We start from the raw sequence: 144,179 nt of genomic DNA, 5'->3' as shown, positions 1-144,179 counted from the left end.
TTTTGTTATGTTGCTAGAGTTGACTCTTTAGAATGTTACCTAGCATTGTTGATTCTTTTGTTTATGTTATTCTTTGGAATCGTTGGGCTTGTCTTGGAATATTGATATTGGTTATTTAAATATTTTTTGGATAATTTGATGGTTTAATGGTGGATATTTCTGCTGTTTGATTTGAATGTTATTAGGTTGTTAGCGAGTATGAGATCATTAGTTAATTATTATAATCAAAAGAGAAAAAAATAGGTCGGTCGTTTTATGTTTATAAGAACCATCAATAAAATTTAGCTACAGTTTTACAATTTTGTTAAAACAATTATTAACCTAATAGAATTGGTTTTATGATTGTTTTAGATACAACACTGAGAATAACACAAATAAAAGAGAAAACCATAATATTGCATTTTGATAAAATATACGAGAAAATTTACGTATTCTAATAGATATATTATATGTAATTAATGTAAAAAATTTAACCTTCATCTCAGTTTATATCTCTATATACTTATTCAAGCAATGTTATTAAAGTTTAACCTTACTATCTTGTGGCATATTACAAAAAATATCATTACATTTTAATATATATAATAACTAACAAAAAGAAAAACTTATATTAGTTTATAAAATAATAAAACAAAATTTCTAAAATTATTGAACATATTCTATTTATTATTTCAGAAATCTTAGGAAACAATAACAAACTATTTAAAACAAATATAAAACTTAATTTTATTTATAAAACAAAGAATAAATGTTTGCATATCGAAATCGTTTAATAATGACATATATATTTTAAAACTAAGATACAACATTGCTTATATATTAAAAATATCTCTATATACTTATTTAAGCAATGTTGTTAAAATTTTAATCAGCTTTCATCTGGCATATTACGAAAAATGTCATTGCATTTTAATTAATCTAATAATTAACAAAAGAAAAGTTTATATTTGTTTACAAAATAATAAAACAATATTTTCAAAATTATGTAATAAAATTATTTAGCAGATTCTATTTATTGTTTCAAAAATCTTAGGAAACAATAGCAAACTATTTACTTAAATAAAACTTATTTTTAATACACAATATTCACTATATAAACAATACTAAGTGTATAATGTTGACAATATACATATACTAAGTGTATAATCTAGTTGTAATTTTTACATATAAAGTTAATATATACTAACATGTTATACCAATAACTGCAATGGTGTTAATATTAACACCAACTAGGTAACAATCCGCACTATGTGCGGGATATATCGATTTAAAGAAAATTATTATAAGTAAAATTATTATTCTAAAACCAATATTTGTTTGTGTCAAACATAATATATAACTAAATTTTTTTTATTATTTTATTCAAAGCTGTGTTTTTCGTGTAAAAAATATGTTTCACTGTTAAATCTTTAAATATGGAAGATAAAATATTGATAAAATATTACTATTTATTGCAACATATCTTTTGTGTGGTTTAAAATCAAATTCATATATTTTATGTTTTATTTTGTAATCATAACAATTTTGCATGTTTCTTATGTAACCATAACAACATATACTAAATTACTCGGTAGTTTAATTAATTAATTTTATTATATGTTAGTAACAATCGGATTCTAAACTAAATTTTCTGAAGATAATCTAATTTATTGATTTAATATTTGTGATTAGGCTATTTAAATATTTTGAGTTAGTCGGTTTGTTAATATTTTCTATAAATAACGGATTATTACAAAAAAAACCATTATGAAAAAATTAATAAAATTTCAAAATCAACTTATTCGTGTAAGAGTACATTTCACCCGTAAATTATGTGAACTTGGTAAAGAAAATATTTATAAAATGTTACAATTTATGGAAATATATTTTTTGTGTGTTTTAAAAATGAAATTTTTATATTTATGGTTAATCGAGTAACTATAACAATTTTTCATAATCTAGTAATCACTCATTTTAAATATATTATGATTTTTTTGGGTACTAAGTTTATTTATAATGATAAGGGTTATTGTCTCATTCCTTTTTAATAGCACATTGATTCAAGTACAATTAAAACGTATATTCCTATTTGGTTATCAATATATCCATTTTTTAATGAATAATCACATTAAATGTTGATATTAATTAGTTTACATACTTAGATATTTATAAATAATCACACATCATGATATCCCCTAATTTGTTGTCATTTTTATATTTATTTATGAATATATATAAATCTATATTTATTGGGAATTAAGTTTCCTTTAATGAGTTGGAGATAATTCAGGGGTAATATATTTCTTTTTATAATCAATTATAATAACTATTGAAAGCTTGTTATTTAAATTATTATGGTAATAATACTAACATAAAAAAATAAGATTTTTTTATATGATTTTGTTAATAAGTTATATGTTTAATAAGTTATATGTTCTTTATTTTTATTAACTTTGTATGTTTTTATAGCATTTTTAGAATATTTTACTTATATTGATTTTAAGAAATCAATATTTTATATTGATTTTTTAAAAATAATATAACTTTGACTTGTATATTTGCAAATAGATTTTAGTAAAATTTTGACTTAAAATATTAAGTAATTATTTTATTATTTTAATATGTGATAATTAAATTTGTGTGAGAATTGATGACATATCTAATTATTATTCACTTAACTGTTTTTTTTTTAAATATAGTGGCATATTAATGTAATTAAGTAGAAAATTTAAGGGTTTTTTGCTAAATGTGTCTCGAGCTCTCTGGCGGTGACACATCAGCTTTTTCAAGAGATTCAAGAGAGTGTTTCTCTATTAATATATAGGGGATCACTATTGTAAATTTTGTATATTAAGATCTCTAAACATAATCACATCGATTTGTAATACCAGATCACATGTCAATACATGTTTTGCTGGATCTTTTAATAGACTTTACCGAACTTATAATTAACGAATTTGATATTGCATCCAAACCAAAATAGCAGTACCAACTACGATCAAAATCAGAGTATAAAATTAAGTAAATTAAATATATGACTTTATAAAATGTATTGAATAAATAAAGTTTCTACTATTATTTTGTAACAAACAAATTCAACTGTACGTAAGTATTTCCCTACGTTGTACAGCGTGGGTCAATATCTAATATTCTATATAAATATTCACATATCTGAGAAATTCATATATTATAGAACGAGATATTAAAAAAAATTAAGCTATCGACAATTCATTTCCGATACAAAATCTGAAGTTTTGATACATATCAAGAAACAAAAGAATTTACCTCATAATCTCATGTAGCTCAAAAACATATAAGAAAACAAAATACAAAAAATAACATAAATTCTATTATATAAAGATTTGACTGAAAAGCAAATAATAAAAAATTACACTTTCATATTATAAAAACTATTTATTTCATATGTATATTTACCAAATCATTTTTCCAACATGATGACCACTTCTCTATATTTTATCAATTTATCAATGTAAAATATGTAGAATGATAAAAATATTACGTTTAAAATTCAATATCTATAATTCTAGACTTATCTTAACCAAAAGAAAAAAGAAAAGAAATCATTGAGCAATTTATAAAAATTAATCAATTTAAAAGGCCCCTATTTAAAATACTGTTGTACTATGAATTATATTTAACTTTAGCTATACTTCTTGTAAGCTAATAAGATATATTTTCAGTATTCCTTCTAATATAGATATGTATATTGATATTATGTAGATATGTGATTTACTCTTTTTCCGTTTTTTTAAGAAAAGAAAATGATATACGTATTTTAAGTTACAAAACTGAAAATATTAAAATATATGTTAGAATCTAATAAATTAATTGAACATGTTGATATCCCAATAATAACAGTTTTGACATGTCTAGAGATTTGGTGAGAAGGTTCAAAATTTATAAAAAGATTTAAAAAATTCTGATTTTGTTGTCAAGAAAAGACCTTTAACTCTTTTTTAATTAATATATATTAAAAAATCAAAATAGAATTAAGTTAATAATTTAATAAATTATAAACCATTTTAATGCATTTTTAATATACAAAAATAATTATTTAATTTTACTTATGTATAGATTTTTCTTTTATGATATGTTTATAACTTTTCTATTTTCTATTTTAATAAATTTTATTAAATTTAGAATCGACATGTGCTAACATTTTATCGATACAATTGAGTCGTGTATTTTTAGTGCTTTTCTAACATACAAACAAATTTTGTTTAGTGTATTGATTTCCTTTTTATGATAGGTTTAGAAATTTATATTTTTATTTTAAAATATTTTAGTAAATTTCAAACTGACATGTGTTAACATCTTATCGATATAACTGACACGTGTCACAGTCCTATTAATGTCTAACTTTCATACTCCAATTTTATATAATAAGATTTTGGTTATGAATATAAAGTTATGGAAAAATATAATAGATATTAAAAATAAATCTTGTCCATTTGTATTTCATTTGCTTCTTAGAAGTTCTTTGAGAACTGATCAATGGTTACCCACTAAAAACAAAAAGTAAAATAAAGTAGAGGTGCACAATATATCATATCACAAAAAAAAAAAAAAAAATGAAACATTAAAATGACGAAAACAGATGTATTGAATATATATGACGTTGTAATCATTTCTCAACCTCAGCTTCACCGGAGAGTTCTTCAAGGGACTTGCCCTTTGGCTCAGGGACAAGGAATGTAAAGAGCATACCTATAAAGTTAATAACCCCAAGCATGATTAATGAGTTCTTGACTCCAATACCAGGTGGGTATCCTGCGTCTGTCTTGGTCGCATCCTGTGATTGAGCCGCATACAGGAACCCAAAGGCTCCAACAATGGCTCCAGCCTTACCTGTCGCGGCTGATATTCCATGGCATGTGGACCTTAGTCTGGCTGGGAAGATCTCAGCCGGGACAATGAAAGTGGTTGCATTTGGTCCAAAGTTGGCGAAGAAAAAGGTGAGGGAGTACATAATCACGAATCCGATACGGTTGTCTGGCTTGATCCAGTGGTTGTAAGGGAAGGCAATGGCAAACATAAACACCGTCATGAAGAAGAATCCCATAAGTTGAATTGCAAACCTTCCCATGATATCAATAAATGCGACAGTGAACCAGTACCCTGGGACAGTACTGCAAAGCGCGATGAGAGTCTGTGCCCTAGCGATCTTGAAAACTTCATGAATGGCATTCATGGTGCCTGCCTTTGGAATCCATCCGATGGCCGAAAAAATATCCTTTTGAAATAAATTTTGGCTGTAGAAAGCAATGTCAAGCAAAAACCAAGTTGAGGTACACCCAAGGAGTGGAAGACCATGGCGTCTAAGGAATTCCTTGGAGAACAAGCCATAGTTGAGTTTTGGGTCGTCCACCCTTTCTTCAACCTCAAGCTCTACTTGTAAGACCTTGGACATGTCTTTTGTGGCTTGTTTAATGTCCTTGGCAACTAAAGCAGTGTAACGAGCAGTTTCAGGCATCTTCATACGCCAATAGAAGGTCATGGCCGCAGGTATAGCGCCAAACATGACAATGATACGCCAAATGTAATCAGCCTGGGGAGGCGTTGAGAGAACTCTGTCTTGGTCATAGGTCGGCGAAGGAAACTGTTTGTCGAAAATGGAAGAGACTGCAAGAGCCACAAAACCACCAGCCAAGATACCGATACCTTGCATAGCAAAGACGGCAGCGATGAAAGCTCCACGAGTCTTCTTGTTAGCATATTCAGACATGATGGTGGCTGAAAGAGGGTAGTCACCTCCAATGCCAAACCCGAGCCAAAACCTATACATAACCGTTCAAATGTTAATATTTTGTTTTTGGAGGTTTAAACTATCATGTATGTATGATCGAATGTTCATGAATAAAACAGTTTTGACCGTGATTATTGTACCTGAAAAAGCAAAGAGTGGTCATGACACCCTTGGCTTGGTTTCCAAAGGAGAGACCGGAAGCAACAGAGCACACGATCATCATGATCAAAGTGATACCGTACACTTTTTTCCTTCCTAGCTTGTCACCAAGCCATCCGAAGAAGAGCTGACCAGCAAGAGTCCCACAGAGGGCCACACCATTGACTGCTGCCGCAACATGAGGGGGAAGGGAGCCAGGCTTTGCTGACTCTGGATTGAAGTAATAGAGACGTCCTAGGAGCTTCGTCACCAAGGACACACAAAATAGATCATAGGCATCCGTAAAAAAACCCATACCGGCGATGACAATCGCCGTGAAATGATAAAGTTGCGTCTTCGCAACATCTAGTGCTTTTAGCACTCCTAGTTGCTGATCGGCCATCTCAGTCTCTTTTTCCTCTCTTGCTGTTTTCATGAAGTAAAAGTTTAGATATATTTTCTGATGGTACTGTAAAGATGCAACTAATCTTTTCTTTTTTGGGTCACGTAGCTAGTCTGTTTTACTTTAATATATACAAATAAAATGAATAGAAATGTTTTTTTTTGGTGGTTTAATCTAAGCTACATGAAACTATATAAGCAAATTTATTCTAGTAATCAAGTGCAAAGAATACTTTTGACTATACATAAAAATATGTATATGTATGTGTGTGTAAAGTTGTAACTAATCTCACCGTCAAGATGTGTTAGTGGTGGCGAAAGACGATGCACGAGAGAGAGAGAGACACACACACACACAAATAATGAGAGAGAAAGGTGGTGGTGGTTGTGATTGTGGGGGCTGAGACGGCCAATATATATAGAGCAGATCGGAGAAACATAGTCTCCGGCATCTTAAGGGTATATCCACATAATTATTCAATTCAAACATATTTTTCATTAGTTTTCTATTATATTTTTTGCTGCTCTTCTGGATATGGTATAATGGTCTACACATCATTTCTATTCCTTTTAGTAATGTTTTACTAGTATGGCATCCATGACATCTATCAGAATTCTTATCATGGACCCATTCTATGTTTGGTCCAAGTCCAACTAATTAAATTAGTTCTCGCTCTTATATGATATGAAGGAGATAAGTACCCGTAAATATCATAAATTAAATATATCCACAAGAAATGCGTAGTCTTCAAAAATGTTATCAATGTGTAATTTACTACGATGTGATTCCTCAATATGCTACCAGTGAGAATTTATTCATGGTGATCTTGGATATATCACTACATTCGAGTTGAAAATTCACACAAAAGAAAAATCCCAAATCGAAATAGATGAAGATGTGGAAAGCTACGAAACTATATTGGAGTAATCGACATGGCAGTAATGAGAAGTATATGCACATAGCATCAGGATAACAATACTATCTAGTTTGCAACAAGATAACAATTCCTCAAATAGTTTTAAAATTTTTAATATAATTCTTTTAATTATATTGTAGTACTCGTATAATCGTATTATATTTCTAAATTTCCCTAAAGATCAAGTTGACTTTCATTTAACAAACTTCTTTAATCGTCCATGAAAAGTCAACTTTAAAAATAAAAAAACGTTTCTAGTTAGATTAATCTAAACATTACTTTCAAATTAAATGTCAACCATTTATATATAATTACCCTTGATATATATACAAAGATATGTTCAAATCATTTTCTGCTACGCTTTGCTGAATTGGATATATGTGTAAGTCAAACTAAATCCAAGAGACAATGCTCCCACTAAAATTTATGATCCATGTAGTTATACTTATATATTATGAAGTAGTCGTTTTATTCACTGCATTTGAGTATATACTTCCACATCAGTATTATTAAAACTAGTTTAACAGTTAACGCATAGCATATAATGATTCTTTAAAGAGTAGTTTTCAACAACAAATGAATAATATATATATATTTTTTTTTTACAACAAATAGATCAGCTCATATGAGCTAATGTGAAAAAAAACGTTTATAAACAAAACATGATGCGGCGATGTACGCGCTTGACGTGCCAAAGAGTCCGCACTTATATTAGCATTTCTACAAATAAAAGATAAAGAGAAGGAAGAAAACTCCTCCCTGTCCATCTTGATGTTGTCGAGATAGGTCTTGAACGCCGGCCAGTCTTGAGGCGAAGACACCATCTTCACCAAGTCTGAGCAATCTGTATAAAAAGCCACCTTTCGATAGTCATGACCAATCATGCACCTCAAAGCCCAAGGTCTCTGCCTACTGTTTTTTCCGGATACAGCTGTTTTATTCGATGGATCATGGAAAGCGGGTGACAACTTTGCGGGTGCAGATTGGATGTGTTCAGCCACTCGGGAGGTTTCGACGATGAAGGGAACTGCCAATTTCCGACAGAGTCTTTCCCCTTTGCATGCAGAAGTAGAAGCCTTTGTTTGGGTTTTGAGGGAACAAATGAATAATATAATAATTATAAAATATTGGAAAATTTTAGACAAATTATCAGACAGATTAAAATTAGAGTTTAATATTGGAAGTTTTTGGAAAGAAAGATTTACCCTAACACATGTTATTTTCATGCTCACATCTAATTTATCAGACAAATTAAAATTAGAGTTTAACATTTTGTGTTTACAAGTTTAGTTTTGTAACAAATCTTGTGATAAATTAGACGTTTACATTACAAAATAGTTTATCAACTTAACGAAGAAAAAAAATATTAATTAATTGCAATAAATGCTACAATTGTTATTTTCTTGAATACATCTATACTATTAAAGCATGAGTATTCATGGACTAACTTTTGGACCATGACTTTGTTTTGGTAGTTTTCAAATAAAATAGTTTTTTTTTTTTGTCAAACCCTTGTGCCTTCATTCATTCAATATAGGTAGCCATTACAAGAACAGAGAAGAGGCAAGAGGTAAAGTTTGAAACATTATAAGAAGGGCATTCCTCAATGCCAAGAGGTGATAAAAAGAGTGATAAAAGGAGTTCATCGATTGTATGATCCAAGAGAGCTATGAGCCGTAGGTTTGGGAACCTAGTGGTACATGTGAGGTCAAGGTACATCGAGAGACCATCCGCGAGAACTTCAAGGGATAGTTGAATGGTCACGGTCATCTGACATTGTGACGTTAACAAGCGTATCAATGCATCAATGTCAACCGGGGTTGATGTGATCGCAGGACGCGACCTCAGCCAAGAAGACCAAGACACGCCGGACGCGACCGAGACGCCTGACCAAGACACATCGGACGCGACCAGGACAACCTCTTCAGACGCGGCCAAGGCTCCAACGATCCTTCCCATAGCCACCACACGTTCCAAGAGCTCAGAAAAGGCGGCCAAACAGCGGCTCAACCTATTTATCCGAACCTACGTCCAACACCAGCCACCCCACGAAGACTCCGAAGGCTCAGTCCGCTTAGTCTTCACTCTTACCCAAGAGTGAAGACGGTCAAGTCGTTAAGCGAGGAAGTGTACTCTTTTTCCTCACTCCGGGTTTGTCCCAATGGGTTTACCGGAGGAGGTTTTAACGAGGCAAGGAGCTAAACGCAAAACGCCTAAAGGCCAAGTTGCTTCACGCGCAAGGCCAAGGCGGTTATCTCTCTTTCCCTCTTATTTTTGGTTTAATTTTGAACTTGAGAATATTCTCTTTTGATCCTATGTTTGTGAACGTTGGAGAGTGTTTGTGGCTAAGCGTGTTAGTCAAAAGGTGGCGATGTGTTCTCTTTGTAAAGGGGACACGTCAAAAGGACGATGTGCGGATCAAGATGAATCCGCGTGTCCTTAAGCTCCTATCTAGACCTAGCTATTTAAACTCTCCTTAAGCCCTTGTTCCTCCTTAGACTTGTATGAAAATAAAACTTTTCCTCAAGAGAGATTCTTGAAACTTGTCTCACTCTTCTCTTTCTTCAATCCGGGATTGAACCTTGAGAAAACCCTAACAAGCCGCGAACCGGGTTCGCCCTTGTTAGCGACCGTATCAAGAGGAGAGCCAAACCTCTTGTGTCGTCAATCGATCCATCCCTATTTCCCCTCACCTCGTTTCCATCTGTCCTCTTCTTAAACTCGAGTCCTCTTTCATCTTTCTCGAGTCCCCTCGAATCACCTCAAATCATCCCCGCTATCGTTTCCCCTCGAAGACGTCCACCCGCTCATTCCGCATCCATACTGTCCGATTGAACCGTTCGTGGCTTCCCGACGTATCTCCCGAACGGCTCGTTCGAATTCCTTCAAACTCTGTTTCCCTCGTTTGATTCTCTCCTAGATCCGAAGCCCAGAACCTCGGCCGAGAAAAGCTTCACCGACTGAAAGTTGACCGAGAGCTCAAGCTGCGTCCGTACCGCGATCGTACCGTGACCGTGTCCTCGGATCACATCAGCTTGGTATCAGAGCTTCAAAGCTCCTACGAGGTTGTTTCTTTCCAGAACTCTCTGTTCCTTTAAAGTTTCAATCTTTGAGTTTAAAGCTTGCATCTTTTAGCTCCATAGGACTCGCTTGTTCTTTTTGGTTTAATTTGGTGCATGCTTAGGATTGTCTTTCGTCCGCTTAGGTTGTTAGAATTCGCATTTGTTCTTCGTGTTCATATCTTTGTTCCTTTGTGTTCTTGCGAGCTCACTTTTAGATCCATAAAGCTAGTTTCGCGTTTAGTTTTTGTGTTTCCGGTCTTAGGCATAAAGCAATTCTTGTCGCGTAGCACTTTTACTTTTGCTTTTGCTTTATTTGTTTTAGTCATAGGATTGCATGTGTCATAGCTGTCCTCAATCATTGTTAGTGAAACGAATCTTTGTGTGGTCCTCTTGAGCGTGTGAGACTCACGTGTGGTATTCTTTTTGCGAGGTTTAAATTCAAACTTATACCGCGGAGCCACGCCACGTCACCAACAACCAGTCCGTACGATGGCTGAAGAAATTCCACCAGCGCCACCAGAGATTGGTGTCACCCTCGCCGCATTACAAACCGGCCTAGAGCAACTAGCTGATCGCCTCACGAGAATTGAACTTATGAATCCTCCTCGCGAAGATCCGTTACCCGCGAGGCGACCACGACGCGAGCCGGCGAGTGATCAGTCCGATGAGGACTTTGAACCGAGGCCTAGACGACGACACCGCCATGATGATCAAGACGACGAGGGTCCGAGAAGTTACGAGCCGAACCACAAGATGGTCCCACCAACGTTCGCAAGCAAGTCAGACCCCGAGGCCTATCTTGAATGGGAAAGTCGCATGGACCACTTGAACTCGTGCCATGCCTATCCGGAGCTATGAAAGGTCCAATATGCGGTGGCACAATTCACCGATCACGCCCTTACCTGGTGGGATCGACTGGAAGCTGAACAACGACGCAACCGCGACCGACCCATCACTGTTTGGGAGGTCTTGAAAGCAGAGATGCAAAGGCGCTACATGCCTCCCTACTACCACCGCGAGCTCCAGAAGAAGTTTCGGCGACTAACGCAAGGCGCACGGAACGTGGAGGAGTATTACGAAGAATTTGAACACTTGCGCAACCGGTTGCAAGTCGATGACTCCGAAGAGTCACTCATGGCTCAGTTCTTGGACGGATTGCAAGAACGCATTGCACGCAAGGTCGAGCGCTAACCCTATCAAACCTTTGAGGAGTTATTGCATCTCTCGGTGCAAATTGAGACTCAAATCAAGAAGAATAGCGCATCTGCGCCTCGTGGCCGAACTCAAGGAGCTACCAATTGGACTCCTAACGCGTCGCCATCAAACCGATTGCCGGAAAAACCAAAGGCGACTAGCGCGGACTCGAGATTCAAACCTAGAGAGCCGGCCACCAATGAGCGCCAAGATCCGCGACGCAACACCACCGACGTCCGGAGCCGCGACATTGTATGTTTCAAGTGTCAAGGGAGAGGCCATTACGCTAGTGATTGTCCGAACGCACGGACGATGATACTGACCAAGGCTGACGAGATCGAGTCCGACGATGAGGCCACTGAAGAAATGGTGCGAGGAGAAACCAAGCTGGAAGAAGCTGTTGTGGAACCCGAGGTTGGAGAACTGCTCATGATACGCCGCATCCTGAACGCCGGTGTACCCACGGATGACGCCAACCAACGTGACAACATTTTCCACACGAGATGCACTGTAAGTGGTCGCGTTTGTGGCTTGATCATAGATGGAGGTTCTTGCACTAACGTGGCAAGTTCCAGTCTTGTCAAGAAACTTTCTCTTGAAACCACAAACCACCCTCGCACTTATCGCTTGAGATGGTTAAATGATAAGACCGTGATCCAAGTAAAGGATCAAGTCACGGTCCCATTCAGTATCGGTCCGTATAAGGATCAAGTCCTTTGTGATGTGGTGCCTATGCAAGCTAGCCACCTCTTATTGGGGCGCCCATGGCAGTTTGATAAGCACACCACACACTGCGGCCATACTAACCAATACTTTTTCGTTCATGACAACAAACGTATTTGCTTGAAACCCTTGAGCCCCACGCAAGTACATGAAATGCAAGACAAGTTGTCTAAAGACTCGAACGATAAAATGAATTTCCTGATTCAGTATGGTGATGTTAGAAAGTCCCTTAAGGACTCAGCCCAAGTGATTTTGATGTTGTTTCGAGATGCATTGCTTTCAGGTCTTGATGGTTCACTAGAGGCCTTACCGGAGGTCATACGCGGCGTCCTCAAGCGATTCGCCAATGTGTTCCCCGAAGAACTCCCCGAAGGCCTACCACCGATCAGAGGCATCGAACATCAGATCGATCTAGTTCCAGGAGCCCAGCTTCCCAACCGGCCAGCCTACCGTGTCAACCCCGAAGAGGCGAAGGAGCTTGAGCGACAAGTCAAAGAGCTCATGGCGCAAGGTTACGTCCGAGAGAGTTTGAGTCCGTGTGCTGTACCAGTGCTCCTAGTCCCGAAGAAAGACGGATCATGGAGGATGTGCGTTGACTGTCGAGCTGTCAACAACATCACCATCAAATACCGCCACCCCATTCCACGCCTCGATGACATGCTAGACGAGCTTAGCGGCGCCAGTGTCTTCTCAAAGATCGATCTGAAGAGCGGCTACCATCAACTTCGGATGAAGGAGGGTGACGAGTGGAAAACGGCCTTCAAGACAAAACAGGGTTTGTACGAATGGCTGGTAATGCCATTCGGTCTTTCTAACGCCCCCTCTACCTTTATGCGTCTTATGAACCATGTTTTGAGATCGTTTATCAATAAATTCGTAGTGGTTTATTTTGATGATATATTGGTATATAGCTCTAGTTTGACTGATCATGTAAAACACCTAGAGGCTGTCTTGTTTACCCTCCGTGAAGAGCAACTCTACGCAAACTTGAAAAAGTGCGTGTTTGCTGCTGATGAATTGGTCTTTTTAGGCTTTGTTGTGAGTTCGCAGAGCCTCAAGGTCTATGGAGAGAAGATACGCGCAATAGAGGAGTGGCCCACACCAACGACCATCACTCAAGTCCGGTCGTTCCACGACCTAGCCAGCTTTTACCGGAGGTTTGTGCGAGATTTCAGTACGATCGCCGCGCCTCTCACCTCCGTGATCAAGAAGAACAGCGAGTTTCGATGGGGAGAGGAACAAGACAAGGTGTTCACCGAGCTCAAGAAACGCCTCACGCAAGCACCCTTTCTTACATTGCCCGACTTCAACAAAACTTTTGAGGTTGAGTGCGATGCGTTGGGAGTTGGAGTCGGAGCTGTCCTAACTCAAGGAGGCAAACCGGTGGCGTACTTTAGTGAGAAGCTTAGTGGAGCTACGCTTAATTACCCTACGTATGACAAGGAGTTATACGCCCTCGTTCATGCCATGGAGGTTTGGCAACATTATCTATTGGCGAGAGAGTTTGTGATTCACACTGATCACGAAACTCTCAAGCACCTCCGCGGCCAGACCAACCTCAAGAGACGTCATGCAAAATGGTTGGAGTTCATTGAGTCGTTTCCATACGTCATTAAGTACAAGAAGGGAAAGGAGAACGTAGTCGCCGACGCCTTGTCGAGACGGCATGCACTAATCACCACAATGGACGCGCGAGTATTGGGTTTTGAAAGCATCAAAGATGCTTATGCTGGAGATGCTGAGTTTGGAGATTGCTTCCAGAACCATGGGAAAGGAATCTACACCGAGTTCTACATTCACGAGGGTTTCCTGTTCAGAGGTCGAAGGCTGTGTATACCAAATTGTTCTATCCGGGAGTTGCTAGTTCGTGAAGCCCATAGTGGAGGTTTAGCGGGTCATTTTGGCATCACCAAGACCTTGGCCGTGCTCAAGGAGCATTTTTACTGGCCAAAGATGCGAAGTATGGTAGAGAAGCACGTCGGCCGTTGCATAGTTTGTCGCACCTCCAAGTCGACAACTCACCCGCATGGCCTCTACATGCCTTTGCCCGTGTCCACCGCACCATGGATCGATCTCTCCATGGATTTCATCCTCGGCCTACCCTTCTTGGCGCATAAAGATAGTATCATGGTGGTTGTTGATAGGTTCTCGAAGATGGCTCACTTCATTCCATGCAATAAGAACAATGATGCTGTGCAATTGGCGAACTTGTTCTTTAGTCAGGTCGTAAGGCTTCATGGCGTTCCGCGCACCATCATATCCGATCGGGATCCCAAGTTTCTTGATCACTTCTGGCGAACTATTTGGCGCAAGCTCGGGACGAAGTTACTGTACTCCACCGCGGCTCACCCTCAGACCGACGGCCAAACGGAGGTCGTCAACAGATCAATAGGCGCCTTACTCCGCACAGCTATCGCCAGCAACAAAGGCTCCTGGCTCGAGTGCATTCCGATCATCGAGTTTGCATACAACCAAGCGGTGCATTCAGCTACGAAAAGGTCGCCGTTCGAGGTCGCATACGGATTCAAGCCTTTGACGCCCCTGGATCTCCTCCCTATACCACCGAATGAAGCCGAGAATCAAGACGGAGTCGCACGAGCAGAAATGGTCAAGGCTTTGCACGAGGAGGTCCGAGCCAACATAGAGCGAAGGAACGAGCAGTATGCAAGCTTCCTCAACCGAGGACGTAAACCGATGCTGTTCAAGCCTGGTGATTGGGTCTGGTTACACTTAAGGCCGGAGAGGTTCCAGCAGAAACGCAAGGACAAGCTCAGCCCGCGAGGAGATGGCCCATTCCGAGTCATCGAGAAGATCAACGATAACGCCTACCGACTTGAGCTTCCAGGTGAGTTTGGTACATCCACCTCATTCAATGTCACTAACCTCGTTCCGTTTGATGTAGGTGAAGACGAAGATGTTTTGGGGACAAAACCTTTTCAAGGGGGAGGGAATGATGTGATCGCAGGACGCGACCTCAGCCAAGAAGACCAAGACACGCCGGACGCGACCGAGACGCCTGACCAAGACGCATCGGACGCAACCAGGGCAACCTCTTCAGACGCGGCCAAGGCTCCAACGATCCTTCCCGGAGCCACCACACGTTCCAAGAGCTCAGCAAAGGCGGCCAAACAGCGGCTCAACCTATTTGTCCGAACCTACGTCCAACACCAGCCACCCCACGAAGACTCCGAAGGCTCAGTCCGCTTAGTCTTCACTCTTACCCAAGAGTGAAGACGGTCAAGTCGTTAAGCGAGGAAGTGTACTCTTTTTCCTCACTCCGGGTTTGTCCCAATGGGTTTACCGGAGGAGGTTTTAACGAGGCAAGGAGCTAAACGCAAAACGCCTAAAGGCTAAGTTGCTTCACGCGCAAGGCCAAGGCGGTTATCTCTCTTTCCCTCTTATTTTTGGTTTAATTTTGAACTTGAGAATATTCTCTTTTGATCCTATGTTTGTGAACGTTCGAGAGTGTTTGTGGCTAAGCGTGTTAGTCAAAAGGTGGCGATGTGTTCTCTTTGTAAAGGGGACACGTCAAAAGGACGATGTGCGGATCAAGATGAATCCGCGTGTCCTTAAGCTCCTATCTAGACCTAGCTATTTAAACTCTCCTTAAGCCCTTGTTCCTCCTTAGACTTGTATGAAAATAAAACTTTTCCTCAAGAGAGATTCTTGAAACTTGTCTCACTCTTCTCTTTCTTCCATCCGGGATTGAACCTTGAGAAAACCCTAACAAGCCGCGAACCGGGTTCGCCCTTGTTAGCGACCGTATCGAGAGGAGAGTCAAACCTCTTGTGTCGTCAATCGATCCATCCGTATTTCCCCTCACCTCGTTTCCATCTGTCCTCTTCTTAAACTCGAGTCCTCTTTCATCTTTCTCGAGTCCCCTCGAATCACCTCAAATCATCCCCGCTATCGTTTCCCCTCGAAGACGTCCACCCGCTCATTCCGCATCCATACTTTCCGATTGAACCGTTTGTGGCTTCCCGACGTATCTCCCGAACGGCTCGTTCGAATTCCTTCAAACTCCGTTTCCCTCGTTTGATTCTCTCCTAGATCCGAAGCCCAGAACCTCGGCCGAGAAAAGCTTCACCGACTGAAAGTTGACCGAGAGCTTAAGCCGCGTCCGTACCGCGATCGTACCGTGACCGTGTCCTCGGGTCACATCAGGGGCGATAGGAACCCACAGTAACAAGGCGACAAAGAAACAGGGGACTATATTGATGTAGTCGGTTAGGGATTGCTTTGACACCCAAAGCATAAAGGTTGGATCACCTTGCAAAGTCGCAATAAGAACTGTTTGGTACGGGGTCCATGTGATGGAGATGGGTGGGAAGCGATACTTGGAATCATCAAATAACCAGCTTAGTTGATAACTGTCAATGAACAAAAGATGTTCAGGATCAAGGATACAACTTTTGCTAGAGCAGTTCAAAGAACGAAGACCATAAAACCGTATACTTTTATAGCCAAATCTCAAAACTCTAATAACAGCTAAGGCCAGGTTCCGTATAAGAGATATGAATAACCATAGCAGCACTGTCGTTACCTTTCTCCATTGGAGTCTTCGACCAAAGATCAAAGGAATACGAAGCAGGGCTTGACAATGACAATCCATGGACGATGAATTAGAGGGCATGGGCTTGCTATTTTGACCATCCTGAGAATAAAAAATGGGTTTGATTCGTTTTTGCACTAATGGGCCTGTCTTGATGCCTAGGTCCACTAAGGGAAACCCTAGGTTTCCAACAGGACGCCGCACATGGAGGTCAGGTTGACGGCCGCCCGAGATTGATGGAGGAATCTGCGGTACATATGGATTCTCCGATGAGTGAGAGAACGGCGGGTTCATGCAGTGGCCGTGGCAGGGGTCGTCTTTGGTATCTAGGTCCATTGGGGAAAATCATAGAATCATAACCGATTGTCGAGATAAGAGCTGGCTGAGTCGGCTGTCCAAAATGAACAGAGATGTTTGCGAAGTAGGGCGCATCTCCGGTGAGTGTAAGATCGGCGGAAACAGTTGGTGGCCACGGTTTGAGTCGACAATAGAAGCTGAGTCCACTGGGGAAAGACATCTCGTCCCATCCCGTCTTGTCATGTCTCGTCCTGTTCGTCCCTACCCGTAAAATTTTTTTAAATAGTTGGTGATATCACCTAGTCTTATTTTAAAAAGAAAAACTAAATTGACATCAAAAGGTTATTATTACTTAAATTTGAGGTGGTTTGGAATATATATAACCAACAAAGTACAAAGGTGTACTACATGTTCTAGCAAAAGGTAGGGTTCAGACCGATATTTGCTAAACTAGGGCTTGCTCTAATATTGTGTTGTGTTATTATATGAATGAAGAGATTACAAATGTATATATATATATATATAGTCTTTGACATAAATAATGTAAATCTTCTATCCTTCTATCTGTTCATATCTTCTACAACATTACCTTAGGTCCTAAGTCCATAATAACAATCCACCGCCTAATATTCCTCCTCGAGAAGTGAAAATCGTCTTGCGAAATAGATACTGAAATTATTGACGTTCAAGGGCCTTAGTTAGGAAATCAACCAACTGCTCTATAGTACTAACATGTTTAGTAGACAGAATGCCCTTTTTAATACCATCCCGAACAAAATAGCAATATTTTTTTACGTGTTTTGTTCGTTCATGAAACACTAGATTTGCTGTTATATAAAGAGAAGCTTTATTATCACAATGAAGAGTTATAGGTTCTGGATGAAGAACATGAAAAAGAAGAAGTAAGTCCTTCAACCATTTGATATCCTGGGTAGTTAAAAGTCATAGTTCTATACTCAGCTTTGGTAGAAAATATGGAGACCGTTTTCTGCTTATTTTGTTTCCAGCAAATAGGAGATTTTCTGAGAAAATCAACATAACCATACAAAGAGAAACGAGTCTTTGTACATGAATTGTAGTCAGAATCAAAATATGCATCAAGGTAAAGATCAAAGTCCTTGCTAAGCAATATACCTTGCCCACAAGTTCCTTTCAGATACCGAACAACTCTAACAGCCGCTTCCCAATAACGTTGTCGAGACTCTGTAAGAAATTGTGCCAAGAGATGAACAATGTAGCTAATGTCTGGAGTCTGGACGAGTAAGCACCAAGTAGACCAAGCAACCAACCAACCGGCAATACTGAGATGGATCAGAATACAACGCACTGTCATCTTTAGCGAGAGCGTGGTTTTGTTCCATTGGAGTATCAATAGGTTGAGTCCAAGCATGCCACATTCAGAAATGATATCCAACGTATATTTGCGTTGAGAGATATAGATTCTTTGTTTTCCTCTAGACACTTCAATCCCCAAAAAAAAATTCAGAGGGCTTAAATCCTTCATATATATGAAACCACTCACTCATATACTTCTTAAATGATGTTGTTAAGGCCGCATCCTTACCCTCAACAATAAAATCATCCACATATTTCAGAATGTATAGATAGGAACTTCCTTTGAAGTATGTAAAGACAGACGAGTCCGTGTAGCTAGATTTAAATCGAAACTATAAAAGCGCAGTAGAAAGCTTTGCAAACCAGCACCGTGGGGATTTTTGAGCCCATAGAGTGACTTTTTAAGTTTTGATACTTGATTAGGTTCTGTTGCGGTGACACCGGGAGGAAGCTTCATGTATATCTGATGTTCATATATTTTACTTTGTTTTCCCTTAGTTTATTCACATCTTTTGCATCTTTTGCTATCCATTTTAACCATTATTGCATAGCTTTAAGACCAATCATGCATTAGAGTTTAGTTGCATTGCATTTGTATCTTTTCATGCATAAACAGGTGATTTTGGAGCTTAAGGAGCATGGAAGCAATGGAGAAGAGATGTGAAGCAATCATGAGGAGGAAACAAGGGAGTTAAGGCTGAAGAACCAAGGTCCTGAGTCCAACTCGACCGCACACTCGACCAGACACTCGACCGTGTGCTGAGGAGGACTCGACCGAGTGGAGGATGCACGAGAAAAGCCAGCTCGACCAGCCACTCGACCGAGCACTAGTCGATTTGACCGAGCCGTTGACTACTTTGACTTTTTGTATTTTTAGGGCTTCCACCCCCTCTCCTATATAAAGCCTTGTACCTGCAGCCACCAAGAGAGTCCAGCTTTTTAGATATTCTCTAAACCTAGTTTTACCCTTTTTGGGAATTATTCCTTTTGCACTTTTATTTTTCTTAGATTTTGTACTTGAAAAAGACTAAATTCCTCAATATTGTTAGTTTCATAAATTTCTTAATATTGAGAATTTGAGTTTGATCATTTCATTAATATTGAAGATCTTTGTTTCATCTTTCTGATAATGCAAGTTTCAATATTTTCTGGGTTTTTGACTTTGTTCATCATGTATTGTTGTGAGTAGTTTCCTTAGGATCTTGAGGATGGGTTAGGCTAGGCTTTGTTTGAGGTTTGTTTTCTTTGGTCAAGCTTGATTGTTGTAGATCTCTTCTAGGGTAGATGTTCTTAATGCTGATCCTATATCTGAGAGGGTAGGATCTGATCTTAAGCTTCTTAGCATCACACCAATGTTTAAGAGGCATAGATAAGGCTAGATCTAGAGCTTACCATCTTGCTTGCTAAGAGATTAGAGGTTTTGCTTGGTATGAGACAGATTGCTTAATGTCTGCTTGTGTAGATTCTTTACTTTGTGAGAACAAGTCTAGAGATGCATAGGTTTGATTGATTCTTGCCATGAGAGTGGAAGAAGCTTGTCTTAGATTAATGTGTCTAGAGATTAGCTCAAAGCTTTGCTTGAGATTTGTTGGCCAAAGTATGATAGCCTCATTCATTAGTCTAGCCCATGAATCCCTCCTCAAGGCCTTCTTTGTTTATTGATATCTTAGTCTTAATCCTGTTGCTTGCTTGTTGTTTGATTCGTTCTTGTGTTGCTCTGTTTTTCTAGCATTTCTCTGTTTTCCGGATTATTCTAGCTCGACCCTGTACTCGACCTACACTCGGTCGAGTGCTTGCTCGAGTTCATCCCCAGAATTCTTGTTTATGATTTGTGATTGTTCTGTTTCATTCCTGTTTCATTTTAGTTGCATTCATTTAGTTTTCAGATCATTACCTGTCTTGCATTAGTTCATTAGTAGTAGTTCCAACTTCTGTTCTTGCTTCATTACTGTTACAATCATTCAGTTTCATTTGCATCTAGTTCTTAGTTCTTGTAGTTTATTTTCTGCATTTTACATTTCCATCTTAGGATTGTTAGTGACAAACAATCTTCACATTTGTCTTAACTTAGATTCTTATGCATATCTTAATTGTTCACAAACACTCATTTAGGATTGATACCTCTTATACTGCAACAGCATAAGGGGAATTGAAACACCCATCCATCATTCCATTCATATCTCACCATTGCATACATTCATCATCATTCACCACCACAAATAAAAATACTTGTTCCAATATCTCTTCCTATAAATCACCATGTAAAAAAGCATTATGCACGTCCATCTGGAATAATTCCCAATCATAAGCAGCAGCAACTTTCAACAAAGTACGAATTGTAGTCACTTCACAACTGGGGAAAAAGTTTCATTATAGTTATCTCCCTCCTTTTGACGATTGCCAAGAGTAACAAGTCTAGCCTCGAACCATTCGATAGAACCGTCCAAGTTATATTTGATACAAAAAAACCCATTTGCAACCAATAGCAGTGTTCCCTTAGGCAAGTTTTAGTGTCCCAAGTCTGATTATCCTCAAGTGTTCCAACCTCGTTATCAACAACATTATGCCAATGTGGATCACACATTGCCTCTTGAAAGGAAACAAGTTCGAAATTAGCACTAATGGGGGCCAACAACAGCTGTTGTGGAGGAGAGAAACAATAAAGTGATACATAATCAGAGAGAGGATAGAGACACTTATTTGAGGATAGTTAAAGAGAAAGAGATGATGTGTGAGGGGGTTTATCAAGTTACGTGCCAGAATATGTAACATATTGCTCAAGAAGCACTGATCGCAAATTTTTTCCTTTGCCAACCCCAATATCATCAAGAGCAGGGTCTGGTCGAGCCACTTCTCTTGTGCCTATTGGTTGAATCTGATCTGAAAGACCGATCGGTCGGTCTGGGTCCAGTCTTTGATTGTCAGAGGATTTTGTCGAGGGATCGATCATGCTAGAATAAGGATCCATAGGTCCAACATCTTGAGGTTGTTGAGACACACCTGATGTATCGATCGGTCTTGAACATGGATCAATCGGTATCTTGTTGTCAGGTTGTTGTCTTTCGCATGAGGATGGTAAGGGATCGACCGATCTTGTGTCTAGATCGATCGGTTAAGCAACAGGTTTGATTATGTGGGATATGAGTGACCAAACTGTCTATTGGGAGAGAAAGAAACTTCCGCTATCAAGTAGCAGTATTGTTATCGTCTTCATTCGTAGGAGTACTGTTGAGATAGGGAAAACATTCCTCCTTCAAAATAACATCTCTAGATTCAAACGTTTGTACAGTTTGTAAGTCCACGACAAGCCACCCTTTCTTGACAAAAACATAGCCAAGTAACATCGAGCACTATGATCATCAAACTTACCATTCGAGCGGTGTACAATCTTTACATTATACAGACACCCAAACGTCTGAACTTCTCCATATGCAAGAGGTTTCTGAAATAAAAGTTCATAGGGTGTTTTCCCCTAAAAAAGAAGGGATTGTTTTTGATTTATCAAATATGTAGCTACTTGAATACTTTTGCCCCAAAAACGAGGTTGTAGATGTGCTTGAAATAGTAAAGCATTCGCAACGTTCAATATATGTTGATATTTACTTTCAAATCTCCCGTTTTGTTGTGGGGTATAGACGCAAGAAGTTTGGTGAATGATACCGTTTTCTGCAAAGTAAGACCGCATACATGTGAACTCGGTTCTATTATCTGTTCCTATAGTCTTGACCTTCTTGTCAAATTGCCGAAGAACCCAAGCCACAAAGTTTTTCAACATCGTAGAGACATACAATTTTTCAAGAAGTAGATATGTCTAGACAGCTCGAGAAAAATCATCGACCATAGTAAGAAAATAAAACTGCTCCACAAGTTCTCTTTGTTCTATAAAGTCCCCAGCATCACAATGAATTAAATAAAATAAATCATCAACTTTATTTGAACTTTCGGAAAACGAAACACTAGTTTGTTTTGCTCTAAAGCAAACATCACAACATTCCTCCAAAGCTATAATACTACTATTCAAAACGCTAATTTCTGAAAGAAATGACAAGACTTTCAGCAAAGGATGACCCATTCTCCTATGCCATAACTCCCGAGTATCCCCTGTTGCAACATGATTTGACTGAGGTAACACAGCACTAGCCAAATGATAAACCCCATCACGTTCAGTTTCCGCTCCAATCAAAGTCCTCGAAGCTTCGTCCTGTATCACACAAAACTGTTTAGTAAAGATAACAATAATGGCAATATCACGTAACAGTTGTGCAACATATATAAGTGTTTGATAATTCCATAGAACACATGACGAAGTATTAATTTTCCTCCAAGAAAGAGAGTTATATGTTGTGTTGCCCAAGTAACTTTGTCATTTGGTAATTTGATAGCACATGGGTCGATTTTATGAAGTTTTGTCAAGAGATTGATATCACCCGTCATATGATGAGATGGGCCTGAGTCAATAGTCAAATCAAACCGACTATGAGTTCCATATAAAACAGTTTTTCTCTCTTACCAGAATATCCCTCTTGATTCGATCCGTTGATTTTCTTGTTTTTCTCAATGAAGTCAGCTAGTGAGCTCCATTGATGATCCGTAAGTGGTGGAAATTTGGTTGGGGTCGCATTGAAGGTACTTGTCACTATAGACTTGAAGTTGATGTTCACGCTACTATCGCTAATAAACCAACGATTCTTCATACTTGCCCACATCACGGAGGCATCATCGACAAGGGATATCGATGATCGTAGTCTTGGTTCCATAGCGCTGTACAAGCATCCTATGATCATTGAATTAAACATACCCCAACGTTCCGCATTTTTGCCATCATAGACTAGCCGTTTGAGACTTCCATTAAGAAATCCCAACTTACACTTGGTTCGTAAGGCATTCATCATGAGTTTGGACTATCTTTAATAGTTGGTACCGTTCAAAAGGATTGTGTTAAAATATGTCCTATAGTATCACTTGTGTTGAGAAAAGATGGTGAGATCAGCTTCCCCACTGGAATTGCTGACCACAAGCTTGCCAGCGCTCTTGTCCTTTCAAGTCATGCTTGATTCACGATCTAGATGAGATATTCAAAGAAAATTTCACAGGCCCAAGGGAGACTCTGATACCATGCTAGATTAGGGTTTGTTATGAGCTTCCAACTTAAAACCAATTGCTAATGAGTGGATTGGCCCTGACCCTTTATATATTACTTAAGACCCATCATATTTTCTAATGTGGGATCTTTCTCTACACGCCTCGTCGAGATAATGGCTCTTCTAGCTATTAATTTCGACAAAATCCATCACGTCCCCTCGAGATAATGTTTTTTTTTAGCTATCTCGATGGAATTGGGTATTCTATGTGGCCTTCAATTAATGGGGTGATCAAACCTCTTTTTGGACCGGATTAATTAATAGGTCAGTGTGTGTAGGCTCTAATACCATATTAAACTATGATTTGCTCTAAATATTGTGTTGTGTTAGATCTTAAGCCCATAATAACAATTCACCACCTAATAACATTGCCATCGTTCTAGCTTGATAGGACCCTGGAAAATGATGACTCGACTTCTCGGACCTTCCGAACAAAGCGAACGCAACCTTAACGCCAAGTAACGAATCCCCCGGTCTCAAAACCCGTACTTCGATAATACATACAAAATCATTCAGCAAAAGGACTGAACAAGTATTTTTGGTTAATCAAAATAGTCTAACATATTGCTGATCCCTTCAAGACCTATAACTGAAACCGAACCAAATAGCAAAAGTTTTTAGTTAGTTTGGTTATGTAACAACCTGGTTTGCGGAAAGGTTTAAAAGAATTGATTTTGCTACATATGTCACAAAAGTACACTTATCTTTTCGGTCAAGGGCCCTGATAGGACCCCAGAGTTAAGTGTGCTTGAGCTGGAGTACTTTCAGGATAGGTGACCTTCCGGGAAGTGATTGTCAAAACTGTGCGAGTGAGAATAAAACACAGAGAAATATCATGTGGTGATTTGTAGGGACAATAAACAAGTTTTTAAAACTTCCCAGACTTAGCAAACTGACCGCCGGATATGAGTGAGCCCACAGGCCGAGAGTGAACATGGGGCCCACTAAGTAAGGTGGACTGATTGGCCGAGAGTGGTTGTGGGGCCCACTAAGCAAGGTGGACCCATTGGCCAGGAGTGGACATGGGGTCCACTAAGTAAGGTGATGGGCAGGGCATTACATGTTAGTTTGCTTTGGCTATTGAAACGATCCGACCCATTTTTTTAATATAATAATTCTTTTGTGATCACATACTCACTAACAGCCTATCTCCAATCGATACAACCAGCGGATAGTAGACAATAAATTAATCCAATATCATTAAATGAATAAAATAAATAAATGAATCCATCAACAATCCAACAATACCAAAAGCATACAACAAGTCATAGAACCAGCAACCTAACATCCATTCTAGACAACAATGTTGCATTCTAGCAACCTGACTGAAGCATAGAACAATCAACCAAGCTTCTAGAACATCCTCCTCTTAATCACCCTGATTCCACGATCACACTTTTCCTTTACATGCACCACAAACAACAATTGAGATGTGTTAGTATTATCAAAATACTCAGTGAGGAAATCCTCCCATCTATTGGGCTATACACACAAGCATTTGAGATCTCCAAACAACAAACAACATATAACAAAATCAAACCAGGCTAAACAAACAAAGATCAGCATACCATCCTAGTGTCGATTGACACTCTCAACCTGGTGTCGATCGACACTCTCAACCTGGTGTCGACCAACACCCACCTGGTGTCGACCGACACCTGCTCGACATTCCCAGAAAACCCTAGTCTGTGTCAATTAACACCTCTCCATGGTGTCGATCGATACTCGTTACAGTCCTCGCGTCGTCCTCGCATTGGTGTCGATCGACACCCTCTTGGTGTCAATCGACCCTAATACCGAGCACCGTTTTTCTTCGAACTCCAGCTTAGATCTACGCCTCCAATTGCTTCTCACTCGACCAAGGCATCCACAAGAGCGAGACCAAGCCACAGAGAACACGAAAATCACACAAATATTCAAGGGAATTAATCAAACAACTCATATAACACCACAATAGAGAATCTCAAGCTTAAATCAGCTATGGTCATGCATTCACCTCTTAAACAAGAAGATTCTGACTCTAGAAGGACGAAAACAACACCACAGCAAGTCTCCAACACGTTCCTAGCCTCAGATCACCACTCCACAGGAAGCATATCCCAGAAGAATACACTGGGAAAACTTCTCTTTCTTTCTTTTCTCTGGAAACAACAAATGAGCGGTCACAGAACCCTCAAAATCGACTTTTCCCTTAAATAACACGGTTTAAGGTTTCTTTTCCTAAACTAAACCGCTCTAATTCGCTTGAACCAGAAACTGATGGTACCGACCAATACTCCTATGGTATCGTCGATCTTTGTTTGTTTGGCCTGGTTTGATATAATCTATCAACTTATTATGCGAGAGAACACGACTTAATGAAATCGAACTCCAGTGTGATCGGTCGCAGATATGATGCTGTAACCACTTGACTAAAGACACTGTCCCATTCACACTTGTAAAGAAACTAAATATAAACCAAAAATAAAAAATAGAAAAATCAATATCTAAAAACCAAAAGCTATAATCCAAAATTCAAAAACCCTTTTTAAACTATCCATGGCCTAAAAACACCCAAATGTGTTGAAAACGAAAATAGAAAGTACTCACTCATTTAATCTATCAAATTCTTGTGGCTTTATACAAAACAGTCCGATAATATAAAAATAAAGTCTAACCTGTTATATATAGACATATAAATAAGATATGTATTGGCTATTTATAATGCTGTTTATTTTATATTGTGTTATTTGTTTTACCATCCTATATGTTTTGATTGGTAAATCCATACTGCTTTATCAATAATTATCAATCATAAATGTGATATCAAAAGTTTTTTTTAATAGTTTACCTTCAGTTTGGTATCCTATATTGATTTTCCTTCAAGTTTTCGTGCAACTTTTATTTACTTTTTTTTTAAGTTTGTACTACTCTATAATAATTTCCTAAATTCCAGCTTATAGCTTTTTTAATAGTTTTGTGTCCTCGAGAAATCAAAGAAAAATTGTGGTTTACATGTGATATTTTTTATCCCCCTTATCAAAGCATATAGATATACCCTCAAAAGGTCAACGCGTACAAAACACTCCTAGATAGAAGGAACCGTACAACACATTCCTAGATAGAGTCAGAAGATTAGAGATCACTTTCAAGTTAGATAGTATTTATTATATTCACATATAGATAACTATCTCCATGCCAAGGTAGTATATTCACATATATGGGTTGACATTTACAAAGAAAATGATATATTTGAAGTTTATATACTGAAATAGACAAGTTAACCAAATTTTATAGTTTCAATTCTTTTATCTAATACAAACTTTAATATATATTTAAGATTGGATTATCAGTTAATTCACATAACAGTGCAACTAATCATAGAAAAATATTTATTATATTTTAATTTTACCTATGTTTTCTGAAAACCCACAAACCCGATATTTTTTGTAAAGATCCTTTTCAATATGTTGTATTATTTCCTTTAACATTATTCATGTTCTATAGTTTAGATGCTTAAATTAGACATTATATTTTGTAATAGCTATTGAAATTTAATTCAGTGGTAGATGTTTAAACATCTAACGTATGTTTTCAAATTTTAAACTTCAAACTGGAACGAATTAATTATATTTGTATATGGGAGAATTAAAAAAAAAAAAATCTAAAATTTTGTCAATTGAAAATGAGTTTATTACTTGGAAAGAACTTTTTGCGATGGCATTTTTGGGATGTGGGACTTTCGAAATCCCTTTGTTGATTTACCACTTTTTATATCTAAAAACATAAATTTACACATAATGTTTAGATTTATTAGGTTCCAGATTTTTTAGGGTATGGTTTATGTTATGAAGTATGTGTTTTATGAAAAAAAATTCTGAAATATTTTATCTTTAAAAATGGTAAAAATGACAAAACTAAAAAAAAAATGGGGAAATTGGAAAAAAAGGACATTTTTTACAAAAAATGTCCATCTAAACTTTAGTTTGATAGGTTTGGTCATATAGGTTTTATAATAATGAAAACCCAGCTTTACCCTCAATTTTTGAAAACTAAATTAACAAAAAAATATACATATAACTTTAAAAATTAATGTATTTACGTAAATATATTAACAAAAAAAGGTAACCTAAACTTCTAATTGATTAAGAGACTTCTATGAATCATCAAAACCTTTTTTCTTTCTCCTCTTTCACCTTTTACGAAGTCGTAAAAAACAAAAACAAAAAATCTTCGATAACATTGACGACGGCGGTGGCATTCAACATATTTAGATCATATTTAAGGTCTGATTAAACCAGTGTCTCCAGTTTCTCATGGAGCTAGATGTGTTTTGTAGGGAATGAAAGAGCCATTTCACAACATTGACAATGTCATCAAAGCTGCAAACATAATGGTAGATGAGCATGGACTTCATTTCAGTCCCCGTAAGGAGAGAATGTATCAACCAGAGAGTATACAAGATACATAAATTGAATCGTTGATGGAAATGTCAATACATGAATACCTTCGCCAACGTGTTAAACGGTAGACGCCGGCGACACATCACGGCGGCATAGATTTAATGTAATAACACGTCGCAGTTATCGTTAGTGTGGATTATATTAATTTTACAAAATTCATGTAAACTGTTTAACTATTAATTTAAACCGAACTTGAACCATAATCTTTAAACCGAGTCTATAAAGCCTATGCAACTTCAAGACTCCAAAGGCAAAAGGATTATTACGTGATTAATCTCATTCTCAAAACTTTTTTTTTTCGTGAGAACAGAGAAGGAAGCAGAGCAAAGAAGAGGAAGAAGAAGAAGAAGAAGATGATGATGATGATGGAAGAAGAAGTTATAGACCGTAACCACAATATGACCGTCGACGACATTAATCTCTCTCTCCTCCGTATCAGTTCTCCACCTTACGACTACTCTCTCCTTCCCCATCCGTCTTATTTTAAATTAGAAATCAGAGAAAATCCTCTAGGGAAAATAAACTTGGGTGATCAGAGTGTATACACTTTTTATTTTATTTTTTTATAAAATACGATCTTGGATAAATATTGGTTTCCTATTCTAAATATTCACTTTCTATATTTAGCAATCACTAAAAGTTTCAGAGTATACAATCTACTTTTTGGTAGTAGATGTCAACTAATTTTCTCAGAGATAGAGTAAAAAGAATAAAACACATTCTAACGATTTTAGAGCATAGAGTAAACCGTAGAAAGATTATACTAAAACGTTTAGAACATAGAGTAAACCGTAGAATACAAATTCTGAATTTTGTAGAATTCAGAATTTCGGGCCCCTAAACTATTTAGAACAGAAACTGTTCCTGAATTTAGTATAACATGTACAAAGTGTTAGAACACATCATCTTAAATTTTCATAACAGTAGAAAACGTTTTCTAAATTTTTTATATCAAATTTTATCCATAAAAAAACAACTTATACATTTTTTTTTTTTTGTAAAAAATTATATTACCTCTATTATTATATATCTACTTATTTTCCTATATTTCACATTTTAAAATTTATTAAATTGGGGTTTTCAATTTCTATGGGTATTTTAGGTAAAAATGACCATTTTAAAAAAAAAGGTGTAGATGAACAATTTTTTTTTTAGTGATCCTTTATTTCCAATTTTCCCAAAAAAAAATAGACAAATGGCAGAAACAAAAGATTTGGCTCAATAAATAGCATTTTGTGTAAGAATCTTTTGAAAATCAAATTCTAACTTTTTCTATTGACAAATATTTTGGATTGCTACGAGACTTTTTTCTGCAAAAGAAATAAGAGTGATATCATCAGATATTTGATAAGAAATGGTGGAACCTTAATATTATATATGTCAACATTATTCAGTCAAGTTACATAGCTGTATTAAATAATCAAGGACTTGTTCACATTTATAGAAAGATGAGTTTACTTTTTGCGTGCAGAGGACCAACTTTTTTTTATAAATACAACAGATTTAAAATGATAGCACCATATTGAGTTTTAATTTGATATGATTAGTGACCTCTTCAAAGTTACTAAATCACTGATAGCTATTATTATTTTTTCATTATTGAATCAATAATACTCGATTCATAGTTAATTTGTATTATGCAGGGTAACGCAAACTAGTAGAGTCGAACTCTGATGAGATCGGCCGGAGAGGTAGTGTTGTAACCACTTGACTAAAACACTTTCCTAATAGCTATTATCTTTATCAAATAAAAATTATTTTTATTTTAAAGACACTTTGACAGTATAGATAGTACATTATTTATAATGAAATCACTATATATTCCGACCGCCGAGTTTTTATTCTCCACCTAAGCAGACACGGAAGCCGCATTTTTGACAAAATATGGGTAATGTGAACAATGTTGAAGGATATTTTTTCTTTTCATTTAATCGTGACATGACATGTTCCTTGTTCAAAAACGCGACCTAAATGTCTGCTTATATTAGGCGGAGAATAAGTAGTGATAGTCGAAAACCATAAGAATTTCAGTATAATTGTAACATCTGAGAACTAGATTTTAGATTTTTGGGTTGGATGTCAATCGACATCAAGGAGGGTGTCTGATGTGAACGAAGGTCGTGCTTGCATAACGGACAAGAGAGGAGCTCTCGGACAGATCGATCTAGATGATACTTTTCTCGGACAAGACTTGTGGCCTCGGAACTAGAGACGAAACCAACGAGGGAAACAAAATTTGAAGGAAAACAAACGAGCCGATTGAGAGATCGGTCGTGTGGCCACGATCTGGTCGAACGGATGCGGTACGGATAGATCGGATGCATAACGACTAGCGAGTGGTTGCGATATGATGCGTTGGTGGTCGCGAGTGGAAACGAGTCGATGAAAACGGAGGTGGAACAAGTGACGACACGAGAGGTTTGGCTCTCCTCTCGGTACGGCCAAGCTAACGACGACAAACCCGGTTTGGAATCGCTAGGGTTCTCTCTTAGAGCAATTCCGGATTGAACTAAAGAAAGGGTTGAGACAAGATCAAAGAATCTCTCTTTGAGAAATAGGTTTAATTTCATTCAAGTCTGAAAGTCTACAAAGAATTAAGAGAGGGTTTAAATAGCTAGGTTAGAAGAGGGGCTTAAGGACACGCGGACTCATCTTGGTCCGCACAAACGTCCATTAACGTGTTCTCTTTGCAAATAGAACACGTTGCCTCCTTTGACCAACAAGATTAGCCACAAGACACTTTCAACGTTCAAAAGCGAATATTCCAAGTTCAAATTAAAACGAAAAGCAAAAGAAAGAAAAGAACCGTCTTTGGCCTTGACGCGGGAAACGCCTTAGCCTTGGACATTTTGCACTAAGCTCCTTGCCTCGAACCTCCTCCGGTAAACCCAATGGGATAAACCCGGAGTGAGAAAAAAGAGTATAATTCCTCGCTATAGTGACTTTGGTTGCCTTCACTCTTGGGTAAGAGTGAAGGCCATGCAAACTGAACCTTCAAGCTCTTCGTTGGTCGGGTGATGTTGAACGAACGATTGAACGAAGAGGTTGATCCTTTGTTTGGCCACCTTGGTGGAGTTCCTTGACCTCGTCGTGGCTCCTGGGAGAACTACAGGTGCCTTGGCCGCGTTCGAAGTAGACGTCTTGGCCACGTCCGGTGCGTCTTGGTCAGGCGTCTCGGTCGCGTCCGGCGTGTCTCGGTCGGCTTCCTGTCCGGTGCTCACATCAGTGTCGGTCACCCCATCAATTGGTGGTTCTACCGGTTTGGTTTTAGATCGTCGGTTTGATGCAGTTTTGTGTAGGAAACCCTAAGGTCGGATATAAAAGGGGAAAACTCGACGCTTTTTTCTAGTTTTAGCCACTTTTCATCCTTTCTGAGAGTGTGATTAGTTCCTAAGATTTTTGTGAAGAATCCTTGCTGTTCTTGAGAGATCCTTCTTGATGAGTGGAGATATGAGGTTAGGATCGTGGTAAAAGCTTGTTGGGAGGATGTTTTTGTGGGTTAGGGTCAGAATCTTCTTGTTAAAAAGGTGAATGCATGACCATGGCTGATCTAAGCTTGAAATTCTCGGTTTTGTCTTTCTATGAGTTATGTGATTGATTTCCCTTGAATGTTTGTGTGATTTTCATGTCTCTGTCTCTTGAATTTTCTCCTGTGTATGCCTTGGTCGAGTGGGAGGCATTTTAGAATGGATATTCAAGCGGGAGATCACAGAAAAACGATGCTCGAAATCAGTTTCGATCGACACCGAAGTGAGGACGACACGAGGGCTGTAAAAAGTGTCAGTTCACACCATGTGGAGGTGTCGGTCGACATAACTAGGATTTTCGGTGGTTGTCGAACAGGTGTCGGTCGACACCAGGTTTTCCGTGTCGATCGACACTAGGAGGATGTTGGTCGATACCAACTTTCTAGGTGTCAGTGTCGATTGACACCAAGGGGACGAATCTATGCTGGTGGGGGAGAATTTTAACATCTGCAAAACAACTTTTGGATTTTTGGGTTGGGTATCGATCGACACCATGGAGGGTGCCGATCAACACCATCAATTGGTGGTTCTACCGGTTTGGTTTTAGATCATCGGTTTGACGCGGTTTTGTATAGAAAACCCTATGGTCGGATATCAAAAGGGAAAACTGGACGCTTTTGTCTAATTTTAGCCACTTTTCATCCTTCCAGAGAGTAAGATTAGTTCCTAAGAGTTTTTGTGAAGAATCTTTGCTGTTCTTGATAGATCCTTCTTGCTGAATGAAGATCTGAGGTTAGGAATGTGGTAGAAGCTTGTTGGAAGGAAAACGGCACACTAACAAATGCGGAAACTGAGTGGTTTTGAAAAATGGTAACTGAATGGTTTTGAAAAACGCACACTAACAAATGGCATTTCTCCAAACTTATTGACTAATTTTATATATAACTATAGTAACATTATCCTAAATTAATCAAAGATTAATATAAGCTCATTATTTGTTCTCAATTATACTATCCCGAAAATTAGAAGGGTAAAACCTGAAATTGAAGGCAAATATAATAATTCTAAAAACTGGATGATAACCCACACTGTACAGTGCGAGAAAATATTTACGTAAATTTTGATTTATTAGTTAAAAAATAATAGTATTATCTTTATTTGATTTATTCTACTTATTATATAATTTATAAATTTAATTTACTTAGTTTCATACTCCGGTTTCGACTATAGTCGGTACAATAAACTTAACAACTTACCATTATTAGGTTTTGCGTATAATTGCTTAAATTTTTTAGAATTGGTAGAATCAAGAAAATCTTTATTTACTCGTGACCTGATTTAAAATTTGAATATTTATAAGTATTAAATAAGTTAACCCGTAAAATATATATATGTTTTGAATAGTGTGACAGGACAACATATAAACTCTCCTACGATAGAGAATTTAGTCGATTTGTTAATCATCTCATTATATTAAATTATATATATCAAATCTTCTGAAATTTTGAATTAATTTGTGAAATAAGCGAAATCTTTTAGAAAATAAAATCATCAATTGTAAAAAATTTGCTAAAAAAAATTGTAACTCGCACTGTTTAGATAGTGGAGGTTTAATAGTTTTCTGTGGATAATTATTTTTATTTTTATTTCGAATGATCAAAATTAAAAGAGTATATCTATAATGAGTATATCTTGAATGGAGAATATTTCATTCTAGATAGTTAGCACATGGAAATATATAGATAGTTTCTCGCGCTATACATTTTATAACCTTTTATATTTCATTTACTTAGTTTCATACTCTAATTTCAACCCGTTTTAGCTACATGATACAATGTTCAAATCCGTGAATAATAAAAATTTAGTAAAATCCTAAAAATAAAATAAAACCTGTATTGAAGCGGTCATGTTTAGAAATCTCGATTTAACTTTTTGATTTATCTTTTAGTTATATATATTATATTAAATAAAATATAATATTTGTGATTTCTTAGATTTTAATAAAATATAATATTATGCAATGTTGTATCTTAGTTTTAAGATATATATGTCATTATTAAATGATTTAGGATGCATATATTTAATCTTAGTTTTATAAATAAAATTAAGTTTTATAATAAAATTTCTGAAACAATAAATGAAATCATCTGTTAAAATAATTTCAAAAATATTGGGCTATAAAAAAATAAAATCATTTTATAAGATTTGTTACTGTTCTAAAATATTATTGAAAACTATTTATAATATATTTACGTGAATCAATTAAGATTTTACATAAGCAATATTTTATCTGATTTTATAAGTTTTTTTGAGTTGAAAAATAAAAAGAAAATATTAATTAACACTAAAAATAACTATATTAATATTTGTTTGAATATGACTTACCTCTGATTCGGTTATAACACTAAAAATCTGTTTTCTGGTTGCAACAAATTAATAATAAGATTCTTTTATTATATTTTGTAATTAAGTACAGTGGCATTTGGTGTAATATCTTACATGGAATAGGATAATTTGTTTAAAGGGTTGCTTAAATAATATAATAGAGAAGTAAAAGAATAATATATGCATAATACCTAAACAAATGTTCTGGTTTTTTATATATATTTTTGGCCTTGTATTTAAATTTTGACCAAAAAAAGAGAGAAATATAAGATAGCGTATAGAATTTTCATGTAGTTTAATTATAATATGCAACATTCTTTTTAAGAGGAACAACATCATAAAAAAAATTACAAAAGAAAATAAAACGTTTAACAATAGAACAATCTTGACCGTTTGAAAGATTTGTAAACAACTAACACCAACATAAAGTTGCATACATCCTATATTGATTTAATGTAATAAAAAAAAATTCTGCTATGTATAATTATAAAAACTTTGAAAAGTTATAGTAATCCATCCGAAGAATTGGATGTTGGCATGTTGCCCTGCCTCTCCTATTAGTTAAGACTTGGGAACATGGTATGCACTATGCACATAGTTTTCTCATAAATTTTCTAGTTCGGATTTATAAATGAAGCCAAACGTGGAACCAACCATCGACCAAATTGTGGTTTCCTCTGTGCAGTCTCCATTAATAAAATAAAAATAAAAATAAAATAAAAACCTTTTCGTTTATTAAGTTTTTTCTTCCCGGTATTTGTATAGCGCTGGAGGCCGAGCTGTATTTTATTTTACATTGAAAGGTTATATGAACATTATTAACAACTTTTCTATGCTAACACAGTGACATACACTAACACTTATCCTTTATCTTATAAATCACAAGTCACATGACCATTAAAATTCTACCACATAGATTTTTATTCTATATTTTAATTATTAAAAAATAAATAACAAAAAAATAAGACATACGATGTAAAAAAAATAACAAAAAAAATTGTAGAAAAATTAAATCCCTAATTTTACTTCTACTAATCCACTTTCTAACTAATTTATAATTATAATTGTATCATTTTTTAATTAACTCCAATTAATTCAGTTTCTTTTTATTTAATTTTTAAACTTTGTTCATATTTATTCATTTTTCTCTTTCACTTTTTAGATTTCATTTTATCAAAACTAACTAAAAGTAAAAGTTTATCAAACTAATATTTGTCTCGGACGTAGTCCGGGCAATCGACTAGTATACGTTAAATTGTAAGATAATTAAAACAAGCTAATCAATTTACATTTTAAAATGGATGAGTTACTTTTATATCGATCAAAACAATTCTATCAAACAAATTATTTAGATTAACTGAAGTGGTGTAGAAAACAAATTTAACTATGCTATGAATATGAATTATATATTTATTAACTCAAAATTTAAATACAATTTGGTTGGGTTTTGTTTACTAGGCATTCAACATTCCAATCTACATTTTTTCACTTATTGGTTTAGAAAGAATTTTAATGACTTTAAAAGTTATGTAAAATATGTTATTATTCAATCAAGACTTTTTAAAACTCTTTAAAAATTTGGTGTTATTGGTTGTGGATTTGTAAAAAGTTATCTAAAATCTTGATAAATCTAGTGTTATTGGATTAAGAATTTTATAAAGTCATTAAAAATTTTATGTTATTCAAGTAAAACAAAAGAATCTTGGATGGTTAATGAATTCAAATTTTGTGTTATTGGTTTAGGATTTTATATCATTAAAATCATAACAAAAGTCATGAAAACTCTTTCATCAAATAGAAAGATTTTGAAAAATTTTATGAAAGATTTTACAAGATTAGGAAAAATAAATCAGCAAGATTTAAAATAACTTCCTAAACAATCTCTTATAGAATCCTTCATTTTTACTTTCTAATTTTCTATAATTTTAAAAATCAGCAAGATTTTTAAAAACATAAAGTCATTAAAATTCTTTCTAAATCCTAAACCAATATTCCCCCCCCCTAATTATTCTACTAGTTACTTAGTCTGCATCATTTATTCTGGTGCCACCATTATGACAACATTAGTACAATATTTATTATATTGATAAAAAGTTCAAGGACATGTCTACCCTCTGAAAAATATTTGGTAATTTATTCACATGTTTTTTTGTTTTTTTTTTGTTTTTGTTTTAGATAAGTTATGCCGATAAATACGGGAAGATTCTTAGACATTATCATATGTATAATCGCATTAATTTTTGGAAATTACTTTGGTGATTTTTGTGATCAAATTAGTTTTCTTACACTTTTCATATTTACTACTCTATATATCTCCAAAACCTAAGGTACTACATCATGTTTTTTTTTTATAAACTTAAACAGTCAGCAAAATCATAATATTATTTGTGGTTATAATTTGAAAATTAATTACTGATATTAGTATTTAATACAGAAATTTTTAAATAATTTTTTTCACAAATTAAAATTTTTAAGATAAACATAGATGACTCCATGGTCCTCCAAAACCTAGCTTACCACTTGCAGCGCCTAAATTGGTGTATGGACTATATATAGTTACGATAAACTTAAGATAATAGATATTATATATTATAACATAAAAATATTATAAATAAAATTTTGGTCAAATGGTTACAATACCACATCTGCGACCGATTCCACTGAAATTTGACTTCATCCGTGTAATGAAGATTAGTTATGAATCGGATCTTATCGTTTTAATGATGACAAAAATATATATATATACTTTCACACAAAATAAGAAAAGTATATAAATTTTCCTTATAACCTTTAAAAATACACTAAGAAAATATTGTCATTAATAAGCTAGAATATGGGAAAAATGTCATAAAAATCTCCAACTTTCAAATTTGGGACGTTTTAGTCACCAACTTTCAAGATGCCATTTTAATCACAAACTTTTCGTTGACTTGGTCATAAAATAGCAAAGTTTTGTTGACCAAGCCGTTTTAGACACGTCGTTTATTCTCTGTTAAAGATCTCAAAAATAGAGTAAAATTATATGTTATCTGCTACCGTTTTACATAAACGACCATGTTTTTGACGCTAAGAACAACATCTTTTACCAAATTGAAGAAACTAAATCCCCAAATCAATTCCAATTTCACAAATCCATAACCCTAGAAAGAAACCCCAAGTGCTCTCTACACATCGATGGCACACCACACTCACCGACACAACCAGATGTGTCAAAACTTGAACTTAAACTCATCGGAACAGAGAGATTACATAAGAGATTTTGGTATTATAGAAAGAATTTGGGGTTTTTTCTAGGGTTAGGGATTTAATAAACGCCGTGCCTAAAATGGCGTAGTCAACAAAACTTTACTATTTTATGGTCAAGTCAACAGAAAGTTTGTGATTAAAATGGCATCCTGAAAGTTGGTGATTAAAACATCCCAAATTTGAAAGTTGGGGATTTTTATGACATTTTTCCCGCTAGAATACCCAGGATAAGAAAGACTTATTAGTTAAGAGAACATCAAAAAATACACAACGATATTTTCATATAACAAAATAAAGTGTTAAAATGACAAGTTTTTTTATGAAAGAGAGAGAGAATATATGTGTAACAGAAGTGAAATAACTCGACCCCTTTTTAATAATAATATAATTAAATGTTTTGTAATATTTAATTATCATCAACTAACAAACCAACAATAACCCAACATATTAAAATATATTAACCCAACAACATAAGGCATATCAAACCAACTCAAATATATTAAAATACAATACCAATTCATAACCAATATAAACCATTAACCTAGCATACTTCTAAACAAGGTTCCAACATAAATAATATAATCAACAACACAACCGAAACCCTAGATCATCCTCCTTCTTATCGTCGTGATTTCATGCTACATATAACATGCACCACAAAAACAGTGAGATGTGTGAGTATTAACAGAAATATCCAGTGAGGAAATCCTTCCATCTACAAGCTATAAATATAAGCAAATCAAGAATACAAACACAAATAATATATAATACACCAGTCATTAAACAGAACATCCAATAACATTCACCACACCTACACATCATTACACAAAACAAGTCATACAACCCAATCGCTCAGATATGCGCATGGTCAAGCACTCACATTATCAAAGTGATCGAAGAAAATAACTACAACCAGAATTTAGGCTCTCCAATTGCTAGGAACAATCAAACTCGCTCCTACAACCAATCACAACAACAAAACAAACCTTGAAACCAAACTGCCAGAAAAAAACAAAAAACAATAACAGTCTCGAAGGTGAACCCACCAAACCGAAACAAACAGTTAACTATCAAATCACTCTAGTGGAAAGCTATTCCTAGACGTCATGGAGCTTCCCATAAAAACTCATGCCCATCAAGTAACATACAAGACCACGATCATAGTTACAATCCCCGATGGTCCCAACTCGCTTCTCAGCAAATGTGTCCCACAAAACTTTGGGTATAATTTTTTAGTGTCGAATCCTTTTTCTCTCAAACCCTGACGATTCTGCTTTCTCCTTAAATCTCCTTCACACCACACCAAACTTTTCTCCTTCTCTCTCTCTTTCTTTTTCTCAAAACTAGCAGTGAAGAACAGCCATGACAAGAGAGAAGAGGCGGCCAAAGCAATATAGAACCATCACGTAAGCCTTTCCAAAACCGGCTTTAAACCATGTGAAAATAAACCAAACCAGTTAATTTCACAATTTCAAATAAATTAATGGTTCTTCCACTTTTTTTAGGGCACAAGCGTTACAAAGAGACAACGAAATACCAAATTCAAAAAGTTCAATAAATATCATAAGTCATAACCTAGATCTACTTATAAAATTTCAAGGTGAATGATTAAAACCGTAACGTCTGTGAACCGTATTTCTGGTTCTTTCATCAATCGATGTATGGTTTCTACTCGGGTTAGTTCTATTTTCTTTGCTTTGACACGGTTTGGTTTATGGAAACCTAGAGATTCATTTTTAAGGCCAAAACTCGATGCCACTTAGAGATTTGCCACTTTTTATCGTTTCCTAAGAGTTAGAAAGAAGACAGAAAGTTGAGAGAGAGCTTTGTGAGTTCCTATTGGTTTCTAGAGCTTTATGTGCCTGTTTCTAGAGAGTTCTAGCCTTAGGAGAGGTGATCTAGAGTGGTGGTCAGTTGTGAACATTTTTGTGGTGTGATTCTCGTCGTTTAAGAGTCAACTCCGCTTGTTTAGGAGGTGAGTACGTGACCATAGCTTATCTAAGCAATTATATGTGTGTTATCGTGTGTGTTTTGGGTGATTGATTGCTTGTTTACTTGTTTCTGCTTAGTTGTCGTGGTGGTTGTGGCCTGTTCAGGTCGGATTTGGCGACACGGATGATGGAGCGTCGGTTCAAACCGAGAGAAGTCAAAAGATCGTGTTCGGCGATGATCCGCACGACTGGATCGTTCGATGCAAGGAGTGAATCTGTCAACGTAACTAGGGATTTGATGGAGATGCGAGGTTGCATTGGTTGATGCAAGTAGTGCATCGATCAATGCATCTAGGGATTTGATGGTTGCATCGGTCGATGCAAGGAGTGTGTTGGTCGATGCAAGGGCGCAGTGACGATGCTTTTGTGTATTGATTTTGTTTGTCTTTTCGCTTGTGTGTATAGCCCAATAGATGGGAGGATCGCCTTACTGATTATTTGTGATAATACTCACGCATCTCAATTGTTGTTTATGGTGCAGTTAAAGGCAAAGTGTGATCGTGGAATCAATGCGATGAAAAGGAGGATGTTCTAGTGGCTCGCTTGGTTGATATCTGGCTTCTTTTAGGTTGCTAGAGTCAGATCATTAGAATATTGCTAGGTTGCTGGTTTAATGCTTTAAGACTTTGTTGGTTAATTTATTACTGGTTTATGTTGGAATAATAATTGGTTATTCATTATTGGAGTTCTTTGTTGGATAGTTGATGGTTTATTGTTGTTGTTATTTCTGCGGTTTGAATTAAATTTTGTTAGGTTTTTAGTGAGTATGAAATTACTAGTTAAATGTTATGTTAAAAAGAAAAAAAAAACATGTCGGATTGTTTCATTTTGGTATCAGAGCCCTTACGGTTTCTATGTCTAGGGTTCAATGTAGCTTTTACTGTTGATGTTTGAGAATGCATGCTTGAGTTGATTATGAGATTTAATTAATTGTGTGTGGCATGGGGTCCTAGAACATCCTCTTCGAGTCTTCTATGAGATCCCACGGTAGGTTGTGTGATTGTGTATGCGGTTTGAATTGTGTGCTTAGCCTTCTTTCTTTGATAGCGCAGATGGTTAGAGGTGGCGCTGTTTCTGGTCGTAGATGTTGTCGTGGTCGTGGATGCAGTCGTGGTTGTGGTCGTGGTAGGGGTAGAGGCCTAGTTACTAGTGAGACTATGGATCAGAGTGTGACAATTGAGGGCATCAGCGAGTCGCATGCATTTCAGGAGGGGTCAGTGGGGGTGGCTAGTAGTGGTACCGATGGAACCGTAGGAGCCGGTTGAGCCGGTGAGGGCGGTTTCAGTGCCAGGTTGGCCAGTGGTGCTAGGTTTCCGGGTGTGGGAGTCGTAGCAGGTTGAGCCCCTAGTCGAGATGTTAGAAATGTGGGCTTGGTGGCGTAGTTGTTAGAGTGGTTGGCGGGAGTTAGGTGTAAGCTCAGATTGTGCCGCCTATGGTGGCGGAGGTGCAGTAGCTAGTGGCAGCAGGTGCAGGAGCTCATTCCCAGTACGTCATCATGATGGGGAGATGTATAGGATCGGTAAGACTCAGTTCTCAGGTGGTACCAACCCTAATATGGCTGATACATGGAGGACAAAGCTAGACCGTAACTTCCAGTCTCTCAGGTACCCTGAGGAGTATCATGTGGAAATAGGGGTTTACTACTTGACAGATAACACTCATGTGTGGTGAATTTTAGTGGCTGCCAAGAGAGTGTAGACGGACATGACTTGGAGTTATTTCGTTGAGAACTTCAACCGTACCGTAAGTATTTTCCCTGTGAACCAATAGATCGGATGAAGGTACTGTTCATGCAACTCTTGCAGGGGACTCGGTCAGTTCGTGAGCTATACGTGGAGTTCGGTCGGCTTTTGGTGTATGCGGTCGGGCAATGGAGTCTGAGGACTCGCAGGTCAGGAGGTTCATGAGGGTGCTTTGGGATGACTTGAGGGTCCGTTGCAGAGGACGGAGTTACGCCACGAGAGCAGAGACTGTTGAGACCGCAGCTGAGATTGAGGAGGACATGAGAGCTCATGTGGTTGCACTCATTTCAGCGGTACAGCCGAGGAATGTTCATCATCATGGAGGTTCTAGCAATGGTGGCAAGCCTGCACAGAAAACCAAGAGGAAGTTGAAGGCTACTCAGAGTCCGATTGGTGAGGGATGCTACAGGTGCGGTAGCATGGACCACAAGGTAGTCAACTGTTCACAGAAGAATAAGCAAGGGGCATTGATAGAGTAGTGGGCAGATACTCAAGTGTGCTACAACTGCAGGGAGACGGGACACATCAAGTCCTGATGACCTAAGTTTGAGCAGATGGCGATGGCAAGGGTGCAAGATGGAGTGCAGCCGGGAGCGCAGCTGGGCGTGCAGCCGGTTGGGCGAATCGATCCGATACTGCGGGTGTACTCGACCATGGAGACCAGTGGGATTTGTGCTGGTGCAATCACAGGTTTAACTTCTGAGTTAAGACTTGGTGAACTTTGAAACTTCAGAATTTATGATTTGTCTTTGATAAAGTGTTAGGGTTCGTAGTATATGAGCTTTGTGTAGGAACCTTACTGGTGGACAGGTTTAAGTCCCACGTCTTGATTCTGGAGTAACTTATTGCTTCCTTACCCTGGAGTGCGCTGAGAGCGCCAATATCAAAGGAGATCCAAAAGAGTGGGCGGGTGTTGTTAAAATCGCGGGAGACGAGTTTCTGAGGGTTATTGGATTGACGAGAGGTGTTGATATTCAAATTGCAGGGGAGTCGATGCCAGCAGATTTGATTATCAATTTCGTGGAGATATATGATGTCATCCTTGGTATGGATTGATTGCATCGATACAAGGCACATCTGGATTACCATCGCGGTAGAGTGGTATTTGAGCGTCAAGGAGAGATCTTTGTCTATCATGGGGTGAGATTGACTTCAGGGAGTCTTCTTATCTCAGCTGTCGAGGCCGAGAAGATGGTCAGGATGGGTCGTGAAGCGTACTTAGCTACAATTTTGATGTTGAGGCCAGTGGGGCAGTCTACGGTTGGAGGTATTCAAGTTGTGGAGGAGTTTGAGGATCTGTTCTAGTTGTTGCAGGGGTTACCACCATCTCGGTCTGATCCCTTCACGTTTGAGCTGGAACCATGGACAACGCCGTTGTCTAAGGTGCCTTACAGGATGGCTCCAACAGAGATGGTATAGTTTAAGAAGCAGCTGGAGGATTTGTTGAGCATGGGATTCATTCGTCCTAGTTGTTCACCGTGGGGAGTTCCAGTTTTATTTATTGAGATGAAGAACGGGAATTTCTGCTTGTGTATTGACTATCGGGGTCAGAACCGGGTCGCTGTGAAGAACAAGTATCTTCTACTGAGGATTGATGAGTTGTTGGATCATCTAAGGGGTGCTACTTGGTTTTCCATGATTGACTTGGCATCTGGTTAAAGATGTGAGGAAGACGGCTTTCAGTACGAGGTATGGGCATTATGAGTTCGTGGTGATGCCTTTCGATTTGACTAACGCGCTAGCAGCATTTATGAGATTGATGAACAGTAAGCTTCAGGACTTTTTGGATTTGTCTGTCATCATTTTTATTGACAATATCCTAGTATGCTCTAAGAATCCTAAGGAGCATGAGGTACATATGAGAGCTGTTCTGGAAAAGCTGTGAGAGCAGAAGCTTTTTGTTAAGTTAAGTAGAGCATAAGCTTTTTGTTAAGTTGAGTAAGTGCATTTTCTGGCAGAGGGTGATGGAATTCTTGGGTTACATTATTTTTGCAGAGTGAGTTTCAGTGGATCCAAAAAAGATTCAGGCCATTAGGGATTGGCCAAGACCTCATAGTACCACTGAGATCAGGAGTTTCCTAGGATTGGCGGGATACTACAGGAGATTCATTCCGAGTTTTGCGAGTATGACGTAGCCGATGACCAAACTTACAGGGAAGGAGGTTCCATTTGTGTGGTCACTGGAGTGTGAGGTGAGCTTTGTCATCCTTAAGCAAATGTTGACTCTCACACCAGTGTTGGCACTGCCGGAGCAGAATAAACTTTACGTCGTGTATACAGATGCTTCAAGAGTTGGTTGGGGGTCTGTGTTGATGCAGTATGGGAAGGTTATTGCCTATGCTTCGCAGCAGTTGCGGTAGCATGAGGCAAACTATCTTACTCATGATTTGGAGATTGCAGCGGTGGTTTTTGCTTTCAAGATTTGGAGATCTTATCTTTATGGAGGGAAGGTTCTGGTATTTACAGATCATCAGAGCTTATAGTACATTTTTACTTAGCCTGAGCTAAATTTGAGGCAAAGGCGTTGCATGAGGTTGGTAGCGGATTATAATCTAGAGATAGCTATCCACCCTAGTAAAGCTAACTTGGTTGCAGAGGCTTTGAGTTGGAAGCGGGCGGCTTAAGCTCAGTTGTATGACATGGAGTCCTTAGTGGGTGATATTGGAGCTTTGAGGTTGTGTGCTATCTCACAAGAGCCTTTGGGTTTGAGGTGGTAGATCGAGCAGATCTTCTGAGTAGAGTGCGGTTGGCTCATAAGAGATATGAGGGGCTGGTGAAGGCCACTAGAGATGTTGGTTCAAAGTATCAGGTCTCCGCCAATGGGGCAATCCTTGTACATGGACGGATTTGTGTGCCCAAGGATGAGGAATTGAGGCGGGAGATTATGAGGGAGGCTCATGATAGCATGTTTTTCATTCATCCAGTAGCGACGAAGATGTATCGTTACCTCAAACGGTATTATCACTGGGTCGGGACGAAGAAGGCTGTGGCCGATTGGATTGCGAGGTGCGACACTTGCCAGTTAGTGAAGGACGAGCATCAGGTTCCGGGTGGGTTACTATAGAGTTTACCCATTCAAGAGTGGAAGTGGGATATGATCACAATGGACTTCATGGTAGGATTTACAGTGTCACACACGTTTGATATGATTTGGGTCATTGTGGACCGTTTGACTAAGTGAACACATTTTCTAGCCATTAAGAAAACCGATGGAGCGACTGTTTTGGCTAAGAAGTATGTGAAAGAGATAGTCAAATTGCATCGTGTGCCTGTGAGTATCACGACTGACAGAGATTCCAAACTCACTTCTGTGTTTTGGAGGGCGTTCAGGCAGAGATGGGCACGAAGTTGCATATGAGTACAACCTATGATCCTCAGATTTTGGAGAATTTGCTGAGGATGTGTGTGATGGATTGGGGTGTCCATTTGGCGGATCACTTGAGATTGGTAGAGTTTGCTTACAATAACAGTTACCAGGAGAGTATTTGGATGGTTCCTTATGAGGTGTTGTATGGGAGGTCATGTCGTACACCGTTATGCTGTGGGGAGAGGAGCATGTATGTTGCGGATTTTGTTCAGGACACCTTGGAGAAGATTTGGGTTATGAAGCTGAACATTTAGGAGGCTCAGGATCGGCAGAGGAGTTATGCTGACAAGAGGAGAAAGGATCTTGAGTTTCAGGTTAGTGATAGAGTGTACCTTAAGATAGCCATGTTGCAGTGTCCGAACAGGTCATTGACAGAGACCAAGTTGAGTCTGAGGTACATAGATCCATTCAGAGTGGTTGAGCGGGTGGGACCGGTTACATATAGGTTGGAGTTGCTTGATGGTATGCGTGCGTTCCACAAGGTGTTCCATGTGTCGATGCTGAGGAAGTGTCTTCACAAGGATGATTAGTTGTTGACTAAGATTTCTGAGGATCTTCAGCCCAACATGACTTTGGAGAAGAGGCCAGTGAAGGTTCTCGAGAGGAGGGTTAAGGAACTTCGGCGAAAGAAGATTCCTTTGATGAGAGTTTTGTGGGACTGTGATGGCGTTGAGGAGCAGACTTGGGAGCATGAGGTGAGGATGAAGGCAAGGTTCAGGAAGTGGTTCGATAAGCAGGTCGAGGCTTGAGCCTGTCTAACCTCGGTCTCAATTGTCGTTTGGATTGTTGTGAGGTGAAGTCTATGGTTGGAACGGAATAGAGTATTCCAGCCCATCTCTCTTGATACTTGATCGCTTAGGGGTGGTTGATTATGCGACTAAGTACCAAGATGAGGTGGTATTCAGGATACGTAATTCAAGTGAAGCTTGTTGTTGAAAGCGAAGACAAGTGCTGGTATCGTTGGAATTATGAAAGTTTCTAGAAATAGAAGTTTTTAAAAAAGGAAAGTGTCGAGATAGATCTAGTCGGGAGATATACTCGATGTCATCAGACTTGTTTGCTTTGGGCCGTGTGGGCCCAACTCATGTGGTGTCGGTAGCCTGATGGACTTTGTGGCCAGAGGGTGGGAGTGATATGTTAGCTTCGGATGACGATCCAAAATCGCACTTTAAGATGACGACCCAAGAGCAGGATTTTAAGACTCCTAGGATACCGTAGCTATGGGCCGGGGTCCAGAAGCGAGTCGTTATTTCTCAAAGATTGCAACCTGAGAGCGGGGGAGTAGATGTGAGTTACTTCCTAGATGTCGTAATTTAAGGCGGATAGTTTGACAGCGAGCTGGCATGTTTTTTTGGTTGCGACCGGAAACGGAGGAAACACTGAGTTGTGGGAAAATAACATCGAGGATGTGAGTATATTAACAAGAGTAGGACCTCCAAAAGTTTAGTCGAAAGGTGTGCGAACTGTTGCGACAATTGCACGGAAAACCTTGGCTAACAGTATCTAGTCTGGTCGGAGGACGTGCGGACCATGGTGACGGTTGCACGGAGGTCCTTGACGGATAGACGGTGTTGTGGTATTTGAGGACAGAGCCTTGTTGGTGGGGGATGCTGTTTTAATGCTTTAAGACTTTGTTGGTTGATTTATTACTGGTTTATGTTGGAATAATAATTGGTTATTCATTATTTGAGTTCTTTGTTGGATAGTTCATTTGTTTATTGTTGTTGTTATTTCTGCTGTTTGAATTAAATATTGTTAGGTTGTAAGTAAGTATGAGATCACTAATTAAATGTTATGTTAAAAAAAAAATGGCTCGGTTGTTTAAAAACTAATAAACTCAACATAAATGAAAATTTTTCTAAAGATAAATATGAACACATAGAATAGAAAACTTTTTATGTAATTGACCAAAACACATTTTTAACAAGTTTTAATGAACATCTAACAAAAATTACCTAAAACCAATACCACTTTTTGAAACTAGCACTTTTAATAAAAGAAACAAACTTTGCGAACATTATAGTGTGTATATATATATATGTGTATGTGCGTGTGGCCGTGCGGGAGCTTATAAAAAAAGAAATAGCAAGAGTATATACCTCCTAAAAGATACCGCATATCAACCCCACATATGTTCTATAAATTCCCAACATTTTTTCACTCATACCACCAGTACCATCTCTTCAGTCTCTCTTTCTCCTTTCCCTCTCTCTCTATCTCTCCCTCTTACAGGTTACTACTAACTTAACGGTCGAGAAGGTTAGTATATCTACATATATTTTACTAAATTCATCCTCTGGTCCACCACCAGAACATAAATTTTTGTATGTTGCTAGCAGGATTTTAAACTAGTTTACATTTGTTGTAAAGAGAAAAAGGTTTTTTGATGAATAAAATTTTATACATTCATTCAAAAAAAAAAAAAAATTACTTTTAACATCATCTTTAGAAGCTTATATAAGAGAATGTAGTAGACTAGTAATTTAACATGTTGTCTCCTAAGAAATCTTTCAAAAGAAAACAAAAAAATGTTGTCTCCTAATTAAAGACATTTTTCTCGTTTGTCTTTCTCAAACGACCCTGATAAAGAGTCAACCTAGTTTTTACTCCTATCCGACCGGAGGATCAGAACGTCTTCATATAACATATTAAAACCCTATATATATATATAGTATTATATACACACATATAAGAAAAAAATATATCATCGCAAAAGTTTAAAGTTTTGTGCGTGAATGCAGGGGAGACAAACCTGAGATGGCCGATCAACAGCTTGGAGTGTTAAAAGCACTAGATGTTGCGAAGACGCAACTATACCATTTCACAGCGATTGTCATCGCCGGTATGGGTTTCTTTACGGATGCCTATGATCTTTTTTGTGTGTCCTTGGTGACCAAGCTCCTAGGACGCCTCTACTACTTCAATCCAGAGTCAGCAAAGCCTGGCTCCCTTCCCCCTCATGTTGCGGCTGCGGTTAACGGTGTGGCCCTCTGTGGGACCCTTGCTGGTCAGCTCTTCTTTGGATGGCTCGGTGACAAACTTGGACGGAAAAAAGTGTACGGTATCACTTTGATCATGATGATCGTGTGCTCTGTTGCTTCGGGTCTCTCATTCGGAAGCCATGCCAAGGGTGTCATGACCACCCTTTGCTTCTTCAGGTAAAACCCACTTATGATACGCATCGTTTATCAATAGTTTTATAGTGTCTTTAAAGGGTCAGTCAGGTTTCGACCTGATTAGGTCTAAAATATTAAACGATTGTTCGTAGGTTTTGGTTGGGATTCGGTATCGGAGGTGACTACCCTCTTTCTGCCACAATTATGTCTGAATACGCTAACAAGAAGACTCGTGGGGCTTTCATCGCCGCCGTCTTCGCCATGCAAGGAATTGGTATCTTGGCTGGAGGTTTTGTGGCACTTGCAGTTTCTTCCATTTTCGACAAAAAGTTCCCATCGCCCACCTATGAGCAAGACAGGTTTCTCTCAACGCCCCCTCAAGCTGATTACATTTGGCGTATCATTGTCATGTTTGGTGCTCTACCTGCTGCATTGACCTACTATTGGCGTATGAAGATGCCTGAAACTGCTCGTTACACTGCTTTAGTCGCCAAGAACATCAAACAAGCCACACAAGACATGTCCAAAGTGTTACAAGTGGAGCTTGAGGTTGAAGAAAGGGATGATGACCCCAAACTCAACTATGGCTTGTTCTCCAAGGAATTCTTGAAACGCCATGGGCTTCCACTCCTTGGGTGTACCTCCACTTGGTTCTTGCTTGACATTGCCTTTTACAGCCAAAACTTGTTCCAAAAGGATATTTTTTCGGCAATCGGATGGATTCCAAAGGCAGCCACCATGAATGGTATCCATGAGGTTTTCAAGATTGCTAGGGCACAGACACTCATCGCGCTTTGCAGTACTGTTCCAGGTTATTGGTTCACAGTCGCGTTCATTGATATCATGGGAAGGTTTGCAATCCAACTAATGGGATTCTTTTTCATGACCGTGTTTATGTTTGCCATTGCCTTCCCTTACAACCATTGGATTAAACCGGATAACCGTATCGGTTTCGTGGTTATGTACTCTCTCACGTTCTTTTTTGCCAACTTTGGTCCAAATGCAACCACTTTTATTGTCCCTGCTGAGATCTTCCCAGCCAGGCTAAGGTCTACATGCCACGGTATATCAGCCGCGACAGGGAAGGCTGGAGCCATCGTTGGGGCCTTTGGGTTCCTATACGCAGCTCAACCACAGGACAAGAGCAAGGTGGATGCTGGATACCCACCAGGAATTGGAGTTAAGAACTCACTGATCATGCTTGGTGTTATTAACTTTATTGGTATGCTTTTCACATTCCTCGTCCCTGAACCCAAGGGCAAGTCCCTAGAAGAACTCTCCGGAGAGGCTGAGGTTGACAAATAATCATGCTATCATATTGTTTGCTAATTCTTCTTTTATTTATTTTTTACTTTCTGTGCCATGCGTGACGTGAAAGTTGTGATATTGCAATCTGCAACTCTACTTTTGTTTTTCTGTGTGACAAATTGTAATCGATCGATACTTGGTGTTCATTATGGTATTGATTAATTTGTTATTTGCTTCTATAACACGCAATCAAGTCTATCTTTAGTTACAACTAAGCATATAAACTATTTTTATGTACATGTGATCAAAGTCTCCACTTATTTACCTTTTTGTTGGAAGAAATAAATTACAAAGCAAACAATGAATCAATTTAAACTAAATAATATATTTTTTTTGGTATCAGTTGGATCGGTCGATAATCGATCCTTAAATTGGCTGTATATATGTATAAAATAAGATAACAACTATGGAAGTCCACTAAGACAAGAACTTGTAAATTTAATCGAGTATATCTGCATATGCTCTCGCGAATATCCTATGTTTTGCGAATATGCTTCATTTTAATAATGATTTTGACTTTTGCTAATTGATAACTAATCTTCATGACAATATATATCCAGATTGTCACTCCTCAAATGTCAACTATTAGAGTTGAACGATTCGATTCGAGTACCCGAAAACAAAAACAAAAAAGTACATCGATTTAGAAATTCGGAATCTTTATGACTTATATTGGTAAACTATACTATTACTCCCTCGATTTTTAGTTATTTTGAGATTTCTTTTTTTTTTGGATATATTTAAGTGAAAATTCACTAGATTGACACAAACTTCGGTTAAAATAACTCAATGACCTACGATCGTATCTCATTTCTAGATTGATACAACGTTTATGTAGAAAGACCAAAACCCCCAAATTTTTATTTTAATTAAGTTTATGTTAAAATATTTAGTTCAACTGATTAACTTTAACAAGATTTTGCTTTCTGTTGAAGTTGAACGATATGATAGGAGAACTAATTATTAGGGAGTTAAACACCAATTTTACGTAGAAAATTGAAAGATTGGGAACACTTAATATGTTTTTTTTTTTTGGTAGAACACTTGACGATATGTTTAACTTCCTCATTGGTAAAACAATGAAAAAAATTATGAAAACATATAACTTAAAGAAGTGGAGGGATTAAGAATTTACAACACTCTTTATTTTGATTTTCTTAACTGCATTTTTTATATATATCTTTAAAACACTAAAGTTAGAATCAGACAGAAATATTTTATATATCTTTAAAACAATAATTGCAAAGTTACAATCAGACAGAAATATATAAAACTATACTTGTTAGCGTGAGTTTTCGGCTTTCAATTAAATAGGTAGAGGTCAGTTTATAAAATGGTATACCGGTACTTATTTATGTTTCACGTTTTGAAAATATTTATTTTCCTATTTTTACGACTTGAAATATTAATAAATTTTTTTCTTATTGAAAATTCTGCTATATGCTAGTACTGTAGTTTGTTAAAAGTATAAACTAAAATAATACAAAACGTGATTTATCTACTAAAATTGATATTTCAACGTTTAATATTTATAGTTCAGTTTATTTCGCTATTTAATTATTCCGCAATTGATCTAACATAGTAAACATGCTGAAATATATTTTGCCAAAATCGTCTACAAGAAAATTGATAAAATATTTACTACTTCGGCCGAACTTCACGCGGCAGTCCCATCACCAAAACCTGAGAAAGGTGGCTTCCCAAATGATTATAGCGAGCAATATTCCACAGTTTATAATGCACAACCATATATTAAGTGCACTAATACTCAAGGTCTATGCAGAACATTACTCTCATGAAATCAAAACGATATCAATAAACACTACACTAAAACAAACTTGTAATATGGCAATCTTCCAGAGCACATTACACTAAATTATTCTCTTTAGGTCCTATGACCCAACTACGCAAACATTGGCAAAACTAGGTATTCTGGTGCTAAGGCATCTTCGGTAGTACTCCCCCATGGTTAATATCACCATGGAAAAAAACTTGAATTATGATGTCTTCAACCACTTGAGCTGCCATAAATTAGGGGGAAAAAAATATTATACCAACTCATAAATTATTTGTTTTTTTTTCTTAATTAGGTGCAATGCATCTTCGTCAACTCATAAATACTATTTTCCCATTGCCAAGAACCGAAATCATCAAAATATTAGAATTAGAAATTTTCATATTACAAATGGATAGGTTCTAATTTGAAAGTTGCTCAAATTCAAATTGTAAAACTTATAATAATCTGCATATGGTTAATCATGTATGTCTAATTTATACTATAAGACAACAGCGTTTATTTTGCCGCTTATAACCAATCAATTATTGACATAGAAACCCAAATGACTTACAAAATGGTAAAATAGTCAAGAAGAGAAGCAGGCGGTCACGTTTGCTCACATCTCTTTCTCTTTTTAGAATACTCTATTATTTTTTCTATTTCATTGTGCTTCGCAGTCTTCTTCTCTATAAATTGCCAACATAATTGTTCATTTCTTGTCACCTACATATCTTCTCTCTTTCTCCCTAGAAGTTCTTAATCTCCTTCAAAGCTGGTTAAGGTGAATAATACTTGCCTTCGTTGATTTATTTTTAATGACTTATCATGTTGGTTTTATTAATTTTTCTTCTTAAGATATAATATAAACTACAAGACAGTTTTTGTAGCTTTTGTTCTTTTACAAAATTTTGGCCACACCAAAGGTCAAATGCTCTGTTCTTAGAAATAACAGAAAAAGAAAGTACCATAATATTTCAAAAGTAATAATTAAGGATATCTTATTGGGACCATTGATGACATGAAATATTGGATTATTTGTCTTTTCTATCACAGAGCTCAAGGCAATGGCTGAACAACAACTCGTAGTGCTGAAGGCACTCGATGTTGCCAAGACGCAACTTTACCATTTCACGGCGATTGTTATCGCCGGTATGGGTTTCTTTACTGATGCCTATGATCTCTTCTGCGTGTCCTTGGTGACAAAGCTCCTTGGTCGCCTGTACTACTTCAATCCGGCATCAGAGAAACCTGGCTCACTACCCCCTCATGTTGCGGCGGCAGTCAACGGTGTGGCCCTCTGTGGAACCCTTGCTGGTCAACTATTCTTCGGATGGCTCGGTGACAAACTTGGACGAAAGAAAGTTTACGGACTCACTTTGATCATGATGATTGTGTGTTCTATCGCTTCCGGTCTCTCCTTCGGAAACCAAGCCAAGGGTGTCATGACCACTCTTTGCTTCTTCAGGTACAATCCAATTATAATATCATATATACATTACACACACACCTGGTGAATCAATAAATTTATTGACTGCAACGTGAGGTTTAAAATTTTAAATGGTTATGTATAGGTTTTGGCTTGGATTCGGTATCGGAGGTGATTACCCTCTTTCTGCAACAATCATGTCTGAATATGCTAACAAGAAGACTCGTGGGGCATTCATCGCAGCCGTGTTTGCCATGCAAGGTATCGGTATCCTGGCCGGAGGTTTTGTTGCACTTGCAGTATCTTCCATTTTTGACAAGCAGTTCCCATCACCAACCTACAAGGAAGACAGATTTCTCTCAACGCCTCCTGAGGCTGATTACATTTGGAGAATTATCGTCATGTTTGGTGCTATACCCGCAGCCTTGACCTTCTACTGGCGTATGAAGATGCCTGAAACTGCTCGGTATACCGCCTTGGTTGCCAAGAACATCAAACAGGCCACACAAGACATGTCCAAGGTTTTACAAGTGGAGCTTGAGATGGAAGAGAGGGCAGAGGATGTCGTTAAAGACCCAAGACTTAACTATGGCTTGTTCTCCAAGGAATTCCTTAGCCGCCATGGTCTTCCCCTTCTCGGATGTACTTCTACTTGGTTCTTGCTTGACATTGCCTTCTACAGCCAAAACTTGTTTCAAAAGGATATCTTTTCGGCTATCGGATGGATCCCAAAGGCAGACACCATGAACGCCGTCCACGAGGTTTTCAAGATTGCTAGGGCTCAGACTCTCATCGCGCTCTGTAGTACTGTTCCAGGTTACTGGTTCACGGTCGCGTTTATTGATATCATGGGAAGGTTTGCAATCCAGCTAATGGGATTCTTCATGATGACTGTTTTCATGTTTGCCATTGCCTTCCCTTACAACCACTGGATCAAACCAGACAACCGTATAGGATTCGTGATTATGTACTCCCTAACCTTTTTCTTCGCTAACTTTGGACCAAACGCAACCACTTTCATTGTCCCGGCTGAGATCTTCCCAGCAAGGCTAAGGTCTACATGCCACGGAATATCAGCCGCCACAGGTAAGGCTGGAGCCATTGTTGGAGCCTTCGGGTTCCTGTACGCGGCTCAATCACAGGATCCGGCCAAGACTGACGCAGGATACCCACCGGGTATTGGAGTCAAGAACTCATTGATCATGCTTGGTGTTATTAACTTTGTCGGTATGCTCTTCACATTCCTTGTCCCAGAACCAAAGGGCAAGTCCCTCGAAGAACTCTCTGGTGAGACTGAGGTTAGCCCGGACGAGAAATAGTCACTGATTTGTGACAATGAAACTATTGTATTTTTCTATTTTTGATTTCATTATTTGGAGTGCGATCTTTGGTTTTGTTTCATTTTATTTGTTTGGTGACCTTGAGTTATGATGTTTACAAGAAATGTTGTATCCTGCATCTTTTTTTTTGTCATCAGAATTTTTATTATTGAAAGATGAAATACAACCATAAGCTGGCGGACGAAGTTTATGTCCCCAGAGTCTAAGGCCGGCAGAAAAAAAGATTTCTCCGGAAACTAAGCCCAAACAAGGGAAACTAAAGACGATACAACAAAACAGAAGATTTGAACCTAAATCGCAAGAGAGCAAAACCTTTACTAAGAACAGAAGGAACTAAGCTAAAATCTTAAGAGAAGCAATAGAACCAAGAAGCAAAGAACCTCTTCTTCTGAAACACCTGCGACTGAGATTTACTAAGAGTGCCCACGGCCAACCCAAAAGTAACATCAACCACCTCCTATCACAAAGAGAGCTGATCTCTCGGAACCAAGAACCAAGGACTTCATAACCCGGCAAGCAAGACAACTGAGTTAAGAGAACCTCGTGCTGTCACAAAGAACACACTTCCAGATACGACGACGGTGACCAAAGCACCAATTACCCAATAACGTCTAGTTAGAGCCCTTCAAAACGCGATCCTATCTAAACAGATCAGGAAGCGGAGACAAGGAGAGAGGCTTAACCCCCCAATTAACATCAATCTCACAACCGAGAACGACTAATCAAGGCAGTTATCAAACACAGCGAGCATCACCAAGGAGAAGAAACAACTGCGAACTAAGAGGACTAATGCAACATACAACCAAAACGAAACTTCTGCATCTATGGTTGAGATGAGGAGACAAGAGCGTAAGGAGGTTGTATCCTGCATCTATGGTTTAATTAATTAAAATCTTTTTAACAATTTTCGAAATCGACTCAACGTTCTCGTCCTGGATCAGAGCTTCCTCCTCTAAATGCAAGGCTTAATATATTTTACTCGGGCCTCATTTCGTATTCATTTTTCGGCCTCACATTTTTTTGTTCCTTCTGAAATTTGAAGATTAAACCAAGTTGAAAGAGGTCGAAAAAAAAAAAAAAACCAAGTTGAAAATTAAAAACATTACAACATATCCAAAAGAGGGAGTCAACAGGGAAAACACAACAAAAAGGGCTTACACAAAAGATAATATCCAAAAAGCTTGCGATTTGCAGCCCGTTAAGGCGTTGACGAATGTAAATAACCACCATTCCGTGAAACAATATCTCTATTTAAATGTTCAATATATATATATATATATATATATATATATATATATTTAATAAATACTCCCTCTGTTTCATTTTAAGGGATGGTTTATATGCACAAATTAAAAAACATATAATTTTTATTTAATTTACCTCTTTAATATAAAAACACCATTAAATATAATTAATTAAACTAATTAAAACATTAAATAAAATATGATTGGTCAAAAAAAATTAAATACATTTAATTGGTTGCATAGAAGAAAGTTGAAAACATTATTTAAAATGAAACACATTTTCATTTGCTAAAACATCACTTAAGGTGAAACGAAATGATTAATAACATGAAATTGTAAACTTCAAGAAATCTTTATTGAAAATTTTGAAGTTACTAAATTACCATTGGTTTAGAATTACTGGAAATTATTTAATACAAAATAATGTATATATAACTAAATATTAAGTTTTATTTAATGTGTAAAAACTCTAAAATATAGATATAATATACTTAAACGATCAGTAAAGAGGAATATTCTCAGTAATCTTTTTTTTTTTTTTTTGTCAACCATTGGGCCACAACTGGCCAGCCCATTAGCCAAATTCCTACATTCGTAGGAGCCGGGACATACTGGCCCATTAAGTTTTATTCTCAGTAATCTTTTACTGGTAATATTTGTTGTTTGTTAGAATCTACTTTGATAGAATGAATCGCAACAAAAATAATTAAATTGTCTTTTTGATAAAGTTATGGCATTATGCTCTCTTAATTTTTCCACTCTTGCGGTAATTCTATTCTTTTTCTAAAAGAATATGCCATTTGTGTTCTCATCTTCTTGTCTATAATATATATAAAGCTATAAAGTAAAACCCTAGCAACTAATCTTCAACAGTCGTCAGCCAAAACCAAACGAGTGTTTCGAGATCTCACTTGTTGGTAATCACTTTCGTCCATCATATGTAGTTATAATTTCGTACATATATTTGTTTGCAACTATAGCCAGATGTTTATTTACGGAAACTAATTTGTCCAATGAATCATGAATGTTGCATGAAAGAAACCATGGCATGATCTTTCTGTGTTAATATTTTTATCGCATTTTTTTTCTGTACGAGTCTCGAATCTCTAATTTTTTGGAATAGTTTGTTGATAGTTTTGATTTCCTTAAATGTAGGCAGATATATATTACTACTAGATTCGAAATCCCTTATAAACTAGAATTTTGCTACTAGTTTGTTACAACAACTTTCTCTATATATGTTGTAACAGTTCTTGTCACTTTTATTTTATTTTCAGAGTTAAGAGAACAGAACAAAATATCGCCATGGCTAACGAAGAACATGGAAGCATTTTGAAAGCTCTTGACGCTGCAAAGACTCAATGGTACCACATCAAGGCGGTGGTAGTCTCCGGTATGGGTTTCTTCACAGACTCATACGATCTCTTCGTGATATCTCTCATCACGAAGCTCCTTGGCCGGATCTACTATCAGGTTCCTGGCTCATCCTCTCCCGGAAGCCTCCCTGACAACATCTCTGCGGCCGTGAGCGGTGTGGCCTTCGCGGGAACGTTTCTCGGACAGATTTTCTTCGGGTGTCTTGGTGACAAGCTCGGACGTAAGAGAGTCTATGGTTTGACACTCTTGATCATGACCATATGCTCCATTTGTTCTGGTCTTTCCCTTGGAAATGACCCCAAAACCGTCATGGTAACTCTCTGCTTCTTCCGGTTCTGGCTTGGGTTTGGCATCGGTGGTGATTATCCACTCTCGGCTACGATCATGTCCGAGTATGCCAACAAACGTACTCGTGGAGCTTTCATAGCAGGTGTTTTCTCTATGCAAGGAGCTGGGATCCTTGCCGCAGGAGCGGTTTCGTTACTTGTCTCGGCTCTTTTCGAGAGGAAGTTTCCATCTCGGGCCTATGCATTGGACGGTGCCGCCTCCACCGTCCCACAGGCGGATTACGTGTGGAGGATCATCCTGATGGTCGGCGCCTTACCAGCTCTCTTGACTTACTACTGGCGGATGAAGATGCCTGAAACCGCTCGTTACACCGCTCTAGTTGCCAAGAACGCTGATAAAGCTGCTTCCGATATGACCAAGGTTCTCAACGTGGACATCGAAGCCTCTTCCGCAAAGCATGACCAAGCTAGGGTTTCCTCAGACGAGTTTGGCTTGTTCTCCAAGAAGTTCCTTTGCCGTCACGGACTCCACCTATTCGGAACAGCCTCCACATGGTTCCTCCTCGACATTGCTTTCTACAGCCAAAACTTGTTCCAGAAGGATATCTTCACAACCATTGGATGGTTACCTCCGGCAAAAGTCATGAACGCACTCCAAGAGCTGTTCATGATCGCTAAGGCTCAAACCATAATCGCTTGTTGCAGCACCGTTCCTGGTTACCTTTTCACTGTTGTTTTTATCGACAGAATAGGACGGTACTGGATTCAGATCATTGGTTTCGCGATGATGACCGTCTTCATGTTCGTTTTAGCTATACCGTACCACCATTGGACTTTACCAGCTAACAGGATTGGTTTCGTGGTTTTCTACTCTTTAACCTTTTTCTTCTCCAATTTTGGACCTAATGCAACTACGTTCATTGTCCCTGCTGAGATCTTTCCGGCTAGGCTTAGGTCGACTTGTCACGGTATCTCGGCCGCATCAGGTAAAGCCGGTGCGATGGTTGGTTCATTCGGGTTTGCTGCTTTGGTTAAAGCTTTGGGGATGAATAGGACGTTATACATCATGGGTGGTATCAATCTTGCTGGCTTGCTTATCACGTGTCTTACAATCCCGGAGCCTAAGGGGATATCACTTGAGGAGCTTTCCGGCGAAACTAAACCGGAGACAATCCAGGAGAAGATTGTTGTTTAGAAATTTAATTATTTTCCTTTTGTTTTGCTTGTTTATCGGAGTTTGTTAGGATTATTTTGTGTTTTATCAGATTTTTAGATTTTATTACTGCACTCAGTTTTCAAACGTTTTTTTTAATTATGTTTTCATTAAACAGTTTATTATTATAAATAAAACTGCTATTAGAATTTGATATCCAAAGTAAAACAATAAAAACATATAACATAATTTTAAAATATATATTAATTACTATGATATCTTTTCCAAACTAAACATCTTTTGTGGAGCGTGTACATCAAAATGATTGTTAGATGAATCTTGAATATCTTGCAACTTGTTTCCTTCGCACATTAACGAATAAGATTGTTCAGGTTGTGGCACCGAGTAGAACCTAGCTCATGTTCCTGTTCTATCTCTTAACCGCAGCTGAGGAAGAAGAAGACGATGACTCGGGTTTTAATCTCTTGGAACCTGTTGATCATTAGAGGCGATGGGTTGGCAAATACCGTCTTCTTTTTCATTAACGGTCCCGAAGGCTTCGGAGCTATCCACCACAATCTCATCCGGTGCAACACCGATCATGTTCTGTATGCTTCACGTGTCCCGAATATTGCTTGTGTGAGAAGTTCCCTGGCTGTGTCTAAGTCAAATTATTGATTATTTTGAATATTTTGGTATTTCCGTAGAAAATGACAAGTAAATAATAATAGGTCAAGTAAATAATCTATATAATAATAACAATCTGAAAAAATACCAACAACAGTTGCGATTTTCGTTGTACCTTTTCATAATATATATATATATATATATATATATATATATATTGTTTTTTTAACAGAAAAGTTCAATGGTTGCATCTCTCTAAAAAGTTGCGTATGTTAAATGTAGAGTTGTGTCTCTTACAAACAATTGTGTCCATTCAAATGTTCACATCTTTATAAATTTATATATAAGTGACTTCTCATCATTGTATTCAAATTTTCTTTATTTTATATTTTTGACAGAAATTTTTACAGTTGCGTTTCTAAAAAAAGTTGCATCAGTTGAATATAGAATTGTGTCTTTTACAAACAGTTGTGTCTATTCAAATGTTCTCATCTTTAGAAATCTATATATAAATAACTTCTCATCATTGTATTCAAATATAACTATAACAATCTAATAAAAATGCCAATAACAGTTACGATTTTTCGTAGTACCTTTTAATAAAATATATATATATATATATATATATATATATATATATATATATATATATATATTTTGACAGAAAATTTCAACGGTTGCATCTCTCTAAAAAGTTGCCTCTGTTAAATGTAGAGTTGTGTCTCTTACAAACAGTTGTGTCTATTCAAATGTTCACATCTTTATAAATTTATATATAAGTGACTTCTCATCATTGTATTCAAATTTTCTTTATTTTATATTTTTGGCTGAAATTTTTTGTAGTTGTATCTCTCTAAAAAATTGCGTCTGTTTAAAATAGAGTTGTGTCTTTTACACACAGTTGTGTCTATTCAAATATTTACATCTTTAGAAATCTATATATAAATAACTTCTCATCATTGTATTCAAATTTTCTTTATATTTGTATTAGTTAAAAGAGAATTAGTTAGAAATGACGTCTCATCACTATGAGAAATTTATTGCAGTTTGATATATTTTGTTAATCGTTGTAATATTTAATTATATTTAGTCTCTAGGTATACAACCATCTATTCATCGAGGGTTATCATTCTATTGGTATGAATCCAAACCAAAATTTTTGTTTTTAGCTGTTAAAAATGTGGTTCAAGTTGGTTTTTCAGAAAATGAGAGCATATTGGCTCGTATATGTTTGTTTATTTTTTTTTGTCACAAGTATATATATTTGTCTACTCCATGCTTTTTTGATTAGAAAACTAATTGTATTATAGAAAACAATATGGATTTCTATATTTCTATTTAAAAAAAAAATCTAATTATGAAATATCAAGGTAAAAATAAACATAAAATATCACAGTTCGTTCTATTATATTTTCTACAGTTGGGAATATTCAGTTTATTGGGAGATGAAAAACTGGTGATCAACAAAAAGATTGACGGTTGAGATGATTGTCCAATAAACTATCTTGACGACAAAGAATTATCTACAACTTCATATAGGTTAAGGGAATTTTTATATTTAGTTCTAGTCATAATTGATATGTCTATATTTTGCATCTCCTTAGCCTGTATTTGTCATGCATTTAGCTAGGACAACTAGTTTTTTTGCATCATTTTAGAACCTCTTTCGTACATTTTGCATGTTTAGGAAGTTTATGCATCATCCTTGCATACATTGCGCATTTCAGAGTTTTTCAGGTGTCTAGGAGACGTTGGAAGCGCAGAGGATCGAGCCACGCTCAACCTCCGCAAGCCACGCTCAACCTCCGCACTCGAGCTACTCCTCACTTCCACAATCGAGCTACTCCTCACTTCCACAATCGAGCCATCCTCACTTCCACAATCGAGCCATCCTCACTTCCACAATCGAGCTACTCCTCACTTCCACAATCAAGCTACTCCTCACTTCCACAATCGAGCCATCCTCACTTCCACAATCGAGCTACTCCTCACTTCCACAAGCGAGCCATCACTCGACCCACCGGTCTAGGGATTCAGCTTTTGACGTTTTCATCAAAGTTGTAGAGAATTGAGTCATCTTTCCAATGCCGTTTATTTTAAGCCAATCGAAGGTGTGGTTCAAGAGTTATCATCGTTTTAGTGGATGCGTATACACCCAGCTCGAGCCACTTTCACCGACCATGCTCGAGCCATTTTCACTCACACCACTGGAGCCACTCCTACTCACTCCACTCGACCTCACTCTAGGGAGAGACGACACGCGACTCGACCGCACATGTCAGGAAGACGTTCCGTCTTACACGCTTCAAGAGATTCCCAAACCGACGCTTCACCTTGTCGTTTTAAGTTTTAGGGATTTACATGTTTTTACTATAAATACATTTTGTTAAGTCTTGGCTGAAGACATCTTAGTTTTTTATCTCGTTTTCTTTTGTAAGGTTTCCCTAGCCACCAAAACCGTACTCTGATCTTGTATCCCGATATATTTGAATTTATTCAGTATTTTGATTTGATTTCTTCTACAAAGTTGTTCTTCACATTTTAATCTATCTAAGAATGCTTGTTTCAATGTTTTCTATATTTGCATCCTTGACTATGATTTTCGGATCTGAGTAGTGTGTTAGTTCTTGAGGATGGGATAGATTAGGTGGAGGATCTTAGGATGTAGAGTGTTTAAGCGTTGATTGCATGATTCCCTTCTGGACTAGAGTAAGAAATACTAGTTTTTCTCTGATCAATTGGGACTAGGTTTGAGACATTTCCACACCCAAAAGGTGTTTGATGAAATTTCTGACCAACTAGTGCCAGAGACTTACGTTCCTAGCCTAAGAGATTAGTTGTCTAGGATGTTTGTTGACATGAATGAACTTGTTTGTAATGCCTGCTCGACCATGATCCTCTAGCGAGAGCTAGGTATGAAGTGGTTGAGTCTGAGTAGCTTTTGCCAAGACATTGGATTAGCTAGGTTGTAATGTTCATTGTTTGGGGATAGTTTGCTTGTGGTATGTTAAACACTCTTTAGACTAGGATACTCCACCAACATCAATTACCCCATCCTTAGGACTTCTTTCTTTCTGATTTTTATTACATTCCTGGAACTGTTTCGTTTCTTGCTTTTTAGTTCATGCTTAGACTCGTTTATGTTTTTATTCATTTTCGCTTCTTGTCATGCATTCTCGTTTCTAGTTCTGTGACTCATTTCAGTTTTGCATCTTTGACCATTCTAGGATTGTTAGAAAAACACTCTTTTGAATTGGCTTGACTTGTGACTTCTTGATTGCATCTTGAGTGATAGTGAACTTTCCCAACTGGATTGACACCTTAAGTATTACAACGCATAAGATTAATTGAGACCTACTAGGAGACACAAAAATCCTAGTATCAATAATACACTCAAATTAAAATCTTAACAAAAAAAGATACTGAATATGAAATATTATAAAAGTTTGAAAAGATTTTGGATTCTGACTGCCAAAAAAAAGGAGGAGCTTGTGAGAGCAATGAACCCGACCGTCCTTGGCCGACCATCTTCCTTAGACGTGCATATTGTGATGCTACATCATACACCTAAATGTTATTGTTATAAGTTCTAATTATTATTCTTCCCCTCTAATATTTATTATATTATTTATTTATGTTTGACTCAGGATAATTAACCAGCATCTTATGCGGAGAAAATAAGTAAAAAGTACATTCAATATTGGATTAACCATATATATATATATATATAATCTATTATAATTGCCAGAATGTTTAATGACTATAGGTTGTTTTATATAAAAATATTTTTCATCTATAAAATGATAGTTGTTTGTATTATATATTCATTTACAATACTACCTTTATGAAAATAGATGTATTCTTTTTATATATGAATATATAACTGAATTTTGATTCAAATAAATAAAATATGTGATAATTTTCTGTTTAGTTATATTCAAATTTGAGAGGATTGGTAATTTTGTTACTGATTGACTGAATAGTAATATTTATATTCATTTTTTATGAAGTAAAAATTGATTTTGGAAATAGAAATATGTTTGAGTTATGCTAAAAAGATTAAAATAATTAATAGAAATGAATTTAAACAAATCATTATGTCATTTTAAGAATGGCCCTCAATTAATATTTTTAATATTTGTAATTTATTATATGATTATTTAAGAAATTTATAGTGTCTTATACAATGTATTCATAATTTTATCAATTTTTTTTAAAATAATTAAAAATATAATCATTTACATATCATATTTGACAACAAGAGAATAAGTTGTAACGGTTCATAAAATATACAAAAATATGACTGTAAGGTTAAGAAGAGAAGACACAACTGTAGATTGTATTTATTCATTTTTCAGATATTAAAAAATAATTTACAAAAAATTACAACAAAAAACACAGATAAAAAAATCACATTGAAAAGATGCGAAAGAAAGGTTACGACGAATAAAAGCAAACGAAATAACACGACTGCAATGTTATCTCATGGTAGTTAATCGTAAAAATTTGTTTAATTTGATGTGTGTAGCATTGATAATTATTTATTTAATCATATGTAAAGGTAAGATTATTTTTTAAAGAGTATTTTTCAATAAAGATATAAAGAATGTTTCAAAAATTTGTATGTTTTTGAAAATTTTATTAGATAGTTTAGGAATCCCAATAGTTTAATAAATAAATTTAATTATAGAATTTTTGTAATAAATATTTTACTAAAATGAGTTCCCCGCGATATCGCGGGGGCTTCGTACCTAGTAATAATAATAATAGTTCGAGTATTTTATTTGATTCTCCGTTTGGTTATTGTTCTACGGATAACAACATTTTAGAAAACATAATATTTTTTTAATAATAATAAAAAAGTTGTAAATTTTTTTAAAACTGTTTTCTAACTTAACAAAATGTTTAAAAGTTTTATTTAACGCGTTTTTAGGAAAGATTGTGAGAAAAAATTGTTTTAGCTAGGTAGCTATAATATATATGGGACACTCCGATGTTGTAAAAACCAAGTGTATAGATGATTTCATGTATGAATGAAGTACTATCTAGAGATAACATTGTCATTTGCATACCACAAAAAAAAAATAAAAAATATAAACAGCAGGTGGCCTTTTAATTTTATATTCAAGAACTAGTCAAAGTATATCGAATGTTAAAAACTATCAAAGAAGAGTGTTGATTATATTGCAAAAGAATGTTATTCACGGAATTGGTAACACAAAAAATCTGTAAAACATCTATTAAGTGAAAAAGAACTTTTTAAAACATTCTATATGAGAGAGAGGGAGTATATTTCTCAAAATATTTCTTATTATTTTTTTCTCAGATAGATAATTTTCTCGTAAATCAAATAAACCAAGCTATGGAAAATTCACTTCCTCAACATTAATAAATAAAAATCAAAAACCATCACTAAATAAGCGAACAAAATCCACCAATAAACAAATCTTGAAAAACTCAACTTGTCAAGCATTGTGCATAAAGAACCTGTACATGCTTCGAAAATCTTTTTGACATCTCTGCTTTAGCATGTACTGCCATCGCTTGGTTTTCCTTCATCCTATTCGGCACATACAATTCTATTATTTCTGGCACAATTCTAGGCTCACTACCGCATCGAATCAAACATCTCAATATATTTAGCTCATTAAAATACCACCAAAATTCATAACCACCACGAACTTTAGTGTCTTCAAAATTCCTAACCACCACGAGGTCGCTTTTTAACATAAGCAATACTAAACCTTTTGATAGTCATCATAATCTGGAAAGATTCAAAAGGTACGTAAATAAGCTTAACTAATTGGAGTGTCACCAGTGAATGGCAACACAATTAGCACGCGACGTAATTCAATGCTTTTAGCCTATGATTAACTTCTTGAAAAATTGTGCTGAACCTTGTCGCAAACATTTGGTCCGATTGTGGTGCGCCAAGACTCCCATTCAGCTGGATAATGACACTTATGCCCTTAGGAAATTACGTATATAAATTTTTTTCTCTCTGAGTCTCGTGTCTCGATTTCTCACGATTCACAAGCATTGTTGTTGTCGCCACCGTCGTCATCCTTTATCACCGGCACAATATTCGCTGCCGTCGTCATCCTTTGTCACCGGCATTTTCATAATCTCCGACGTCTTCTCAGTATTTTGTAAAATTCATCTTCTATTCTTTGTAAAAAATAATTTTGAATTTCAGTCATTGAAATTTGAAAACTGCTTTGTATATTTTATACACATTGTAGAAGAAGTTGGTCCTTTATAAAGACTCAAAATATGAAGAAGTGGTGATGAATTTATGTCTTTTCGGATTAGATAAAACTTAATAGATATTGCATGCTATGTGTTCGACTTTATGTCTGAATGAGTTTTTTTGTCTTCTAGATAGGGATTTTAACATTTATAATAACCATTTGTAAAACAATCTTTTGCATTTTAAAATCTCTTTTTGATGTAAAGATCATTTTTAAGAATTATATTAGTTTATCTATTATAATTTTACTTTATGAATGGATGTTAGTTACATATATCATTAATATATAAATCTAATTCAAGAAATGTTTATAGATTATCATTATTCATATATTATAAATAAAATTAATGTAAAAAAACTGAAAATGCAAAATAATATAACTAAAGGTTAATTTGGTTAGTTTGTTTTTTGGGAAAATTGCATTTTGTATACCTTTATTTGGCCTTGAATGCAATAGTAGACTTCATATTCGATATTTGATAAACATAACCACTAAGGGTAATGAAATTACAGTTGACTCTCTTACGATCAAACAAAAAACAGAAGCTGAAATGACAGATGTATCTTGGAGGAAGTCTGCAATAGAATTTTTTAAGGTGGATTACTAATTGACGTCAACTATAAGACATAAAAATATCTCTACTCCTTAATTATAGTTTAAATTTTAATTAAAAAATTATAAAAAAAATTTGATAAACTTATTGACCAAATAATAACCACATAGACATCAAACATTGAAATAAAATAAATTTACATATAAACGAGTCAAATTAAGGGAGGAAAGGCTGATTATGTTAAAATTATTTGATTTAGGGTTTGCTTAAGTAGACTTCTCTGTAGATTATTGGTGGTTGACTTTGTTATACCATCAACTGTTAATATTATATTATTTTAATTTCACCGATAAATTTAACCAAACCGATAGCCGAACCTAACCGAATGCATACCGATTCCTTGATTTTAACCTAACCGGATAATTTAACGATATATATACTTCTTTCTGTAAGTCAACCCTAGTTTTTATATGATTTCTCTCTCTCCAAAAAACCCTCTCTCAAAAATTCTGATATTGTTGCTCTCAAAAATTCAGATTGTATTCTCATCATTTATCGTCTTCGAAACTCAAGGACATCTCAGATAAGTATTCTCATCATTTATCGTCGGCAATTTGCTTTTGTAACACTTAAGCTAATTTTGTTCGAAAATATATATGTTCTCATCGTTTTTTGTTCATTTTGCACACAGATATGGGATTACACAGCTACACTCAGCCATCTTCTAATTCTTTGCAAGTATGGAGTGAAGGTCCACCCGAAGTAAACTTTCTTGGCCTGACAGTTGGAATTCCTGACAAATGTTTCTGCGGAAGGAAAACTGTTATGAAATGTTCCACCACAGCCTACAATCCTGGAAGGATTTTCTTTGGATGCAATAACCATGAGTTTGTTAGATTGGCTGGTGGTTTATTCATTTGGTATAATTATTGTTTGAGTATAGATAATATTTTTATGGTATATTTATTTCTATGGTATAGGATGGAGAGGACCATATTATGAAATGGTGGGATGAGGCTATTATGCAAGAACTTCAAGCAATGAGAGGTAGATTTGCTGACCAAAGGGATTCTATTACAGCCATCCAGGAAAATGAGGATATGCTATGGGTTCAGCAGAAGCTAGACAAGGTGAAAGATCAGATAAAGGAATTACGTCTGTCAGTTCGTCGTGTACGCGGGGTGGTCGAGAATGTCTTAATCGCCGGTATAATCCTCATTGTTGTATTAATCTCTTTGGTAATTCGTAGATCTTTCAATTAAGTTCTAAAATTTATGACATAGATAGGAGAGGTATCTTGGGGCAATTGCTGAAGCATCATCTCTGTTAAGGGATATGATAACTATAGCCATTTCAACAAGCTCAGTGTATGTACAACCGTGTCGCAAAAAAAACATTCTCCCACCTTTGCGTCCATCCATGTCAAAATGTCAAGACCCATTTCTCGTCAGCCATACTCCAAAAACAACAGGTATTTGCGCCATTTACCTGAAAAAGTAAGCAGCAAGTTAAATACTCATTATATGGTTGACTATCCGTAGAAGTCTTAACTCAATAACCTAATTGCCTAAGAAAATCAAAAACATGATTGATCCAAAAGTATAATATATTATCATGAAAAAATAGACAGAGGCAAGTACATAACCGATATAAAACAAATGCACTAAAAAATAAAAAATAAAATATTTATAAATTTTCAATTAAAGACTATTTCAATTATACAGACTTCACAGATAACTCCAACATTTTGACTTCCAAAATAAGTCTAATTTAATGACCTAACTGCCTATGAAAACCAAAAACTTGATTTCTCCATATGTATAATATATATTCATGTCAAAAACATATAGAGGCAAGTAAATAACATATATCAGAGAATACAACAGGAAAATCTTAAAAATTATTCACCAATTTGTAATAATTTGGTTTTCAAATTCTGACGACTTCATGTTGACGTCAAACGAGTAGACATCAACTAGACTCTACGCAGATACTTCCCCTGAAGTCTATTTTTTGCAATTACAATTTAACAAAGCAGACAGCGGATGAAGTCTACCAGAATAGTTGACTTCTTTTATGGTCTTCCTTTGTTAATTTTTTTGTCATTTTTGAAAATTAAATACATAGAACTGAGTCGACTTCAAGGGGAAGTTCAACAGGTTAACTTCGATTCCAGTCTACTCTGGTTATTTTTGCAATTGACCAAACTATTGACTTTGTAGTAGACTTCTAGCTAACAATTAGACTTCATCTATCCGTCAACTATTAAAAGTAATCTTCGTTGTGGTTAGTTTTGTAATTGACCAAGTTTGACTTACCCACGTAGACTATGTACGGAGTCTCCAGAAACGTTGAATTCGTTTGCAGTCTGCCGTGGTCATTTTTGGGGTTGACCAACATTTTAATTTATTTAGTTAGTAGACTTTTTTTGCAGTCAACTAATTAATTTTATATCAATAATATTCTGGTCAATGTTTTTATATTTTGGCAATGTTTTCACGACCGGACCGGACCGGCCGGTCCGACCGGTTGACCCGCAACCCGGACAGTTCACCGGTTTTGGTCCACTACTAATAACCGGAAATCTTAAAACCGGAAAAACCTAGAAAAAACCGCTATAAACCCATGACCCGGTGATTCGGACCGGACCGGCCGGGTTGCAGTTCAAAAATAATATTTTCAATTTTGAATCTTTGATTTTTAAGACCAAATATAGGGTTTAGTTTTGAGAACCTCTCGTCGCTTGCTTCATCTTCTCTCGCAGACTCGCAGTCCTCATCTCTTGTAGTGCTTAGCCAACAGTTTGTTTTCAATTTCTCTTTTATTTTGAATTTTTTATGTCTCTAATCTCCATCATCACTTGATTTTGGACATTTACATAATACTTTTTTCATGATCGTGGCTCTGTTTTTTAATCGTGGCTCTGTTTTTTAAACTATCATAGTTAATCATCAATTCATCATCGTGTTTGCATATATATAAATCGATTATGTCCTATAATTGTATTATAAATAACTGATCTTCATGTGTTGTGCATCTTTTAAGAATCTGTTATAGTATTATGTTTGATCTATGTTTTTTTTTCTTGTGTAGTTGTGTATTTTACAAGTAATGGAAACTGAAGAAGACTATGAAGAAATAGCAGCTGCAAACCGTTCAGTCAGAGGAAAAAATGATATAGCTTGGTCCTATGTGATTCAATCAAATGATTCAAGAGGAAAAACAGTTTTGGAATGCTCATTTTGTCACAAAAAAAAATTAGGAGGTGGAATTAATAGGATGAAACAACATCTTGCGGGTGTGAAAGGAAATACAGATGCGTGTTCACAGATTCCAGGAGATGTGCGATTTAAGATATTGAACACATTAAAAGAAATTGAGAACAAGAAGAAGAAAAAGCTTGTTTTAGATGATACGAACGATGGTCCTGAAAATCAAGATGGTGATGGAGATGATATCGAAGGTGATGTTCGCCCAAGTCAAAAGAGGAAGAAAAAAGGTATTGATCTACATGAATACTTTAAAAGAGGTGTGCATGATCCGACCCAACCAACTATAAAAGCTTGTATGCAAAGTAAAGAGAGAATACATGATGTGGACATGTCTGTTGCATTGTGGTTTTATGACGCTTGTATTCCAATGAATGCCGTGAATTCTCCACTTTTCCAGCCTATGATGAATAAGGTAGCAAGTATGGGTCATGGATATGTGGGGCCTTCATACCATGCTCTACGTGTTGGATTGTTGCGTGATGCTAAGGTGCAAGTTTCTTTGATTATTGATAAGTTTAGGAGTACTTGGGCCACTACTGGATGTACTCTTATGGCAGATGGATGGAAGGACACAAGACAAAGACCGCTAGTTAATTTCTTAGTTTATTGTCCTAAAGGAATCACATTTCTCAAGTCAGTTGATGCTTCTGATATCTATGCAAGTGCTGAGAATTTATGCAACTTGTTTGTTGAAGTTGTGGGTATGGTCGGTCCAGAAAATGTAGTTCATTTTGTAACTGATAGTGCACCCAACTACAAAGCTGCTGGAAAGCTTCTCGCTGAAAAGTTTCCCACCATTGCTTGGTCTCCATGTGCAGCTCATTGTATCAATCTGATTTTGGAAGATGTGACAAAACTACCTTCTGTTCACAATTTAGCGCATCGGATGTCTAAGGTAACTATTTTTGTTTACAACCATAAGTCGACTTTAAATTAGGTTAGAAAAAGACCTGGTTGGAGAGAGATCATTCGACCTGGAGAAACACGTTTTGCTACAACTTTCATTGCTCTACAAAGTCTCTATCAACATAAAGAAGATCTACAAGCTTTGGTTACAAGTACAGATGCTGAACTCAAGCAGCTTTTCAAGACGTCTAAAGCAAAGGAAGCTAAATTGATTATCCTAGATGAGCGAATGTGGAATGAATGCTTGATAATCGTCAAGATTATGACTCCTATCATTCGATTGTTACGCATTTGTGATGCTGATGATAAGCCTTCTTTGCCATATGTGTATGAAGGGATGTATCGAGCAAGATTAGGCATTAAAACGATGTTCAGAAAAAGAAAACCTCTCTACCAACCTTATACAAACATCATTGATAGAAGATGGGATCGTATGTTGCGCCATGATCTTCATGCTGCAGCGTATTATTTGAACCCAGCTTTCATGTATGATCAAACTTCAGTTTGTGAGAAGCCTGAAGTTATGAGTGGGTTAATGAGCTTAATTGGAAAGCAAACAGAGAACAGCAAAACAAAGCTCGTTCAAGAGCTTAGATCTTACAGAGAACGTGAAGGCAGCTTTTCTCCTGATATGGCTCTTACTTGCAGCAAAACATCACAGCCAGGTAAGTTATTAAACATGGATTTGACTTGCATTTTACTTTATATATGATTTAATTGATATTTTAATTGATATTTTAGATGAATGGTGGAGATATTTTGGTTATGATGCTCCTCATTTGCAAAAGTTAGCAATAAGAATTCTTAGTCAAACTGCTTCTTCATCTGGATGTGAGCGCAATTGGAGTGTGTTTGAGCGGATTCATACCAAGAAGAGGAATAGATTAGAGCATCAACGACTTAATGATCTTGTCTTTGTTCACTACAATTTACGTTTGCAACAAAGGTGAATATCATACTATCAAATAATATGACCTCATGAGTCTTTGTGACGTAATGATCTCGTTTTTGTTTTACATGTACAGGTCAAAAAGAAAAAGATCATATGATCCTGTTGACTATGAGTCTATTGATAAAACAGAATTTTGGATTGTTGAAGAAGAAGAAGCAGGTGAACTTGAATATGATGAATTAGAGAATGCTCTTGCTGAGGAATATCCCAAAGACTATGAAGACACAAACCCTGAAAAGTCTAATGGTATCTTTAAAAGTTTAAATTGTTCATTTCACTTTTAGAATTTTCTTTTAGTTGCCTACAATATTTGATTAAACTATGTGATTTCTAGATGTTTCAGATATTGATGAAGACTTCACTATGCCACCTGAAGAACACGAAGGCAATGGGGGTAGAGACAACGAAGATTGGTTGTTGTGATGGAGATGATGTTCTTGTTTTACTTAGTGTTTTTTTTTTCATAATCGTGACTCTTGCTCTGTTTTTTAAGCAATGCTCTGTTTTTTAATCGTTACCCTGTTTTTTAATCGTTGCCCTGTTTTTTAATGGTGGTAGAGACAAACAAAGATTGGTTATAAACTATATAATTTCTATAAATATAGTAAACATTTCATAATGAATTGACCCACGGTCGAACCCGGTTGAACCGCTGACCCGGTGACCCAGAAGGTAGTCCGGTTCGCCGTCCGGTCCGGTCGTGAAAACATTGTATTTTGGTCAATCCCAAAAATAGCCACTATAGAAGTCTACTCTTTTATTATCGTAAGAAGACTTCGTCCGGCAGTCAAAACTAAAAAGTCAAGAATTTGGTCAATTGCAAAAATACACCTTAGTAGACTGCAATCGAAGTATTCGACGGAAAGATTGTAATGCAGCCTAAACCATATTTTTTTGCTTTCAAATGAAATTAAGGAGACTGAAATTCTAGTCTACGAGCTCAAAACTCGATAAATTTTAAATTGCAAAACTGACCACATAGTAGACTTTACATGATATTGTAATATTATGTCCACATAGTAGACTTCATTTGGACTAACAAATGAAGTCTAATTTCGATAAAAACACAAAGAAAATCACGAAATCTAACGGAAAATAACCTTACGGTGGTTGTTTCGCAATGTCAAGCACCGAGGATGTCGTCTTTAATCACCACGGAAGAAACCCAGCACCAATTTAATCGATCACGACATATAACAAGATGAACAACCTTTCAATTTTTTTTTGGATTAAAATGGAGAGGAGATGGAAGAAAATGAAGTTCTCATAGCATTGGGTGTTATTTAAGCTGTCAAATTCGGGTTGTTGAAGCATTAAGAGCTTCAAATTTAGTTGTTCATGGTTGTTGGAAAATTGATGGCGGTGGCACAACCGTAAATAAGAGAAGAATATGAGGATATAGATGTAATAATCATTTTCGCAAGAAATTCAAATAAATCAGAACTAATGGCATTTTTGTGAATACAATGAATGGTCGAGGATTTGATAGAGAGAAAGTGGTAAATGTTGGAGAGAGAAAAGAGGGGTCTATTCTTGCAATTGACTCAAGTTAGGGGTCCACCTTTGCAAGCGTCCCTTGTTTTTTAAATACACTCAAACCACACCCAATTGATCTATCATTCAAAAATATGATTTAACCGCCTCGCACCCGAATCAGATTTCTATTCATAATTTTACCTAATCGCATCACTCCCAAATCACATCACACCTGAACTTGAATACATCTAAAGTGGACTACCATTGGGGGCCTTTATATATAGCTAGGGACACACTTTCTTAAAGGCAAAAAATCCAAAAAATACACCATCTTTTTTTTTTTGGCAGTTTAATACCTCTAGTTATTAAATTGGACAAAAAAATACCTGATTTAATTTTTATTGTCTTTAAAAAACCATCATTTTATTTATAATGGTAGATCCATAATAAGGACTTAACGACTGTTAACTCTAATGACGGAAATGTTAACCATGATTCTAAGATAACCCCACGTGGTTAATTAGAGGGAACTAAAGACACAGTTGCTCTTTTCTTTTTCCCCCAAATCGATTTCGAGTTTTAGAACCCTAGAACCCTAAAAACGATTTTTCTTCTCAAACTTCAAATCCCGAATTCCTTTGATTGCGATGATAGTTGCCGTCTCAGTAGTTGCGGTTTTGGTTGATTGTGTGGTGTGTTCGTTGCAAGAATCCACTGAGAGATGAGGTATGAAACCGCTGTTAATTTCAATTGTAATGTTTAGGGTTCGCGATTTAGGGTTCGCAATTTTCTGGGTATTCAATTGGGTCCCGAATTTGTATTTATTGTGGTGTGTTCGACGTGTTAACTAAGAGATCGTTCATTGCAATTGCAATGTTAATGGTTTGCGATTTAGGGTTCGCAAGTTAGGGATGGCAATTTATCTGGGTCCCGATTTTGTATTTGTTGTAGTTTAGATCAAGTTTATGGGTTGGGGATGGTTATTCGATGCCTAATCAGTTATTTTTATTTTATTTTTCAGTGGTTTCGAGAAAATTTAGCTCAATATTCACTTTAGAGGAGATGTCTCGTTGAAAGATAAATCTTTCAGTTACATTGGTGGAGAAGAGGCTAAAGATATCTTGATCGATCCTGACCTGATGATGTGGTCAATCTTCGACGAGTTATGCAGAGACAACGAAGTATCAGGGGTAGTGGAATAAGTATGGTACAAGTTTCCGCACGAGAACATGTCTTCAGCAAGAGTTATCCAGGAAGACAAAGATAGTGGGATTAGGAAGTTGTGTAGTGAAGCTATGATCGGTGGTGGTGAAGTCGACATCTTCCTTCATCAACCTGTGTCTCAACCTTCACAATTTCCTCTGTCTCAGCCTGGGATGCAGTGTGATGTTGAAGCTGATGCATGAAGAATTTGAGAGGCAATGCATGGATGTTGAGCGTCCTGAGCCTGCTATGGACACAAATGAAGAATGGGATGCTTTTGACCGCCAAGAAAAATAGATATCAAGAACTAATTACTCCAAGCACAGGCCAACTTACGTTTGGATAAAATAGATGTTTCATAATGGAGAGGAGTTCAAGGGTCAGCTCTTAAGGTATGTCTTGAAGATGAATTACAATGTGATGCTCTGTAAATGGGATCAGACACAGTTGGCGGCTATATGCAGGCATGAGAATTGCAGCTGGTAGATTTATTGTTCTTTGGATAAGCGCATAGGGAAATGGTCAGTGAAAACCTATGTTGATAACCATAACCATGCTGTGAGTGGGAAAGCTAGGATATTGAAACATGGTATAATTGGCAGATTATTCAGATATGATGCAAGAAGGAGACTGTCTTTAAGCTGAACTGACATTAAAGATGAGATCATGATGAGATATGATCTCGGTCTAAGTTGATCTACCAAAAAGCAACAATGATAGTATTTGATTTGGTGATACAAACACAAAGACAACAGTTTGCAAAGCTCCGGCTCGAATTCGCATCAGATCTTGAACTTTGGCTCACCATTCTCTCAAACCAAATGTGATGTTCTTAATTTTTTAGCTTCTAGGGTTCTATAACTCAAAATCGATTTGGGAAAAGAAGAAGAGGACAACAATGTCTTTAGTTCCCTCTAATTAACCATGTGGGATTATCATTTCCATCATTGTAGTTAACATTCGTTAAGTCCTTAGTATGAATCCATGTTTTAAAAATCACTAGGCATTAGTCGGGCGTGAGGGAGGGTCTAGCGATTAATCGGATAATCTATATATATAAAGTTACCTTTCCTCACTCCTGGTGCTGCCACATCATCATTCTTATTTTAACAAATATTAATGGGCTAACAAATTTAACTTTTTAATATATAAACTATTATATTTGGCCTCTTTTAAGATAAAATATTTTCCAACCCATAACTTTTTCGGCCCAATCTACTTCAGAATAGCTAATGGTAATTTATTATGTTCCACCCTAATAATCAGCTTCTATCGCTATCGTTCTCCGCCTTATGTCATGATGGTCCGTTTACCTATCTTCTTCTCTACCGTTTATGTCTTTCTCATCTTCACTACTATGGGGTTTCACCATCTCACCTTCATATGCATTCATTGCTATTCCAATAACTTCACTCCTCTATTATGTGCTTTTACTTAGGGTTCGTCGATTCCAATCTTCATTGTAACGGCGAGGATTCCAAATGGTAAGGATTGTTCTTCAATTCCCTCTTATTTAACTCTTGGTCCACTACTACACCTTCTTATTGTCGTAATTCAGTCATTTGCATATAATACATCATCTCACTAATTCAATTTCTCACTTCCCAATCTGCCAAAAAAATCCATTGTGGCGATCATGGATCCCCTTTCGTATCTTTTGCGGAGCTTAAACCTAGCCGCCTTGAGCAACAATTACTAGGTAGATTGCTCAGTTTCAAGCCTGTACGTAATGTTAAAAATCCGGCCGACTTCTGCCTTCGAAACTTCCATCACGCTATTAACAGCTTGCGTTTGTACCTGAGATCGATGAATCGGGAACCATGTCTTGCGAAGGTCTCTCTTTTCCTCGATTTTCTATATGTTTCTTCATAGTTAATTTGATGATCGTTGATCGTACTGAATTGTTTATTGATCTAGCTATCAAGTATTCTGTGTGATCGAGCTTTGTACTCATGGGGAGGTAGAGACATTATGAGGAAAGTTGTTGTACTGAGTGAGTTCTTGCTTCCATGAAGATATGGATTCTGAAGCTACAAGCACACTTATGGTGAGTCAAATGTGTTATATGTGTTACTGCTTTAGCTGTTTTCTCAGTGCTGAATCTTTTTGCTTCAGGCTGCAGCAGATAAATGTGTGTCGGTTGACCTTCTTTTGTTTGAGAACCAGTCATCTAAGCCCAGGAGAAGACCTCAGATGCTTATCGGATCTTAACAATTGTTCAATTCAAAAAAGCGTTCCTGGTAGTATCCATATTACTAGCTGCTTTTTATATTCTTTTTCATACAAAGTAACTAAATCTCTCAGATTTTGATGACTGGTTCCTGGTATTTTAATTATTTGATTCTATTATAATTTATCTTTAAAGAGGTATTGATTCAAGTACAAGGTAATACAAGAATAGTTCTGAAACTGATCTGATCTATGTATTCAGATGGAAAATCACTTCTTAGCCTTGAAAAGAAATGGTTTCAGGAGCTAAAGGATGACACTGAAGAATCACTGCTGGCCAGCAGATGCAGTGTCTGGTGAAGAAGAATGCACGCCTGCATCTTCTACTGTGCACCTAACCAACGAACTACCAAGAAAAACCCCCCAACCAACGCTGAAACAGAGGGGCAAAAAAACACAGCAAGAAACTAAAAAATGTAACCAAAAAAAACCCTATACCTAAATAATAAAATCAAAGAAGCTACCCGAGAAAAATCACATCGGAAACACAAATCAACTGTGGAAAAGTTCAATTGCGGTAGCAGAAGTCTATTAGACGAATCTAAAATAAATTGGCAAAAACAAACAACATTATTTGACTCAGAAAAAAAGAGTATCTGAAAAACGAAAGAAATCCACAACCGTACACAAAAAAAGAAGAAGTGGATAACCCACCTTAGGAGGCCAACGACAATATGCTTTTAGACTCCTATGGGCCTAAGTTTAACGATTAAAAGAAAAAGGAAAAAAACCAAATATATAGTACAACTAAGAAAACAAACTATAGGAAATAAAATTTGGCAATGTAGACAACAAAACAGAAAAAAATATATATATTCATAAAAAAAAAATAAAAAAAGCAAAAACAAACTCCCGCTGGAAAGATATCAAAAAGGCGTTACACAGAGTCAATGTACAAAGTCTACCATGATACTACACTACTTTGGCAGCAATCGGACCAACTATCAACTGCACCGTCAATGACATGGAAAATAGATTCGCACACTGCTACTACTACAAACAAATGCTCAAGTTTGTCTTTTTCATTTAGCCTAAGGAACAACAATATGGTTTACCAATGTTATCAACCTTAAATCAATTCCATAATTCGAAAAAGAAATCTCTATTTTTCTCTTTTTTAAACAATAGCGATGCCTCCAACAGAATTAGAACAAAAGAAACAAGGAACAAACCTGAAAGTATAGCAAGTAAACAAAAGATGGAAAAAAAAAATCTAAAGTCCGCCGCTTACCATCACATCAAAATCAGAACATAGAAGATCAAAATATGATGAAGAAACTTCCAACAATCGATCTCAAGAAAAAATTCTCCAAGTATTACGATGAACAGGACATAGATATATGCAAAGAGGTCTTTACCTTCAAAATCAAAAAGAGATGTTATGGTAAGCCTTACATAGAAGACAAACAGAGATTCATAAATCAATTAAAAATTTTTGGCAGCACTTCACAAATCCATCACCAAAGACAAAGAAGCAAAGAGATGAACACACCTTTAATAAACTAAAGAGATTCATAAATACGAATGCCACAATCAGTTAACCGTAACACTAAATTATATGAAAAATAAAACCGAGCCAACAAAAAAACAACCCGGACTGTATAAAATTACAGCAAGATTAATAAGAAAATTAATTTTTCTCAAAACACAACTCACATCGAATTGAAAAAATCACTCAGAGGACAAACGGGAAAAAAAATTACAACTAAGAACACAAAAACAACTCACAACTTAATTAGGAAATCTAATGAAGCCAACACATTTTCATATAAACAAATTTACAACCCAATTCACATTTACATTTGACGAAATCAACAGAGAGATAACCAAATATCCCCTACAGATGCGAAGCGAGCAGGGAATCAACTAAATACGCAAATCCCCCAAAAAAAAGAAAAGAATATTCAAGGGAAGACGATTACGAAAGGGATGACTGAAGAAACGATTACGAGCATCAAAGACATAAGTTCAATCCTCATACTGTCCTCTAGATCGCAAACATTGCTCTTCTCCTATCTATTCATGAGGACATCGAATTTTGAAAAAGAACAAATTCATTCCCAACTGAATAACATACAAATAATGATCCAATACACCAACACATTATAAGCTTTACAAAGAAATTAGGCCCGACTAAAACAATCAAAAATAACCCAAAAAAAGAAATGTAAGTTATTGATTTTATTTATTTTTCTTAATAAAATCCAGTACCTTTTTCACTAAAAAAACTAAAACATTGACAAAAAAACTACTTCAACAGTTTACAAAATACATATAAAAATATTAAATAACAATTCAACCACAAAATGACAAATAATAATAAATTAATCAAAACTAACAACTACAGCCAAACAACAACTTCAACTACATAATGTTATCTTTTAATATTTTTTTTTTTTAAAAGTATTAAAAACACAGAAGATGATCTCAATTTAAAAAAAATAAACAGCAAACTAAATTATACTTACTGCAAACCCTATTTTTATAAAAAAACATCCAACAAAACAACATAAGCAACCAAAATCAAATACAAAAACAAACGTAAATATGAATTTACATAACCAAAAAAGTAATATACACAACAAAATCCGAAATACATCTTAATCTAATTACCGCGCGTAGCGCGGGTCAATTGCTAGTCGGATATAAATTGGGAATTAATCGGGGACTAGTTTTAGGGTTTTTTTATTATTATTTATAATTAATAATACAATATATAGCTTATATGGTTATATACATTGTTTACCGACATATACAGAAAATATTAGACAGCTCAACTGTTTAAACTCTCTACCAGTAGCCGAAGTCAGGGGTTCAACCACCAAGTTTTGTGTTTTGTCTATTTTTTTTCCTTTTATTAATAAGAGGTAAAACGGTAATTTAATAATCATCTTCTCCACACACGACCTCGATGCTGTAAATTGTAAAACTTAATCTATGGCTGCCAAACTCTTTTTAACTCAATTTCTTCTAATTTTATCATATTTTCAACTGTATATGACATAGAAATAGTGGATCCCCACATTTAATATCATATTTTGGTGAAAAATTAATCAAAATCGAGTTTTTTTTTTTTGATTAACCTTCCGATTTGGGTAAAATCGCGACGGTTCCTCACTGCCTAGCGATTTCACGCCGTGTAATTAGACAAATCGACCGATTTTTAAAACAGGAGTATAAATCTATGATTATAGATAAAATGATGGTTTTTGAGACAACGGAAATTAAACAAAGTACAGTAAAACTTCTATAAATTAATAATCTTGGGACCAAGACATTTTATTAATTTATAGTGATATTAATTTATCTATAAATTAATAATTATTATTTTATAGTGTTAATTAATAATTATTAATCTACAGATATATTTTTAATAGTTTGAATTTTTAAATTATGAATTGAGACAATTTTAGCAGAATAAAATTATACTTTCGGATTTTGTAAATTTTATGATATTGGAATTGAATTTGTAATATATATATAAAATATTATTAACAATAAATTACAAATACAATAGACAAACTCACTTATACACATGACATACATAAATGCAAATTTAATAATATCAATTGTTATAATTAAACTATCAAAATGTAAATGATGAATATCTAGAAATTGAAAGCTAAACAAAAATTAGCTATTTTTATGATATGTTACAAAATATTTTATATCATTACAGTTTGAAAATACAACATAACAATTGTTTTATACTTTTATAGATATGAGCATTAGGAGAAACATACATTATACATATATATATATATATGTAAATTTACATGATTATTAATTTATGATATTATTGGGACCATATTTTACATGGAGATTTCAAAAATATTATTATCTTATTATCTTATCGAATTTTGTTATTTTTTACACTGGCCCGACTTGGGACTAGCAAAATTTATTAATTTATAGTGTATTAATTTATAGAGGTTTTACTGTATTAGAGGTATTAAACGACAAAAAAAATAAGTGGCATATTCTTCGGGGTTTTTCCCCTTTCTTAACTTCCAAGCCTCTCGTCTTATATATCTAAGATCTTTAATTTTCACAAAACATCTATTCTTGTATCTTTCATGAGTCAAAAAAAAAAAAAAAAAAAACCCTGGTCCTATGCCCCGCCTCCAGCAGCTTACCCGTACCCACAGCAACCTGGTCCTGGATCAAGACCTGCACCATCTCCAACCGCGGTCTCTGCTCCATCACCTGACTCTGCACCTGCTGGGTCTGCAGGAGCACCTTCAGGATCCTCCCAACAACCTCCTGCTGCTGCTTCGACTGCAACTGGTTCGTCTGAATAGAGAAGAATTCTTGTTTAAAATGTACTGTACTGCAAGTTTTCCCGTTACCGCTCGGAAGGATTTTGTACTCTGTATGAATCATTTTCTGCTGCTTCTTTAGTTTTCAACTTTTGAAATATATTGATTCCCGTATCGGTTCTTCACGAAAGTATCATTTATAGAGAAAAAAAAAAAAAAAAACTACATTTTATAAATCGAGTTTTTTTTTTCTCGTAACGTAAGAGAAACCAAATCTGAAACCGAAAGAGATCAATCAACGATCAAAATGCTTGTTTATTATATGGTCAGCAAATCTGCGCTGACACATCGGAAATTAAGAGAACTAAAACCTCAAGAGAGGTTATTAAACGCTCTTTTTATAACAAAAGTTCTTTATTTTAGATAGTGCTCTCATTTGATTAAACCAGCTGAGAAAAAAACGGTTTACGAGAGGCAAGAGTAAGCGAGGTCCTTCTCTTCCTTCAACTCCTCTGCTGTCAAATCCATCTTCTTCCTTGATACTTCATCAATTGGTAAACCTGTGATCAGCAACAACACACATCAGAATAAACTATAAACCAGCATCTCTAGCTCTCTATGAACTAATCATTGCAACGAGGACCAGCTTTGCACTCTTAGGATTCTAGGTGGACAATCGAGTTTACGGTTCAGTACACAGGTCCTCTAAAACATTGTGTTTTACTTATGGTAACTATATGGTTTCGAGAAAATATGTTTACCTTGAACAATGGTCCACTCTCCATTACGGCAGGTTACGGGGAAAGAGTAGATAAGTCCAGACGGAACGTTGTACGATCCATCTGAATATACGCCCATTGAAACAAATGTGCCCTGAGAAATCAAATCAGAGAATATTTTAGTTTTATTTACTACACAAAACAATCAACTGATTCTAAAATTGAATAGTAGGAATGACAGACCTCGGGAGTTCCAACTACCCAATCACGAATATGATCACAAGCAGAGCTAGCTGCAGAGAGCGCACTAGACAGCTTCCTGGCCTTGATAATGGCAGCTCCACGTTGTTGAACGGTGCTGATGAACTCTCCATTCAACCTACAACATTAACCTCTAACATATGTGAGCATTGCATAGAAAGAAACTAGATGGAGATATTATGAGGTTTTAAATATTTGTACCACTCGTCGTTCTTGACTAGCTCACGCACTGGCTTCTCTCCAGAAGAAGTCTTGACGGTAGCATGGTTGACATCTGGGTATTGGGTTGATGAGTGGTTTCCCCAGATAATCACGTTCTTGACATCAGACACTGGCACGCTTAACCTCTCAGAGACCTGTCCCAATGCCCTGTTGTGGTCAAGCCTGGTCAAGCAAGTAATGTTCTTCTCTGGGATCGAAGGTGCAAATTCTTTCAAGATTAAGGCATTGGTGTTTGCAGGGTTTGCAACAACCAGAACCTACGAAATGCAGAGAGTTGTCTTAGACTAGATTCTTAGGGAGAATATGAAAGATCATCTTGCTACATTTCTGCAAAATGGCTAAAAAATAAATGATTCATAGACGACTTCTAACCTTGCAGTTTGGTGCAGCATGCTTCTCCAAGGCAGCAGCTTGAGACTTGTAAATGGAAACGTTCTTGGACATGACATCCTTCCTCTCCATTCCTTCCTTCCTTGGGAATCCACCAACCATGACAGCAACATTGACACCAGTACAACCCTCAACAGCATCAGTTGTAGCCACCACACCTGCCACCAAAAAAACGCCAACATCATATTCTAGTCTCCAGCAGCAAACCATATCTAATCCACAGTCATATATGTTCATACAACTTTGTTTGATAACTCAAATTACCTTTCAAAAGTGGGAAAGCAGCATCGATCAACTCCATCTTCACACCGTTCAAAGCTTCTGCTGCTGGAGGGATATCAAGCATGTGGAGGATCACAGGCTGGTCTGCACCAAGCATTATCCCCCTTGCAATCATAGGGACAAGAGCATATCCAATTTGTCCTGCACAACCGTACAATCACACACTTAAACATAATCTACACACAAAACTATATATCGCTAAACTAAGCTTGCAAAATCATGAGAAAACAACCCCAAAATGACAATACAACAATCCAAACACATTTTGAAGATGATCTACACACAAATTTACCAATCAATCGCTAAATACAGGTTCCAAATCAGAAATAAATCATATAAATCTTCATATATTCATCGAAATCGATAGTTAGATCTCACATGCAGCAGGATTCACTCAGAACTATACTTTTCAAAAGCGAAACTAAGATCCAATAAATTTTCCCAGCTCAGATCTCGCTACCGACTCTAAACTACGAACCATCGAATCGAGTAAAATTTTCAGATTAAGCAAAACTTGGAACTACGTAAAGATCTGACGATATACGAATCAATAAACAGAGATCCGATCCCAGAGAGATATGAAATTACCTGCAGCTCCGGTAACAAGAACACGAACTGGTTCCTTCGCCATCGTATCGAGATCGAAAAATAATCGCCGGAAAGAAAAAAAAAAAAAAAAGTAGAAGAGATTGTGATTTGATGAGTGAGAGCGTGAAGAAGGTATGAAGCTTGCTTGTGTTGTGTGGTTTATTTATCGGGTGGTGAAAAGAAGAAGCTCAGATCCATGCTGTGATCCCCACGTCATCAGATGTAATCGAATATGCTAGAAATGAAAGTATCCATTTCTGGACTTTTTAATGGGCCGAACCTTCTTACAAGAAGCCCAATTAGTTAAGCCCATGTACAGTTTATTTAGGCGAGTTAATTAATCATACCGACTAATTTGGTTAAAGGCCCGAATTGTGTTTACTTTATCTTGTTTTAAATATACATTTTTTTTTTCTTCAAGTGGTGGTGTCTGAATATTTTAAAACCAATGTTCTTCTAGCTGTCTTTGTAGAAAATGCATGTCATTATATGTTTGACACTGTTATAGAAGAAAAGGTCTAAAACCAAAAATTAATATAATATAACTTTCATAAAAAAAAAAAGAAGAGAAATCCAGAATAAGCAGAAAAAATGAATTAATCAAATATAAATGGTACAGAGCAACTTTTTGTTTTTATAAAGATGCTACAGAAGATAACATTAAAGCCCAACTAATTTTATGCTATTAACATATGGTTTTTTATATGGTGACGTTACTTGTTATTGAATTAAATTAAATTCTAATTAAATGACGAATAAAGCAAATTTGGAGAGAAAAAAACAAAAAAAAAAAGTTGTAAAAATTAGGGATAAGCAAAAAAAAATAAAAAAAAATCCGTTCTCGTGAGATTTCTTTCTCAGTTTTCTTTTAACGTTTGGTTTCGTCTCTAATTCGTTATCTTCCCCTCCCTACGAAAAAAAATCAGGAAAATACTGAATCAAGCTGTCTCGTAGTAGTCTATATAGATCAGACGATAATCGAATCCAAAGACCTAATCTTTTTTTTTTTTGGTTGTTTGGTCTGACTCTGATTTCGTCGGTCTCTTTGTTCTTTTCGCCTATTTCTTTTATAAGTGTCTTCGGTTTCATTTTTTGTATATTGTGTAACCTGATCTGAAGCTTTTGTCAGAGAAGTTGTCAGATGACGATGTTGGTCAATGGGTAATTTTTAGTTTTGGGTAAAGGCAGAAGCTCTAAGGTCTTTTCATTTAGATTATTACTTCGATTCAGCGATTTGATGTTGATTTTGGTGATTCGGTTGAGGAATAATTGAAGGGTTTCGTAGTGGAATTGAATTGGGGATCTTTGAATTCGATCAGGCTTATAGGGAGCTAGGGAACAGGAGTTGAGATCTGGGGTCAACTTTGGGTTTTTCTTGGGGTTAGTGTTTAAGAGATCGAAGAAAGAAGGAGACTTGTTGTGATTTTTGGAGAACGATGGATCGTGTTGTTGGTGGCAAGTATAAGCTTGGACGTAAACTTGGAAGTGGATCATTCGGTGAACTTTTTCTAGGTAATTTTTTTTTTTGATTAAGGTTTCTTTCTTGTTTAGTTGTTTCCTTTTGGTAATTCCAAGTTTTGATTTAGTGACTTGTTTTGCTATCAGGGGTGAATGTGCAAACTGGTGAAGAAGTGGCTGTGAAGCTTGTAAGTTCACAACATTGTGATCATTGTCCCTTTTGCGATTCGAAAACTCTGGTTGTATTTGACACAATGTATAAACTCATTATTTATCAATTTTTTGCAGGAACCTGCGCGGGCTAGGCATCCTCAACTTCATTATGAGTCAAAGCTCTATATGCTTCTTCAAGGAGGAAGTAAGTTTCGCCTTTCTTCGTTTTTGAAACCTTGGGTTATCCTTCTTTTATTGATCTTTACGCTTGTTTTCTTGAAGCTGGGATTCCGCACCTAAAATGGTATGGGGTTGAGGGTGAATTCAACTGCATGGTGATTGACCTTTTGGGTCCGAGCATGGAGGATTTATTTAATTATTGCAGTCGGAGGTTCAATCTAAAGACAGTTCTAATGCTCGCTGATCAGATGGTATGAGAATTCTCTTCTTAAAACTTATAATACTTTTTGAGTTATTACATTTGCTTTACTTGTTTATCCTTGTTTCTATTTACTTCAGATAAATAGAGTTGAGTATATGCATGTCCGGGGATTTCTTCATCGTGACATTAAGCCAGATAACTTTTTGATGGGTCTTGGACGCAAAGCAAACCAGGTGAGTTGTTATGGTAGGCAACTTTTTTATTGTATGACATACTCTTTTGCTACTACATCAAGTGACATATGTTTGCATTGGTTCTCTGGTATTTTCTGTTTGTTCTTGTGTAGGTCTACATCATTGACTACGGACTTGCGAAAAAGTACAGAGATCTTCAAACTCATAGGCACATTCCCTACAGGTACATATTCTTTTTTTCCTTGTTGAAAAAGTTTTGCACAGGTTAAATTTCTTTAAGTGTTAAAGAAAGATTGGAAATATGTTCGCTTTATGCCTTTCACATCTCTAATCGAGAGTTACTTCTTAGGGAAAACAAGAATCTAACTGGAACAGCTAGATATGCAAGTGTTAACACTCATCTTGGAATTGGTGAGTATTGCTTACTTTTTATATTCATTAATATAAGCTTTTCCTTCTTTCCTTTTCCTATCATGTATGTGTACACTTTGACATTCTATACTTCCATTCAATTCCAAATTCTAAATTGAGATCTCTGACACAGAGCAAAGTAGGAGGGACGATCTGGAATCTCTTGGTTACGTGCTTATGTATTTTCTTCGAGGAAGGTATAGATACATGCTTTTACTTCACCCATTATTTTGGAATATACTTCCATTTTTTTTTTTCCATTTTTCCCTTACCCTCAGTCTCTCTTGCTAGTCTTCCTTGGCAAGGCCTTCGTGCGGGTACCAAAAAGCAGAAGTATGACAAGATCAGTGAAAAGAAAAGACTTACACCTGTAGAGGTACCAATTCTTAATCGATTTTTCAACTATATCAGGAAACCTGTCTTGAAGCTAGCAAAAGCCTTTATTTACCAAAATATCGCATTCATAGATACAATTTAAAAATGAAATGTCCACTGACAGGTTCTCTGTAAATCCTTTCCACCTGAGTTCACATCATACTTCCTCTATGTGCGATCATTGCGGTTTGAAGACAAACCTGATTATCCATACCTAAAGAGGCTATTCAGGGATCTCTTCATTCGAGAAGGTTGGGAAAAGTCCATTTTCTTTTATTTTGCTGTAGTTTATGCTCGAATAATTTCACGTAAAAAAACCTCAAAATTTTTATTAATGTTGAATATTTACAGGTTATCAGTTTGACTATGTATTTGATTGGACAATCTTGAAGTATCCACAGTTCAGTTCCGGCTCCAGCTCGAGCTCCAAACCAAGAGTAAGTAACATCTGTTTTTTCTTTTCCTTCGGAATTTCGTTGTAAAGAGTTCTTTTGGAACGTATTATCAAATTCCCACGTTTGTCTCTGTGTTCCAACAGTCAAGTCTGAGACCAGCTTTGAATCCTCCAGTACCAACTGCCGAAAGACCAGATAGACCTTCAGGTAAGCCTTAAACAGTATAACCCGTATCTTTAGTAAACACTTGCCTAATTATGTGTGTATCTTCTCGTGGCTGTTTCTGCTGTCTTGCTCGATCAAGCAGTTTCCCTTTTTGGTTACTTGCAATGCTTTGTGGCCACCTAGGAGACAATTAGGTTCTGTTTTTTTTTTTTTTTTTTTGCTTTATTTCATCTTCTGAAGAAATGTTCGTCATTTTATATGAATATCGTAAGTTGGCCATTTAGAGCTATTCGTCGGTTGATTTTCTGTCAACTGACTTAGTCAGAAACGCATCACGTTCCCTACTCATACTTTGCTGTTTGAACAAAACTGGACATAGTAAACCCATGTATAAGGTTGAATGGTTGTATTTGTGTCTCTCTATATACAGCTGGAGCTGGGAACGACAGTCGCGATAGATTTTCGGGTGCCTTAGAGGCATATGCTAGAAGAAATGGCTCAGGAAGTGGCGCGGTTCAAACTGATCGATCTAGACCAAGAACCTCAGAGAATGTATTAGCATCATCAAAGGATACAACACCGGTGAGTCATCTTAAAACATCAAAATCTTCTTCTATATTAGCTATTAAAATCCTGTCTTTAAACTCGTTCTTGACTAAAAAAACCAGCAAAACTATGAGAGAGTCGAAAGACCAATCTCTTCAACAAGACACGCAAGTTCTTCAAGAAAAGCTGTTGTCTCGAGCGTTCGAGCCACTTCTTCAGCTGATTTCACAGAGAACCGCTCGAGCAGAGTCATCCCAAACAATGGCCGTTCCTCAACAGCTCAAAGGACTCAGCTTGTTCCTGACCCGACCTCTAGACCATCGTCTTCTTCTTTTGCCCGAGCTGCGCCGTCGAGGACTGCTCGTGATATCACGCTCCAGAGCTTTGAGCTACTCACCATAGGGAATGGGAAGAGGAAGTGAGAGGCTTTACGGTGCTGAGTGAGTGGAGGAAACTGTGACATGTTATGGATATACTTTGCTTTTATTTCGCAAAATTATCGGTTTCCTAATTTAAGGAATAAATCGTACATCATTTGATTACAAATTATATGTGAAAGTATATGGTTTTAACTCGTTAATCTCTTAGCTAATTTAAACCCGACCCTGACAGCAAACTGGAAGATCTTCCGGGTCACTGGTCCGACCGCGTGTCAACAATTCATTGAATTTCAATATATAGTATACAATTCACGGAATTTCAGTAAATATACTTTGTTTTGATATTCAACACTTGCAATATTCACCTGGTTAGCTGGGGTTTTCTGGTTTCATTCGAATCTTTTAAAGTCCAGTTTGCAAGTGTAATCCGGATCGGGATACCTGCCGTCGGCAGGCTGCCGATTGGCGGTTCAATTAGTATGATCGGCTGGTCTGATCTGGATTTCTAAATATTGCTCTTAACTTAAATAAGTTAAATTCTATGTGTATACCATGCAATTATAATTTAAATAGTCTGACAAAAAAAAAAAATCAATTTACACAAATATAGTAAAAATTTTACAAACTATATAATGTATTTAAATTAAATATAATTGTTATTCTTTGTATTCTTTAATTTTATCAATTAGATTAAAAGATTTAGCAAAATGCATATCATTACTCCAACAAACATAAACAAACTCTTAGAGCTATAATTTTTTTTATAAAATCTAAGAACATGTGTATCTATTGTTTTGTCAAAAAAAAAAGTGTATCTATGGTCTCTCAACAAATACTAAAAATATATATTATTATGTTATATAAAGATAAACTTTATTATTATTGTATTAAATGAGTCTTTTAAATATAGTCTCAATTTTTAAAAGGTACATTAAATATAATAATATTATATTTTTTTTATATTATTTGTTAAGAGACTATAGATGCAAATGCTTTTAGAGGGGGGTATTCAACTGATATTTTAAAAGATTCTAGAGTATTCTTAAAATCACTTGTTATTCAATTGATGATTTTTAAAAATCCTGTGTTATTCAACTTGAATTTATGTAAAATCATTTAAAATAGTCTAAAATCTCTTGTTATTCAATCAGTTATTTATAAAACTTACTTGAAATATATTGTTGTTCAAAATATCACAACTTTTTAAAAAGTGAGATTTTGAATGATTCTACAAGACTTATTTTTTGTTTTCTAGTTAAAAAATATCATCTCAAAATCATATCTTTTGAGGTAGAATTTTAAAGGATTCATAAAAAAAAATCTACGCCAGCTCTAAGCCAAAAATCACCGACGATCACCGGCCACCTCACCTTCTCCACCAGTGAACCTGAAGCTTTGTCTCTTCCTGTGAATCAGACCACCACCATCTCTATTCGGCTCTTTTCCCTCTTAGTTGTCAATTTCTGGAATTGGTATTTTGTATCTTATCAGTTTCTCAAATAAAAAATTAATTAAATAATGAGTGAGGATGAATCTTCTGAGCATATGAGCGAGGAGGGGATGTTTTATTGCAGTCTGTGTGAAGTTGAGGTGCGGGGAATACATCTAGACACAAGCTTATCTTATATTTTATCTTGTGATTAGCTTTACAATTTCCTTTTTTCACGATTATATATCAAGATAGCTTTACATATTTTTCTGGACTAATTATTATATTCCTTTTGTAAGTGTTCAAATACAGCAAGCCTTGCAGGGTTTGTGACAATATGTTAAAATCACCCAAAGTTTAACAATCAAAACTCATACAATCCATTTCATTTCCTTTTAAAAAATATAAAAACTCTAAAACACAACTAAATCTCCTAAAACCTCGCATAAATTTTTCAGAATCCTAAAATGTTAAAATCCTACCAAATCTTTTAAAATCTAAGTTGAATACCCCCTCTTTAATGATTTCGACCGATGAGGATCTGTTTGAGATATACTCCTCCTCTTTATGTGATGGATTCAAGCTTTACTCTCCGTTGTTTCTATGTCTCTTTGGATTTTGCTATTTTCAAGTCTTTGCTAGGAAATTCGGCCGCGTCAACCTGCACTTTTTGGTGGTCGGGTTTCTCATGATTGCGATATTTTGTTGGTTGACGGCGTTGTTTATGATATTTGTTGCACATGTCCCCTTCGTGTGGGTCGTCTTGTCTGATAGAGTTGATGGCATCAAGTGGTCTTTAATGATTGCTCATGCTTCCCTCATATAGATTTTAGGGCATCGCTACCTCACTACTTCAATCTAGTTTCTCACCATGACGATTTGGCTTGCCTTTGGAATCAATTTGCTTCATTTATATTGTTAACACCCACAAATTATGTCAAAATTCATTTGATTTTTAGCAAGAAATAATTTATTAACGATTAAAAAATATCATTGTATAAAAAAGAGTCCTAATATATATTGGCAGGGTCTAACGGGTTTGAAAGGGTTTACCACTAAACGGGCAAGGCCTTAACGGTTTGGGTCTTAATGGACAGGGTGGACCAAGTTTAACATCACTAGTGTCGATATTTTTCTTAAGGAATTTGATGAGCCTTTCCTCGATACATTTTTTTAATATGATCTTGTGCGCATGACCAAATCATTTCTTCGTTGGATCTGATGGGCGTCATGTCACGATAAGAGTGGTCACGCCGAGGATAACAAGCATGAACAATTGTTGTTGTTTAGGTGATTTGTTAAAAAAAAATTCAGAGCTTTCTCTCTCTTATCTCTCTCTTATCTCTCTCGCATCTTTTAGAGAGAGAAAGTTCTTTCAGATTAAAATCGAAATCTCTTTGATTTTAATTTTTTGTTGTAACATATTATCCAGCTTAGTCTGGATCTTCTCTCTCGTCTAAGTACGAGTTTTGTTTTAGCCGCTTTGGCTATTTTCTTTTATTTTATTCGTTTTCCCCTTTTGCAGAACAAAATCTCTTCAATTGATTCAAGTGAAGGAGACAAACGCCGAGAATGAAGATCAGAGGTTCAAAAGATCATCAACTGCTTGATTTCCTTGCAAGAAAGAATAAATCCTTCATACCATATGGTGCCATAATCGGCTTAGGATGAAGGTCTTTTTCTTTGTTTGTGAATCGGGATGATTGGAAACTTGATGGCTGGTGAAGACAGATTCAGAAGAGCGTGTTTTGCTGCTGGGTCTAAAGCCTCTTGCTGTGTCATCGGTTCCGGCGATTCAACCTTGTTGGTTTTTGGATCTCTCTTTATTCATGCCCGGAGAAATCTGCAAAAGGAGTTAAGGTGGTGATTCTGAAGAGTAGCTGATTTCAGAGAATCCATTATGGATTCGATCATAGGTCAGCCATGGTGGTGATGGCGGTGACGAGTCCAAGACGAGTCAGGACTGAGTCGGGGATGAGTCGGTGACGAGTTCAATGCGTCTTCCACCTCCCAACTTGCGTGACACACGTGGGTCTACACATGTCCATTTTTGGCCATCTGATTATCTTTGTAATTTATGTTTGTTGGACCACTAATGGGCTTTTATGTTGTTGGGTTTATGTTTCACACCACTGTATCTTTACCCAGTTTGGGGTTTTAATGAAATATGATTGTCGACAAAAAAAAAGGTGATTTGTTAAAATCTTATGTGTTTGTATGTGTTTGTAAGCATAGCAATGTAACACTCGTGAACCAGAAGGAGGGTTCGGAGTGGGTGTCGATTTAGTGTTAAATCGCCGGTTTGGTGGAAGTAAACCTAGGACTTTGTTTTTAAGGAGCAGAACTCGACACCACTTATTTTTTTAGCCATTTTTTTTCCAAAGGTTTGAAAAAAGAGAGAAGTTCATAGAGTGCTATATGAGTTCTGGGAGGTTTCTGAAGCTTTATTTGTCATTTTTGGTGAGTTTTAACCCCTGTTTAAAAAATTGTTAGGCGCTAGTCGGACAGTGAGCATGGGCCTAGCGATTAATTGGAAAATCGGATTTAAATCGTGGAGCAATCGGGGATTTTTATTGTACTTTTAGCTATATATTTTGATAAGTGTAGTGCAATTGTAAAAATATAGCCTAGTCTAGTGGTCGAGTAGTTAGTTAGTCACTTGCAGGTCTCAAGTTTGAGTTATGAATCAATCATTTTTGTTATTTTCCGTTTTAGGTTTAATGAATCTCAAAATTGCAAGAATGCCCTCGTCTTCTACCTCTAACATGCGGCTGAAAACCCTCTTTTTTTGCTGCCTCATTTTTCTTTTTTACGATTTAGGTTTTTTTTTTGTTTCTCTTGTGGGTTTTACTCAATTATTATAGATTTTCAACTCAACATCTGATTTCGAACTTTAAAACCTATAAAAAGTTAGTTATATTGATGGTCTCGATTTCTTGGCCGATTATACTCAAATCACAGCGGCTCCCGTCCGCCGAGCGCCTGTACGCCGATTAAGCGGCCGCGTTTTTGAATAGGTGTTCTAGCCATGGGAGTGGTGGTCTGGAGTGGTGAGTGGTTGTGAAGCTTGATGTGGTGCCTTGCTTTGTTGTGTTTGAATATATCTTCATGTTTGAGAGGTGAATGCATGATCATGGCTTATCTGAGCATGAGATCTCTGAGTTTTCTGTGTTTCTCTGCGATTTGGTGAATTGATTCCTTGCTTGTTGTGTTTATCGTGATTTCCATGACATTGTTTGGCTGTTTTGTTGTTCCCAAGCGAGTGGTGGCTTTGGAAGTCGAATTACGGTCGATGGCAGCGTCTGGAATCGAAGCTAGGGCATCAGTGTCGATTGACACCAGGAGGGTGTCAGTCGACACTAATCACAATGTTTTGCGAGTGATCGATGAGAGTGTCAGTCGACACGGGAGGTCTGTGTTGGTCGACAAAAGTCGAGTAAGCATCGGTCGACACTAGTACTCAGTAGACGGCTTACGTGTTCCTTTTTTTGATTGGTTTGATTATAACTTGATTGTGATTGTTGTTTGTTGCTTCAAGATCTTAATGCTTGTGTGTATAGCTAAGTAGATGAGAGGATTGCCTCATTAAGTATTTCTGGAAATACTTATGCATCTCTTTTGTGTTGAGGTGTAGGTAAATAAAAAGTGTGATCGTGGAATCAAGTGTGATCGATTGATTGATTGAGGTCTGTCTTCTTTTAGGTTGCTAAAGTCGGATCAATAGAATATTGTTAGGATGTCGGTTTATTGCTTATTAGTATTGTTGGTTTATGAATTGATTGTTATGGATATTTGGTTTATTGGTTATTGGATAATTGCTGGTTAATGTTTCGCTATTTCAGTTGTTGAATTGATTGTGGTTAGGTTAATAGTGAGTATGAGATCACTGGTTAATTACTTTGTGAAAAAACGGGACGGGTTGTTTTAATCAAAAACCATATTAGTAGTGTATATGTAGATAAGTTTTCGTAGTCATGTGTTTAAATCTTTATTTTTATTTGTTTCATAATATCAAATTTTTAATTGTCTTTGATGGTTGTATTGTATTTTTGGAGGTCAAGTCTATATTTGCAATAATTGCACTGTTTATATGTTTACCAAAAAAAAAAAAACTTGTTCAAATATCATGGATGCTGGAGAGTAATTTTTATTTAGGAAGGATATCTCTTCTATATATTATGCATTTTTTATTCTTGATAGACTTATTTACAAATCTTATTCGATAAGCATTTCATATTTTTATTAGGCTTACAGATCTCTCTAGATACACAACATCACATTTTATTATTAGGTTGTACCGTAGCAAACTTTCCAGACACATATTTTGGTTTACGATGGGACTTTTCTGAGATTTTCATATACCATTTTAGGGTATTATTGGATTATAAACTTAAATGTATCTTGAACCATTGAAAAGACCATATGTTGAAATTAATATAATGATTACTCCAAAGAGAAACATTTCATATATTTGATAAACCAATTCAAAGATAAGATCTACAACAAATCCTGGCCTTAATGCCCTATTTTGTTCTAGTTAACTTTTTATTCATTTAGAAGAACTAAAAAAAGAGTATTGGATTTTTTTAAAGCTTTAAATCAAGATCCACAAAATCCTCATCGTCGTCTATGACAATAGTCTCCGGCCACTCTCGCTCCAACTGCTCGATAAGGAGTAAAGTGCGCACATTTTTCTCTCTTGAATTATCTTCTTCCATGATATGTGGCTGCAATTGCGGTTGCCGCTGAGGTTGTGTTTGCGGTTGTCGATGACGCTGAGGATGAGGTTGAGATTGCAACTGAAGAAATTGTGATTCCAATTGTCGTTGCACATGATGACCAACAACAAAATTGGTATCATTGTTATTAGTCATGGGCACAATTTGGAAATTAGGTGTCTCAGTTGCAGCAGTCGCGGGATAAAACGCGTTTTGGAACCTCATTGGTTGATTGTAAGAATTATTGTGGTAATTAGGGAGTTGACCAAAATTATGGTTGACGTTGGAATTGGGATGAAAAAAGGGTACAAACTGTTGTCTCCTTGAAAGAGAAACATCATCATCGATTTCATTGGTGTGAAATGATTGGCAGTGTGAGAAAAGTTCTCGATGGGTTAGAAAGATTTCTCTGCACGTAAGACATTGAAGTTCATGATTTTGTTTCACAAACTTCATTGTTTTCACAAGATGAATAGAAATATGATAATAAAGAGATTGAAAGACAATGTGAAGTAAGAAAAACGGGAGACCACATATATATAGATGGAGTGCGCACATATTGAAATTAAATAAATATATTAAATATAAAATAATGAATATTTGAATTAATAAATATTAAAATTTCTGGTAAAAACAAAAATTTCTTTCCAAGTTTGACTATATATATTTCTATTAGTCGTGTTAATTGATTTTGTATCTATATTGGTGCATATATTTATATATTTATGTTAAGAAAATTAAACCTAAATTAACTAGATTTTATATTATAACATTAAATATAAAAGGACACGACTATGAAAAATATATTAAAAATTGATTATTAAAGATTTTAAAATTACTTATTATTGTATTTGGAATAAAATTATGTGGTAAGTTAACTTCTTCTTATATTGACCAGGAACATGTAAAACAAGAAAAAAAAATTCAGTCAATGTGATAAAATTCTAATAATATTAACTAAAGTTGAGATATTTAAAATCCCAATCAAGTATTTTTTTACTAACAAATATATGGGGGATTATACATGAGATTGACAAAACTCAATCTATAACTCAATCTTCACCACACGGGATAACACGACTTGCTGTAATCGAACCTGGTTGGATAAACCGAAGAAATGGACCGTTAACCACTTGAGTAACAACATAGTCCCAACTAACTTTAGCTTTTTGTTTAGTTGCAATATTCATATTTAAATTTAGGCAATTGTAACGTGTTAAAAAGTTTTACCTATTCTTAAACCGTAAGTTGTTGGGCATAATATTAACGATATAAATAATAATAGATAAAGTCTATTATAAATATGATAATTCTATATATATAAAAATTTATATATTATCTAGAAAATTACATCGATACGGGCCATAACGACAAGCGTTGAGCCAATACACGACAAATATCGAGTCTATACGGATCGTACGACAAACACAAGCCAATACAGGCTGCAACTGGACTTTGGACCGACTCTGATTTGTTATGACATTATCAAGAATATATTTGACTTAACTTCATGGAGAAAATATTTGTAACGACGTTATCTCATGAATAGACGGTTACTTGAATCCAAGTCACATGAGGATTAGGGTTGACAAGATTTCTCTAAAAAAAGGTAGCTACCTCATTGTAATACGACACGAAATCAAGAAAAAAGACAAGATACTTTATGAAACGACAAGAACCACATCTCAATTCTAAACGCGGCTAGAGTTTATAGATTGACTGGCTGCGCTTGATTTTTGTACTTTGCAATCGATACTTTGATAAATAAAAATATCATTTGAATGTTTATTTCTCATTTTATTTATACTCTAAACGAATCGATTACTTTTGTCCAAACAATTGGCGCTAGAGAGAGGGGCTAGAGTAAGCTATGTGAAATGATGGGAAACGGAGGTGATACGACTAACATCGATGCAAATGTTGCAGCTCAGCTTGAAGCCTTGACTACTAAGCTAAATGATGTTGTGTATAAGCTTGCACACCGATAACGCAAAGCTACAGAAGGAGAACGCTTCGTTGGTACTGGAAGAGTGTATATTGAAGCAAGTTATAGATTTCACGGCGTGCAAAAAAATCTGATGCAAAATCTTAACGAGATACCCACAAAGGGGAACAATGAAAGCTTCTCGGGACTCGAGCTGTCGAGCACAAACAATTCCCTCACTTGAAAGCAATCTTAAATAAAAGTTTTGGAGAGATGGAAGCAATGATCATCTGACTACCTGGCATAGCCTAACCAATCCAGAAGAGTAATTTACACTCCTATGCTGACACTCTTTTCTGATGAAATCTCGCTCACTGAGATTCCAAGGAAATCCACGTTCCCAACCATTAAGATGTATGATGGAACATCCGACCCGGATAACCATGACAGCCATTCAAAGGCAATATCAATAAGCTACCATGTGTAAAGGATTTGGCTCAAGACTTATGGGGACATCACTTCAATGGTTTATCAACTTGCCAAATGGTTCAATAAATTTCTTTGCGTCATTGACGGATTTTTTTGTGGAACAATTCGCAAGTAGCAGGAATCTAGAGACATCAACGACATCAAAATTTAAACGAAACTGAAAGTGAGCAGAGCAAATCGTCAACATGACAAAGATGTCAACGACGTCTCAATTTTTACGGCTTGGTGTTATCAGATTTTTTTTTTTAAATTAGAAGTTATTGTTCATTTTTTTTTTTAATTTTGCTTCTTTTCTAACATTGATAGATTCTTTCAATAAAAGTTTTAGCTTTAAAAATAGTAGAAACTAAAATATTATAACTAATTAATTCTCATGTAAGCATACTTCGCAAACCTGATAGCTATGGGCTCATGATGAAACAAGTAGGAAAATGCTTACCCATGAGGAAGCAAACCCTAATGAATCGACAGGTTTAAAAAGTTTATGAGCTCTTACCTATCACAAAAGTATTTTTCAACATGATAGTCGCTTGCAATATTTTTGTGACGAAGCACTCATTGGAGAAAACTGTTAACGAGATGCTGGTCACTAAAATTTTCTTTACTCTGGTATCCACATGCTAGTTGGGTACGAGATGGAAAAGCATGACAACGAAACACTGGTAACAAGGATCTTATAGTTAGACACTTGATGTACAAATCTTCAAGATGGTCTATACTAAAACTTAGAATTCATGTCATGAACATGAGCTATAAACATGTCATAAGACAAAAATCACGCCATGCGATGCGGAACTTGTCACGATACAAGTTAAAAAAGTCTTACAACGCATGACACAATCCTGAAGTTGTTCACTGTATATAGTAATAACGCCATTGATTCGGGAACACATGAACGATAGGCTCACTATGAATATTGGATAATCACCTAAAAGAGAAATACTTGCTGCAATTGCTTGTTAGAGAGACGATGCAATGGCAATTTAACGAATCTAGTATCCACCTAATGGTTGGGTACAAGATACATGAACTTGACAGAAAATAATTGCTAACAATATTCTTTCACTAAAGCGATTGAGGCATAACTCTGCTAACGAGACGCTCTCTAAAAGATGGTGCACTCGATACAATAATCATCGAGTTGCTCCATAATGAAATATAACTAGTTTCATTAGCACGTGACGAAAATTCTATCATGTTACATGAGTTGTACCATTGAAAAAGACTTTAATTCGTTATGAGCGTGAGGGCCAATTGGTCACATCGTGAAAATGAGACGAAAATTGGGTCGCAAAATATGGACCATGTCACTAGTATGACATCAAAATTGGTGTAAAGGACACGACTCTGACAAGAGATCGGTGACGAGACGATAGTTGCGTCACAGTCTCCATATACAATTCACCCTTACTAATAGATCGCAACATCTTCGTTGTGCACCAAAACCGTCACCCCCTACGGTGTGAGCCCACTCGACTCCACACTCGTTTGGGTTCGGCTCTGATACCACTTGTCACGCCCCGAGCGTCATCTTGCTTAGTGGATCCCATGTTCAATCCTGGCCCATGGGTCCACCCATATCCGACGGTCAGTTTGATACATCCGAGAGGCTTTAAAGACTTGTTACCATCCATACAAATCACCACATGATCTTTACCTGTGTTTTGTCCTCATATACACAGTTAAGACAATCACTTTCCGGAAAGTCACCCATTCTAAAACTACTCCAGCTCAAGCACGGTTAACTCTGAAGTTCTCTTAGGACTCTTGACCAAAAATATAAGTGCACTTTTTTGACATAAGTGGCCAAATAAATTCTTTTAAACCTCTCCGCAAACCGGAGTGTCACAAACATAGTCATTGTTGAGTCAGTGTGGAAACAATTCAAGTAATTGGATATGACAACATTATCATTGTTGAGTCAATGTGGAACCAATTCAACTAATTGGCTATGACAATATTGTCACTGTAGAGCCAATGTTGAGTCAATGCGGAGCAAATTTGCTAAATTGGCTATGAAAAAATTGTCAATGTAGAGCCATTGCGGAACAAACTCGCTAAATTGGCTATGACAAAATTTTCAATATGTAACCAATTCAATAAATTGGTGATGACAAAATATTTTCACGACTTAAAACCATGTCATGGAACGTGAACCTTGTAACAATGCAAGATTAAAATACTCACGTGACAAAATTGCGTCATGCAACGTGAATTTTGTCATAATCGTACGGTTGTCACGATGCAAAATATTTTTGTGGGGCAATCGTTGTCATGACATAACATTTTCACGATGCAACATCTTGTCACGAGGCAATCATACTCTTAACAAAGAAAAAAAATAAATATTCTTTTTTAAAAAATCGACATGACGCTGAACATCTTCAAGATGTAGCATCTTCACGACGGGGAACGCCTTCATGATAGAAAACATCATCACGTTGCAAAAGTTGACACAATGGAATCATGATGCAAAACGTCGTCGTGATGCAAAAAGTCGTCATGATACAAAATGCCTTCAAGTCATCACGATACGAAATGCCTTCATGACGTAAAACGTCGTCAAGATACAAAACACCTTCACAATGTATAAAGTCGTCACGATGCAACACTGTTTCACAATGTTATGAGCTTGCCATGGGATAAACATCGTTCCAAGACTACAAAACTACAAGATCACGATGTGCATCATGACATCGTTAATATAAGGCAACAAATGAATCAACATGGACTTAAAGTAATATGGCCAAAAATCAAGTACGAGAAAACGTCTTCGTTTAAAGTTATGCCTTGAATTATACAAATGTTTATCTTTTACATTTATGGTTTATTAAAGTGATACCATTTGTCTATATTATTCTCTAAATTCTTAATATGAAAATAGAGAGTGGAGGGCAATTGGTTGGACATAATTTTAACCATATAAATTATAATAGATAAAATCTATTGTAAATATGATAATTTTATATATAAGAAAATAATATATTCTTTAGACATCGATATGGGCTGTAATGATAGGCATCAAACCAATACAGGCCGACACGATAAACATCGAACCAGTACATACCGTAACGGTAAACATCGAGCCAATAAAGACTGTACATGGACTTTTGGACCGACTCTAATTTTTATGACATTATCAAGAAGATATTTGACTCAATCTCGTGGAGAGAATATTTTTAACGACCTTATCTCATGAAGAGGCAGTTATTCGAATCCAAGTCCAATGAGGATTATGGTTGGCAATATTTCTCTATAAAAAGGGAACTACCTCATCATAATACGACACAAAAACGAGAACAAAGACAAGATACTTTACGAAACAACAAGACGCATGACTCAACTCTAAAACGCGGCTAGGATTTATAGATTGACTTGTTGTGCTTGATTCTTGTACTTTGCAATCAATTCTTTGATTAATAAAAATATCATTCAACTATTTCTTTCTCGTTGTCCGTAGAATCTAAACGAATCAATTATTTTTGCCCAAACACAAGTGTACAATTACAGTCACTCAGTACTACTTAAGGATCAAATCCACAAGAACCAAAACAGGCACACGAAATAATATATATATCAGATTAAGATAGAATAACAAAAGGAGTCACATGTACTCAAGGGGATTTTGCAAGAAAATAAAATAAAGTAGGAATATACAAGAACTTATAGAGCGTAGGAAAATTATCAGGAGGTTATAAGAGAAGCATATAAGTTCGATTATGAGATTGATAGTACTTGAACTTGAATTATTTTATGTAAAACTACCATATACTATTGTAGCGTTAATTTCTATGAAAGTAATTACTTAAAGAGTAAACTTCTAGTTTGGGTTCCAAGTAGGAGATGCAATGAATTGATGATTTGATTGTTGTGGAGTTATTTATTTATATAGTTCTTTGATTTACACGTTCTGATTGCTAGAACAGAATTGATCATCCAATTTTAGATTCTAAGTTTTTCTATGTATCAAAAGTGTCCGATAGAATGCCTAAACTAATTTGAATTGAGCAATGTATGTCTAGCTAACGATAGTTGATGTCAAAATTGTGAACTTAATGGACTTGTTTGATAATGCAATTTTGGTCAGAAAATTACAAATAAAAGTTTAGTAACTGAGTAGTTAAATTTAGTGCCTAATTCCATGAAAGAGGATTAGTCAATTTTTGTGTTTATGTTCAAGAGCGGTGTTTAACTGTTGACTTCCTTTCATGAATTATTGATCTCTCATATACCATATAATCCAATATCTTTTATCATATAAGTATAATCGGTATATTTTATGGAATCTTATTATATAAACCTTGATGACAAAATTACTTATTAACAAGATCATGACATGTGTCAATTATATCATTCAGATGTTGACACATGTCAATTCATTATTAAAAATTTCAAAAATAAAAATGTAAAATTTAATACCTAACCTAAAAAGATTTTATATAAAAGTAAATAGATAAAATAAAACCTAATTTTATTTAAAATCAAATTATAAGATAAATTATATATATACCATAAAATTCAAAATTAAATTATTGTTTACTTATTTTAATTTTAAATTGTTATATTACATGAAAATATTACTTTTTATATAAGATAAAAAATGATTGTGAAAATTATACAATTAGTTACTGTTTCTACAAAATGTAAATACTCACCTTTACATAAAGAAAAAGATTTTTGAAGTAAAAAAAAAAATTGATCGTCTTATATTTTTTTCACCAATCAAATAATTTATTTAAAAAACTGCTATGGTAATATATATGATAGGAGTATGTAAGATTAACGTATGTGTTTTTGTAACCATAAAAATGTTAAAGTCAAGAGACATATAATAGGTTATTTAATGTGTTCATAAAGACAATTTGTTGGTAGTAGTTAAAACTAAAGATTATATTTTAACATTAAAATATATTTGTGTCTACAAATAAACTTTCAATGGTAATGTAGACAGTAGATTTGTAAATGGATATACAATATTAGTGTATTATAGCAAAAAAAAAACAACTATTTAATTTTTAAGAACTAAAAGTTTATCTCTTTACTTTTATATACATTGTTTTTTACTTACGAAAAGAATTAAATATATATTCTTTGTTAAATTTAATTTAATTTTAATACTTTTGAACTCATCTACAACTATTTTCTTTAACTTAAAATGTATCTATTTTTTTTTCAACCAAACAATAAATTAAAAAGAATTTCCTCGGTTAGTTGCCCAAGCCAGAGGGAAGGGGGTTTACAAAAGAAACTTCAGAGATAAGAGAATGTGAAGCACAGGCAAGACAATTCGCCTTCGAATTTGTCGAATGCGGGATCCAAGAGATGGAGAATAGTGGAAAAAACTCTAGCGAATTAAACTCATCGAGCAAGTTGGAGAAGGATGACCAATATTCAGGGGAATGCACCATAGTGAGTAACTCAGCACGTATCCGCTCCATGGCCCACAACAACGCTTCTAACTCTGAATGCAGGGGGAGGGGATACACTTCCAATGTGACAACCAGGTGAAGAAACCTGGACATTCGAGAACGGAGATGGAGCCGACATGACCGCCATAAAAGATAGCGCCTCTTCCAGACTAACTTATCGCCCAAAGCCTAAGCAGTTATATCATGCGTCTCGATCTTTAAACCTTAAAAAACATTTTTCTTTATGGCTTTCCAGATTGCCTATAAAAATCATAGTAATTGAAGAAGTTGATCAGGATCACCCTGTTTAAAGATATCCCTCCAGAAAACAAAATCCAAATTCGAGTACACCGACTCATATGGAAAACCCTCTGATGAGACCGAAGTTAGAGATAAATCCCAAACTTCCCCTGAATGAGGGCATTCAAAAAAAATGTGATTAATAGTCTCAACCGCAGAGTCGCACATTTTACACCAAATATCACATTAGACACCTCGGTATATCTATTTACTTTTATAGATAGTTTTTACTTACTTAATTTATATTTTTTTGTTAAATTTTATTTTATTTTAAAAACTGTAAACCCGCACATCGGGCGGGTCCTAATCTAGTTTTATTTATAAAGCATAAAACCAACAAACATTATATAGTTTTAGCTAAAGGTGACTTTTGAATTTTGTGTATATAATTGCTTCTTGTGGATCTATTCCGTATATATTATCTTACATTTTCTTGAATAATTATCTTTTTTTTTAAATTGATCTTATTATATAAAGTTAAGGGAAATTGCACAGTATAACCCAAAAAGATTTTATAATTCATTCAGTAGCTATACTAACCATATAAACGTGATATAGTGTGTATTTTCTATAATAATTATAAGACTAACCCCTTGTTATCACCCTCGACCACCACCTCTGGCCCCACCGCCAGCCACTACCTCCGGCGACCAACTCTGGCCACCACCGCCTGTCACTACCACTGGTAACCACCTCTGGCCACCAACTCCGACCACCATCTCCGGCCACCACCTCCGGCGGCCACCCTCCACCCCCACCTCCTCCAAACCATCAACACCCTCCCCCATTGGTAATTTTTCCTACCCCTTATGTCATATACTTAATTTTTTGAATTAGTGTGCTATATACTTAGATATATTTTCAATTTTGGTTACTACACTAATTCACCCTAAAGTTAAATATATATATATATTTTTTGTCAATCATTGGGGCACAATTGGCCGACCCATTAGTCAAATTCATACATTCGTAGAGAGCGGGACTCGATCCCTAGTGTGATGGTGCCTTCTACAATTGGACTTACCTTCTCCCACTGCACTAAAGTCACTTCACCAAGTTAAATATCTTTTTGTACTAGGCTTCCTATAAAGACATGTGGCATTTTCAAAAATATCTTTTTTTTCTATGTCACCTTTTAAAAATACCTATTTATAGTATCTATTTTTAAAAATACTCATTTTTTATATACAAATGACTAAATTCTAAACCTTAAAATCAAAACACTAAACCCTACCTTTCCAAAACTATACCTTAAATATAAAATAAAAAACCTAAACCTAAAAAAAATATTCTAAAAACTAATTTAATATATGGAAATTGTGTAAAAAAGAGAAAAAATAAAAATGACCAAAAATATATATATTTTTAAAATATATCTCAAGAAATACATTTCTAACAAATTCTCTAAAAATTATACCATTGTTTATTTAATTTTAAAAATATACAACTAATATTACCGTTGAGAGATAAAAAAAATAAAAATAAAAATAAAAAGTGAAGCCATGAATGTTACTATCAAGCCAAGGTTCATCGATAAAAAAACCCTACTTTAAAAAAAAAAAAACTCTCTCTACACTCAGCCACCGCCTCCGACCAAAATTTCTGATTCGAGGCTGGAGAGCGGTGGCTTCTATAGCACTGGCTCTGGCCTCTCCCTCGTTTTAGTCTATTGCTTTCCTCTTGCGGCTTTGTGTGGAGTAATTTCTCACCGGATCTGAACCAGATCGGAATTGGAAGAAGAAGTATGATGGCAGAGCTTGCTCGTGGTTGGATGTTCTCTAGCCAGCCTTGTCTCCTGAATCCTTTGATGTGAACGGTGGTTTTATTTTGGTGGTGTTATCTCTGTGTGGTTAGTTGTTTTAGTCTTGTTTGCAGATTTTTTTCAACCTTCGTTTGGAGAATTATTTGGTCTGTTTCGATTGATGATCTGGTGTGTGTTGAGGAAGCGGTTAGAGAGGCTAGATCTGTGAAGGTTTCTGATTACAGCAAAGGCGTTGGTCCCGGATCTCAAAGATCAACGGTTGGCTCAAAGAATAATGACATTGTGGTTTGCTTGTTCCTGTAACAGATCTCTTAGCCGCTCTTGTACTTTTCATTGCCTCTAAGCGACGTGTAGAGTGGTTGTAGGATCTCGTCCAGCCATTGCCTTTCCTCTCAATCCCTGTCTCATCGTTTCAGTCAGTGGTTCCCTTTTGGTTCACTCTCTTCCTAAGCAGAGGCTTTGTTTTGTGTTAAGATGTGTTAGGTCTCTAAGTCTGCAGGTTCTCTTCTCCTTGGTGTTGCTCGCTGTGGTTGTTAGCAGGCTTGAGCTATCGTCTTTCTTGCTCTAGAGTTTGATGGTATTCAAGGGCTTAGCTTCGCTCCTTGTACTTGCTTTCCAGATCTGTGTAGATTGGTTTTCCTTTTGAAGGCTTCTAGCTAGACGTAAAAAGGTGCATCAGACGTCGTCGTCGCACCCAGAAGCATATTTGAGGTTCTCTTAGTGTGTTTGCTTGCTGGGTTCTGAAGTTCTTAGTGTTGAGAGATCAGCTCTCATCTTGATAGGAGGTGGTAGATGTTATCTTCGGGTTGGTCGAGGGCACTCTTGGTAAATCTCTTTCGCAGGAGCTTCTCGAGAAAAGTTTTTTGCTTTCTTAAGTCTAGTGTATCTCCTAGGATTTTAGCCTTTTGGTCTCTGTCTTTGGTGTAAGGGTTTGTCCTCCTTCATTATGGGTTTGAAATTTTCTGTGTTGTATTGGTGGTTTTAGTTTCCCTTCCATAGGGTTTAAGACTCCAGAGACATATCTGTGGTCCGCTGGCTTTAGCTTCCCTCGTTTGGGCATTTGTATTCTTCGTGGGTTCTAAAACAAGTTCAATAATATAATTCAGATGACAAAAAAAAAAAGAACGTTACTATCAAGCCGATGATTGATTACATAGTAGTATATGCTGTGTCGTGTAATGAACACTAGTTGATACGATACAACTACTACTCACTCACTCACACGGTCTCACAAGTGATCGATCACATATAAATTCCCGATTTTGCCCTCAAATGTTTCGTAATTTTACCTTTTCGTATCCACACTTCCTCGGAAAATTCGCTCTCACTCTTCCAGCTGGAATCCAAAGCACAGACAATGGAGACAAAACACAAAAGCTTCTCTCTCTTTCTCTCTCATTTCTGCAATTTAATGTCTCTTTGGATGATTTACTAATCTGAAGAAGCAAAAAAGTTTAAAGATCTTTGGATAATTTAGCGATGAAATCTTCGACGCGGCTTGACTCAGTTGCTTTTCAGCTCACTCCCACTCGAACCCGGTAAATTAATTTTTTTTTATTGATCCAAAATGTTAAATCTTTGTGCTAGTTTCGTTTGAAATTGCTGTATGGAAGTCGAAAGATTGCATTTTTTTTGGGTTCGTTGATAATTTGATAGGATCAGGAGTCGTTAAATTGTTGAACTTTTGTGTTAGTTTTGTGTGAAATTGTTTTAAGAAATGTCGAAAGATTACATTTTTAGGTTCTTTGATAAAGATCAAAAGTCGTCAAAATGTTGAATTGTGTCTTGCTTTTGTGAATGAGTTGTTGTGTAGAAGTCGAAAGGTTGCATTTTTGTGTTCCTTCATAAGATCAAAACTCGTCAAAGTGTTGAGAAAAGTTTATTAGTTTTGTGAGAAATTGTTATGTGGAAGTCTGAAAGCATTTTTTGGTTTACTTATTAATAAGAAGATCAAAGTCGTTGAATTTTGTATAGGTTTGTTACCAAAATTACAACCAAAAATTTAGTCTTTTTCTTTGCATTAATTAGGTTGGTAACAGCTAATGGTAGACTGATTTCTCTCTTTATTTGTGTTAGCACTTGTTTTCTTGAGCTTTACATAAGCAGAATTGTTGAATGGAAATCGAAAGAATGGATTTTTTTGGATTGCTTCATAAGATCAAAAGTGATTTGAGTTTTTATATTTAATTTGGTTTCAGGTGTGATCTGTTGGTAACAGCTAATGGAAAGACTGAGAAAATAGCTACAGGGTTGCTTGATCCTTTTCTTGCTCATTTAAAGACTGCAAAAGATCAATTAGAAAAAGGTGGCTACTCGATTATTCTCAAGCCTGAAGCTAGTGACAATGCAGCTTGGTTTACTAAAGGAACAGTTGAAAGGTATCTATCATATAAATTAGTGGTCTTTCTGTGGAGCATCTTGTGTTGGGATTTTGGACACTTTGAGATGAGAGTGTTTTCTTCTTTTGTTCTTGTTTAGGTTTGTTCGATTTGTGAGCACTCCGGAAGTCATAGAACGTGTTTACACTTTAGAAACTGAGATCATACAGATCAAGGAAGCTATTAAAATTCAGAACAACTGTGAAACGGCACTGGCTGTTGTAAGTATACTGTGGATTTTTGAATACTTTGTTTGGGGTATTGTTATAAGTATTTAATTAAATTTGTTTAAACAGGTGGGAGGTAATCAGAGAGGAAAAAAAGCAGATAGCATGGAAGGTACTACGCTATAGCAATTATATTTTTAATTTATGACCCTCTATGCTTAAAGCTTTGGTATCAAACATGTTACACTATCTCAACTCATAAAATGGAGAAATGTATGCATCTTGGCTCTAGATCTTTCGGTTTCATAAATATGTGAAAATGTGAATCAGGTAGCAGGCCTTTGCTACAGCTCAACGAAGAGAAAGCTATTGTCCTTTACGAGGTTAATATAAGTGAAATGGTTTTTATAAGGTTTTTCTTCTCATCTTTCTATTTTTGGACCAAACAACTTATGTCATCTTCTTTCATACATAATAGCCTGATTCACATCCAAAGCAAGCAAATCGGTCTACTGCATCAGATGAAAACTCTAGGTAATACCCCTTTGCATGAGAGATAATTGTTTTCATTGTGTTTAAGAAAGAGAGTAGTTATTTATTTAATTGTTAATATGTGGAATTGTTATCAGAGCTCAAGTTCTGAAAGTTCTGGAGACGCGGAAGATAATGTTGCAGAAAGAACAAGGAATGGCCTTTGCACGTGCTGTGGCAGCTGGTTTTGAGACTGATGATATGATCCCTCTAATATCTTTCGCCAAAACTTTTGGAGCCACTCGTTTGATGTGAGTAGATTATATTTTACACCAATAATCTCATATTCATTAAGATGTTCAAATTTGAAAGAATATTTTCATAGACTTAGTTCCCATATATGACTTCAACAATGTTACAGGGATGCATGTTTGAAATTCATCGACTTGTGGAAGAAAAAGCATGAAACTGGCCAGTGGGTTGAAATTGAAGCAACAGAAGTAATAGCAACACAGCCAAACTTCTCTGCAATGAACGAATCAGGGATTATATTCGCAAATGGTGCTAATATGCCTGGGACACCTGAAAATAGCGGTAAGATGATCCTTTATGTGTCATTGTAGCTGAGAGTTGAATATCTTTTCTTGCATCATTTGGCATTGCTTTCGCACAATTGATATTTATTTCAAGTTACTTCTTGTATTCAGATGCAAAGTCTCCTACAGATAATAAACCAAATGGAAATCAAGAATATGTGCAAGGGCAACACCCACAGCCGATGTATGCACCCTGGCCAGTTCACTCGCCACCGGGTACCTTTCCTGTATTTCAAGGATATACGATGCATGGGATGCCGTATTACCAGAGCTATCCAGGAGCTAGTCCATATCCATCTCCCTATCCGTCTACCGATGATTCTAGACGTAGTTCTGGCCAAAGAAAGGCCCGGAAACATCATTCATCTTGTAGCGAGGACTCCGAATCAGAGGATGACGAAAGAGAAAAAGGAAAATCAGGTAGAAGAAGGAAATCGGGGAAGGTGGTGATTCGGAATATAAATTATATTAATTCAAAGAAACAAGATCATTCAGGAACAGAATCTGATGCTGATGACAATCATGAAGAAGTGGCAAGAGGAGAATGTTACAATGGTAAAGAGAGAGCAACCGAAGGAACAGAGGCTGACACTGGGGATTGGCAGGCCTTTCAGACTTATTTATTGCAAGATGCCGATAGAGATGAACGTACCAGTGACCATATGATGGAAAAGGAAATTGCAGGGAAGAAGAGGCAAGGTACAGGGAAGTATGATCCTTTGGCATATGATGAACGTGAATCAGGAAAATATCAAGAAAGAGATACATCTGACATTCGGAATGGTAGTGTGACTCGTAGAATCAGGGGATCTAGCGACTCTTTTATGGTACACCACAGAGGAAATGGTTTTGAGAATTCTTCTGATCCTCTCAACTTGAATGGATTTGATAATCCAGGGAATGGTCTGGATAAAAGATCATCATTTAACATGGATGATGACTCTTATATTGTTGCTCGGGGATCTGCAGCGCTAGATGAAGCTGGAAGACATAAGAGAAATGCTATAGACATCGGATCAGAGATCTCTCCGTGCCACCAAACTGATGGAAATGAAAGAAAGCAGGTCAATTATGAGCCTCATGATCTGAGCCTGATACCAGAACGGGAAACAGAGAAGTTATCAGCTGGGTATGATCCTGCACTAGAGTTTGGATCCAAAACTTTGAAGAAGAATAACGAGGCAGCTGGAGGTGCTAAGAAGTCTGCGAAGGATCCAAAATCAAGACTTTCTAAAGATGCTGCAGACAAGAGGAAGGCTTCAGGGCCAATACGGAAAGGACGACCCACAAAGATGAGCCCTTTAGATGAAGCAAGAGCACGTGCTGACAAGCTTAGAAGTTTCAAAGCTGACCTCCAGAAAATGAAAAAGGAGAAGGTAAAATCTCTGCTTAACCAATTTGATGATATAACTTCTTTTTTAACTAATCATCTAGATAGCACAATCTCAAAGGATATAAGCCAACTTGTAATTGAAACTTTATATCATACCTCTTATTACCATCCCTTCTTGTTTTAGGAAGAGGAAGAGAGGAAGCGCATTGAAGCTCTGAAAATAGAAAGGCAAAAGCGGATTGCTTCTAAAAGCAACTCAACAGTAAGTCAGTCAAAGTTGCCTGCACAACAAACAAGAAAACCAATGCTAAACAAGTTTTCTCCCGGCGCTCCTAGAGCCTCTAAGTTTAGTGACTGTGAACCAGGTTCATTATCACCTCTTCAACGTCTTCCCAGAAGAACTGCTTCATTAGGGTCAGATGACTCTCTGAAATTCCCCAAGAATAGTAAACAGACTTCCGTCAGTAAATCAACAGGAAATATGCTAGCAAGGTCGATATCACAGTTACCTCCATCTAAAAGAGAAATCTTAGCAACAGGAAATAGGCTGACCAGGTCGATTTCACCATTACCTCTGTCTAAGAGAGAAACCAGAGTGAGTCTTGATAGTCAGAATAAGTTGGTTTCGAGGACAAGACGGTTATCAGAACCCAAAATTGGTAATAATAGTGTACCAAGTGCTTCAATGAGGCCACGACGCACGGTAGTATCAAAAAAAGTATCTGATGCTCCTGAGATAAAGAAACTATCTGCCATTGTTAACTATGATATAGCAAAAATTGCATCCCTTCCAGAACTGAAGATTAAACCAGCCAAAGGTCCTACTAATGTTCTGGTGAAAGGGGTCGAGAAAATCAAATCTTCAGCTTCTACTATCGACCAAAATGGTAACAAGAATAAACCCTTGAACCGAAATGATGTTGATGAAACTCCGGAGATTGAGAAGGCAGTGGTGATGGTGTTGCCTAGTTCAGCTCGAAGTATAAGTACAGATCAGGTGAAATACGAGAAGTCTTCTGAAAACTCTACCATCCGTGAAGGAATTGATAAGGATGTCATTGAAGCGATGCAGGAGAGTGGCAATGATCTAGTCTTAGTAAGCACTCTTATTCTAGCCGGATCAGTTTTATTTTTCTGTTTAAATGGTTTTAATGTCGAATGATTATTTTGCTCTCAGGTTAGATTGGAGACTCTGAGTGACTTAGTAACAGAAACACCAAAGTTTCTGACAAGTCAAAGTATTATTGCGAAACCATATGAAGCTCCGCATGCTCGGGTTTCTTCGTTAGAAAATCCATGTACAGTGTACTCAGACTGTTCCCAAGCACCTCCACCAAGCTTATATTCTAATGAGTCAGAGCAAGAAACTGTCAAAGTCCTTGTACCAGAGAAGAAGATAAGTGAGGCCTCAGAGAAATCTCAAACGAAGGAGTCAGCGTCAAAAGGGCTCTTAAAACTGTTAAAATTTGGAAAAAAGAGTCAGTCTTCGTCTACAAGTGAACACCAAACCGACTCTAATAGTGCTGTCAATAGCAACGAGGATTATGTACCAGCTGTGACCGGTGCCACGACAAGTGAAGGTAATTTCTTACACCCTATTAGCTTATCCAGTAATTGCTCCCAAAGAAAAAATCTCTTTGGTTTGCTTTCTTGTATATTTGCAAATTTTTGCACTGTAGTAGTAGTTTCTCTAGGTTAAACTTACATTGATCTGTAGGAGCAAGTACTTTCTGATTATGTTCTATTAGTGTTGCATTTTATGGTGTGGTTTAGAGAATATGATAATCATGACTTTTGTACCTAAACTAGAACGCGGTATAAAGCCTGTTTATATAACTCAGAGGTGTTAATTTTCTGATTTTGATATCTAGCTTTTACACTGAAGAATCTCATATCTCAAGATGAAACACCTACAGCAGCAGCTTCACAGAAATGTAAGTAAACAACCTTTCTGATCCTATACTTTGATGAATAATCTAAGTGAGGCCTCTCGTTATAAATCTGCTCTGAGTCTAAAGAAATATTTCCCACTTTGTTCATTCTTCTTCTGTGTTATTTTTTGTAGCTTCTCGCCATTTTTCATTGCTGTCTCCTTTCAAGAACAAGAAGGTGGTATCTTGAGGACAAGAAAATCAGAGATCCTCTCCATTATACATGCAATCTTGTAGTGCACGACTTGAGTATTTATGATGTATCCAACATTCGGAGCTCTTCTGCAACAATGTCGGAGGAACATAACGACCATTGATGCAAACATTTGGTTCCAAATGCAATGAAATGTGTGTTTGTTTTAGCATTTTCCTTTTCCACCATGAGATGGATGTAATTGACATATAGTAAAATATTAAGGTTATGAAAAAAAAATCCGTATAATACAACTATTGACTTTAAAATATACAAAAAAAGAAAAAGAAAAAAATAGAAGAAGAATATCTCTAACCTCCAAAGAGAATCAAATTATTTATTGTAAGTTCTCTTAAAAGAGCTAGAAATATTTTTATGAAAAAATTCCATATAACACAACTATTGACTTAAAAAGGGGAAAAACAAAAGAAGAGAAGAAGAATCTCTTTACCTCCAAAGATCAATCAAATTATTATTGTAAGTTCTCTAAAAAGTTAAAAGAATATTTAATTACTACAATAATTATTTTAAGAGCATCAAATCATTGGATAAATTAGTGTTAACAAAAAAAAAGTGTTAAATCTAAAAATCTATCCTTAATAAACCTAAAAAGCAAAAGAAGAAGAATTTACCTAAATTAACTCCGAAAATCCCAAATAGAGTCATTTTTATTCAAATGTATCAATCTGTCTACTTGTCTAAATTAAACCCACTCCATCTCTCTTATATATAAAAAAAAACAGAATCATCCAGAAACAGACACCAAAAAAGGAAGATATCCATTAAACCAAAGAACATAAAAATTCAACAAGAAAAATACTTTTCAAGGGAAAAAAAGGTTAAAGATTATGGGAATGGAGTATTCCATTCGATATCTAGAGCCTTCTTCTTTTGTATCGAATGGAATATTCTTTTGTGCTGCTATGGAGATCCCCTCTGCTTCTTGGATTCACCATCATTGCTCACAAGTTCTTTAATATAAATCTTTGTTCCGCAAGAAACTAAAACCATGGCTCTTGAGACTATGGCATTGTCTATATCTTCTTCTTCTTCTTCTTCTTCTTCTTCTTCTTCAGCCATACTTTCATTAGGTAAATAATATCAAATGGGTTTATGAATTACTTCTTCTTTTTTGTTGGAGTCTTATTGCTAAGATGAATTGTTTTTTTTGTGTGTGTGTGTGATGATTTTAAAGGTATTGTTGATGATGATGGTAAGAAACAAGAGGCATTTGTTTTCCCTAAATTTGTTTTGATGGGTCACAGAGGATTTGGGATGAACATGCTTCAATCTCCTGACGAGAAGATGAAATTTTACAAAGAGAATTCTCTTCTTTCTTTTAACGTTGCTGCAGATTTCCCTATTGACTTCATTGAGTTTGATGTCCAGGTTTGTCCTTTTACCCGTAGAATCTGATCATATTTTTTTTCTATCGTAAAAGAACACGTCGTGGCAAAACTGTCACGACACAGAGCATATGTTTTTTTTAGCGTGTGACCTAAACAAAGGTAGTGTCATATACTGTCCACAAATAGGGTGATTTTTTTTAAAAAAATTTCCTTTTCCTAGGCTCAACATTAACTTTGCATTAACCTAAAAAACATTGAAATGAAGGAAATACCAATATCATCTAACGAAATGTACGAGAAAGCTACCAATCCAGCCCGGCTCAGCAAGAGATGGATGACCTAAACAAAGCTCAGCCCGGCTCATCTATCAATTTTGCATTTTCTGTTTCTTGTTTTTTTTTCATAAGTAAACTTTTTTTCAAAAGTAAATGCAAATTTATGATTTGAGACATGCATTTCGCCTAAATAAAGAATGTAACTATTTTGTAGGTAACAAGAGATGGATGTCCTGTAATTTTCCATGATATCTTCATGTTCACGCAAGAACAGGTTATTTATTAAATTTCACGCACAATATTATTGCTGATTAATAAGTCTAAGTTTTCATAACACACAAAAATGTCTTTTTAGGGAGTGATTACTGGGAATAGAGTAACGGAAATGGCTTTAGATGAATTTCTCTCATATGGACCACAAAAAGATGGTACAAATGTGAAGCCTATGTTCAGGCAGACAAAAAATGGTAGAATTTTCGAATGGAGAGTTGAAAAGGATGATACTTTGTGTACCCTTGAAGACGCATTTTTAAAAGTTAATCAGTCAGTAGGATTCAATATTGAGCTCAAATTCGATGATAATACAGTGTATGGACTAGAAGAGTTACGTCTAACTCTTGACAACATCTTGAAGGTAAAAGACGTATTGTTCACATATATCTGTTCTTATGGCGATCAACAATCTCAATCTTTTAAATGAACAGGTTCTAAATGACCATGCGAAGAACCGACCCATTATCTTCTCGAGCTTTCATCCTGATGCGGCTCGACTCATTAGGAATTTGCAGAGGAGTTATCCAGTAAAATTGCTACTTTGGTTCCCATTGTCAGTTATAACGAAGTATTTGTACTTAAAAATGTCTATTTATGTTCTTAGGTATTCTTCTTAACAAATGGAGGATGTGAAATCTATAAGGACATGAGAAGAAACTCATTAGACGAGGCCATCAAGCTTTGCAAAGACAGCGGTTTGCAAGGGATTGTGTCTGAGGTTAAGGCCATATTAAGAACTCCAAACGCAATCACACGAGTCAGAGATTCAAGACTTTCTCTTCTATCTTATGGCCAGCTCAAGTAAAATCCTCTCATGAGTTTCATATCATTATGTTATCCTTTCTCGCCCGCCTCCTCTATTTTTTTTCCTTTGAAACAACCGACCTTTTATTATTTTCAGCAATGTTGTTGAGGTGATTTACTTGCAATATCTTATGGGCGTGGAGGGTGTCATTGTTGATATGGTTAAGGACATCTCTGAAGCCATCGCCAATATTAAAGTTAGGAATGAGGAAGATTGTGAAGACGACGATAGACAAAAGATGTTTGGAGAGACGAAGAAAAAGGTGAAAAATTCTAAGGATGAAATCAATTTCTTAGCTAAGGTTGTTCCAAAACTGCTTCAACAATAAAAATTTCACTTCATTACTTCTGCGTACTTGTAAAAAATTGATTACTTACTTAGGCCGTTACGGTATGGTGCATAATTATTTGTATTTATTACTAATCGACTGCACATGATAATCTAGTCTCCCGAATTTGTGAGAAAGGAATTGATATGTAGTAACGATTTAACGAAAAAATTGAAACTAGAATTCCATCAACGATTTTCTAACTTTGTCAAAATTTCTGTTCATTATATCTATTTATTAATACTTACCACTTTACAAAAAAAAAATGATATAAAATTTGGTTAATTAAAATTATATGTAGTATAAAATTAATAAGCAGAGATAATTTTTGACCAAAAATTTTACTTTTGCTTTATTTTATATATAAGTATTTGGAAAAAAATCTTACAATCCAACACCAATTTCTTGTCTGGAGCAATGACAAACAATGCTTCGACATTCACTAATAATCCGTTTTTTTCTCAAACAATGATGTACACATTCTTGACAAAAACCGTATATGTTTTTAGCAGCCGAAACTCTAAGATGTTAATCTGGTGAAAGTTAATCTATTTTAAAGTTAATTTGAGGGATTGCTGCTGAATTGAAAGAATGAGTGTTTTCTTCCAAATAAGCTTTTGCCTTGATATTTGGCGCACCTATATTATTTACAAAATATATATTATTTTATAAAATTAATATTTCAAGAGAATTAAAAAAAACTACATAGTATTGCCACTAACAAAGTTAAACTTACATGATAAAACAAGAAATAGAAGAGTTAAAACACTGACAATTGTCTTCATTCTATTTTAGAGAGTTCAATACAATTTCAATAGAAAAAAAATTGAATTTCTTTTGCCAATGGTTTAAGTTTTTGTTGTGGGTGGTTCTTAGTGGATAATAGTATGTTTATATACGATTTTACTTATGTTACAAATGAGTTAATCAACGTTTTTGTTATAAGTGAAGGTTAAAACGCCTACTCAATTTAAAATGTTAGTTTCATTTAAACTTATTCATAAAAGTGATTTATTATAAATATTAAATATCTCCTTATTTATGATAGAAATAACCTATGGCTTACAACTTTACTCATTTTGTATCAAATATGATATAAAGTCTTATAAAGATATCATCTTCTTTTATGTTCAAAAGAAAAGAAAATATTTTTATTGAACACTGTAATGCCCGTGTTCCAAAAAAAAAAAAGAAGATTTATGTGTATGTCAAGAATTAGAGTGAAATCGGTTTAATTTTAGTTGGTTTATTAAGTTGGTCTAGTTATTAATTAAATGAAGACTGGTTTAATTAATTATAGGTTTAGCTAAATTCTATTTTAATCAAATTAAACCAAAGAAAACCCTATCGTCCCTTTTAAAAATACTCTACGCCTCTTGTCTTATCTTCACGACGGTGGAGGGTTGTCGTGACGATAGAGATGAAAGGGAAGAGAGGTCGTAAGAGAAGTACCGGCCGAGGTGGTGTTGGCGTGAGAGGAAGAGGGGAGCAATAAAATCAAGTTTAGATTTGTTCACAAAATTACTAAATTAAATCTTTTTGTAAAAAGTAATTTTGTTCACCAAAAGGTTTTGTCAGAAAATCAATTATATTCTCATATCAATCAATAATCCTAACATCTAAATCGAGATGACTAATCAATGATCTATGATTAAGAACAACCTATGGTGAAAAACAGGAAAGATAATGAATCCAAATGATCAATCAATATAACAATCCATGAAATCCGTAATGAGAAACCCTAAACCTAACTGTAACATCCCCGAAACAGAATCCCGGTTTGGAAGGTGCATCGATCGATGTACTATGTGCATCGGTCGATGCAAGGTCAGTTTTCACAAACTAGTTTAAGTTAAACATTGCGTTTTGGGGTTAGGAAAAAAACACTGGAATCGAGTATAAAAGTAGAACACGAGGGTTCAGCCAAGTTTGGCCGTTTTTGAGAAAAAGAGAAGAGAGGAAGAGGTTCTTAAGTGTTCTTGAGAGTTCTTGGCGATTTGTGGCTGTATTATGGAGATCTGTAGCTGTGATCGTTTTAGGAGCTTGCCAGGAGTGTAGATCTGTCGTTTTAGAGTCAAAATCTTCTTTGGCAAAGGTGAGTGCATGGCCATGGCTTATCTAAACTTGTGATTTCTGTGATTTACTTGTTTTATGTGTTATTTGGGAAGCTTATTTGTTGCATTGGATTGTGTTTTGGTGGTTTAGGGACGGAGATCCAACAAGGATCTTTGGGGACTGCGCGAGTTGACCTAGGAGCGTCGGTCGATGTCATGTGGAGGCGTCGATCGATGCAATTAGGGATTTTTGTGAAATGTCGAGCATGCATCCGTCGATGCAGTGTTAGTGTCGGTCGATGCTGGTGAACCTTGTATCGGTCGATGCAACCCCAGTTGGTATCGGTCGATGCATGGGTTGGTGTCGGCCGATGCATGGGTTGGTGTCGGTCGATGCAGTTGTCCTGGTTTATTGCTTGTTTGTTGATTGTTGCTTGATGGTTAGAGATATCTCAATTGCTTGTGTGTATAGCCCAATAGATGGGAGGATTGCCTCACTGAGTGTTTATAAAATATCCACACATCTCATATGTGTTGTGGTGCAGGTAAAGGCAAAGTGTGATAGTGGAATCAAGGCGATGAAGAGTAGCATGTTCTAGGGGCTCATTGAATTGTGTTGTCTGGCTTCTCTTAGGTTGCTAGAGTTGGGTCAATAGAACATTGCTAGGTTGTTGGTATGATTCTGTTGGTGGTTCATTATTGGCATTGAATTATTGGTTTATTATTTATTGGTTATTGGTTTAATAGCATATTTTGGTTATTTCTGCTGGTTGGTTGATTGTGGTTAGGTGGCTAGTGGGTATGGGACCACTAGTTAATTTTTTTTTTAAATGGGTCGGATCGTTTCAGTTTGGTATTAGAGCCCTTACGGTTCTAAGTTTGGTGTTCACTGGGTTTCTATTGTTGATGTTTTGGATTTGCATGCTTTGATTTATTATGTGAGTTAGTCAATTCTGTGTGGCATGAAGGCCTAGAACATCCTCCTCGAGCCTACAGTGTGATTCCACGGTGAGTTTTTGTTTTGTGTTCAGTTGATATTGCTTGCTTAGCCTTCTGTTCATGGTAGTGCAGATGGTTAGAGGTGGTGCTGTTGCTGGTCGTGGTCGTGGACGCTGAAACAACCCGTCCCATTTTTTTTAATAATAATAATAATATATAATTAAGCATCTCATTTTACTTAATTAAACCAACCCAACCACAATTCAACAATAAAACAACAATGATGTATCATGGTTTTTACCGTTTTTAACCATGATATAAGTGTGCTTTTTGAGTCTTTTGATTTGTTTCTAGGTTATTTGTGAGTCTTTACAGGTTATGTAGGAATTTGGCACGGATGGAGCAATATGGAACAATTTGGATCATTTTGGAGCACTTTACCGAAGGGTTGGAGTCGGATCAGAGTACTAGCATCGATCGACACCACATAAAGGAGCATCGATCTACACTAATGTTTACCCGACGAGAGAACAAGAAATTGGAAGTTTTACAAATTTGCCCAAAGTCTTCTATAATTGCAACATAAACCCCTGGACGTATTTTAGGATCTATATATATTGTTTTTGGGTTTTAGAAACCCTTAAGTTATCTTCTAGCAGTTTTTGAGAGAAAGGATATTGAGAGCTTTTGGGAGAGATAGATCTGAATTCTTTGTAGAGAGAAGATTTCTTGAATTCCCTCTTTTACTTTTAATATCTATTCATGTTATTCAGAATTATGATTTGTGCTTTATTTAACATATCTGAGTAATTTGCCTGTTAAGTTTAGGGTTTTTCATAGGGTTTTTATGATTTATTAGATCTGAGATTTTTAGGGTTCTTAATCTTTTATGATCTTCATCCTTGGTTGTTCTTCACAATAATTCTTGATTGATCACCTAGAATTGTTATTTTAGGGAAATAAATTGATATGAGAATATAATTGTTTTCCTGATTAAACCATTGATGAACAGAATTGTTTATTACAAAGAGATTTGAATTAATAATTCTGTGAACTTATCTAAACCTGTTTTTAAAGCTGATTTATTACTTAGAATTTTACAAAGAGATTTGGATTTTCTGGTTTTAAATTTAGATATTATTTGCAGTGAGAACTGATTTAATTTACCAAAAGTTTAGAGTTCTAGATCTGATCTTTATTGCTTGAACCTTAATTAATTTATCTGATTTAATATTTCATAACTTCCTGAGAAATTCCCTAGGCTTAACTCTTTTGATTTTTTGGATCTACAACACTTTCTTTTAAATATTTGCATTGCTTTAATTTTAATTCAATTTAACTTGTTTAGCGTAATTTACAAAACTTTACAATCTATTATGTTTGATCTTGAGTCTCTGTGGATTCGACCCCTAAGTACTGCAGTGATCTCTTGTTTGAGAGAGTAGCTCTAGGGATTAATTTGAGCATATCAAATTTTGGCGCCGTTGCCGGGGACTCTCTGATCCACCATTAGATTTAAGTTTTTAATTTCGTCTAAACTTTTCCTCCTAGACCTCACACAAGGAGCAATAAGTCTGGTCCTACTGTGAATTTGTCAAACCAAGAGTTGGGAAAACTTGAGCGTGAGAACAGAAAAGCAGCTAAATCTCTGAAGATGGTTAATACGATCATTCTGATGCGTGATGAGGCTGGTGTTTTGAGGGATCAAGAGGGCCACTTGCGCAATGAGCAGGGCCAAAAGCTTGATGCAGAAGGAAACGTGATTCCTGAACCTGTTGTCAACGAACAGGCTGTCGTGAACCAGCAAGCTGGTGTCATTGATGATCCGGATCTTGGTGTCGATCGACACCAACCAGGTGGCATCGATCGACACCCACCTGCAGACGTGCATGGAGCTGCCAACCACATACAGAACCCAGTTCGACGACAGGAGAACAACCGGGATCTGATCAGGACTATTGCTGACTACAATCGGGCTGATCTGGTGTATGAGAACCGGTCTGCTATTGTTCTTCCCCCTTTTCAGAGGAATGATTTTGAGTTGAAACCTGCATACTTTCAACTAGTTGGGCAGAGACCTTTCTCTGCTTTGCCCAATGAGAAGCCCTTGGATCACATTGAGCATTTTGAGGATCTGGTGACTAGCATCAAGGCTAATGGGGTAACTGAGGACTACATCTTCTGCAAACTCTTCCCTTACTCACTTGCAGGAGAGGCATCTCAATGGTTGAAACAGCTGCCTGCTGGATCATTGACAAGCTGGCGTGATGTCAAGGTGGCCTTCCTCAACCACTTCGATGATGCAATGTCAGATGAGTTGAGAATCAAGCTGTCTTCCTTCAAGCAGAGACCAGATGAAGCTTTCAAAGCAGCTTGGGTAAGATTCAAGGCTTATCAAAGGGACTGTCCACACCATGGTTTCTCAAGAGTTCAATTGCTAAGTATCTTCTTCAGAGGGTGTGACTGGGAGTATCAGTTGGCTTTAGATGCTGCAAGTCATGGGAATTTCAAAACAATGATGCCAGAAGATGCTGATTTGTTGATTGAGAACTTAGCTGCTAGCAATAATACTAAGAGAGCAGATGTTGAAAGGAAGAGATTACATGGAGGATATGACTCACACCAGTTAGCTTCTGTTAATGCTAAGCTGGATTCTGTGCATAATCTCCTTGTGGGTAAGAAATCTGTTCATTTTGCTGCTGAAGTTGAGACATATGAGCCAGAATCTGATCAAGGAAATCATGAGGAAGAGGAGGTGAACTATGTCTATGGGAATCAAGGGCAGAGGTTTGGAAATCAGCAAGGTAATAGGCCTTACAGTGGAAACAGCCAGCGCAGTAACTTTCAGGGCAACTCTTCTGGTTTCACACCCAAACCTGAATATCAGAAGCAACAACAAAACAGTGGATTCACAAGGACTTATGGCAACAAATCATATCAGTCTCCACCTCCTAAGTCAGCTGAAACTAGTAAGATGGAAGCTATGCTTGAGCAGCTTTTGCAAGGCCAAGAGCAGATGACAGTGACTTTCAATGGGAAGCTGGATAACGTCTACATTGATCTTAATGGGAAGTTTGAAGCTTTGAACATCCATGTCATGAAGCTGGAAAGTCAGGTTGCGCAGACTGCTGGGTCTGTAAAAAGGCAAGAAGGTTATCTCCCTTCAAGAACTGAATCAAATCCTAAACATTCTTGCAATGCAGTGACTTTGAGAAGTGGCAAACAACTCCATCCTATACCCCATAAGAATCAAACTGATGATCTACATGACTTGATTGATATAGACGACGAAGAGGATGTTTCTGCCGAGCCAGTATCGACCGACACACATGGGCATCGGTCGACACCCAAACCATGCGAAGTTTCAGACAAAATCCCAGAACAAAGCGTCGATCGACACCAACCATGTGGCATCGATCGACGCCAACCACGGACAGAAACTGCGAATGTGAGGTCTCCTACTCCAGTTGCAGAAAGAGTTTACACACCTCAGGTTCCATTCCCCAAGAATCCAAGGAAGTCTAAACAAGAGCTAGATGATGCTAAGTGCAAAGCCATGATGGATAAGCTTATTCTTGAGTTGCTTTTGGTTGATGCTGTTAAGACTTCCCCAATGCTTAGGAGATATGTCAAGAGGATGGTAACCAAGGATTTTAATGCTGAGTAAGGAGTTATGATGATATCACCCCAAGTCAGTGCCATCATTCAGAACAAGATCCTAGAAAAACTTCCTGATCCAGGGAGCTTTGTTCTTGATTGCACTATCTTCACTGACAGATTTGCTAGATCTTTGTGTGATCTTGGTTCTAGTGTCAACCTCATGCCAAGATCAGTAGCACTCAGCCTGGGAATGACAGACTTCCAGCCTACTAAGCTCACTCTCATCCTTGCTGACCGGTCCGTTCGTATTCGAGATGGTGTTCTTGAAGATGTTCCAATTAAGATTGGTGAGTGCTTGATACCAACTGATTTTGTGGTGTTAAAGTATGAGGAGGAACCCAAGGACCCTCTTATTCTGGGAAGATCATTCTTAGCTACTGCTGGAGCTATAATTGATGTCAAGAAGGGTCAGATTGGTCTCAACATTGGTGATTTACAAATGCGCTTTGACATGGAGAAGCTGGTTAAAAGGCCAACCATTGATGGCCAGACATTCTAGACACATTGTCTAATCTGGCTGAGGAGATATTCCAGGAGCTGCATCCTGAGGATCCTTTAGAGAGAGCATTGGTTGCTTCTGCTGAAGAAGCTGAGCATCTAGATGACATTGCTGCTGGGTATGTCAAAGTGCTTGATGCTAATGAACAAGTGAAGAAGCTGGTTGCACAAGAAGAATTGGTTAGTACTTCTTCACAAGCTGTAAAGGTTTCTGATTGGAGTCTTGAAAAAGCTCCAAAGGTTGATCTCAAGCCACTTCCTGCAGGTCTAAGGTATGCATATCTAGGTGAGAACTCTTCTTATCCTATTATTGTTAGTGCTTCCTTAAACAATGCAGAGCTCACTTTACTGCTAAGCAAGCTGCGCAAGTTTCACAAAGCTCTTGGCTATTCTCTTGATGATATTGCAGGAATCTCTCCAGACTTGTGTATGCATAGGATTCATCTTGAGGAAGGAGCTAAGACATCCATTGAGCATCAGAGGAGACTGAATCCGAATCTGCAAGATGTTGTCAAGAAGGAGATCATGAAGCTGCTGAATGCTGGGATCATCTATCCAATATCTGACAGCAATTGGGTTAGTCCGATACATGTTGTTCCTAAGAAGGGTGGTGTCACAGTGGTGAAGAATGACAAGAATGAGCTGATCCCTACAAGGACAATTACTGGTCATCGGATGTGCATAGACTACAGGAAGCTAAATGCTGCAACAAGGAAAGATCACTTCCCACTTCCTTTCATTGACCAGATGTTGGAGAGGTTAGCTAATTATCCATACTACCGCTTTTTGGATGGTTACTCAGGCTTTTTCCAGATTCTTATTCATCCTGATTACCAAGAGAAGACCACCTTCACTTGTCCCTATGGTACCTTTGCCTACCGCAGAATGCCTTTTGGTCTCTGTAATGCTTCTGCAACATTTCAGAGATGCATGATGTCAATCTTCACTGATATGATTGAGGATTATATGGAGGTGTTCATGGATGATTTTTCAGTTTATGGATCTTCATTCAAAAGCTGTTTGGATAATCTCTGTAAGGTGCTAGCAAGGTGTGAAGAGAAGCATTTGGTGCTTAACTGGGAAAAATGTCATTTTATGGTTAGAGATGGCATAGTGCTTGCCCACAGGGTTTCAGAAGCTGGAATAGAAGTTGACCGCGCTAAGATAGAGGTGATGACAAGTCTTCAACTACCAGAGAATGTGAAGGCAGTGAGAAGCTTTCTTGGACATGCAGGGTTCTATAGGCGTTTTATCAAAGATTTCAGCAAGATAGCAAGACCACTTTCTGCTTTGTTGAGCAAAGATGTCAAGTTTAAATTCACTGATGAATGTCGCATAGCCTTTGAGAAGATTAAGCAGGAGCTTGTGAGTGCACCTATTGTTCAGCCACCAGATTGGGATCTTCCTTTTGAAGTAATGTGTGATGCTAGTGACTTTGAAGTGGGAGCAGTGCTGGGACAAAGAAAAGATAAGAAACTTCATGCAATCTACTATGCAAGCAGGATACTTGATGAAGCACAAAGAAATTATGCAACAACAGAGAAGGAGTTGTTGGCTGTGGTTTTTGCTTTTGAGAAGTTTAGATCTTATCTGGTTGGTTCAAAAGTCATTGTTCATACTGATCATGCTGCATTAAGATACTTGATGCAGAAGAAGGATGTTAAGCCTAGACTTTTGAGATGGATTCTTCTTCTACAAGAGTTTGACATTGAAGCGAGGGATGAGAAGGGGATAGAGAATGGTGTTGCTGATCACTTGTCCAGGATTAGGATTGATGATGATGTTCCAATTCGTGATTGTCTTCCTGAAGAGCATGTTTATTTTGTTGATACTGGGTTTCGGACTGATGATTCCACGAATTTGTCTTCGGATGCATGTGGTGTCGATCGACACCATACTAGCATCGATCGACACCCTTTGTTTCCCGAATCAGATTGGTCGAATGATGGAGATTTAGCTGCTGTGACTAGCTCCAATCAACCTTGGTATGCTGATATTGCCAATTATCTTGCTACAGAGGTAGAACCTGATCAATTCACAGGCTATCATAAGAAGAGGTTCTTGAGAGAGCTAAGGAGATATTATTGGGATGAGTCTTATCTGTATAAGAATTGCAGTGATGGTGTTTACAGAAGATGTCTAGCTGAGACAGAAGTTCCTGATGTTCTTTTTCACTGTCATGGATCAGATTATGCTGGACACTTTGCTACTTTCAAGACAGTGTCTAAGGTTCTACAAGCTGGGTTTTGGTGGCCAACAATGTTCAAGAATGCTAATGAGTTTGTCTCCAGATGTGATGCTTGTCAGCGGAAAGGTCAGATTAGTAAGAGGCATGAGATGCCACAAAACTTTATCCTTGAGGTTGAAGTTTTTGATTGCTGGGGCATTGACTTTATGGGACCATTCCCTTCCTCTTACAAGAATGAATACATCTTAGTGGCTGTTGACTATGTCTCCAAGTGGGTTGAAGCAATTGCAAGTCCAACTAATGATTCTGCTGTGGTTCTTAAGCTGTTTAAGACCATTATCTTTCCGCGGTTTGGAGTTCCTAGAATTGTCATCAGTGATGGAGGTAAGCACTTTATCAATAAAGTGTTTGACAAGCTGCTGAAAAAGTATGGTGTTCAACATAGAGTGGCTAGTCCATATCATCCTCAGACCAGTGGACAAGTTGAGGTTTCCAACAGGCAGATTAAGGAGATCCTAGAGAAAACAGTGGGTGTTACAAGGAAAGATTGGGCTATGAAGCTTGATGATGCACTTTGGGCATATAGAACTGCTTATAAAACACCACTTGGCACTACTCCTTTCCATCTGCTTTATGGGAAAGCCTGTCATCTACCAGTGGAGTTAGAGCACAAAGCAGCCTGGGCAGTTAAGTTGATGAATTTTGATGCCAAGACAGCTTCAGAGAGAAGGTTAGTGCAGTTGAATGAGTTAGATGAGCTGAGATTTCATGCATTTGAGAATTCTAAGCTATACAAGGAAAGGACCAAGGCTTATCATGATAAGAAGATCATCTCCAGACACTTTGAGCCAAATGACCAGGTACTCCTTTACAATTCCCGCTTGAAGCTGTTTCCTGGAAAGCTGCGTTCCCGCTGGTCTGGTCCTTTTACTGTTCAAGAAGTCAGACCATATGGAGCTATTGTGCTGTTGAACTCCAAAGGAGAAAGATTCACTGTTAATGGCCAAAGGGTGAAACACTATTGGGCAAAAGCTGAGATACCAGACGGACACATTGTGCGTTTGGATGATGCACCCTCTCCCTAATCCGCTGCCAAGTCAAGCTAATGACTTAAAACAAGCGCTGAGTGGGAGGCAACCCACTGGTAAGAATTAATTATTTTGAATTTTTGCTTTTTAAGATCACTAACATATTAATTTTTGGTTTTGAGTTTTATTGTTTCAGAAAAAAAAAAAAAAAAAAGTATCGGATACCATTGATCAGAGCTAGCATCGACCGATACCATGTAAATGGGCATCGGTCGACACTATTGTGGACAGAAATGAGAAAACGGGCCATCGGGTTTGATTTTGTTGGGTTTCAATCGAGTGGGCTTGTGATCGAAAATGGGCCGGGTCCGACAGAAGAAGCATCGATTGATGCTACCTTATAAGAGCATAGGTCGATACCACTTAAACCCGAGAGAGGAAGCTTAAAATCGCGAGACTTCGTCTTCTTCCTCCATTCAATCCATATTCGAGCTAACCCTAAATTGCTCATAACTCTCTCGATACAGCTCCGTTTTGAGTGATTCCAAGCTCTAATCCACTCGATTTTCTCTCCTCTACCTGGATCTAGTGTCAATTTCGTGTTTTGGAGTGATGACATCCAACAAGAGGACTCGAAAGAACGACGGCGAAGCTTCTTCTTCAGCTCGCCCACCTCGTCAATCCAGCAGCTGTCTGCCTCCGCGAGCTCCGGCGGACCTTCCCAAGCCTCCACGACGTCCGACGACAGCCTCCACAACCTTACCTGATCTCTCTCTTCCATCTCCCATTCCATCAAGGTTCCCATGGCCAAAAGAAGAAGGTGTACCAATTAAAACAGAGAGAGAATGGCCTAAACACAAGCTTCCTGAGCTTAGCAAGCCTGAATTCATCAATAGACCAGTGGGTGTTTGGGGAGATTATGAAACAATGCTTTACAATGCATGGTTGGGAGTTGAGATTGAGCCTACAAGGTTTGTTGATCCTGTCATTCTTCGTAGGTTGGAAATTCATGATGAGGTCTTGGATTTGATTGATAGGATGGGTTTAGGAACGGTATGTACTAGGCAGTATGATTTGTACCCGGATTTAGTGCGACAGTTCATAGCATCAGTTAGGATTACTTAGAGAAATGAGCAAGCACCAGATGTGTTTGGGGGTGAATTGCATTTCTTCATCAACGGAATGCCTTATGATATCGATTTTGCTCATTTGTGTGATGTGTTTCGTTGGACTCGTTATTATCAGAAGGTTGCTTTGCCCAAGCAAAATGAGGACCTCTCTCTTTTGTGGTCTTACATAGGACTTGGTGCGTATAATTCCAAGAAGATGCTTCAATCAGAGGTCCGCCATCCTGTACTCCGGTATGTCCTTAGAGCTGTTGCTACCACTTTTCAGTGTAAGATGGAGCCTAACAAGATGAGAGCTGCAGAGCTATACTTTTTGAGTTGTGGTGTTGGCAACATGATTCCTTCCATGTCCATTGGTGAGCGTCGTGACCCTATGCTCCTTAACTTTGGAGCTGTTTTCGCACACCACTTGGTTGATCTGCAAACCAAGCCATTTTCAGGTACTGGAGCTAAGAGAGAGGGTGTGGGGAGCCTTATTACTGCTATCCTTCAGTTCAAGAAGATTCCTATTGCTGGTTATAGTGTTATCACTAGGAGATAGCTTATGGATGAGCCGTATTTGAGGAGTGCACACTGGCTGAAACCAGGTTTGTTGTGCAGGTTTGTTGATGACACAGGAGAGCACTTTGTCCGCCTTCCACGACCTGATCTTACCACCATTGGTAGAGATCCTGAGCAGTTGTGTTTTCGCCCTTCACCAGCTGACTATGTTGCTTATGCTCCTTCCCGTTGCCATCGCACTTCGCGGACTACTTCTGCTGCTGCAGCTGCTGCTAACCCTGCTGGGGGTTTTGAGACTAGTTCCTCTTCTGGGACTGCAGCATTTGAGTTTCCCAAACCATCAGAGGATCCTGCTACTATGGACCAGGGAGCTCATCAGACTTATGTGGTTTCTGCTTTGCGTGCCATCTGGAATGGCATGGCTCGACTTTTCCAGTGTGGCTGCATTCGTCCTACCAGGCGTACTAGGCGCAGGTCCCCTTCGCCATCTTCACCATCTGCTGAGGATGCTGAGGATGCTGAGGATGCTGAGGATGCTGAGGATGCTGCGGATGCTGACGATACTGATGATGATGATGGTGCTGATGATGTTTCTGTTACATTTTAGCTTCTGATCATGGTTTTTCTTTATCTTTTTCCTTTTTTAGGATTGAGTCATTTTTATTCTTGCTTTGAGTCAGTTTGTGTTTGAAAGTTGTTTGGATTTATGAACCATCTATCTATCATGTTGCTTTTAACCTGTGTTTGTGTTTGAGTGCTTCTTCACAGAATTAACATCAAAGGATTGACCCAACAATACACACAACTAACTGCAACTCACAAGGAGACTTCGGACAAAATTCACCATTCGCCGAAGGTGTCGATCGATACTGCCTTTAATGGCATCGATCGACACCGATTGGGTAACCCGAAAATCTGTTCAATTTTTCTTTCAACTTTTCAACACAATTTTTGTTTCTTAACTTTTCCCTTCTTTGATAACAATGGGTACAGTGTTGTTTAAGTCTGGGGGAGGTTAGTACTAACTACTTACTTGGTTTTTGTGTCTTGTGTCAAAACTGTATTTTTGTTTTTATTGAGTCAAATTTTTCAAAAATTTCTGTTGAATTATGATCTCTAACTTATGGTTCTTGTTCTTTGGCTAACACTCTAATGATTCTTGACTAAGCTTGACCTCAGAACTGAAGTGTGGAAAGACTATGAGCTGTATCAACAATCCTGAAAGCCCTTATTCAAAGGATATCTAGTTCAACCAATGCTGTCTCAACTTTTATCAGGATTTTAACCGGACTTAATCTCTTACTTTGGGGTTGGAAATCAGTGGACTAGACTTCAGCTTCAGGCCATACAAGACAGTGCAATTTTTTTTCAAAGTATGTCTCCCCTCTCTCTTCCCTTCAGTGTTTAAGAAAAAAATAATAAGAAAAATCAGAAAAAAAGAGAGAAATAAAAGATGAGATGATTTTGATCAGTTTAGAGAGGTAGGTAAATTACCATTGACCTCATTATTCTACTCTTGAGTCAAATGATCACACAAAGCTTAGAAGCGAGGGGTAGGTAAATTACCGATGACCCCGGTATTCGCTTACACCTTTGCTAAAAAAAGATTAAGAAAAGAAAAAAATATGGAAGTGAGAAAAGGGAGAGGAAAGGAGATGTAAGAAGAATGTCTTGGCCTGAAGAGAGTCCATATGCCACTGTTTGAATACCACAAGGTAAGAACTCACCTGTACTTGCTTTAATTTATGTAATGAGATGGTAATGGTGAGACTAGAGATTCCAGAGGATTGTGGGATTTGAGTAAGGAATGTTGATGCTTTTCAATTGACAAAGTATATGAAGTAAGTTCTTGAGAGTCAAGGCGATGAAGAGTGCGAAGATCAGTTACCAGCAGTTGAGTGAATTCTATGTTTTCAAACCTCTTTTACAGGTTTAAGTTTCTGTTTTGCTTGAGGGCAAGCAAAGGCTAAGTCTGGGGGAGTTGATATATCATGGTTTTTACGGTTTTTAACCATGATATAAGTGTGCTTTTTGAGTCTTTTGATTTGTTTCTAGGTTATTTGTGAGTCTTTACAGGTTATCTAGGAATTTGGCACGGATGGAGCAATATGGAACAATTTGGATCATTTTGGAGCACTTTACCGAAGGAAATCAAGTTGGAGTCGGATCAGAGTACTAGCATCGATCGACACCACATAAAGGAGCATCGATCGACACTAATGTTTACCCGACGAGAGAACAAGAAATTGGAAGTTTTACAAATTTGCCCAAAATCTTCTATAATTGCAACATAAACCCCTGGACGTATTTTAGGATGTATATATATTGTTTCTGGGTTTTAGAAACCCTTAAGTTATCTTCTAGCAGTTTTTGAAAGAAAGGATATTGAGAGCTTTTGGGAGAGATAGATCTGAATTCTTTGTAGAGAGAAGATTTCTTGAATTCCCTCTTTTACTTTTAATATCTATTCATGTTATTCAGAATTATGATTTGTGCTTTATTTAACATGCCTGAGTAATTTACCTGTTAGGTTTAGGGTTTTTCATAGGGTTTTTATGATTTATTAGATCTGAGATTTTTAGGGTTCTTAATCTTTTATGATCTTCATCCTTGGTTGTTCTTCACAATAATTCTTGATTGATCACCTAGAATTGTTATCTTAGGGAAATAAATTGATATGAGAATATAATTGTTTTCCTGATTAAACCATTGATGAACAGAATTGTTTATTACAAAGAGATTTGAATTAATAATTCTGTGAACTTATCTAAACCTGTTTTTAAAGCTGATTTATTACTTAGAATTTTACAAAGAGATTTGGATTTTCTGGTTTTAAATTTAGATATTATTTGCAGTGAGAACTGATTTAATTTACCAAAAGTTTAGAGTTCTAGATCTGATCTTTATTGCTTGAACCTTAATTAATTTATCTGATTTAATATTTCATAACTTCCTGAGAAATTTCCTAGGCTTAACTCTTTTGATTTTCTGGATCTACAACACTTTCTTTTAAATATTTGCATTGCTTTAATTTTAATTCTATTTAACTTGGTTAGCGTAATTTACAAAACTTTACAATCTATTGTGTTTGATCTTGAGTCTTTGTGGATTCGACCCCTAAGTACTGCAGTGATCTCTTGTTTGAGAGAGTAGCTCTAGGGATTAATTTGAGCATATCAAACAACAACTATTATGCACAGCGGAAACATACCAACAATACAGAACCAACATATCATCAATACAATCACATTCCTAACCATTCTATCCAACAACCTAGCATAACTCTATCCAAGGTTTCAACATCAATAACATAACCATAACCAAGACCCTAGATCATCCTCCTCCTCATTGACATGATTCCACGTCACATAACTACACACCACAAACAACAATTGAGATGCGTAAGTATTATTACAAATACTTAGTGAGGCAATCCCCTCATCTACTAGGCTATACACACAAGCAACTGAGATTCAAATGTTAAGCATTACAAACAAGACAACAAACCAGGAAACCAAGCGACAAACAACTTAGTGTCAACCGACATTGACTCCTACTTGGTGTCAATCGACACCCACCTGGTGTCGATCGACACCGACTCCGCATACACGTTATGCTCGAAGCCAATCATCGAATCTCTGTTTCTAACCATCTCGAATCCATCCCAAACTTATCCAAAAGCTTCAGGAACCTATGAGAACCATAACACAACCACCACAAGCAAGAACAACACCACAAACAACATAGAACAAGGAAAACAAAAGAGATCTCAAGCTAAGATCAGCCATGGTCATGCACTCACCTCTTTTGCAGGAAATTCTGACCCAAAGTGACAAATCCAACACCTTAGAAAGCTTCTCCCACGTTCCTAGCTCTAGATCCCCACTCCATAGCAACATATCTCTTCAAACCAGCCAAGATTCTCTGCAAAAGCCTCCAAAGTCTCAAGAACACTCTTTCTCCCTCTAACTGTGACACCCCGGTTTCAGAGACTTGCATAGAGGTTTAAAAAGAATTGATTTGGCCACCCAAGTCACCAAAGTGCACTTATCTTTTCGGTCAAGGGTCCTGAGAGAACTCTAGAGTTAAGGGTGCTTGAGCTGGAGTAGTCTCAGGATGGGTGACCTTCCGGGAAGGGACTGTCGGAACTGTGTGAGTGAGGACAAAACATAGGGAAAGATCATGTGGTGATTTGTAGGGACGGTAACAAGTATTTAAAACCTCTCGGACGTAGCAAACCGACCGTCGAATATGGATGGGCTCACGGGACTAGTGAGAGGACGTGAGGCCCATAAAGGAAAGTGGGCCCATGGATTGGGATTAGATATGGGGCCCACTAGAGGTGGCGGTCGGGGTGTTACACTAACTTTCACTAACGGCAACATAACAACATCCCAAAACCCTTTTCGTCGATTTCCTCTTTAAATACATCGGTTAGGAGCTTCAATTGAACCAAACAGAGCCAAAACGACAATTCAGATCAACCTGATGGAACCAAAAATTGATGGTCTCGATCGACACTACTCTTGGTATCAATTGACACCTACTCCCAAAATCCCCAATTGGTTCACAGATGTTACAGATGCGGACATGGTCGTGGTAAGGGCAGAGGCCCATCGGTTAGTAATGCCGTGGAACAGAGTATCACAGCTGAGGGCGTCGGTGAGTCGCAGGGTTTACAGGAGGGGTCCTGAGTGTGGCCGGTGGGGGTACCGATAGGACCATAGGCGCTAAGAGAGTTGGTGTGGGCGGTGTCGGTTCCGGGTTGGCCGGTGATGTTAGGTTTCCCTTGGAGGAGGCTTTGATCTTGCGGACTTGTTGGCGCGAGTGCTAGAGCGGTTACCGAGTGTGGTACTGGCTCAGGCTCAGGTAGTACTGCCGGTGGCGTCGGAGGAGCAGCAGCCAGTGGCTGCAGATGTAGGAGCTCATTCTCGTTAAGTCAATATGCTGAGAGAGATGGGCAACATCGATACTAAGCGGTTTTCAGGTGGTTCAGATCCCACCGCTGCAGATGTGTGGAGGGCGAGAGTGGAACATAGCTTCCAGTCTCTCAGATGTCCTTAGGAGTATTGTGTGGACATAGGGGTCCACAACCTGATTGGTGATGCTCACTTGTGGTGGAGATCAGTGGCTTCCAGGAGGGGGCAAAGGGAGATGTCTTGGGTTGATTTCGTGGAGGAGTTCAATAGAAAGTATTTTTCTAGAGAGGCATTAGACCGGTTGAAAGTGCAGTTCCTTCAATTATCTTTGGGAACTCGATCAGTGCGGTAGCTAGACGTGGAGTTTAGTTGACTTTTGATGTATGGGGGTCGGGCGATGGAGTCCGAGGAGGCTTAGATCTGGAGGTCTATGAGGGGCCTTCGTGATGATGTGAGGGTTCACTATAGAGGGCGGAGCTATGCTACACGTGTAGAGCTGGTTGAGACTGCGGTAGAGATAGAGGAGGATATCCGGGAACAGTCAGTCACGGTTAATCCAGGAGTTCAGCCTAGGAAGGCTCAGCATCCTAGAGGTTCTGGCAAAGGCAGCAAGCCTGCGCAGGGAACCAAGAAGATGTGGGAGGCTACGTAGAGGCGAGTGGTGCAGGGTGTTTTGGATGTGGTAGTATGGACCACAAGGTGGCTAGCTCTCCCTAGAGGAGTGCTCCGACGGCGTCACAGAAAGCGGTTCGTGTATGCTATCATTGCAGGAAGCCTGGGCACATCAAACCCATGTGTCCTAAGTTGCAGCAAATGGCAGTGACAGCAGTGCAGCAGGTAGTGCAGCCGGGAGTGTAGCAGGTGGCACAGATTGAGCAGATGCCACGGGTGTACACGACTTTGGAGGATGGTTGAACCAGTGCCGGGGCGATCACATGTATTATTTCTGTAAAACGAGCTTTGTGAATTTTAGTAGTTTCAGATTTTTATAAATTGCATGTGACAAGTGTTAGGGTTCTTAGCGCATGAGATTTGTGTAGGGACCTTGTTGGTGGGCGGGTTTAGATCCCACATTATGTTTGATTCTGGAGCAACTCATAGTTTCATTACCCCGGAGTGTGCAGAGAGTGCTAATATCAGAGGAGATCTCGGAGAGTGAGCGGGAGTTGTGAGAGGAAAATTTCTGAGAGTTATTGGAAGGGCAAGGGGAGTTGATATTTAGACCGCAGGAGAGTCGTGGCCAGCGGATTTGTTTATCAGCTTGGTAGAGTTGTATGATGTTATCTTGGGGATAGATTGGTTGCACCGTTATATGGTTCATCTGGATTGTCATCAACGTAGGGTGGAGTTTAAGCATCCGAAGGGAAGTTGGTATTTGAGAGAGTTAGACCGACTTCGGGGTGTCTCATGATCTTGGGCATGCAGGCTGGGAAGATGATCAAGAAGGGACGTGAGGCTTATTTGGTTACTTTATCAATGTCGGAGCTAGTGGGGCATTCTATGATTAGCGGTATTCAGGTTATTGAGGAGTTTGAGGATGTGCTCCAGTCATTGAAGGGGTTACCACCATCTCGGTCTGATCCTTTCATGATTGAACTGGAACCAGGGATGACGCAGTTATCCAAGGCTCCTTACAGTTGGAGGATCTGTTGAGCAAGGGATTCATTCATCTTAGTGTATCATTGTGGGGAGCGACGGTGTTATTCATTAAAAAGAAGGACAGGAGTTTCCGCTTGTGTATTGATTATCGGGGTTTGAACAGGGTCACTGTGAAGAACAAGTACCCTCTTCCCAGGATCAATGAGTTGTTGGATCAGTTCAGAGGTGCTACATGGTTCTCCAAGGTTGATCTAGCGTCGGGTTATGATCATATCCCGATAGAGGAGGCAGATGTGAGAAAGACTGCATTCAGGACGAGGTATGGGCATTATGAATTCATGGTGATGCCATTTGGGTTGACTAACGCGCCAGCAGAGATTGATGAACAGCATGTTTCAGTAATTTTTGGACGTGTGTGTCATCATTTTCATCAACGATATCCTGGTTTATTCCAAGAGTCCAGAGGAGCATGTAGTGCATTTGAGAGCAGTTCTAGAGAAGTTGTGGGAGCAGGAGTTGTTTGCGAAGTTGAGCAAGTGTAGTTTCTGGCAGCAAGATATGGGTTTTCTGGGTCACATTGTGTCTGCAGATGGGGTTTTTATAGATCCAGAGAAGATTCAGGCGATCAGAGATTGGCCTAGACCGCAAAATGTAACAGAGATTAGGAGTTTTCTTGGATTGGCAGGTTATTACCGGAGATTTGTGCAGATATTTGCAAGCAAGGCACGTCTGATGACGAAGTTGACATAGAAGGATGTTCCTTTTGTTTGGTCACAGGAGTGCGAGAAGGGTTTTGCAAGCCTGAAGGAGATGCTGACTACTACTCCAATGTTGGCATTGCCAAAGCAGGGAGAGCCCTATGTGGTTTATACAGATGCATCTATAGTTGGTTTGGGGTGTGTGTTGATGCAGAATAGAAGTTGATTGCCTACACTTCGCGGTAGTTGCAGAAGCATGAGGACAACTTTCCTACTTATGATTTGGAGATGACTGTTGTAGTTTTTTCCCTGAAGATTTGGAGATCTTATTTTTATGGTGCAAAATTACAGTTGTTTATAGATCATAAGAGCCTGAAGAATATATTCACTCAGCCTGAGCTGAATTTGAGGCAGAGGTGGTGGATGAAGCTGGAGGCAGATTATGATTTGGTGATAGCCTACCACGCTGGTAAGGCTAACTTGGTTGCAGATGCTCTGAGTCGGAAGTGGGCGGCTTCGGCTCAGGAGCAGGACATGGGTTGAGGTTGTGTGCTACTTCTCAGGAGCCGCTGGGTTTGGAGGCGGCTGATAGAGCAGATCTTTGGAGCAAGGTGCGGTTGGCTCAGGAGAAGGATGTGAGGCTGGTGAATTTCTCTAAGGATGTTAATTCAGAGTATCAGGTCTCAGCTAATTGTACCATACTGATGGAGCAGCGGTATTGGCTAAGAAGTATGTGAACAAGATAGTCAGATTGCATGGGGTGCCAGCGAGTATTGTGCCTGAAAGAGATTCCAAGTTCACTTCGGACAGGATTTCAGGTAGAGATGGGCACTAATGTGCATATGAGTACAGCTTATCATCCCCAGACAGATGGGCACTCAGAGAGGACGATCCAAACGTTGGAGGATTTGCTGAGGATGTGTGTGTTGGATTGGTGTGGCCACTGGGTAAATCACCTGAGCTTGGTAGAGTTTGCATACAACAACAATTACCAGGCGAGTATTAGGATGATTCCTTATGAGACATTGTATGGGAGGCCATGTCGTACACCGTTATGCTGGACTCAGGTGAGCGAGAGGAGCATGTACGGACGAGTTTTGTTCAGGAGACATCGGAGAAGATTCGGGTTCTCAAGCTGAACATGAAAGAAGCTCAGGATCGGCAAAGAAGTTATGCCGATAGGCGAAGGAGAGATCTTGAGTTTCAGGTGGGATAGAGAGTGTACCTCAAGATGGTCATGTTGTGGGGTCCAAACAGGTCATTTAAAGAGACTAAGTTGAGTCTGAGGTATATGGGTCTGTTCAGGGTGATTGAGCGGGTGGGACCGATAGCATATAGGCTGGAGTTGCTTGTGTAGCCTTGTGGGCAGACTGTTGAGTCATTGTGTGCCCGTGTGTGGCAGTCTTTTGAGACGTTGTTTGGACTTTGTGGCGGGCTGTTTAGCCAATTATGTGTCCTTTGTGGCGGGCTGTTTAGCCAATTGTATGGCCTTTGTGGTGGGCTGCTTAGCCAATGTTGCCTGTTTAGGCGGTCCTTCGCACTACAAGAAAACCTGTGTTTTGAGACTACTATTTATGACCACATAAATGGACACAAATATTCGCGACCCTTTTGTGACCGTTTTGTGACTATAACACATCTGCAGAAACTATCGTCGCTAATTTGTCCTAAATATGCGACTAATAAAAATAGTTGCTAAGGCGTCGCTCATTTGCGAGTACTTTAAGATTACTATGAAACACTATAGCAGGAGTTGCGAAATAGTCGCAAACAGCGACGACTTAGCGACTTAAGTAGAAGTCGTTAATTTTGGTCACAATGTCGTTACAAAATTGCGACGGAGTTGTAACTATCTTTTTCAGTTACAAATTCATTGCAAAGTAGTCGTAAACAAAAGTTAGTTAAAAATGAGGAAAATGTTGAGGATAGGTGGTGTACTGAACTTTGCCGACATATAATTGTAGTCCCAAAGTGGCAACTTCGTCGCAAAGCGATCGCAAATTTGTGACTCTTATAAGGTAGTCGCAAAACAGTGATAATGTTATCCCTATATAAGCCACCGCTCACTCCTCTCATTTCTCACAATTCTCATTTCCATTATTTGGTACAAGAAAAAAAAAAGGAGCAAAATAAAAACATAGAAAGAAAAAAGGAGAGAAATAAAAAAAGAAGAAAAAAGGGAAAAAAGTGAGAAAAATGTGGAATTATTCACGAGAGTGGATGTACAACATAATCGATCCAGAGACGAATCATATCTCGAAGGCATTTTTGGAGGGGGTAGATCAGTTCATAGCTTTTGCAAGTAACCAGTCATTAGCACTTAACAGTGGAGATAGGTTTCTCTGCCCTTGCTTTAAATGTCAAAATGAAAAGTTATTGCATGCTCGTATGATCTCATCGCATTTGCATAGTAAAGGATTCACGCCTGGATATTATGTATGGTTTGAACATGGTGAAGATTATAATGTGGTTGGGGAAGGAACAAGTAGTCATTATGGTAATGTAGATTATACGTGGGATGGTCAATCAGTAGAATTTGATGGAGGGAATGTATTTGCTGGTATGGTGAATGATGCATTTCATGGTACTACACCATTTAATCAGTATCATCAACATGAACATGAAAGTGGATATCATGTTCATGAAGATCCTATCCAAGATGCAAAACGGTTTTATGATATGTTAGATGCTGCAAATAATCCAATTTATGATTGGTGTCGGGAAGGTCAGTCGAAATTGTCGCTGGCTGCTCGTTTCATGAACAACAAGGTAGATCATAATTTATCTGAAACCTGCATGGACTCATGGACTCGTGGGAATGTATTTGCTGGTATGGTGAAGCGGTTCATACTACGAGACAGAGTCTTTGATGTGAAAGATAGGATTGTCGTACCATACATTTGATGTATGTATAGATAATTGTATGCTCCTCTAGAAAGAAGATGCGAAGTTGGAGCATTGCAAGTTTTGTGGAAAACCAAGGTACAAGGATAATGAGGGAAGAAATAGAATACCTTTTAGTCGTATGTGGTATTTACCTATGACTGACAGATTGAAGAGAATGTACCAATGAGAGAAGACTGCATCGACGATGAGATGGCATGCTGAGCATGATTCAGAAGACGGATTAATGTGTCATCCATCTGATGCAGCTGAGTGGAAGAATTCCAACATCTGCATCCTACATTTGCAGGAGAAACACAAAATGTTTATCTCGGATTATGTACAGATGGTTTTAATCCTTTTGGCATGTCCAAACACCATTAGTTATGGCCTGTAATCTTGACACCATACAACTTACCTCCGGATATGTGCATGAACAGTGAGTATTTGTTCCTGACAATTTTAAATTCAGGTCCAAATCATCCAAGAGCTAGTCTTGATGTTTTCCTCCAACCGTTGATCGACGAGTTAAAGGAGCTATGGTACAACGGGGTTGAAGCCTATGATGTTGCTTTTATGGACTATTAGCGATTTTCCGGCATATGGTATGTTGTCAGGATGGACAACTCATGGGAGATTATCATGTCCTATTTGTATGGATGATACAAATGCTTTTTGGTTGCCGGCTGGTAGAAAGACATGTTGGTTTGATTGTCACATGAGGTTTCTTCCTACAAATCATCCACTACTAAAGAATAAAAATAAATTTCTGAAGGGAAAACATGCTTTGAACGACTATCCACCGGCATCTCTGACTGGAGAAGTTATATATCAGCGTATAAGGCAATCTAAAGCACTTAAAACATCTGTCTGCGGTGGAAATGGTCATAAAGATAAAGTGGAAGGCTATGGAAAGTGGCATAATTGGCATAATGAAAGCATATTTTGGGAGTTGCATTATTGGGTTGATCTGATTCTACGACATAATCTTGATTTGATGCATATTGAGAAGAATATGCATGATAATATCATGTATAGTACTATGAATGTTAAAGATAGATCAAAAGATACAGTGAAGTCAAGATTGGGCATTAAAAGATTTTGCTCTTGATAACTCTCTAATTTACATGTTTTTAGCATTGTTTTTGTCCATATTTTGCATTGTTTATACCCTTAACTTAGCATTTTTAGGTCATTAACTGTAGGAATTCCCTTTTAGGCAATTTAGGGTGTTGCATTTTTGCATTTGCATATTTTGGATGAAAACAGGTGCTTAAGAGCCTGAAATGGGGGAAAACAAGGACAAACCCGAGCATGTACCCGAAGGAGCCATCGAGCTGGAAGAACAAGTCTGAACCCCAACACAATCGAGGAGGATCCAAGAGCAGGAAGAACAACCCGAAGATCTACCCGAGGAGTAACCCGACCTCATCCTCGTGTACCCCATCGAGTAGACCCTCGGGCAGGACTGGGAAGTTAGGTCTAAGGGGTTTCCATATATAAACCCTTCCTCTCATTCCTCGCAAATGAGCACGCCGCAGACCCTCAAACCAGAGAGCGAGAGCTTTTGAGAGAGGACTGAGCGACTCAAAACTCTTTTCACTTTTTTTTTAGGATTTGTTTCATATATTTTTATCATTTCTTTAGATTTCTATCTTGTATTCTCACTTCTCTACTTTATCGTTTATTACAATGCAATTTTCATTCATATAAGCTTTTATGTTTCTTGCTATGATTTCCGAGTAGTATAGTAAAGTTTCTAGGGATGGAATAGATGATTTTGTGTTCTTGATCGGTTATGATGTCTTAGTTTGATTGTATGTGCTTAATAGATTTCCTTCTAGATTGGTGTTCTTAATGTTGTCAACAAACTGAGAGGGTGAGATTGGATCTAAGGTGTTTTACCACCAAGAGGTGTAGATGAGATGCTTGAATCAACCAATGCTAGTGGTTTACTCACTTAGCCTAAGAGATTAGATGAGTAAGGGGTTTACTGACAATAATGAATCGGATCTTAATGCCTGCTTGGTCATGTTTCTCCAACGAGAGTTGGGTAGGGGAGTGATCAAGGTTGATTGTTTCTATCACGAGAGTATTTTAACAAGATTATAGAGATTCATTGTCTAGGAAATATTTGCTTGAGGCATGTAAGACATCTGTACCAGTCAGGAAAATACTTAGGATTCGATTACCCCATCCTTAGAAGCTTTCGTATTTTAATTGCTTGCATTTTCATTCATTACTCGATCCCTTACCCGAACAGGTACAGGATCACCTGCTTCGAGTAACCCCTCGAGTTGTTCATACTTCATTTACTTACTCGATCACCCCACTCGATCATGTGCTCGAATGCTTGCATCGAGTGCTTAGGTCGTGTGGTTCTTTGTTTATACTCTTTTCTTTTATTATTTTAGGATTGTTAGACAAAACCCATTTTTGCTTGGCTTGACTTGCATTGTTCTGATTACATCCTTCCTGCTAGCATAAACAACCATTTGGATTGATAACCCTTTGTACTACAATTGCATAGGGAATTGATACCCTGGTGAAAACCCGCTTATCAGCTCTCTAGAAAGAATTGCATGTAGATGACGGAGGGAGAGCTCCATTTCCTGTTTGGAGGTTGACTCCGAAAGCAAAAGAATGCCTGTTAGAATGTGTCAAACGCGAGGTTAAATTCTCTGACGGCTATATTTCAGATTTAGCTAGTTGTGCAGACATCAACGGTGGAAAGTTCTCAAGAATGAAAAGTCATGATTGTCATGTATTTATGGAATGACTGCTTTCGTTTATATTTGCAGAACTTCTACCGCGAAATGTGCACCATGCATTATCAGGTATATATTAATTATCTTTTGCATGTTTTATTATTGAAAATAATAATGAAATAATTAAAGATATAATGTTTTAATTTTGTAGGGCTTGGAGCATTTTTCCATGATTTATGCAGTTGGAACAAACCCACCTTGAGGTTCTGAAGGAGAACATTGTGATGACTTTGAGTAATTTGGAAAAAATCTCTCCGCCTTCTTTCTTTGATGTGATGGAGCACTTACTTGTACACCTCCCATACGAAGCATAACTCGGTGGTCCTGGGCAATACAGATGGATTTATCCTTTCGAACGGTTCTTTAAACATCTTAAAAGCAAGGCGAAGAACAAAAGATATCTTATTTTTTAGAACACTATTTTGCTTCCAACATATCTACAGCGAACCGAAGAAGGTATAGCTTAATTAGTATTTGTGGTAATTCAGTATTCACTTCCAATTATATTAATGATGGTAAACTAAATTTAATTTTCAGGAAGATGAGGTATGATGAAGGTGAAGTACCTGTTTAACCTGTACCAATACCAGAAATATTCAATCATGTGGGTCGTCCAAGTGGCAAATGTAGTAAATTTTGGTTAAGTGAAAAGAGTACAAATGTGCACATGCATATGTTTTGCGCAATTGTGACTATTTTAGGCCACTTGAGAGGTATGCTCTTTGTTAACTAATTAATTTTTAATATACATGATCTTCTTGGTTTCGGGTTAAGAAATCATATAAATTTTTGGTGAAACACAGATTATTGGAGGTGCTTATTCGATATGGTGATCCAGAACTTTCTGAGGCTGAAGTCATCTCAAAAAGAGAAGCAGATTTTCCTAAATGGATTTGTGAATATGTAAGAATATACTCTCCAATAATTTAATATATGTCATTTATGTATATTTTTAATTATATTATATACACGTACAGGTTTCTACAAGTTCAGAAAGTTTTCCTCCATGGGTATATGATATAGTGGAAGGTCATAAAAATAAAGTCAAGTCGTGGCCTTTTTTTTTTACAAGAGGTTATTTGTTTCACACGAAGGCCCATGGGAGAACCAGAAAAACAATGAATTATGGGATATGTGTTCGAGGGTCAAATTATTCACAAGGACATGATGAAGATGATTATTATGGGACCGTCGAAAATATTATTCAACTCGAGTATCCAGGATTTTTGAATTTAAGGATCATAGTTTTCTTTTGTGAATGGTTTGATCCTAGAATTGGCAAAGGCACTCGAATTAGAGATGGAGGCATTGTTGACGTGCTACAATCATAGAAGTATAAATATTATGAACCATTAATCTTAGGTATTCTTATCATAATATTGAGGATATCATAATTGATAGTTTGGTAGACACAAACCAGAATGTTGAGCACATTGACTTTGAAATCGAAGATGCTGAACCAGAAGAAGAATTTCGGTGTAACGAATCGTCATCGGAAGTTGAAGATGAGGAAATTGAATCACAATTTTAAGACTTTAATTTGTGTAATATACTTATTATAATGGCATTTTAATAATGTATAATATCTTTAATATTGGTTGTTACATTGTATTTTAATGATGTATAATATCTGTATTTTTATTAAAAAAATCATATTTTCTTAGGGTGTCGCAGAAACGTTGCATATTGTGACTAATTTGCGACTAAATCTAAGAAACACCATATTTATCTTTCTGACTCACATTGGTCGCAAAATGATTCTAGGTAGCGATTAACACCTGAAACATTTGCCACCGACACCTGAAATTGTGACTCTTTTGCAACCCTTTAGTAACTGCCTACTATTTTTTTTTTTCCAATTTTAACAAAATTGTATTCAAATTATTTTAAGTGTTTATTATCTACATATATTTGAACAAATTTGTATAGTTAATATTTCTATTATAAGATATATGTCCATATAATGAATCAATTAGTGTATATTCAATACTCTCTCCATTTCATAATATAGGATGTTTAGAGAAGTATTTTTGTTTCATAATATAGGATGTTTCCAACTTTCTATGCAACTTTTAGATTAATTTTATATTTTATAATATGCAGTCTTGTTTATGATTGGTTAAACTTTTTAAAAGTAACTTTTTCTTAATATGTGTGTTTTAACCAAAACATCCTATATTTTGAAACGGAGGGAGTATCATGTATTAAGTGTTACATGTATTACACAACAAACACTTTCTAAAATTGTATAATGTTCAAATTTTCTTTCCAATATATTTATTTCTTCTCTGACCTTGTTTTTTTGACACTTTAATTACAATGTCAATGGTTACAAGTCAAAATTTTATATTTCATGCTTTCAAAAAACCAAATAGGCTTATGTCTACTAATATCGAGTCACAAATTGGTCATAATTTGTGACTAGTTTGCAACCATTTTCAATATTTGTGACTACTTTGTGACTGACCAGAAGTATCACCGTTTTGCGACTACTCTTTTGTGACTAATTTGTTACTGACCACATAAGCAAAATTTTCGACAATATTAGTGAAATATAACCGCCAAATTTCCCCTCCCCCCCCCCCCACCCAAAATTAAGTTGTGACTAGTTTGTGACTAATGTGTGACTCTATTAACCATCTAACACGGTTCTCAAAACTATTAATCACTTCTTCTTTCCATTATCTCGAAACCTCTTATTCTCTCTTGGAAACCTAAAGGTATCTCTCTCCCAAAACTTTCTCTCGAGATTCTTCATCTCTTAATCTTTTTCTCTCGAAATCTATCTCTCCCAAAATCTATCTCTCAAAATCAATCTCTACAACTCTTCTAATGGCGAACTAAGGCAGGTCTGTTCAAACTCGTGGTGGTAGATTAGGTCGTGGTGGGACTTTAGCTAGCGGTGGCGGTGGGACATCTTGTGGCGGTGGCGGTGGGACATCTCGTGGCGGTGGGACATTGAACAGCAGATTTGGAATGTCTTCTCACTTTTCTAACCCATCAACCTCTGACGAAACAATTTCAACTTCTCCATGTCTTCCATCTTAATATCCTTCTAATTCATAACCTCCACCTCAGCCACAGCACCAAGCGGCTCAATACCACCATCAACACCCACCGTATCAGCCTCCACCGGCGACGTACCAACTTCCCCAACATCAACAGCCTCCGCACCAGCAACCACAGCCTTTGTACCAGCTTCCCCAGCATTAACAACAACCGTACCAGATTCCCCAACATCAAGCACCGCCTCTGATTCTGGAGCATCAACCACCACCGCCGCCTGAGAATCCATATCCGGAGCCGCCAAATCATCAAGACTATTGATATACTCAAATTGTAATACTCTAATGGTACTAACAGTCTTGCAGTTGTAATACTCTAGGGGTCGAATCCATAAAGACTCTAGATCACACAATAAACTTATTAATCTTTTAATTATGCTAAATCAAATTATTAATTTAAAAACAATGCAGAAACAGAATTAAAAGTGTTGTAAATTCAGGAATTAAAAATGCTAGGTCTAGGGAAATTCTCAGGAATTTATGAAATATTAAATCTATCAATAAATTAGGATTCAAGCAATTAAGATCAGATCTAGAACTCTAAACACTTTTGTAAAATAAATCAGTTCTCAATGCAAATATTATCTAAATTTAAAATCAGAAAATCCAAATCTCTTTGTAAAATTCAATGTTAAAAATCAGCTTTGAAAACAGGTTTAGATTGTTCACAAAATCACTAAATCAAATCTCTCTGCAGAAAGTAATTTTGCTAATAAAAATGTTTTATCAGGAAAATCAATTATATTCTCATATCAATTTATTTTCCTAAGGTATTAATTCTAGGTGATCAATCAAAAATTAATATAAAGAAAAACCTATGATGAAGATCAAGAAAGATAAAGAATCCTAAATAAACAGATATAATAAATCATAAAAACCCCATGAAAAACACTGAACCTAACAAGAGATCTACTCAGACATGATTAATGAAATAAAAACCATGAATAAAATAGATATCATTTAATTCAAAACAGAAGGAACAAGGAGTTTAGAAAAGCTTCTCTCAACAGGGCTGAGTTCTTGACTTGTCTCTCCCAAAAAGTTCTCAGGGTCTCTCTCTCAAAAGGTGGCAGAAAAATAAACTTAGGTCTAAACAATGACCTAAAAATCCTATTTATATTTCTAAACACGTCTAGGGACTAATGATGCAAATATGAAAAACTTCAGGGCAACTTTGTAAATCTTTAAAACTTGTGAGAAAACTTCCGATTCTTCTGTTGGATGATGCATCGATCGACACCATCACTTGCATCGACCGATGCATATATCTGAACTTGTCTCCCAACTTCACAGCTTAGCCGCAATGCTTGAATGTGCTCGAAATCCTTCTATTTAGCTCCATTATGCTCTCATCCATGCTAAATCCTATAAAGACTCATAAAGACTCTAAAAACACCAAAAAGACTCTATAAATAAGACTTATATCATGGCTAAAAACACCTAAAAACCATGAATATCAATTCCCCCAGACTTAGCTTTTGGTTGCCCTTAAGCAAATCAAGAACTCCATCTGTGGAAAAGGTTTGAAAACATGAATAACTCCTTTTCTTTTTAAAGTAATGGAATGATCATTCAAACCATAATCCATATGCTTAGCAGATAAATTCAAATCAAACCACCATGTACTTCTCCGTTGACATTCGTATCATCCCAACTTCCACAACATCCTCCATTAAGCCTTCATTGATGGGACTCATCAATTTGATCAATGTCAAGAATCTTCTAGACTCATTTCCGTACAATACCATAACAAGCAAGATAATATCTTTAACACTTGTGGTACTCTTTCTCTCCCCCAGACTTATTCTATTTAATCTTCCTTTGAGCTTTGCTTTATATATATATATATATATATATATATATATATATATATATATATATATATATTCTTCTTATTGTTTTTCTCTTTTTATCAAAGGTGTAGGAGAATAATGGGGTCATCAGTAATTTACCAACCCCTCGCTTCCAAGCTTTGTGTGATCATTTGACTCAAGAGTAGAATAATGGGGTGAAAGGTAATTTACCTACCTCTCTAAACTGATCAAAATCATCTCATCTTTTATTCTCTTTTTTTTTTTTTTTTTTTCTAAAACAAAGCTCTCATGAATAATCTTTTAAACTTAAATAAGGGAGAGGAGTACCAATTTTTTTTTCTTTTCTGAAATCTTACTTGTCAGGTATGAAGAAGGAGTCAAGCCTTATGAACATCAATCTCCTTGATGAGGTAAAAAGAAAAGCGCAGAAATTACCTCAGGCTTTTGTGGATTCTGTTGGAAATTTGGATGTCTCTGGTTCACTGGTCAGCCTTTAGGTTTTTCATTAGTCGGATTTGGACTCAATCTGCAGCATTAATCAACCAAGGCAGTACTAAAAAGAAAAATCATAGTTCCCAACAAAAATTTTGACTCAATAAAATAATTTTTTTTTTTAGACGGACTCTCAAAAACAAAAACATAGTTAGTAGCAGCCTCCCCCAGACTTAAACAATACTGTCCCCATTGTTATCAAAATCGTGTTACCAATTCTGATGTTCTGTGTTGACCAATGTTGATGGTGTGTCGGTCGACGCACTCTGCAGATGCAGAGAGTTCGAACATTACTCCTGAGTTAGCTGTAATTAATTTGTGTTTCTCTCATTCCTGGATGTTAGAACTGCTAAGAAACACAAGATTAAACGTAACATGATAGATAGAAGTTCGTAATTCAATACAAATTCAAACTGACTCAAAGCAAGAATAAAAATGACTTAATTTAAGTGGAAAAGAAAAACCTATGAGTGGGTTTCCTCCCACTAAGCGCTTGTTTTCAGTCATTAGCTTGACTGTGTTGGAGCTCAAGCATCCGGTGGATCAGGACATGACAGTGAATGCCTTAGAGAGGAATGTCTCATCATCCAAGGGGGTGTATAAGCAGTAGATGAATGAGGTCTACCAAGGACATGAGGAACAAGACCAGGGCGGGACTTAGGGTTGGGTTTGCTTCTTTTATGTCCTGCAAAATCATCAACAGAAGAAACAAGCACTCTACGATAATCATGTGGCTTAGTTAACTGCAAAACAGTTTTTGTACCTTTGAAATTCTTATTGATGATATGAGGAAATTTAGGAGAAGGAGATGTGTACCTTTGCTTTACATGTGGCTTGTGGACTGTGGAATAGTGAGATTTCAGCGTTGCAACTGGTCTAGGACTTGCAGCCAGGGAATCAACTCGAGAATCTGTGGCTTTAGACAAGTCCGGACGCTCTAGTGGAAGTGTGTCGATCGATGCAACATCTGCATTGATCGATGCTGAGCCTGCAACTCGTGTTTCAGCGTCTTCTTTGCACCTCAACACTTTTCTAAACTGTCTCAAGCTCCTTAACAAACCCAGCAGTGATGTCTTCATGAATCTTTATGATCATATCATCATCAGAAACAATCTCCACAGAAAATGTCTGGCCATCAATAGTAGGGGCCCTCCTTAACTTGTCCATCTCAAAGTTCATAACCAAATCATCCACATTCAAGGCTATGTGTCCCTTCTCAACATCAATGATGGCACCAGCTATAGCCAAGAATGAGCGTCCTAAGATGAGAGGATCACTAGGCTCTTTGTCATATTCCATCACCACAAAGTCAGTGGGAATCATACAATCTCCAATCTTAATTGGAACATCTTCTAAGACACCTTCAGGAATCTTTCTTGATCGATCAACTAAAATAAGAGAGATCTTAGTTGGCTTGAAATCTGTCATCCCAAGTCTCACAGCAACTGAATGTGGCATTAAATTGATACTAGAGCCAAGATCGCAAAGAGAGTGATGAAACCTTCCTGTAGACATAGAGCAATCTAACACAAAACTTTCTGGATCTGGTAACTTCTCTGCAATCATATTCTGAATCACTGCACACACTTTCTCAGATACAACTATTGTCGCTTACCTCTCTTTCTTCCTTTGTGGAGGATGATTCAACATAATTGCACTGACATCCTTGGTTAGCAAAGCTCTTTCCTCAGGGCTCAAACCATTAGTGACCATCCTCTTCACATATCACTTAATCCCAGGAGAAAACTTGACAGCATCAATCAAATGCATCTCTATCATCACCTTTTCCATCATAGCTTTGCATCTAGCTTCCTCAAGCTCCTGCTTAGACCTCCTAGGCTTATAAAAAGGGACCTTAGGCTTATAAGCTTTTTCTGAATTAGACGGTGGAACTTGAGGAGAAACCGAAGCTGTTTGTGGGGGGTGTTGATCGACATTTGTGGTGCATCGATCAACGCTAGAATGTGGTTGCATCGATCGATGCTGCTGTGTA

The 144,179-nt window shown here is 36.9% G+C and overlaps 8 protein-coding genes, 2 long non-coding RNA genes and 4 pseudogenes across 14 annotated transcripts; 10 read left to right on the top strand and 4 right to left on the bottom strand.

Moving 5' to 3' along the window:
* Positions 1–4,430: 4,430 nt before the first annotated feature.
* On the bottom strand, positions 4,431–6,304 carry LOC104771485 (putative inorganic phosphate transporter 1-3). The gene is made up of 2 exons (XM_087503545.1): positions 5,887–6,304; positions 4,431–5,777 (listed from the first exon to the last, which is right to left on the bottom strand). Exons 1-2 carry the CDS (start codon positions 6,285–6,287, stop codon positions 4,625–4,627), a joined length of 1,554 nt encoding a protein of 517 aa, XP_087359671.1. The 5' UTR covers positions 6,288–6,304; the 3' UTR covers positions 4,431–4,624.
* A 36,614-nt stretch (positions 6,305–42,918) lies between these two features.
* On the top strand, positions 42,919–44,760 carry LOC147919518 (uncharacterized). Its single transcript, XM_087503995.1, has 6 exons — positions 42,919–43,136; positions 43,475–43,830; positions 43,975–44,051; positions 44,111–44,298; positions 44,512–44,609; positions 44,708–44,760. The coding sequence occupies exons 1-6, from the start codon at positions 42,919–42,921 to the stop codon at positions 44,758–44,760; spliced, it is 990 nt and encodes a 329-aa protein (XP_087360121.1).
* Positions 44,761–46,904: 2,144 nt separating this feature from the next.
* On the top strand, positions 46,905–48,568 carry LOC104771484 (putative inorganic phosphate transporter 1-3). The gene is made up of 2 exons (XM_087505733.1): positions 46,905–47,305; positions 47,416–48,568. The coding sequence occupies exons 1-2, from the start codon at positions 46,905–46,907 to the stop codon at positions 48,566–48,568; spliced, it is 1,554 nt and encodes a 517-aa protein (XP_087361859.1).
* Positions 48,569–51,021: 2,453 nt separating this feature from the next.
* Positions 51,022–53,336, top strand: LOC104771483 (putative inorganic phosphate transporter 1-3). The gene is made up of 3 exons (XM_010496012.3): positions 51,022–51,129; positions 51,402–51,813; positions 51,920–53,336. The coding sequence occupies exons 2-3, from the start codon at positions 51,413–51,415 to the stop codon at positions 53,091–53,093; spliced, it is 1,575 nt and encodes a 524-aa protein (XP_010494314.1). The 5' UTR covers positions 51,022–51,129; positions 51,402–51,412; the 3' UTR covers positions 53,094–53,336.
* An 80-nt stretch (positions 53,337–53,416) lies between these two features.
* On the bottom strand, positions 53,417–53,742 carry LOC109131302 (uncharacterized; annotated as a pseudogene).
* Positions 53,743–55,215: 1,473 nt separating this feature from the next.
* On the top strand, positions 55,216–57,387 carry LOC104771482 (putative inorganic phosphate transporter 1-6 pseudogene; annotated as a pseudogene). Its single transcript, XR_015593714.1, has 2 exons — positions 55,216–55,275; positions 55,636–57,387. The product of XR_015593714.1 is annotated as a putative inorganic phosphate transporter 1-6 pseudogene (transcript).
* A 10,330-nt stretch (positions 57,388–67,717) lies between these two features.
* LOC104772756 (uncharacterized) lies at positions 67,718–72,414 on the top strand (annotated as a pseudogene).
* Positions 72,415–73,614: 1,200 nt separating this feature from the next.
* Positions 73,615–75,118, top strand: LOC104771480 (uncharacterized). Of its 3 annotated transcripts, none has more exons than XR_764836.3 (4): positions 73,615–73,718; positions 73,854–74,248; positions 74,333–74,462; positions 74,531–74,785. It is a non-coding gene; the product is annotated as an uncharacterized LOC104771480 (long non-coding RNA). The 3 variants fall into 3 exon arrangements; XR_764834.3 differs by lacking the exon at positions 73,615–73,718 and adding an exon at positions 74,847–75,118 and having other exon boundaries at positions 73,743–74,248; positions 74,531–74,655; XR_015594106.1 differs by lacking the exon at positions 73,615–73,718 and adding an exon at positions 74,888–75,118 and having other exon boundaries at positions 73,761–74,248; positions 74,531–74,655.
* Positions 75,119–79,179: 4,061 nt separating this feature from the next.
* On the bottom strand, positions 79,180–81,620 carry LOC147919517 (malate dehydrogenase 2, cytoplasmic). The gene is made up of 7 exons (XM_087506642.1): positions 81,366–81,620; positions 80,760–80,918; positions 80,478–80,653; positions 80,085–80,362; positions 79,866–80,001; positions 79,665–79,776; positions 79,180–79,463 (listed from the first exon to the last, which is right to left on the bottom strand). The coding sequence occupies exons 1-7, from the start codon at positions 81,406–81,408 to the stop codon at positions 79,369–79,371; spliced, it is 999 nt and encodes a 332-aa protein (XP_087362768.1). The 5' UTR covers positions 81,409–81,620; the 3' UTR covers positions 79,180–79,368.
* Positions 81,621–82,080: 460 nt separating this feature from the next.
* On the top strand, positions 82,081–86,024 carry LOC104771479 (casein kinase 1-like protein 8). Its single transcript, XM_010496010.3, has 14 exons — positions 82,081–82,877; positions 82,971–83,011; positions 83,112–83,181; positions 83,259–83,407; positions 83,496–83,591; positions 83,705–83,775; positions 83,902–83,963; positions 84,097–84,160; positions 84,255–84,339; positions 84,463–84,589; positions 84,690–84,775; positions 84,877–84,940; positions 85,329–85,480; positions 85,567–86,024. The coding sequence occupies exons 1-14, from the start codon at positions 82,802–82,804 to the stop codon at positions 85,864–85,866; spliced, it is 1,443 nt and encodes a 480-aa protein (XP_010494312.1). The 5' UTR covers positions 82,081–82,801; the 3' UTR covers positions 85,867–86,024.
* A 2,326-nt stretch (positions 86,025–88,350) lies between these two features.
* On the top strand, positions 88,351–89,574 carry LOC104771478 (uncharacterized). Its single transcript, XR_764832.3, has 2 exons — positions 88,351–88,543; positions 88,779–89,574. It is a non-coding gene; the product is annotated as an uncharacterized LOC104771478 (long non-coding RNA).
* A 13,457-nt stretch (positions 89,575–103,031) lies between these two features.
* Positions 103,032–109,163, top strand: LOC104771477 (uncharacterized). Its single transcript, XM_010496009.2, has 13 exons — positions 103,032–103,392; positions 104,053–104,232; positions 104,333–104,453; positions 104,529–104,571; positions 104,730–104,782; positions 104,878–104,933; positions 105,029–105,181; positions 105,292–105,464; positions 105,578–106,842; positions 106,984–107,895; positions 107,977–108,379; positions 108,671–108,733; positions 108,865–109,163. Exons 1-13 carry the CDS (start codon positions 103,334–103,336, stop codon positions 108,918–108,920), a joined length of 3,537 nt encoding a protein of 1,178 aa, XP_010494311.2. The 5' UTR covers positions 103,032–103,333; the 3' UTR covers positions 108,921–109,163.
* Positions 109,164–109,652: 489 nt separating this feature from the next.
* LOC104771476 (glycerophosphodiester phosphodiesterase GDPD3-like) lies at positions 109,653–112,145 on the top strand. Of its 2 annotated transcripts, none has more exons than XM_010496008.2 (7): positions 109,653–110,014; positions 110,119–110,312; positions 110,762–110,821; positions 110,903–111,181; positions 111,252–111,347; positions 111,425–111,621; positions 111,722–112,145. In XM_010496008.2, exons 1-7 carry the CDS (start codon positions 109,933–109,935, stop codon positions 111,951–111,953), a joined length of 1,140 nt encoding a protein of 379 aa, XP_010494310.2. In that variant the 5' UTR covers positions 109,653–109,932; the 3' UTR covers positions 111,954–112,145. The 2 variants fall into 2 exon arrangements, with proteins under 2 accessions (XP_010494310.2, XP_087362795.1); XM_087506669.1 differs by having other exon boundaries at positions 109,679–110,014; positions 110,538–110,821.
* Positions 112,146–117,266: 5,121 nt separating this feature from the next.
* On the bottom strand, positions 117,267–117,367 carry LOC147919516 (small nucleolar RNA R71; annotated as a pseudogene).
* Positions 117,368–144,179: the final 26,812 nt, after the last annotated feature.

This window comes from Camelina sativa, chromosome 20 (genome assembly GCF_030686135.1).
Source record: "Camelina sativa cultivar CO46 ecotype springtype chromosome 20, ASM3068613v1".
In the NCBI taxonomy this organism is placed as follows: Eukaryota; Viridiplantae; Streptophyta; class Magnoliopsida; order Brassicales; family Brassicaceae; genus Camelina; species Camelina sativa.
The sequence above is the reverse complement of the archived record's forward strand: the minus strand, read 5'-3'. Positions and strand labels throughout refer to the sequence as shown.

Coding starts and splice junctions, on each gene's coding strand:
- LOC104771484 (XM_087505733.1), top strand. CDS start 46,905: ATGGCCGATCAACAGCTTGGAGTGTTAAAAGCACTAGATGTTGCGAAG. Junction 47,306..47,415: donor ACCACCCTTTGCTTCTTCAG/GTAAAACCCACT, acceptor GATTGTTCGTAG/GTTTTGGTTGGGATTCGGTA.
- LOC104771485 (XM_087503545.1), bottom strand. CDS start 6,287: ATGGCCGATCAGCAACTAGGAGTGCTAAAAGCACTAGATGTTGCGAAG. Junction 5,778..5,886: donor ACCACTCTTTGCTTTTTCAG/GTACAATAATCA, acceptor GGTTATGTATAG/GTTTTGGCTCGGGTTTGGCA.
- LOC104771483 (XM_010496012.3), top strand. CDS start 51,413: ATGGCTGAACAACAACTCGTAGTGCTGAAGGCACTCGATGTTGCCAAG. Junction 51,814..51,919: donor ACCACTCTTTGCTTCTTCAG/GTACAATCCAAT, acceptor GGTTATGTATAG/GTTTTGGCTTGGATTCGGTA.
- LOC104771476 (XM_010496008.2), top strand. CDS start 109,933: ATGGCTCTTGAGACTATGGCATTGTCTATATCTTCTTCTTCTTCTTCT. Junction 111,182..111,251: donor CTCTTGACAACATCTTGAAG/GTAAAAGACGTA, acceptor TTAAATGAACAG/GTTCTAAATGACCATGCGAA. Junction 111,348..111,424: donor ATTTGCAGAGGAGTTATCCA/GTAAAATTGCTA, acceptor TTATGTTCTTAG/GTATTCTTCTTAACAAATGG.
- LOC104771477 (XM_010496009.2), top strand. CDS start 103,334: ATGAAATCTTCGACGCGGCTTGACTCAGTTGCTTTTCAGCTCACTCCC. Junction 104,783..104,877: donor AAGCTATTGTCCTTTACGAG/GTTAATATAAGT, acceptor CATACATAATAG/CCTGATTCACATCCAAAGCA. Junction 108,734..108,864: donor AGCAGCAGCTTCACAGAAAT/GTAAGTAAACAA, acceptor TATTTTTTGTAG/CTTCTCGCCATTTTTCATTG.
- LOC104771479 (XM_010496010.3), top strand. CDS start 82,802: ATGGATCGTGTTGTTGGTGGCAAGTATAAGCTTGGACGTAAACTTGGA. Junction 84,161..84,254: donor ATGTATTTTCTTCGAGGAAG/GTATAGATACAT, acceptor CTCTCTTGCTAG/TCTTCCTTGGCAAGGCCTTC. Junction 85,481..85,566: donor CATCAAAGGATACAACACCG/GTGAGTCATCTT, acceptor TAAAAAAACCAG/CAAAACTATGAGAGAGTCGA.
- LOC147919518 (XM_087503995.1), top strand. CDS start 42,919: ATGACCAAACTTACAGGGAAGGAGGTTCCATTTGTGTGGTCACTGGAG. Junction 43,831..43,974: donor GGACGAGCATCAGGTTCCGG/GTGGGTTACTAT, acceptor CACATTTTCTAG/CCATTAAGAAAACCGATGGA. Junction 44,610..44,707: donor TAGGTTGGAGTTGCTTGATG/GTATGCGTGCGT, acceptor GAGGATCTTCAG/CCCAACATGACTTTGGAGAA.
- LOC147919517 (XM_087506642.1), bottom strand. CDS start 81,408: ATGGCGAAGGAACCAGTTCGTGTTCTTGTTACCGGAGCTGCAG. Junction 80,654..80,759: donor TGCTTTCCCACTTTTGAAAG/GTAATTTGAGTT, acceptor TTTTGGTGGCAG/GTGTGGTGGCTACAACTGAT. Junction 80,363..80,477: donor ATGCTGCACCAAACTGCAAG/GTTAGAAGTCGT, acceptor TGCATTTCGTAG/GTTCTGGTTGTTGCAAACCC.